Here is a 144,179-nt window from a genome sequence, read left to right as displayed (position 1 = left end):
AAAGCAAACAGTACATTCGGCAGACTCTACAAATGTGTGTGGAGCAACCGCAGCCTCAGAGCACGGACCAAACTCAAAGTGTACAAAGCCACAGACCTCACCACCCTTCCATATGGCGCCGAGTCATGGGTCCTATACCGCCGTCATGTACGCCTTCTAGAGCGCTTCCATCAGCGCTGCCTCCGCAGCATCCTCAAGATCTGTTGGCAGGACCGCATCACAAACATTGAAGTCTTGGAAACAGCCAACATCACCAGCATCGCAGCCATCCTTCTGCAAAGTCAACTGTGTTGGGCAGGTCACGTTATCCGGATGGACGACAGTCGCCTGTCCAAGATCATGTTGTATGGTGAGCTGACCACAGGTAAAAGGAACAGAGGAGCCCCATGCAAACGTTTCAAGGACTCCCTGAAGAAGTCCCTCTCTGTGTGACCATCGCCAGTGGGATCGTGATGCCTGGAGATGCTACATCAGGAGGTCTACAGACACCTTTCAGACTGAGCGAAGAGCCAGCATGAAAGAGAAAAGGAGGAGAAGGACAGATCCGATTGCCCCCAGCAGCAACTACACTTTCATTTGTACCCCGCTGTGGGAGAACCTGCTGGTCACATATAGGTCTGATTAGCAGCCAGCAGGCCTACAACTGATGACTACAACCTTCCCAAAATTTTCGTCCATGAAGAAATACCGAGAGAGATAAAACCATTAAAGGGCTCGATTGCATTGACACTGATAGATTATTTTGATTTGGCAGATTAGAGACGATCAGGGGCCATGTGTTAAAGGTACACAAGGGTTGCACTAGGTTAGATGTTAGATGCATCTTCTTTTCTCAGAAGATAGTAGACAACTTGCAACTGATAGCTGACAGAACAAAACTGAATGGGAAATGTGGACACAGGAAGTTACAATGGGGAGTGTTAACACAAGTATCATGACAACTGTAAGATTTGTGGGTAGAAAATGTGCACTCTGCATTAGACTCTGAATATAATAATGGTATACCAGTCCATTCACCATTGCTGAAGGTCATGAACAACGTTTGCATTGCCTCTTGTCTAGATATGATGCTGCTGCATGTCACATTTGCCTCAGGCTTTCAGCTTGCGTTCATTAGGAATGTGTGTGTTGAATGTCCCACATTACACTGCAAGAATTTAATGTCTATATATCTTTTTCAGCAGTAAACATATCCAGTGGAGTTTGCGCCTTCTAACATTCTCAGACGGCTGGTAACATTATTTTAGGATTCATGTACTTGCAGCCCTCATGGGAGTCTTAAGCTGACGTTGCAAGTGGTGCTAGCAAATAAACAAATTACCAAGAGTGAAGTAACCATGATGAACTGACAGATGATATAAGGCTGCATGCAATTTTATGAGGCAACAATAATACAGCAAGGCTTTTGTTCAGTACAATATCCCACAAAATAAAGTACGACAGATGATATAATATGTGAAACGACACGCACAGTTATACCCTTGGCTTGGCAGTGTGCAATCTTTGGTGCAAGGTGCCACCTGAATTCCTGCTCCTGCCCACCAGCCAGGCAGTGATTTCTCTCAGGATTGTGGCCTGAATATTAAAATGAGGCCTGGGAGTTAAAATCTCTCTGGGACTCGACATGCGAGCTTTTTACTTACCCAACCCCCTCATACAGACCAATCCTGCTCAGCAATAAAATCAAGGTCATTGTATGCGATTACTCTCTATTTTTCTTGAGTGATCTAGGACAGATACCTTTATGTCAAACCCAACTTTACCCTTCAGTTAGAGGCAGAGGGATGCGTTAAGTGACTGCAGTGAGTTAACACTGTATCCTGCCTCATCCAATTAAATATTGTGTACTGTGAGAGAATATAAGGTAGATATATATCTTATAGAATCATACAACAAGGAGGCCATTTAACCCATTGTGCCTGTGCCAGCTCTTTGAAACAGCTATCTAATAAGTCCCACTCTTCAACTCTTTTCCAATAGCCCTGCAAATATTTCCTTTCCAATTATATATCCAATTGCATGTTGAATTTGCTTCCACCAGCCTTTCAGGCAGTCCATTCCAGGTCATAACAACTCGCTGAATATGAACTTAACACCTATATTCTAAAATTTAACACCTACACGAGTACAAAAGGGAGGATCACTCTCCCATTACAGCAAAAGTTGGATTTTCCTTCCTTTACTCTCAATGAAAGAAAAGCCAGTTGTGTCCTTTTACCAGTGAGTGATCTTCCACACCAGATGGGAATAGGGCCACTGATAGGGCAGAATGGATGACTAGCTGGCTGATAGACAGAAAGCAGAGAGTAGGTGTAAAAGGTAGCTATTCAGAGTGACAGATGGTGGAAAGTGGGGTCCCACTAGGATCGGTGCTGGGACCACTGTTGCTCATAACTTATATCAATGATTTCGACTTTGGAATCACAAACACCATTTCTAAATTTGTAGATAACACCAAATTGGGGGGGCAGTTCTGATGAAAGGTCATCGACCTGTCTACTTGTTTGCAACCTGTATGAGAACTTTCGGGTGCTGCACTGCTACGCGGCTTCAAGAAAATATTGCAGATAAGTGTGAGGTATTACATTTTGGTAAGCCATAAAGGACGTCATGTATTACTTGAAAAATAGGAATCTAAATGGGGTAGAGGAGCAAATACACAAATCAATATAAGTTGTGACACAGGTCAATAAGACATAAAAAAATAAGCAATCTAAGTGCTAGGGTTTATTTCTTTAGGGATAGAATTGAAAAGTACAGAAGTTATGCTAAACTTGTATAGAATCTTGGTTAGACCACACTTTGAATGTTAGATGCATTTCTGGTTGTTATTTTACTAAAAGGATATAGAGCCTCTGGAGAGGGTGCATAAAAGGTTTACAAGGATAATATCAGAACTGCGATGTTATACCAATCAGGAAAGGATGAACAGGCTGGGTCACTTTTCTCTTGAAAAGAGAAGGCTGAGGAGTGACCTAATAGAGGAATTTAACATTAGGAGAGGTTTTGATGGTGTAGACCCAGAGTGTATCCACTTGTGTGGAAGAACCAAACTAGAAGCCATCAATATAAGATAATCGCCAAGAAATCAAATAGGGAATTCAGAAGGTGCTTCTTTAACTAGAGAGTGGTGAGAATGTGGAGCTCACCACCACAGGGAGTAGTTGAGGCAAATAGTATCAATGCATTTAAGGGGAAGCTAGACAAGCATATGGGAGAGAAGGAAATAAAGTAGGTAATGCTGACTGAGTTATATAAGGAAGGATGAGAGGAGACTCGAGTAGAGTATAAACAGTGGCGTAAACTGGTTGGACCAAATGGCCTGTTTCTATGCTGTATATTGTATGTACTTCGATGTAAATTATCTGCAATTGGATTTCAGTTCCTCCACAGTGTGGTAAATGTTTAATTATTGATCAATGTAAAGTGGAATCATTGCCAAACACTGTCCATGCTACTGAATCCTGATAAATACGGCATATAGATTTGCATGATGTGATATTGCTAGTTATTAATTAAATGTACAAATTTATACCACTCAATCATTATCTCTGTTGTCCCACTTATGTAATTAATCTTGGAAATGATCCAAATTTTGTTTTGTGGGATAGACTAATGTTGATTATACCTCAGATTCATTACATAAATAAATTCTCGCTGATGTCTTAATCAAGGGAGACAATTCTCAAGTTCAAAGTATTACTTCTGGATTTTGTGTGAAGAAGAGACTAAGACAAGCTTTCCACAAATCATTCAGAACAAAGAGGTAGGCAGGATAAATATCACTTGATATTTCAAAAACATATTGGAATTGATGAATGGGTTTCACATCAGGAGTATTGAAAAGAATAACACAAAATATGAGTAACTTTGAGACCTTAGGTCAGTTGATTTTCACAAGTTTTCCCAGTGATTGATTTTCTGATTAAATGACAAAATGTATACAAGGTCAGGTTACATGATATGATAAGGCACAAATGCAAACTAAAATGCATATATATTGGGCTGGATTTTCCCACAAGCTTCGGGATCCTGACGTCAGGACCAAATGAGGGTCCCGAGCTCGCATTCGCCGGCAGTGAGACTGGCTCAATAATCTTCCAGGAGGCAGCCTCCTAATTGGCCACCTCCAAGCTTGCCATCCTATTAAGGACGAGGAAAGGATTCTTGATGCTGCTGGCCCAATCAGTGGGCCAGAAGTTCTGGCGCCTTGCCCCACGCACCACCCCCCCCCCACCCACCAGGAGAGGTGAGCACTGCTGAGGCACGTTGAGAACCAAAAGGGTGCCTCAACATGGTGGTGGTCTTGGTGACCTCCACAGCAGTGAAGAAACAAACAAGATCTAGGCCGGCAAGTCCACTGTGATGTAGAGGAAACCCCTCCGCTGGATCAGCCTCGGCCACAATTTCAGTCTTTCATGCCCACGGTGCCATCAATGGGACATGGAGTTGCTGGCTTCAATGGCTCCCCAGGCTGCCGAAGGGAGGCCTCCTTCATTGAGCTGGCAGCATCTACACACGGCGAGAGGCTGCTCTGCTAACGGCAAAATACTCAGAAGGCCACAAAATCTCCTCTAATTGGGGTCTCAATCACCTTAATTGGCTGCCCACCTCTGTGTTGCAAGCAGCTGATCCACTTCCCAATCCGCCCTGGGAAACGTCCCCAGTGGCGAGAATGCATCGGAGAGCCGTCCTGATGGGGCTCCCCCCCGTATATTCCCAGTCACCCCCGCCCCTGACCCCGTCTCCAGGGGCCGGGAAAATCCAGCCCATTAATGCAGAGAGTGTAAGAAATCATGGACAACTAGAGTCCTTGATTAAAATTAAAAATCATGAAGCAATAGTAGTAGCCAAAGCATGACTGCTCTAGGTCAGGATTGGCAATTAAATATTCTTGAGTATAAAGCTTTCAGGAGGGATATGGAAGGAAGAAAGGGGTAAAGAGTAGCAGATAGAATTTTGGGCACTATGGGAATCAAGGTACATGGGGATAAGGTGGGAAAGTGGCGTTGATATAGAAGTTCAGCCATGATTTTATTGAATGGCGGAACAGGCTCAGTGGACCATATGGCCTACTCCCGCTCCTATTTCTTGTCTTCTTGAGTACTGGTACACTATTTAGAGGCAATATCATAGCTTAGTATATAAGGATTTAAACAGAAATGTAGTCCAAACTGAATTCCTTTACATTGAGTTGAACAATGACAAGGGAATAATATACGTTATTGGGAATATATTATAGATCATCTAACAATGAAAAGGAAATTGTGGGGCAGATTTATCAACAAATTAGAAATACGTTTATTAACAATGGCATTATGATAGATTTTAATTCCTCAAAAATAGACTACAATAGGGAGTTGAGGAGATTAAGGAGTGATCTAATAGAGAGCCACAATATTCTGAGGGATTTACAAAAGGGCAAATAGTGTTAGGTTGCTTCCACTTGTCAGCAAGACTGTAATGAGAAGTCCCAAATATGAATAAACCATTGTTGAAGCAGAGTTCAGAAAAATGTTTAAAAGGGAGATAGATAGTTTCCTGAAAAAGAGGAGTACTAAAGGGTGGAGGAAGCAAATGGAAGAATAAGATTAGAGTTGGTGGCTCATGTGGACAGAAACATTGGTGCAGATTTGATAGGTGAACAACCACTTTCTATGCTGAACAGTATATGATTTTTTGTAGGATGTGGAACTTAATCTGTGCACATGAGCTGATCACACAATAGGATCACTGTAAGCAAAGTAGCATTGGTAGGATGGTCAAAATAACATTCCAGGCCACCTGGAATTTTTGACTTGTCCATTTTCCTATTCCTCCTGTTGCTTCAACAGCAACCCTGCAGTCCTTGGGCAACAATGTGCATAGCACATTAAACCCTACACAAGCCCCCCATCAGAGAGGAAAATGCTGAACCTTGTATTTCTGTTTTTTAAGACCCTTGTCAAATGGCCTTACTTTCCCATACAGAAGTGACAGTTCAAAATAAAATATTAAAAGCTGAACGCATACTCTCAACACTAACATGCACCAGCTGTAACCATAGCAACTTGCTCCTCAGATCTACAGCTGAGCTCCTTGTGGCATCAATAACACAAACAAACAAGCTCACACAACCCAGATGACAGAAAATAATTCACTTACCCATCATAACTAAATTTAAAAAAATTACCTGCTTAATATAGTCAAATAAAACAAGCTGTCAATATATCTCTAATTACCTACAGTAATGAAGTCATAAGACTAGAACTAAAATAAAATTGAATGAAGCAAGGTTCCCACTATGTCTTGATAACCAGCAGGAACACACATTCCTTCATGCATCCTTGACGACCACCTGCCAACTGAAGTATCACATGCACCGTAACAATTACAAACAATAAACTCTGCTCAATGCAAGAGAAAAAGACTTCCACACTAGGTTACCTTTTTCAACAAAAGTTTTTTAATAAGGTTTGGTTGAAGTGGAGAAGATGTTTCCACAAATCTTCTACCAGCATGTAAATAGTAAATGGGTAGTAAGAAGTGGAGTGGGGCTTATTCGGGACAAAGAGGGTAATACATGCTTAGAGGCGCAAGACAAGGCTGGAATACTTAATGAGTACTTTGTATCGGTGTTTACTAAGGAAGAGGAATCTGACAAAATATCAGTAGAAGCAATGGATAGTGTGAAAATTGAGAGGGAGGAGGTACTGGAATGGCTGGTTTGGGTGACTTGCATCCCCATTTGCTAAAGGAAGTGGGTGTGGAGATAAGAAGGGCTTGCCATAATTTTCCAATCTTCCCTAGATATTAGGGAATGCCAGAGGATTGGAAAGTGGCAAATGTGACGCTCTTATTCAAGAAAGGGTGTAGCAACAGTCCTCACTACTACAGGCCAGTTAGTTTAACATCAATGGAAGGTAAGGTTTTCAAAACAATAGTCAGGGAAGTATATCAACAGGCACTTGGAGAGTTTTAAGTTAATTAAGGATAGCCAGCATGGATTTGTAAAAGGCAGATCATGCTTGACTAACCTATTTGAAATTTTTTGATGAAGTAACAGAGAAGGTTGATGAAGGGAATGGGGTGAATGTTGTCTATGTGGATTTTAAGACAGTGTTTGATAAAGTACTACAAAAATTGCTGGTTAACAAAACAGTGAGTAGTGGTAAATGGTTGTTTTACAGACTGGAGGATGGTAGACAGTAATGTTCCCCAAGGGTCAGTGCTAGGTCCACTGTTTATTTTGCTATATATAAATTACTTAGATCTTGGAATACAGAGTAGAATTTCAAAGTTTGCTGATGAGACCAAACTTGTAGGAGTGGAAAACTGTGAGGATGATACGATCCGCCTGCACAGGACATAGATAGGCTAGCAGACTGGACAGACTAGTGGCAGGTGGAATTTAATACAGACTAGTGTGAGGTGATGCATTTTGGCAGAAGGGATAGGGTGAGGCTATATAGACTTAATGGCACAGTTCTAAAGAGTGTGCAAGAACAGAGGGACCTTGGGAAGCATGTGCATCGATCTCTGAAGGTGGTAAGACATATTGAGAGAGTGGTTAGCAAAGCATATGGGATCTTGGGCTTCATAAATAGAGGCAAAGAGGAAGTTTTGCTGAACCTTTATATAGCTCTGGTTACACCCCAACTAGAGTATTGTGTCCAGTTCTGGATAAATTTGACAAGGAAAAACTGTTCCCATTAATTGATAGTACAAGGACTAGGGGACACAGAATGAAGGTTTTGGGCAAGAGATGCAGCGGGAATGTGAGGAAGAACTTTTTTGTGCTGCAAGTGGTAATGACCTGGAACTCGCTGCCCACAAGGCTGGTGGAAGCAAAGACAATCAATGATTTGAATAGGAAATTGGATGGCCACTTGAGGGAAATAAACTTGCAGGACTAAGGGGATCAAGCGGGCGAGTGGGACTGAGTGGATTGCTCCGTGGAGAGCTGGCATGGAGCCCATGGGCTGAATGGCCTCTTCTATGCTTTAAATTACTCTATGACTCTATGTTGGGGGGAGGGGGGAGGGGACCAAAACTAGCTGCCATAAAAATAAAGAGAGTTACCAATAAATCCAATTCGGAATTCAGGAGAAACTTTTTACCCAAAAAGTGGTAAGAACGTGGAACTTGCTACTGCAAAGATTAGGGAACACGAGATGCACTTAATAGGACAGCTAGATAAGCTGATGAGAGAGAAAGGAATAGAAGGATATGTTGATGGGGTTAGTTGAAGAGGGGTGGAAGAAGGTCTTGTCAGGAACATAAACGCCACACGGACGAGTTGAGTCAAATGGCTTGTTTCTATGCTGTAGACTTTATGTAATATGTAATTCTATGTAAACTATTGCAATATTTACATCAATAATAAATCACTGCATGGAAGCTGCTGAGTACAATAAAAACAAGAAATGTTGGAAATGCTCAGCAGGTCTGGCAGCATCTGTGGCGAGAGACGCAGAGTTAACGTTTCAGGTCAGTGGCCCTTCTTCAGAACTGACAAATATTAGAAATGTAAAAGGTTTTAAGCAAATAAAGTGGGGGGTGGGGCAAGAGATAACAAAAGAGAAGGTGTTGATAGGAAAAGGTCACAGAGAATAACTGTCCAGAAGGTCATGGAACAAAGGCAAACAGTATGTTAATGGTGTGCTGAAAGACAAAGCATTTGTACAGAGAGGGTGTGAATAGACTGTAAAGCACAAAGCACTCCAAGCAGAAACATTAACAATTTTTTTTTTAAAACAGAAGCAGTAGGTAGGCACAGTAGAAACCAACTAACCAAGCTAAAAAAACTAAAATAAAATGACCAAATAAAAAAGAAAAAAGAAAAAATAACTAAGCATAAAAGGGGAGGTCCGTCATGCTCTGAAATTATTGAATTCAATGTTCAGTCCGGCAAGCTGTTGCGTGCCTAATCGGTAAATGAGATGCTGTTCCTCGAGCTTGCGTTGATGTTCGCTGGAACACTGCAGCAATCCCAGGACAGAGATGTGAGCATGAGAGTAGGGGAGGGTGTTGAAATGGCCAGCAACCCGAAGCTCGTGGTCATGTTACGGACTGAGCGAGGTGTTCCGCAACGCGGTCACCCAATCTGCGTTTGGTCTCCCCAGTGTAGAGGAGATTACATTGTGAGCAGCGAATATAGTATACTAACTTGAAAGAAGTGCAAGTAAATTGTTGCTTTACCTTCACATGGTCCATCTCTGACACTTCCCTTCTGTTCCTCGACTTCTCTGTCTCCATCTCTGGTGCTGGCTGTCTACTAATATCCATTATAAACCCACCGAATCCCACAGCTACCTCGACTACACTCCTTCACACCCTACCTCTTGTAAGGACTCCATTTCATTCTCCCAGTTTCTCCGTCTCCGACGCATTTACTCTGATGATGCTGCCTTCCATGACAGTGCTTCTCATATGTCTTCCTTTTTCCTCAACCAAGGATTCTCCCCGCCATTGTGGTTGACAGGACCCTCAACCGTGTCCAGCCCATTTCCCGCACCTCTACCCTCACCCCTTCCCCTCCCTTCCAGAACTGCAACAGGGTTCCCCTTGTCCTCACTTTCCACCCCATCAGCCTTCAGATCCAAAGGATCATCCTCCGCCACTTACGCCACATCTAGCGTGATGCCACTACCAAATACATCTTCCCCTCCCTTCCACTGTCAGCCGTCCGAAGGTACTCCACCACCTTGTCCCCTTCCCACGGCACCTTCCCCTGCAATCGCAGGTGGTGTAATACCTGCCCATTTACCTCCTCTCTCCTCACTATCCAAGGCCCCAAACATTCCTTTCAGGTGAAGCAGTGATTTACTTGTACTTCTTTCAGTTTAGTATACTGTATTCGCTGCTCACAATGTGGTATCCTCTACATTGGGGAGACCAAACGCAGATTGGGTGACCGCTTTGCGGAACACCTCTGCTCAGTCCATAGCATGACCCTGAGCTTCCGGTTGCTGGTCATTTCAACACCGCCCCCCACTACTCTCATGCTCACATCTCGGTCCTGGGATTGCTGTAGTGTTCCAGCCAACATCAATGCAAGCTCAAGGAACAGCAGCTCATTTACCAATTAGGCACGCAACAGTCTGTCGGACTGAACATTGAATTCAACAATTTCAGAACGTGATAGGCCCTCCATTTTTATATTTAGTTTTTTTTTCTTTTTTCTTTTTTATTTGGTTATTTTGTTTTAGTTTGGTTAGTTTGTTTCGACTGTGCCTCCAAAAAATGTAATGTTTGTGCTTGGAGTGCTTGGAGTGCTTTGTGCTTTACAGTCAATTCACACCCTCTCTGTACTAACGCTTTGTCTTTCAGCACACCATTAACATACCGTTTGCCTTTGTTCCATGACCTTCTGCTCAGTCATTCTTTGTGACATTTTCATATCAACACCTTCTCTTTTGTTATCTCTTGCCCCACCCCCGCTTTACTTGCTTAAAACTTTTTACATTTCTAATATTTGTCAGTTCTGAAGAAGGGTCACTGACCTAAAACGTTAACTCTCTACAGATGCTGCCAGACCTGCTGAGTATTCCCAGCACTTTTTGTTTTTATTTCAGATTTCCAGCATCTGCAGTATTTTGCTTTTATTTTACTGCTGAATACAATGTTAATTCCACTCTCGAATGAGTCTTGTGTGATTACTGACATCAAGCTCTGCTCGATACAAATTCTCCGTGAGCTTATCGGTCAGACATTGTGTTGAGCAATGTCCTATGCAACGTCCTCTCAGCCCTACTCCAGAACTTAAGAACATATTCCAGACTAACATCTCATTGCAATGCTGAAGAAGTATTGTATTGTCAGAGGTCCCATTCTTCAGGTGAGATGTTAAACAGAGAGCCCATCTGCTTATTCCAGTGGTTCAGGTGGACAAGAGCTCCCATGGGACTACTTGAAGAATGGCTGAACTTCTTTCATATCTTGGGCAATATTCTTCCCTCAACCACCTCCAAAAGCACATTAATTCAGGTCATTACTATTTGTAGGACCTTGCTGTGCACAAACTAGCAGTCACGTTTGCCTATCAAACAGTGAATGTATTTCTAAAAGCAATTCAGTTGATGTGAAGCACTTTGGTACATTTTGAGCAACATTTAAGATGCTTCATAGATATAATTCATTTTCTTTCTTTCTCTCTCTTATGCTCTCTCCTTTGCTGTTCATTTGGGAGAGATTAAAGTTATTACTGGGGTCGAGGGCATTAAAGGCAGAAATGAGGAGGTGATTGAGCAGATTGGTAGTTGTAGGAGGGGCCACGTGAGATGGCTCGGTCAAGAGGGTGGCCGTGAATATGAGTGGGAGAGGTATATGAACGTGGGAACATATGAGCAGGAATAGGCCATTCAGCCCCTCGAGCCTATTCTGCCATTCAATTAAATCATGTCTGATCCATATTTTAACTCCAACTGCTCACCTTGGTTCCATAACACTTAATATCCCTCCCTCACAAAAATTTATCAAACTCAATCACAATTTTGAAATTTGTAATTGACCTAGCCTCAACACCTTTTTTGGGAGGGAAGAATTCCAGATTTCCACTGCCCTTTGTGTGAACAAGTCCTTTCTGGTGTTACTCCTGAGTGGTCTATCTTGAAATTTAAGATTATTTTCCCTTGTTCTGGACTCCCCCAGCAAAGGAAATAGTTTTTTTCTATCTAATTGTCTTAAACACCCCAGTTCGATCGCCCATTAATCTTTAATATTTATGGGAGTACAAGCCTAATGTGTGCATCCAATCATCCTAATTTTAACACTTTTAGCCCTGGTATCAGTGGGCTGAAGTTAGCGTGCCGGAGGGGGTCCCGACGCTGGGCCGAAAAGGTGAGGGGAATTCCACCTTGGCCCTTTGGAGCCCCTGGCACAATTCAATGGTGTTCGGGCACTTAACTGCCCCGTGCCATGGTCCCTGTCCTTTTCAGGATGGGGATTCTGCCTCCCAAGGCTGCTGGCCAATCAGAGGGCTGGCAGCTCAATAGTAACGGCAGTGCCACCAGGAGCGGTAGCCACTGCCGGTACTACACCAGGCCTGGGACCAGGCCCAACGTTGGAGCCCCGGACCCCAGCTAAGTGTGGCGGGGTCGCCGGGGCCAGTCTCGCAAGCACCGTCGAGGGTCGGGGGAGGGTTGTTGTTGAAGGCGGGGAGGTTAGCAGAAGGGCGGTCTTTGCCTCTGGGGACCCTCTGTGGGCCACAGACTGCCCATGGAGGATGTCTCCTACCAACCCTGCAGGGTGGCTGCCTTGTTTTACTGGGTGACCCCCTCGCATGGTCAGAGGCACCCCCCCCCCTACCCCGTCCCCCACCACTAGTTTAATTTCAGTAGCAGTGGAAAGGGCTCCTTTAAGTGGCTAGTGATTGGCCACTTAAGGGCCTCAATTGGTCTCTAGGTGGGTAAGCCATCTTCAGTCTTTCCCGCTCTTGATTGCAGTGCAACAAGAAGGCCCTCTGCTCCCTGCCTTCTGTCACTATTCTATGGACTCCCCTGCCTCCCAGCTCATCTCCTGGGAGCCCATTAAATTCTGCCCATTCTGGTGAATATGCACTGCACCCCCTCCAAGGTCAATATATTATTAGGAGCTGAAGTGCCCAGAACTGAGCGACATACTCTGAATGGGGCCTAACAAGAGTTTTATATAACTGTAATATAACTTCATCTCCTTTGTATAGAACCCCCTTGAGATAAAGAACAACATTCCATTAGTCTTTTTTAATTAGGCCTCAATTAGCCCTTTGATGAATGGTGAGAGGGACAGAGGGAAGCTGTGGGTTTATCCAGAAAGGTGGCAAGCCTGGGAGACCTGTACCTTTCGAAAAATGTTAACTTTGGTACTCCTTTTTTGGACTTCTCAAAGGCAATAGCTTAGAAATTTCAAAATACGAATTGGATTAATTAATCAGTGTGATGTACAGCCCTGGCCTGTGTGGATACCAAGGCCTATCAATTTTGGAATGCTAATTAGCTCAGGAAGTGCATTCAAATTTCTGGCCAGATGTGCACTGCCTGCCATATCGAGATAGGACAAAAACAATTGTCCAGTGCCCGTGCCAGAAACAGACATTAGGACATTTGTATTTGCAAATATGGGTTTTAATGCCTGTTTGAGGCCCTCAGTGCAAGATTGCTTTGTCTTGAGGCAGTTCGTGCCAGTGCTGGTTGCACTCCGCTAAAGAAATCCTTGGGACTACCTGTTACCAGCAAGGTAAGTTTTTAAAATATACTTACCTGAATGTGGAGGCAGGGGGAGTAGGAGTGCTCCATCTGACCTCCAAACACCCCCACCCAAGGTCTCCGTTGCCCCCAGACTCTGTCCTCACCACCCCCGGATTCCGAATTCCTGGGCTTCCATTCTCCCCCAGCCTCTTATTCCCTGACCTCAACCACCACCCCATTACCTCCATCCCTTTCCACCCGAACTCTGATCCCCCAACCTCCAACTCCCCCACCCGGGCTCTGATCCCCTGGCCCAGCACACCCACATTGTTTCCCCAAAATATTTCAAACAGCTAGTACCTAATACACCAAGTTTCCTTTAAGCATGAATCCTGTGACTGAGTACACCAGGCCAGGCGGGTACGCCTTCATAAAATGATGATATGAAGGTACAGTGTGGGGCCTGACTGCACAAACGGATTAATTATGCATTATAACATGAGATCTGATTGGACTCATGTATACACCATCTATAAAACAAATATAAGTGGTTGATTGTAACAATGTACAAACAATCTTATGTTTTATGAGGCCACACCATTTATCATCTATTCATGAGGAAGAAATAGAGATCCTACGATGATGTTAGGGGACAGATTCGGATCTGAAGGTGGACCCTGAACACACACATAGAAGAAGCATGCAGTGTGTTTAGTCTGATAATGCAGGGTAAGTTGCACTCGGAATAATTAATTCTGTGTGTGTATGTGTGCGCGCGTGTACGTGTGTGTACGTGTGTGAGTCTATTTCATTCATGCTCCTTGCGGCCCAGCTGCTCTTTATTCTTGGGTCCACCCACTGTTTATATGTGCAGGATCAGCTTAATTCAAACCATTAGCGTCAGCACTTGCGCACACAGACCTGGAGTGGAGGGACATGAAAGCAAACACTGCTCAAGCTTAAAGGGAATGATTGTTGCTTCTCCTCTTTGTTCCCCTGTGCAAAGAGAGGCCAGCCATTGTCCCAGCTGTCTTTTTTTAATAGCTCCAGCCTATTCAAGGTTCAGTATTTTCAGCTCTATCCGTCTCCAAACAAATGATAACCATTAAACCGTCAATGCTGCGTGAGGGCAAGAGCACGCCAGTGAAGCCAGCTTCAAACCCACACTTATTAAAATTTCATCCAGTCTCGCCAGCAGAGACTAAAAATGAATAAACAACAAAGAGAAAGTGGAGTAGAAAATAATCATTCCTTGAATATTCTTGAATTATTCATTTCTTACTGAGGTGGTCTGGGGTTCAACAAAAAGTGAACAAATGAAGGGAAAGAAATATCCCAAGGCTACTTTGATTTTATAAAAATTAAGGTTGATTTTCTTTTCTTTTCATTTAAGAGAGGAGATAGATGTCAAGAATTATCGGGGGAAGGTGGAAATGTGGAGTAATCTTTTCAGCCATGGACTTATTGAATGGTGGAGCAGGCTCGAGGGGCCGAGTGGCCTACTCCTGCTCCTAATTCGTATGTTGGTAAGAATGGAATAACCTTTTTTCAACCTGCTGGCAGCATTAAACATTCCCAAATCACATGTATTGTCAAATAAATAGGATAACAAAAATCTCCCAGCAATGCCCAAAAATTAGATTGTTGGAGAGAGACATTTTGAGAGTTTTGCAGAATAACAACAACAACAAATTGCATTGACATAATGCCATTAATGTAAGAAAACGTCCCAAAGTGCTTAAGCATGTCCATTCACTGCTTGGTGTCGCATTTGACCCCAAGATGCGCTTCCGACTACATATTCGTGCCATCACTAAGACCTCCTATTTCCACCTCCGTAACATAACCCGAACCTGCCTCTGCCTCAGCTCATCTGCTGCTGAAACCCTCGCCCATGCCTTTGTTACCTCTAGACTTGATTATTCCAATGCAGTCCCAGCCGGCTCCCATGTTCTACCCTCCGTAAACTTGAGGTTACCTAAAACTCTGCTGCCTGTGTCCTAACTCGCACCAAGTTCTGTTCACCCATCACCCCTGTGCTCACTGACCTACATTGGCTCCCGGTTAAGTAATACTTTGATCTTATAATACTCATCCTTGTTTTCAAATCTCTCCTTGGCCTCAGCCCTCCCTATCTCTGTAATCTCCTCCAGTCCTTCAGCACTCCAAGATATCTGTGCTCCTCTAATTCTGGCCTCTTGTGCATCCTCAATTTTAATCGGCGGTGGGCCGAAAGGCCTGTTTCAGTGCAGTATCTCTCTATGATTCTATGACCATCAGTGGCCGTGCTTTCAGTTGCCAAGGCCCTAAGCTCTGGAATACCTTCCCTACACCTCTCCGCCTCTCCACTTCTCTTTGCTCTTTTAAGACACTCCTCAAAACCAACCTCCTTGACCAAACTTTTGGTCATCGGCCCTAATATCTCATCAATGGCTCATTGTCAAATTTAGTTTTATAACACTCCTGTGGGATCTTTGCTACTTTAAAGGTGCTATGTAAATATAAGTTATTGTTGTTGCCAAACCAATCAACTTCCTCTTGGATTCTGTCATGCTGTCGGCAGAAATTTAAGCCTTTCAATAATTACAATCCAATTATAACCATGGTTACAAACAATTAAAGATGCCTCAAAAAGCCATTAGCTCATGTAAATAACCATATGGTAATACTGAGAACAGGGCTGATATAAAAAGCGTCATTCTTTACTGCAACAGCATACAGACAAGCCTTCAAGCCTTTCTTTGCAGAGCATCAGGTGGTGTCCAGAGCCCAGAGCACCCAGTCCCAGAATCAGGAGATAGGGCCAGGATTAAATCATACAAAGTGGGTGACTATAATCACAAGCTATGGACACATCTGGAAGCAGGTTTAGAAATGGGGCAATAACGTAAAGAAATGATTCAGGAGGATTGCTGATTCCCTGAGGTAAGAAGAATGGTCAGTAGCTGGGTGAGCTCTGTGCCCCCAGAAATATTAAACAGTCTCTCTGCATTATGTTTATTCCACGGAATTGTTTAAAATTGTACTGTTTAAAAAGGCATTCTCAATATAGTAGGATATTTTCGACAGTACTAAATTCTTACAACAGTTTTTGTTTAATTTCCACTGCGATACTACTATATTAGACACTATGGGAAATGAGCTAATTTGACACTTGTCAGGACAACAGCACTCCTATAGATTTGACATGGTAGAATTGGGCACATTTTTTCCTGTAAGTTGGGCTGTTTGCTCTTTGTAGGTGATATGTGATCACTTTAGTTAAGATTTGAACCCAACTGTTACTACAGTTCAGTACCAGATGTTATCTTTCTGCCCTGGAAAACGCCTGCTTCTGCCGCTGGTAGCTCATGCACAAAAAGCAAAAGTGCTTCTCTGCACCCACCCTGATTTCCCTCTCTTCCCTGCACCCTGTTCCTTAGTAACTCTCACACCACCACTGAGAACTAGCTAAAATGAAAGATCTGGATGGCTCTGTTGTTCAGCAGGGAGGGGCAAAGTGCAGAAGAGCAATAGTTATAAGGGACTCCATAGTCAGGGGCACAGATAGGCGCTTCTGTGGCCGTGAAAGAGACTCCAGGATGATATGTTGCCTCCCTGGTGCCAGGGTCAAGGATGTCTCTGAACGGGCAGGGGGCATTCTGAAGGGGGAGGGTGAACAGCCAGAGGTTGTGATACACATTGGTACTAACGACATAGGCAGGAGGAGTGACGAGGTCCTGCAGGGGGAGTTCAGGGAGTTAGGTAGAAAGTTAAAAAACAGGACCTCTAGGGTTGTAATCTCGGGATTACTCCCTATGCCACGTGCCAGTGAGACTAGAAATAGGAAGATAGTGCAGCTAAGCACGTGGCTGAACAGCTGGTGTAGGAGGGAGGGTTTCAGATATCTGGATCATTGGGATCTCTTCCGGGACAGGTGGGAGCTGTACAAGAAGGACGGGTTGCATCTAAACTGGAGGGGCACAAATATCCTGGCTGCGAGGTTTACTAGCGTCACTCGGGAGGGTTTAAACTAGTGTGGCAGGGGGGTGGGAACCAGAGCAGTAGGTCAGCAGGTGAAATAACTGAGGGGGAACTAGTAAATAAGGCCAGTAAAACTAAGAGGAAGAGCAGGTAGGGAGATGTTGCTCAACACAGCGGGACTGGTGGTCTGAAGTGCAATTTTTTCAATGCGAGAAGTATAACAGGTAAGGCAGATAAACTTGGATCTTGGATTAGTACTTGGAACGGTGATGTTGTTGCCATTACAGAGACTTGGTTGAGGGAAGGACAGGATTGGCAGCCAAATGTTCCAGGATTTAGAAGCTTCAGGCGGGATAGAGGGGGATGTAAAAGAGGCGGGGGAGTTGCATTACTGGTTAAGGAGAATATCACATCTGTACTGAGGGAGGACACCTCGGAGGGGTCATGCAGTGAGGCAATATGGGTGGAGCTCAGGAATAGGAACGGTGCAGTCACGATGTTGGGGGTTTACTACAGGCCTCCCAACAGCCAGCGGGAGATAGAGGAGCAGATATGTAGACAGATTTTGGAAAGATGTAAAAGCAACAGGGTTGTAGTGGTGGGTGATTTTAACTTCCCCAATATTGACTGGGACTCATTTAGTGCTAGGGGCTTGGATGGGGCAGAATTTGTAAGGAGCATCCAGGAGGGCTTCTTGAAACAATATGTAGATAGTCCAACTCGGGAACGGGCCGTACTGGAACTGGTATTGGGTAATGAGGCCGGCCAGGTGGTCGAAGTCTCAGTAGGGGAGCATTTCGGGAACAGTGACCATAATTCCGTAAGTTTTAAGGTACTTGTGGATAAGGATAAGAGTAGTCCTCGGGTGAACATGCTAAATTGGAAGACGGCTAATTATAACAATATTAGGCAGGAACTGAAGAATTTAGATTGGGGGCGGCTAGTTGAGGGTAAATCAACATTTGACATGTGGGAGTCCTTCAAACATCAGTTGATTAGAATACAGGACTGGCATGTTCCTGTGAGGAAGAAGGATAAGTTTGGCAAGTTTCGGGAACCTTGGATAACGAGGGATATTGTGAGCCGAGTCAAAAAGAAAAAGGAAGCATTCGTAAGGGCTAGAAGGCTGGGAACAGACAAAGCCCTTGAGGAATATAGAGAAAGTAGGAAGGAACTTAAGCAAGGAGTCAGGAGGGCTAAAAAGGGTCATGAAACGTCATTGGCAAACAGGATTAAGGAGAATCCCAAGGCTTTTTATACGTATATAAAGAGCAAGAGGGTAGCCAGGGAAAGGGTTGGCCCACTCAAGGACAGAGGAGGGAATCTAAGTGTGGAGCCAGAGGAAATGAGCGAGGTACTAAATGATTGATGAGGGAAGGGCAGTGGATGTTGTCTACATGGACTTCAGTAAAGCCTTTGACAAGGCAGACTGGTATAAAAGGTGAAGTCACACGGGATCAGAGGTGAGCTGGCAAGATGGATACAGAACTGGCTCGGCCATAGAAGACAGAGGGTAGCAGTGGAAGGGTGCTTTTCTGAATGGAGGGCTGTGACTAGTGGTGTTCCGCAGGGATCAGTGCTGGGACCTTTGCTGTTTGTAGAATATATAAATGATTTGGAGGAAAATGTAGCTGGTCTGATTAGTAAGTTTGCGGACGACACAAAAGTTGGTGGAGTTGCGGATAGTGATGAGGATTGTCAGAGGATACAGCAGGATATAGATCGGTTGGATACTTGGGCAGAGAAATGGCAGATGGAGTTTAATCCGGACAAATGTGAGGTAATGCATTTTGGAAGGTCTAATACAGGTGGAAAGTATACAGTAAATGGCAGAACCCTTAGGAGTATTGACAGGCAGAGAGATCTGGGCGTACAGGTCCACAGGTCACTGAAAGTGGCAACGCAGGTGGATAAGGTAGTCAAGAAGGCATACGGCATGCTTGCCTTCATCGGTCGAGGCATAGAGTATAAAAATTGACAAGTCATGCTGCAGCTATACAGAACCTTGGTTAGGCCACACTTGGAATATTGCATGCAATTATTTTTATTTTATTTATTTAGAGATACAGCACTGAAACAGGCCCTTCGGCCCACTGAGTCTGTGCTGACCATCAACCACCCATTTATACTAATCCTATACTAAGCCCATATTCCTACCAGATCCCCATCTGTCCCGATATTCCCCTACCACCTACCTATACTAGGAACAATTTATAATGGCCAATTTACCTATCAACCTGCAAGTCTTTTGGTGGTGGGAGGAAACTGGAGTACCCGGCGAAAATCCACGCAAACACAGGGAGAACTTGCAAACTCCACACAGGCAGTACCCAGAACTGAACCCGGGTCGCTGGAGCTGTGAGGCTGCGGTGCTAACCACTGCGTCACTGTGCCGCCCAGTTCTGGTCGCCACACTACCAGAAGGATGTGGAGGCTTTGGAGAGGGTACAGAAGAGGTTTACCAGGATGTTGCCTGGTCTAGCTATGAGGAGAGGTTGGGTAAACTCGGATTGTTTTCAGTGGAACGACAGAGGTGGAGGGGCGACACGATAAAGGTTTACAAAGTTATGAGTGGCATGGACAGGGTGGATAGTCAGAAGATTTTTCCCAGTGTGCAAGAATCAGTTACTAGGGGACATAGGTTTAAGTGCGAGCGGCAAAGTTTAGAGGGGATGTGTGAGGCAAGTTTTTTGCACAAAGGGTGGTGAGTGCCTGAAACTTGCTGCCGGGGGAGGTGGTGGAAGCAGGTACGATAGCGAAGTTTAAGAGGCATCTTGATAAATACATGAATAGGATGGGAATAGAGGGATATGGACCCCGGAAGTGCAGAAGGTTTTAATTTAGACAGGCATCAAGATCGGTGCAGGCTTGGAGGGTCGAATGGCCTGTTCCTGTGCTGTACTGTTCTTTGTTCTTTGTTCATCTGCTTCCACTTTAATCCATTTTCCCGAAAGCTCCAATTCATGTTTGGGGTACAGTTCACACAGAGCTTACTGTACCTCACCTAAAAGTTCAGATAATCAAGTTTATCACTTTATATAAGTTCCTCTGTGTGCTATTTGCAGCAAAATCATAAGCCTGGATTCTAGACATCTTATGCATTGCACAAAATGGAAAGCATCCTGGGTGGTTGATTGCAGTGACAGACTGGAGGAGTCATTAGAATAAAGTTTCAATGCAGGACAAGGGACTGACACATAGTGCCACTGTTGCCTTGGTTCAACCATGGTAGCTGACCATCCAAAGGTTGTATTTATGACAATTTTGAATACAAAGCAACAAAAAGACAAAGAGCTTCATGCCACTATGCAAAGGGAAAGGATGTTGAATGAGATGGTTTTCTAGATCACTCTGTAATGTGCTGTTGTCCGTCCTCAATCGTCTTTGTTCCTCTATCATAGCATCTGATCCAACAACTTAGAGCTCATTTTCTCTGAAGAAAGGTTTGTTTCTTCTGGAAAGTTCCCCAGCACTGCAACATGAGCTTCTACTTTATGCCACATTCTGTAGGCCCCAACTTTATGGCCACCCACTTACACAGTTTGTGGTTTGATGTTCCATAATGAAACCTCATTCATAAGTATTGCAGATGATTTTTAACGGGTTTCTGCCAAGTGGGCAGGTGACAACATGGAGTGGGAAGTGGAAATGACTGTCACATTTGTTGTGTTGGGGTTGCTATTTTTGGTCTGACTGCCCTGGAGTGCTTGATGCTGACACTTGGGGCAGAATTTTATGTGGACTTCTAGGATGGGAACAGAGGCAGGTGGGTCAATATATCGGGATGGGAGACGTTGGACTGGATGTCCAAGGGCCAAGGGCTGAACTTTAGACCACTCCGATGAGCGGGTTGATGGCGGGGGGTTAGCGTAAAATGGCGCGGAAGGCTCCGGGAGACCTTCCCAACCCGCTCCCGCCTCCGCCGCCAATTTATGCAGGGCGGCGGCAGCGAAAAACAGCCCGGTGCCCCGGGCCAATCAAGGCCTTTAAATGGCCATTTAATGGCCTTTGCCCGCCCCCACGCGGATTTTACACGTGGCAAGCAGGCATCCTGGGCCTGAGAGAAGCCACCTGACAAAACAAGGTGGCTCTCGAACATCCCAGTCGGGGGGGTGCCTTATGATGAGGCACTCTGTGCCCGATGGAGGGCCGCCCCCACTACCCCAACCACCCCAACACGACCCCCCCCCCCCACCCCCCCGTCCCCCCAAACAACCACCCTTGCCTCGCTGGAAGTAATCGGTTGGCCAAAACTCAGCTGCTGTCCAGGCTCCATGGCATTTTGACTTCTAGCTGGGCTGTAGTCCCAGCAGTGGCCACCGCTCCTGGGTCTAGGAGCTGCCGGCCCGCTGATTGGCTGGCAGCTCCATTAGGCAGAACATCCTACCTCAAGCGAGTGGAAGTCCTGCCTTGGACCAATTGAAGTCCGGCGACCTGCAAATTACGGCTTGGATCCACAGGTGAGGCGGAAGTAGGTTTGCCACTGACTTTTCAGTCGGTGTCTGGCTCCCGTCCGCCTAGGGTTAAATCCCGGCCCAACATTGTGAAGCCCCATCCTAATTTTATAGAGGGCAGAGAGCAGACATCAACACAGCAGGCTGGCAATTAAGGTAGTTAGGCCTATTGGCAGTGATTTTACTCTTATTTTTAAATTTTATTAATGGCGCACAGGAATCACGGGTCTGGTTGACTGGGGCGACATGGAAGTTGGAGCTCATTGCTGGCTGCAAGGGGAGGCCATCAGGAGAGGCAGCATCTACTGCCAGGAAGGGAGGAGAAGGGAGGGCATCAGACATTGTCTGAGGAGTGGGGGAAAAGGTGCCAGTACTGCAGGGGTGCCATACTGGGAGTGGTGGCAACAGGCAAGGGCCACCTCATCGGAGGTGACAAGTGGTGGTGGCGGGGGGGCATTGACAGTGAAGGCCTTGAACTGGGAGAGAGGCCACCTATCATAGGCCTTATTCATCACTACATGATCCCTCGCCTTGAGCACCTTGACAGAGACAGGGTTGAAATGAAGTACCAAAGGCCATAAACAAGAGGGAGATTTGTGCAAAGAAAATAATGTTTATTATCTGTGACACCAAACACTACCCTTTCTATTTACATTATACATTCACCCATGCTTCTAGATGCTCTTTTATATCCTTTTTGCATACACCCCTATGAGATGCTCCCCCTGCGCTGTTAGCTGAAGTGGGGGCAGGCTGCTGACCTTGCTGCCCTTTGGCTAGGGATGACCTTGGCATGCTGAGGGCCTCCTGCACAGAAGCAGTACCATCCTCTGTCATCAGGGATGAAGGAGGATCTTCAGAGGGACAAAGGAACTTCTGCCTGCACCAGGAGCACCCTGAGAGGAGCCCCCAGCTGCGGGAGGCAGCCTCTCCTCCTCCCTTGCAAGGCACATGAGTACTTTGCAGCAGTATTTAAATGAGTACTTTGCATCAGTATTCACCAAAGAGAAGGACTTGGTGGATGATGAGTCTAGGGAAGGGAGTGTAGATAGTCTCGGTCATGTCGTTATCAAAAAGGAGGAGGTATTGGGCCTCTTGCAAAGCATTAAGGTAGATAAGTCCCCAGGGTCTGATGGGATCTACCCCAAAATAGTGAGGGAGGCAAGGGAAGAAATTGCTGGGGCCTTGACAGAAATCTTTGTATCCTCATTGGCTACAGGTGAGGTCTCAGAGGACTGGAGAATAGCCAATGTTGTTCCTTTGTTTAAGAAGGGTAGCAAGGATAATCCAGGAAATTATAGGCCGGTAAGCCTCACGTCAGTGGTAGGGAAATTATTAGAGAAGATTCTTCGGGACAGGATTTACTCCCATTTGGAAACAAACAAACTTATTAGCGAGAGGCAGAATGGTTTTGTGAAGGGGAGGTCATGTCTCACTAACTTGATTGAGTTTTTTGAGGAAGTGACGAAGATGATTGATGAAGGAAGGGCAGTGGATGTTGTCTATATGGACTTCAGTAAAGCCTTTGACAAGGTTCCTCATGGCAGACTGGTACAAAAGGTGAAGTCACACGGGATCAGAGGTGAGCTGGCAAGATGGATACAGAACTGGCTGGGCCATAGAAGACAGAGGGTAGCAGTGGAAGGGTGCTTTTCTGAATGGAGGGCTGTGACTAGTGGTGTTCCACAGGGATCAGTGCTGGGACCTTTGCTGATTGTAGAATATATAAATGATTTGGAGGAAAATGTAGCTGGTCTGATTAGTAAGTTTGCGGACGACACAAAGGTTGGTGGAGTTGCGGATAGTGATGGGGATTGTCAGAGGATACAGCAGGATATAGATTGGTTGGATACTTGGGCGGAGAAATGGCAGATGGAGTTTAATCCGGCCAAATGTGAGGTAATGCATTTTGGAAGGTCTAATACAGGTGGAAAGTATACAGTGAATGGCAGAACCCTTAGGAGTATTGACAGGCAGAGAGATCTGGGCGTACAGGTCCACAGATCACTGAAAGTGGCAACGCAGGTGGATAAGGTAGTCAAGAAGGCATACGGCATGCTTGCCTTCATCGGTCGGGGCATAGAGTATAAAAATTGACAAGTCATGCTGCAGCTGTACAGAACCTTGGTTAGGCCACACTTGGAATATTGCATGCAATTATTTTTATTTTATTTATTTAGAGATACAGCACTGAAACAGGCCCTTCGGCCCACCGAGTCTGTGCTGACCATCAACCACCCATTTATACTAATCCTACACTAAGCCCATATTCCTACCACATCCCCACCTGTCCCTATATTCCCCTACCACCTACCTATACTAGGGGCAATTTATAATGGCCAATTTACCTATCAACCTGCAAGTCTTTTGGTGGTGGGAGGAAACTGGAGTACCCAGCGAAAACCCATGCAGACACAGGGAGAACTTGCAAACTCCACACAGGCAGTAACCAGAATTGAACCCGGGTCGCTGGAGCTGTGAGGCTGCGGTGCTAACCACTGCGCCACTGTGCCGCCCAATTCTGGTTGCCACACTACCAGAAGGATGTGGAGGCTTTGGAGAGGGTACAGAAGAGGTTTACCAGGATGTTGCCTGGTCTAGCTATGAGGAGAGGTTGGGTAAACTCGGATTGTTTTCAGTGGAACGACGGAGGTGGAGGGGCGACACGATAAAGGTTTACAAAGTTATGCGTGGCATGGACAGGGTGGATAGTCAGAAGAGGGAGATTTGTGCAAAGAATATAATGTTTATTATCTGTGACACCAAACACTACCCTTTCTATGTACATTATACATTCACCCATGCTTCTAGATGCTCTTTTTTATCCTTTTTGCATACACCCTTATCAGATGCTCCCCCTGCGCTGTTAGCTGAAGTGGGGGCAGGCTGCTGACCTTGCTGCCCTTTGGCTGGGGATGACCTTGGCATGCTGAGGGCCTCCTGCACAGAAGCAGTACCATCCTCTGTCATCAGGGATGAAGGAGGATCTGCAGAGGGGCAAAGGAACTTCTGCCTGCACCAGGGGCACCCTGAGAGGAGCCCCCAGCTGCGGGAGGCAGCCTCTCCTCCTCCCTTGCAAGGCACATGAGTACTTTGCATGAGTACTTTGCAGCAGTATTTAAATGAGTACTTTGCATCAGTATTCACCAAAGAGAAGAACTTGGTGGATGATGAGTCTAGGGAAGGGAGTGTAGATAGTCTCGGTCACGTCGTTATCAAAAAGGAGGAGGTGTTGGGCGTCTTGCAAAGCATTAAGGTAGATAGGTCCCCAGGGTCTGATGGGATCTACCCCAAAATACTGAGGGAGGCAAGGGAAGAAATTGCTGGGGCCTTGACAGAAATCTTTGTATCCTCATTGGCTACAGGTGAGGTCTCAAAGGACTGGAGAATAGCCAATGTTGTTCCTTTGTTTAAGAAGGGTAGCAAGGATAATCCAGGAAATTATAGGCCGGTAAGCCTCACGTCAGTGGGAGAGAAATTATTAGAGAAGATTCTTCAGGACAGGATTTTTTTCCCATTTGGAAACAAACGAACTTATTAGCGAGAGGCAGCATGGTTTTGTGAAGGGGAGGTCATGTCTCACTAACTTGATTGAGTTTTTTGAGGAAGTGACGAAGATGTTTGATGAAGGAAGGGCAGTGGATGTTGTCTATCTGGACTTCAGTAAAGCCTTTGACAAGGTCCCTCATGGCAGACTGGTACAAAAGGTGAAGTCACATGGGATCAGAGGTGAGCTGGCAAGTTGGATACAGAACTGGCTCGGTCATAGTAGACAGAGGGTAGCAGTGGAAGGGTGCTTTTCTGAATGGAGGGCTGTGACTAGTGGTATTCCACAGGGATCAGTGCTGGGACCTTTTCTGTTTGTAGTATATATAAATGATTTGGAGGAAAATGTAGCTGGTCTGATTAGTAAGTTTGCGGACGACACAAAGGTTGGTGGAGTTGCGGATAGTGATGAGGATTGTCAGAGGATACAGCAGGATATAGATCGGTTGGAGACTTGGGCGGAGAAATGGCAGATGGAGTTTAATCCGGACAAATGTGAGGTAATGCATTTTGGAAGGTCTAATGCAGGTGGGAAGTATACAGTAAATGGCAGAACCCTTAGGAGTATTGACAGGCAGAGAGATCTGGGCGTACAGGTCCACAGGTCACTGAAAGTGGCAACGCAGGTGGATAAGGTAGTCAAGAAGGCATACGGCATGCTTGCCTTCATCGGTCGGGGCATAGAGTATAAAAATTGACAAGTTATGCTGCAGCTGTACAGAACCTTAGTTAGGTCACACTTAGAATATTGCGTGCAATTCTGGTCGCCACACTACCAGAAGGACGTGGAGGCTTTGGAGAGCGTACAGAAGAGGTTTACCAGGATGTTGCCTGGTCTGGAGGGCAATAGCTATGAGGAGAGGTTGGATAAACTTGGATTGTTTTCAGTGGAACGACGGAGGTGGAGGGGCGACATGATAGAGGTTTGCAAAGTTATGAGCGGCATGGACAGAGTGGATAGTCAGAAGCTTTTTCCCAGGGTGGAAGAGTCAGTTACTAGGGGACATAGGTTTAAGGTGCGAGCGGCAAAGTTTAGAGGGGATGTGCGAGGCAAGTTCTTTACACAGAGGGTGGTAGGTGCCTGGAACTTGATGCCGGGGGAGGTGGTGGAAGCAGGTACGATAGCGAAGTTTAAGAGGCATCTTGACAAATACATGAATGGGATGGGAATAGAGGGATACAGTCCCCGGAAGTGCAGAAGGTTTTAGTTTAGGCAGGTATCAAGATCGGCGCAGGCTTGGAGGGCCGAATGGCCTGTTCCTGTGCTGTACTGTTATTTGTTCTTTGTTCACACTTCTGCCTCCCTGCTGACCTGAGAGGGTGAAGGACCTATTGGTGACTCCCGATCCCCCATTCCCCTCCTGCCTTGCCACTGCTGCCTTGAGCTCGTGGTCAAGACAAGGGTATGCAGGTCTGCACAAATGTCCTGCAGGCACTGAGTGCTCTGCTGGATGTGGTTCTCCAGGAGAGCCGCCAATCTATCAATGGAGGATACCACTTGCCCACCAGTCAGAGAGGGTGCAGCACTCAAGGCCTGGATGGACACCTTTATCATCCATGCTTGGGCACACATAGCCTCTGGCATCTCTGCCAGATGTTGCCTGGCCTCTCACTGCAGCTGCAGCATTTCCCGTGATGCTGGCAACATGTCATGAGCCTGGGACTCAGCATGGGCCTTATGATACGATGATCACTCTAACCCAAGTGTTCCCCCACAGACACTTGGTCCACTTGGCCGACCTCATTTCCCACCACCAGATCCAGCAATGCCTCCCTTCTAGTTGGGCTGAGAATATACTGATTAAGGAAGTTCTCCTGAACACAATCCAGAATTTTCTCCCCCTCCTGTCCCTTTACTCTAAAATTAGCCCAATAAAAATTGGGCCTCCCACAACAAAAAGAAACAGCAGAACAGAAATTAAAAATAATATTTCCCTATAAATTTATTACATAAAATAAAACATTCATGACTTTCTATTAACCCTTTCATCAAGACTAGACAAAGTTTGAAGAGAATCCTCACAAGGTGGTATTGTCCTATATTTCTGTTGCACTGCCAATTTTCCCTCATAATGTGAGTGTTGGACAGTAATAAAGAAGTGAGTAGTTCCATATTAGATGGGAGCAGACTGAGAAGGGCTACAAGGAATGCAAATACAGGATTGCAATGCATGTATGTATATGCAGATATTGTGGTGAATAGGGTTTGTGAGCTACAACACAAATAGCAGTATGCGAATATGATGTAGTGGCAACAACAGAAATGTGACTTAAAAATGGTGAGGACTGGTTGCTTAACATACAAGGATATAAAGTGTTCAGAAAAGATAGAGAAGGAAAAAAGGGAGGTGGGGTGGCAGTACTAATTAGGGAAGACATTGAATTGTTAGAAGGAGGGGATGTCCTTGAGGGGGCAAAGACAGAATCCATTTGGTTATAGTTGAGAAGCAAAGAAGGGTATGATCACGCTGCTAGGGGTATTCTATAAGCCTCCAAACAGTGAGAGGAGATACAGGAGCAAATCTGCAGGGAAATCACAGAGATGTGCAAAAACTATAGAGTGGCAATATTGGGCAATTTTAATTACCCAAATTTTTATTGGGATAATTTTAGAGTAAAGGGAAAGTGAGGGGGGGTGCAGGGGGAGGAGAAATTTCTGGATTGTGTTCAGGAGAACTTCCTTAATCAGTATATTCACGGCCCAACTAGAAAGGAGGCATTGCTGGATCTGGTGCTGGGAAATGAGGTGGGCCAAGTGGACCAAATGCCTGTGGGGGAGCACTTGGATAAGAGTGATCATTGTATCATAAGGTCTGGACTCGTAATGCAGAAAAGCAAGGAACGATATAAGGTAGAATGGCTAGATTGGAAGAGGCTAATTTCAATGCAATGAGAAGGGATCGAGCTAGAATGAAATGAAACCAAAGACTGATGGGAAAAACTGTAATTGAACAATGGATTATCTTTAAGGAAGAGATGCTTCATGTACAGGCTAAATACATTCCAACAAGGGCAAAAGGTAGGGGAACCAAAAACAGGACTCCGTGGATGATGAGGGAGATAGAGATTATGATGAAAAAAAAGAGGTGCATGATGCATGTCAGGTGAATTCAGGTGAGAACCAGGCCAAATACAATAAGTTGAGAGGGGAAGTTAAGAGGAAAATAAGACTGACAAAAAGAGAATTTGAGAATTGAATGACAGCGAACATAAAAGGGAACCCAAAAATCTTCTACCGGCAAGTAAATAGTAAGCGGGTAGTAAGAAGTGGAGTGGGGCCTATTAGGGACTAAGAGGCTAATATATGCTGACAGGCACAGGGCAAGGCTAGAATACGTTGTACGTATGAGTACGTTGTATTTGTGTTTACTGAAGAAGATAAATCTGACAATATATCGGTAGAAGCAGAGAGAGTAGAGGCAATGGATAGTGTAAAGATTGAGAGGGTGGAGGTACTGGAAAGGCTGGCTATGCTTAGTGTAGATAAGTCACCTGGTCCAGATGGCTTGTATCCCAAGTTGCTAATGGAAATGGGTGTGGAGATCAGAAGGGTTTGCCATAAACTTCCAATCTTCCCTAGATATGGTGGGGGTGGGGGGGTGAGCAGGGGAGTGGACAGTGGCAAATGTAACAACGCTATTCAAGAAAGGGTGTAAGGACACTCCTAACAACTACAGACCAGTTGGTTTAGCATCAGTGGAGGGTAAAGTTTTAGAAACAATAATCAGGGGGAAAAAACAACAGGCACTTGGAGAGGTTTGAGTTCATTAAGGATAGCCAGCACAGATTTGTATAAGGCAGATCATATTTGACTAATCTCATTGACTTTTTTGAAGAAGTAACAGAAAAGGTTGATGAAGGGAATGTGGTGGATGTTGTCTATATGGATTTTAAGAAAGCGTTTGATAAAATATCACATAAAAAAACTGGTTAACAAAATTGAGACTTATGGAATAGGAGGGTCTGCGTCCAATTGGAAAAAAGAATTGCCTTTAGAACAGAAGCAGCGAATCATGGTAAATGATTGGTTTTCAGACTGGAGGATGGTCAACAGTGTGTTCCCCAAGAGTCAGTGCTAGGACCACTGCTTTTTTTGCTATAAATAAATTATTTGGACCTTGGAAAACGGAGTAGAATTTCAAAATTTGCCGATGATTAAAAACTTGGAGGAGTGGCAAACAGTGAGGATGATACAAACTGCTGGCAACAGGACTAGATGGGCTAGCAGAATGGGCAGACAAGTGGCAGATGGAATTTAATACTGACAAGTGTGAGGTGATGCACTTTGGCAGAAGGAATAGGGAGAGGCAATATATACTTAATGGCACAGTTCTAAAGAGTGTGCAGGAACAGAGGGACCTGGGGGTGCACGTGCATCGATCTTTGAAGGTGGCAAGACGTACTGAGAGAGCAGTTAGTAAAACATATGGGATCGTCGACTTCATAAATAGAGGTATTGAGTACAAAAGCAGGGAAGTTATGCTGAAATAAAAATAAGAAATGCTGGAAATAGTCAGCAGGTCTGGCAGCATCTGTGGAGAGAGAAGCAGAGTTAACGTTTCAGGTCAGTGACCCTTCATCAGAACTAAAGTTATGCTGAACCTTTATAAAGCTCTGGTTACACCCCAACTAGACTATTGTGTCCAGTTCTGGTCACCACACTTTGGGAAGGATGTGAGGGTCCCTAGGAGGTTGCAGAGGAGATTTACCAGAATGTTCCAGGGGTGGATGATTTTAGTTATAAGGTTAGGTTGGAAAAGCCGGGGTTGTTCTCCCTGGAGCAGAGGAGATTGAGGGGAGATTTGATAGAGGTGTACAAGATTATGAAAGGCTTAGATATGTTAGACAAGGAAAAACTGTTCTCATTAACTGATGATACAAGGACTCAGGGACACAAATTGAAGGTTTTTGTAAGAGATGCAGGGGGAATGTGAGGAAGAACTTCTTTATGCTGCAAGTGGTAATGACCTGGAACTCGCTGCCCACGAGGGTGGTGAAAGCAAAGACAATAATTGATTTCAAAAGGAAATTGAATGGGCACTTGAGGGGAAATAAACTTGCAGGGCTACGGAGATCAAGAGGGGAGTGGGACTGAGTGGATTGCTGTGCGGAGAGCTGGCATGGACTTGATGGGCCAAATGGCATCCTTCTATATCATAAATGACTCTATGACTATATATTTCTGCATTTTGTGAGTAAAAGGTAGATGGCACAGATAGCCATTCAATGAGGCATACTGGTCACCATTTTATAATCCACTTCACTTGACTGTTCTTTCTATCCAAGTGGAAAATCATACAATTGTTGTGCAACTTAGGCAGTATAACTGAATAAGATACACAGCTGTGCCGAAAATCCATTAAAATGGAATATGGGACTCAGTTCAACATGTAACTCCAGGTTATTTACTCTAATGTCAGAACAGGATTCACAGGTAGAAGTTCACATCCCATCACTCTGTGAAGTGATTTCCAGCACCCAGTGGCATCTCACTCTCTGAATTCATAACATTCGGAAAATGCCTTTTCAAAACAATAGAGTTTCTCTTGATTACATTTATATTCATGAAAGTGTAACACAGAGTGTTTGAAGGGTTCAAATTTATTGTACAGAAACATTGATTCCTGGACATTTCATATTCCTGGACATTTCATCACATGACCTCCAGCCTCCAACTACCCCACCCCCATACTCCCACCATTGGTTGCCTGAAATGTCCATACTTGTGGCGCCCCACCTTCCCATGTCATCTGGAAAGGAACGGAACCTTTGTTACATGATTGGATGATTCATGTCTGTCAATCAAAATGAAATAATTCCCCTATGATTTTTCTGCTGGGTTGCTCACCACAATGTCCTAGAGATTAGTCTTTAATTCCTGAGGACTCCAAGACAATCCATGAGGGTTGGTAACCCTAACTAAATCTGATCCAGACTTTGGCTGGAACGGATGCATCTGTATATTAGATATTAAAACCCGCTCAGCACAGTGCAGCCAGGCCTAACGATTTGTGTTATTGAGGTCACTTACAGCGTAGTATATCAGACAGACCTGCAACATGGCATGTTGCCCATGCAGTCCTGAATGATAATATGCCCTTCTTGTGCCTTAGTAAACTGCTTTTGTTTTTGTCTAACCATGTCCTGCGCTCCATTCGAACTTGGCAACAAAATGAAGGTCAGTTCCTACTCTCAACGAAAGAGATGATAAAAGCTGAGGGGACCCATTTTACATTATTCTGCGTAGAGTTACATTAATGAGTACCGGATGGAAGAGAAGTAAAGGACAAACCACAGAAGATTTCTCTGCATCAGGGCTATTGATATAGAAAGGTTGGCCTATTTCTCAGGGTCTGGTGATGTTGCCAATAATATATTTCTTTACAAAAAAGTTCTTCAACTAAAGAGCGTTCCCAAGGGTTCTGTTTAATGGGAGGGTTCTGAGGTTTTTAATAATGCTCTTCTAACTGTTATTTGGATTTCCTCCAAGGAGTAAAATCCTATCTTTAGTTGATAAAAAGCCAGGATCCAGTTGGAAATTTCCATGTCCAGGCAGTACTGTCCATGCTCACAACCATTGGCCAAGAGTTGGCCCTGGAATTGGTGCCATGTTGGACTGTCTGTAGATTGTGCTGCGGAGCAGTAGGATGTGAACTGGTTTCTCAGCTGGAGTGTTTTGAGGATTCGAGATTGGAGTGGGAAAAATTCCTCCGTAAGAAAGGAAGCGAGGGGAAAGGAAAGGAAGGTGAATAGCCACATGACAGTGTTGTATATTTTTTCCATAATTCCAGAAGGGTAAGGGCAGAGACCTCATGGAATCGCTCAGCACAGAAGAGAAGCTATTTGGCTCATTGTGCCTGTGCCGACTCTTTAAGCAGGTCACCTGCTCATTCACTCAAGTCTGCAAATAAGTGGGAAAGGTACCACAAGTAACAGAAAGTAAATCATTTTCTAAAATGAGACCGAAAGAATAAAATTCCGACACTCTTGACGCTGGCTGAAATGAATAAACCCACTGACCCAGTACTGCATTAAACAGCACCTCAGACTGATTAAAGTAAAGAGGTAGCTAACTCCCAACAGAACTGGCAGCCTGATGAAAGATTGGCGATATGTATCATATTTAGCAAAGGTGAGCTGAAGAATTAGTCAGAGGACCCTGGAGTATCTCGTGACATGCCACAGTCTGGTTCAAAAAGGTTTCTAGACCCAGGAGGCAGTATTCAGATCACCAACCTCCCCCATCACTGAACCGAGTCTGTTATTTGACAGTTATCTTGCATGTGTCTTCCCAAGATGTCTTGCCAGCTAAAAGCATTTTTACACCAACTGGAATTTTATTTCTGTCCCTCGTGGGTATAGCCCTGGGCTCCATTTCTCCACTTACAGACACAGAAATTACCTAGGGAGCCAAGTGTGGATGCGAAATAAAGGAACAGATCTTAAAACTGAATTGATTAACTGCTGTTGGAAATTCCTCCTCGGGCTCTGATGGTATTTCCATGTGTATTATCATTTTCAATCCCATAATCCTCTGGCATTATCCAATCTATTCAATAAATTCTACAAGTGTTTGCAATCACTCAGATGCAAGAGGCCACTTACAGTCCAAACTGTGAAAGAGCGATATTTCATTTTCTATTTCCATTATTTTTGACGTTTCAGCTGCTGCCCATGGGTACTCAGGTACCATAGCCCCTCCCGACAGGAGATTCTACAGCATTGCCTGTTTCTCTAACACATGAAGCAATAGTAAGACTGCGTTTATACTGTCACTGTTGTGTGAGCACAATAATAGGATGCACATTAATGCAAAAGTGGTAGCGTAACTCACAAGATTCCAAGCACTTTGGAGCCCCCGAGGTGTTGATTTTCTCCTGATTGTACTCCTATGACATGCATTGAGGTGTTTTATTATATTGACGCTGCTGTTGCTCGTGGTTGTTGAGACCCCAAACCCTGAGGTGTAATCCCATCCCTCCAGAACGTCATCTCACACTGGTTAGAGTTCCAAAAGCACATAGCATGAATACAGGGATGGATTTTACAGAGCCCCCACTGACGTCGGGTTTTGTGGCAGGGGATGCCAGAAAATGCCTCCAGGAGAGGGCCATCATGCACCCCGACGCTGGGAGGGCCCAGCCTGATATTGTCAGTGGCGGCGAGGCCTCATGGTGGGCCCCCCCACCCCGCCACTTGTCAATGGGACCCCAATTTGCATATTTAAATAAATTAAAATGAATGTATTAATTGTATTTATTTCCCCACCTGAGTTCCCGCTCCGATCTTCAGCCCGGTGGCCGGCATTCCCGCACCTTCGGATCCCCCTCCGGGGAAACGAGACAGAACACTTGTGGGGAGGGGGGGGCGGAGGTAAGTTTCTCTTGTGCCGGGGGGGTGGGAGTGCGGGGGAACGGGGTCAAAGTAACATCATTGCTGTCAGAGATGGTGGGAAGGGTTTAAGGTTAAAGTTTAAGCACTTTGGGTGGGGGTGGGGAGGGGAAGGTCATGTGGACAAGGTAAGTGATTTGTGGGGGAGAGGTCAAGGAATTAATTTAATTGTTATTGTGGGATGGGAGAAACGTCTTCATTTATTTTTATTTCCTTGCGCTTTAAATATTTAAATTTAATGGTAGGGCTCAAAGCCCTTTAAAAATGCCGGGGACGGACAGTCTGCCGCCTCCACCTGATCGGGGGGTGGGGTGGCCTGCCACGGCTATTTAAATGAGCCGCCGTGCTTAGGATCCTGAAATTTCAGCCCACAGTCTAAGGGGGTCATTTGAACATAACTCAATGGGCAGGAAACCCACAGGATCACGTGGAACACTGGTTTTAATGGAGAATAAAATCAGGAGGGGTGTAAAGCCAGTGTTGTAGCCAATCCCATCAGTTTTCCGATCGGCAGGTTAGGTTAAAATTACCGCCTAAGAGTCTTAAAGGTTCTACTTGAACTGTACAGTGTATATAGCAAATGAGAGCGGCACATAACCTATGATGCAAATATAAGCTTCCAAACACCAAGCTTAGAGCAGCCACTTACCAAACAAAAATAGGTTGAGCAACAGACAATGGGCAATGCACCATTTTCAGTCACCAATGCAGGACAGCCCAGTAAAGGGGGTGCAGGTTGAATCCCATTATACTGCTGAGTTGCCGATCTCAGCCATACTGCTTCGAGAAGAGGCAAACTGATGTCAGCCACCTCAAAACAGGAGTGGAAAATGGGAAGAGACGTTTGGCTACTATTTCTTCAGGTCTTAAATGGTGAATCAAAGCAGTGTACGGTAGCCTAGTGGCTATGGTACTGGAGCAGTAACCCAGAGGCTGTAAGTTTGTAATTCCACCATGACAGTTTACAAGTTTGAGTTCAGTAAAAAAAATTGGCCCTCGCTGTGTGCATATTGGCTGCTACATTACAACAGTGATCATGCTTCAAAAAGTACTTGATACTTCTAGGAATGGTTGTGCTGATAGATATCCTGGTAAATGACCAGTGATAAAGGGCTAGATTTTAAGAGCTTGCTGCTGATCTCGCCTCGATCTCCCGCGTGGCAGCTCATTTAAATAGCCGGGGCGGCACCCCCCCCCCCCCGCCCCAAACACGGGGAGGGTGCGGGCTGTCCATCCCCGGCAATGGTGTTAGCTGCCTGTGAGCAGGCACTGGTGCCATTTTTAGAGGCCAGCCAGCCCTACCACCTGATATAATTTTTTAAACACATACCCCTCAAAGTTAAATGAATAAATTTCTTATGCCCCTTTCCCATGCCCCCAATAACAATTACATTAATTATTTGCCCTTCCTCCCCCAAAACACTTACCTTTTACATCTGACCTTCTCCCCACAAACTGCACAATGTTTAAAGATCAACCCCTCCCACCATCTCCTCCACCCATCACATTGATTTGACCCCGTCCCCCCACCTCCCGCACTGAAAATCTTACCTCCGCCACCACCCCCCCCCCCCCACCTCATTCCCCACCAGTGTGACGCTGCCTTTCCCCGGATGGGGATTTGAAGGCGCAGGAGTGCTGGCCACTACGCCGAAGATCATGGCGGGCCCTCAAGATTGCAGGTACGTCGATGTTAATGTATTCATTTTGTTCATTTGAATATTTTAATTGAGGTCCCATCGCCCATCAGCAGAATGGTGTGGGGGGGGGAGCCTCGGAGCCTCGCCACCACTGGAAGGATCGGGCAGGGCCCTCCCAGCGCCGAGGTCCGTGGCGGGCCTTATCCGGACCCATCTTCAGGCCCTTCCCCATCACGGAGCCTGACGCCAGGGCGAAAACAAGATCCAGCCCAAAAGGTGTGAGCATTGGTCATTCCTTGGAAGGTGAATTGCATCATCGGCTCTTCACTGGTCAGTAAGGTTCTGAACGTAATCCCACAGTAATCTGTTGCTGCAAACTGCACAGGGAAATTTACTGTTTTATATACTTCAAAGCGCCATCTAATGGCCAAGTGCCACAAGGTGATTTGAGGTCATCTTGGAAAAGGAAAAAAAGAGAAAAAAAAACGGGGGTTAGATACAGATTAAGCTCCCTCTACACAAAGAAAAAAAGAAAAAAAATGGGGTTAGATACAGAGTAAAGCTGCCTCTACACTAAAAAAAAAAGAAAAAAAAGAATAAGAAAAAGAAAGAAAAAAAAAAGGTGATTTGGTAACAGACATCCGTTGGCTCTGTTTGAATTTGTAGAAGTGCTGGATGTTTTGAAGAGTTGGTTAAAGTTAGTGATGTCTGTAGGAAGCGGTGCTGCATCCGGAGAAGGCCTTGGCTGTGACTGCAGGAGTTCTGGTCAGACCACTTGCTCCCAGTCATGGAATGTAGGGTTTGTCTTATGAGGAAAGGTTGAGCAGGTTGGGCCTATACCCTTTGGAGTTTAGAAGACTGAGAGCTGATCTTATTGAAACATGTAAGATCCTGAGGGGACTTGACAGGGTGGATGCTGAGAGGATGTTTCCCCCTGTGGGGGAGTCTAGAACTAGGGGAGACTGTTTAAAAATTAGGGATGGAGATGAGGAGGAATTTTTTCTCTCAAAGGGCTGTTAGTCTGTGGAATTCTCTTCCCCAGCGAGCAGTGGAGGCTGGGTTACTGAATATATTCAGGACTGAGTTGGACAGATTTTTGATCAACAAGAGAGTCAAGGGTAATTGCGGGGGGGGGTGGGGGGGCGGTGGCTGGCAGGAAAGTGCAGTTGAGGCCACAAGCAGGTCTTATCGAGTGTGCAGCAGGCTCAAGGGGCCGCATGGCCTACCCCTGCTCCTAATTCTTGTGTTCTTGTTATAATTCCCCTTGGGCTGCAACATGAGAGGGAGATGGAGCACAGGCAGCAAAGAGGACAAGCTGCAAATAGAAACAATTTCCTATAAATTGTGTTCAATGAGAGCTTTTTAAATGATTATGTCATTCTGACCCGTGCCAACAACTGTAAGTCTGTGAATCCAGCAAATAAACTTTATTATAAGCATTCCCAGGCCACAGTGTCAGCACTTCATTGGGAGAGTCTGTAGAAAAATCAGCAGGAGAAAATTAAAGGATGTATCTCAACAAAGAGTTCCATGATCTTCAGTTGTAACAAGAGAAAACCACTGAGGTGCCATTTATCTCATCGTGTGTACATTTAAATGGAATTTGGCCCAATAATTATGAAGGAAGCCAAGCCAAAAAGCTTTTCCAAGCTTCAGTCACCTCCAGCCCTCTGATGTGGTGCTATGAAATACCCTACTATGCTAGTCCAAGCTAATGTTACCAAGTAGTGTTTCCTTTTGCATTTACCCAAGCATGCATTACCCTGTCTCTTGTCTGCCTAACCCAGAGGCAGGCCCTACATTTCTTCCCTGCTCTATCCCAAGAATATATTGCCTTTCAATGCCCCATAATGCAGCCCCAGAAGATACATGACTGCTTTGCAGACTGAACCCAGTCAAACCTTGTGTAGGAACAGAGGTAGGCCATTCAGCCCCTCGAGTCTGTTCCTTCACTCCATAAGATCATGGCTGATCTGTGACCTAACTCCATCCACTTGCCTTGGTTTCACATCTCTTAATAATCTTGGATAGCAAAAATCTATCAATTGCAGATATATAATTATCAATTGAGCTAACACCTATTGCTTTTTGTGGGGGAAGAGGTCCACTCTCCTACCAATCTTTGTGAGAAGAAACTTCTCACCTGAATGGCCTGCCTCTGATTTTATGGTTGTGTCCCCTTGTCCTAGACTCCCCCACCGATGGAAAAAGTTTCTCTCTATCTACTTTTATCAATTCCTTTCAAAACATATAAACCTCAATCAAATCACCCCTTAACCTTCTTTTATTCCAGCAAAATACAAGCCTAGTTTATGCAACCTGTCCTCTTAATTTAATCCTTAGACCCCTGGTAACATTCTGGCGAGTCTGTGCTGCATTCCTTCCAAGACCAATATGTCCTTTCTAAAGTGCGGGGCCCAGAATTGGATAATATTATAGTTGATCTGCCAGAGGCTTACAATGATAAATGGATAGTAGAGGTAGACAACCAAAGGGGATGCACAGAAACAAGATTATACATCAAGTGATTGTGAAATGCTATTAGCTAAAATCAATCTTAATACAAGTGAGTGGACATCAATGTCTTCAATGCACTGAAATAGGTAAGAATGATGAAAACATATGTTCACAGTTTTTATATGTATTATTTGCTTTGAGATATGGGTAAACAGGGTCAATACTTCAGCTTCACATTTTCTTGTAGTTCCTAAGACTAGTGGTGTCCATAATTAGGTCACCTTCAAAGTTGGAGATATGGACAAAAAAAGACTTATTTTAGCAAACAGGAAACCCATTTCAATTTACAATACTTGGTCCAGTTTAAACAAAATGAAAAAGTTAAATGCAGAGCTTTCATGGTTTGAAGCTTACAAACTCTAAAATCCCACTGCTGTGTGACTGAACTAAACTAATCTTACTAGTGTGACTAACTGACTGATCCATGGACCTGCTGACCAGATTGGCTGTGCAACTAGTTCAGGATAGAATAGTTTTGCATTTGTATGCTTAATTAGGAATATCAGGGTTGCATCAATGGTACTGCTGTTGCCTTTACAACAGAAAGTTGTGGGTTCAAAGACCCATTCTAGAGATATACGTGCATAATATTAGCCATCACTTAGTATGTTGCATGATTGCCTTTAAGAGTGATGTCCCTTTAAGATCTTAATATGCTAATGAGCTAATGTACCAGGACACATTCATGTGACTTGGAGCTGGAGTCACTCTGCAACTGTAACACCTCGATGCAAGTTCTGTAAGTAGTTAGCTCTGTACTGTATATAATAGTCTAGCTGTAAATAAACTTGTTTTGAGATCTTCAACCAACTGACTCCACATATCTCATTTATGTGGCATCAGACAACATGAAAGAACTCGCGACATGGTGGCAGCTGTGGTGAGAAGACACAGTCTAAGTTGAAGACCACAGATAAAACAGCTTTACAAATTACTTTCCTACAGCTAGAAGATTAAAAAAAAAATACTGTCTCAAACAGTAAAAAAAAAAGAACTTGCCTCCAGCTGTAGGAGACAGAGCACAGAACGACAGACTGCAAGGAAATCGGGTGAGTCATTATCCCGATGGTCCAGGAATCCCTGTTGAAAAAAAGCTTTGAGGTGCTTGCAAAGTTGAATTTTTTTAAAGACACTGTAAAGAAAAAAAACAGGGAAAACCCAATCTCTATCACAGGTTGATTGATTTTTTTCAAAGGTTCCCCTCCCAGGCTTATCGAAGTCAGCACCATTACAGGAGTTGCCCGACAGCAAAAAGCATGGGAATCCTCCATTCATGCAGCTCAGAGTTATGCTAAAAAACATTAAATCACTCAAGCATGAAGAGCTTTCATTGACTCAGCCAAAGTTTTTTAACCACAGTGGCGCAGTGGTTAGCACCACAGCCTCACAGCTCCAGGGACCCGGGTTCAATTCCTGGTACTGCCTGTGTGGAGTTTGCAAGTTCTCCCTGTGTCTGCGTGGGTTTTCTCCGGGTGCTCCGGTTTCCTCCCACAAGCCAAAAGACTTGCAGGTTGATAGGTAAATTGGCCATTATAAATTGTCACTAGTACAGGTAGGTGGTAGGGAAATATAGGAACAGGTGGGGATGTTTGGTAGGAATATGGGATTAGTGTAGGATTAGTATAAATGGGTGGTTGATGTTCGGCACAGACTCGGTGGGCCGAAGGGCCTGTTTCAGTGCTGTATCTCTAATCTAATCTAAAAACTCATAAAACCACTCAAACATGAAAAATTGCCTATTGAATGGCTGTATAAACAAACTCTAGCAGAGAAAAAAGTACTTGAAATGCCTACTGCACAGCGGTGTAAACAGACTGACTAGAGTCCTGGAAGCTAGACAAACAGACAAGGACAGCTAAACACCTGCTCCTGTCAATCAAAGCAGCCAAGAGAGTTTTTTAAAGGGGAAACAGTGCAGAGTCATAGAACCACTCTTAAAGCAGGTTTTAAGCAAAGGAACAGCAGGAAGATGGATGCCAAATTTCCCAGCATGGACTGGAAGGCCTTGGATAGCCTATCCGAGTTCCAACTGTTCAAACAAAGAATGCAGTTATTCTTTACAGACCAAGTGATTGCAGAACAAGAAAAACAGGCTGGAAAAATACTAATAGCAGTTGGAAATGAGGGATTACACAGAATCAATCCTTTAAGCTTATCTGACGAGGACCAGAAAAATCCCGCGAAGATATGGAAAGAGCTTGAAGATCAGCTCCAATTATGAGTGAATTTTAGAATACATCGCATGGAATTGATGTCCTGCAGGCAACAGCCACAAAAATCAATTAGACTAGTTCATCAGTAAATGCCTCAGAAAAGGCAATGAATGCGACTTCTCAGAAACTGAGCTGTTGGACTAAATAATGGACCTGGTGATCGTATCAACACCCATTGAAGCATTCCAGAAAGACCTCTTGGGGAAAAAGAAAGGTCACAGCATTGATGCACTGCTGGAAGATGGCAGGAAATACGAAGCCATCATAGCTGGACAATAGCACCTGCAAGCATGAGGTGCAGCCAACAGTATCGGCACAATAACCAGGTCGAAAAGAGCTAGCAAGCTGTGTGCTAAGTGTGGTTGGTCCCACTCATGGCAAAATTGTCCTGTATTTCAAAACCTGTGCAAGGCATGCAGTGCAAAAGGACACTGGGCCTGCCTATGCAAGAAATCTGGCTCCGAAGCTGCAGCCAGAAGTCACAGTAAGGTGCAGACAAATGGACGACAGGCGCAGAAACAGGGCAATAGCAGCAAGGAGAGCTCCAGACACCAGCATAAATGCAAGATGATATACGAAGTCCATGGTGAAACAGACCTGAGACAAGATTCAGAGAGAAGCAATTCTCAGCCAAAAGACAAACAGGCATTCCACATTGTGAACCTGAGACATCATGTTGATGATGTCGAACAACTGGAAGCACGTGCCCAAAGAAAGCTGGTAAACATACACTCAGTCAAGATTGGCACCAGCGCTAGTGCAAATATCCTACCAGTCTGAATCCTCAAATTTATCTACCAGTGTCGTTGGAAATCAATGATACAACTGGTAACTGCCAAGTTGTCTGCATACAATGGGTCACCCATTCCTTGCAATGGCTCACTGACAATGCAATGTAGATATGGCAAGTCAGCATGGAAACCACAAACATTCTAGCCTAGCAGTCACGAGCGGACCAACAGTGGCTGGACTACCAGAGTGTAAGGACCTCAACATCATAACTATTCACAAGAGCATTGTCAAGAGGAAATCTCCAAGGATTGGAACCTGCTCGCAGACTCCGACCGGCATCAAACAGTGCAGTCTGGAAACCCAGCAATAGCACGACGATGCCACACCTTCACCAGCACCACATGAGCCAGAAAGAACAGGTATCTCCGTGAGACTAAGTACTCTTCCCCCAACAAGTCCTCGACCTTGAGTTCCAAGCCTTCAGATGCGGAAGATGAGGAGAGGCCAGACACACAATGTCCTGAAGAGGCAGAGGAGGAATGAGTTGAAGCATTGTCTATTGGCTCTTCGAGATGGGGTGCCGAAACTTTCCAAAAACAACAAGGGCTCAAAAGTGGTTATCTTGAGAAAAGCAACAGAGTATGTTAGCAGGCTGAAGGCAGAGCAACAGAAACTGAATGCAGAGAGGGAGAAACTTCAGAAAGAACAGCAACAGATGAGATGCAAATTCTCCGAGCGAGATTTGTCGAACCACCAAGACGATATCTGGATGTTTGAGCCTCAATATTTGTAAATTTCATAATCTCTATACTTATGTAAACAATGTTGATGTTACCCAATGTTATATGTTTTTACTTTTATCATACGAGACTTATCTTTGGAAAGAAAGGGGATGTTGCATGATTGCCTTTAAGAGTGATGTCCCTGTAAGATCTTAATATGCTAATGAGCTAAGTACCAGGATGCAGTCATGTGACTCAGAGCCAGTGTCACTCTGCAACTGTAACACCTCGAGGCAAGTTCTGTAAATAGTTAGCTCTGTTGCATCAGACAACATAAAAGAACTGATTACACAGTGCAGTACTAAAGGAATGCTACTCTGCTGGTTGGTGCCATCTGTCTGTTGAGATGTTAAATTGTAGGCCCTGTGTGCCGCCACATGGATGAATGTAAATGTTCTCATGGCATTGTTTGAAGAGTAGGGGAGTTGTTCTTGCCAAAAATGTATTCCTTAGCTAATGTATTTGAAGCAAATTAACCTAATCATTTATCTCATTGCTATTTGCCTGACCTTGCTTGTGCAAACTGGTTGCTATGATTCCCTACATTACAACAGTGACTCTGCTACAAAAGTACTTAATTGGCTCTGAAGTGTCCTGAGTTCATGAAAGGCGCTATGTAAATAGAAATGAGCAAGGGTTTCTTTTGGTTGCTTGGTGACCTATTACTGTAGATCCACATTATCATTAAATAAAGTAAACTGAATTTGAATTGCTATACTTCATTCTTGATGGCAATGCTTAGCACAGTGAGATCTAATATCAACACCACCATCAGGAGGTACCCAATGGTATTGCAGCAGTTTGAAATGACCGCACAATTTTACTTGATATTTTCCCAATAATTTTTCACACCTAAGTCAGAAGTTTTACAAATCAGTGATTCTTTGGGCATGAAGGAGTGCTTGCTGCCCTGCAGTATTATTGGTTCACATTCGGCAGGGAGAAGCTTTGAACACTATGCAGTAATATGAGATGGCAAGAAGAAGCACTGTCGAGAGGTGTTATATGAAAAAGGGACAATGTTTGAATCCCAGTCAGTCATGCCAGGTGAGATGAGACGGGGAGAGAGTTTGAGTACAAGGTGTCAGCTGCAGTGGTCTTCTACCATGCCATTTATTTCCCTTGAAATGAATCGGGCCCGATTTTAACTCTGTGCAAGTGGGTGGGTTTTGACTGAGTTAAAATCTTACCCTATGATTTAGAAATGTGAAGTTATCACCCGTCAGTAATGTGTACTGGAATCTTGGCCTGCTGCAGTGAGACTACACTGACTCACTGCTAACATATCTCCATGTCTGGTTTTATAATTGCAGTGAGAGATGATTATTAATTTCAGTATTTGAGTCAGTTAGTGCTGACTCATGAGTGGAGCATCAGTGTTAGGAAAATGCTGGTAGACTAAGAAGTAAATTATCCACAGTGACCATGGCACCATCAAGATGCACCAGCGCATAAATGTGAAATTTATGCCACACACTCACTGGTACACAGAATCCCAAATTAGGTTATTCTGGAGCATTAATGGTGAAAGCGCATCAGGATCTGCAGTGGTCTGGGCTTTCTTCTTGCAACTGGCAGGCCTGTACACTGCTGTACATCAGACAGTATCAATTATAACATCAATGCAGTAAGGTTATGCTAAACTGGACACATCAAGGGCTGAATTTCTTTCATCCCTTATAAGAATAGAACATGTTTACTATTTAGTTCTGTGGAAAAATCAGAGCCCCAACCTGATCAGAATCCTAACCCAAACAGGCCAAGGGACACAATGTGAAATGCCAATACCTGATCAACGTGAAAGATTAACAGCAGTGGCATTACTTGTATTGCTGCAAGAGGAATCCAAAATACTTTTTTGGCTAATGCAACCTACCGCTCACGAAAGAATGGTGGAACATTTTCTGTCTCATGTTTGACTTGATGACACTCAGTATCCTTCTATAGTAATGCCCCAGTGCCCTAGCTGGGAAGGTGACTTGCTGAAAGAAGGTAACATGACAAAGCCCAAAGGTTGGAGAAAAGAGAGACAATACAAGAATAGCAACATGCATTCTTTTGCTAACCTATTCATGCTGCATTTTTAAACATTATAAGTTAAATTGTGACTTGTTCTTTTATCTTGAGAGGACATTTAAAAAATCAACACACTCCTCAGCCGCAGTGATAGGCACTGTGTTTGTTATAACAAAGTGTACTCTATTACATTGAATATTTAACCATAGAAACCTGAACCTCAAAAAGCTGGAATCAACCTTTATAATAAGGGTAATATTAGAAGTCATCATTATTAGGGAGAGATATATTGAAATTACATTACAACTGAGAGTCTTATAATGAAGGCAGGGGTAATGAAAGTGGTATAGAACTGAGGGTGGGATGCATGATGTATTATAACTGAAAGACTTATAATGAGGGTCTGGTTAATAACTAGAGTGTAGAAGTGGGATTTATAAGATTGCAGATGGAAGTACTTCTGACAATACAATGCCCCTTGTTGGCTGTATAAAAATTATTTGTCTGGTCAGCCTTTTAGCATGTTTTCTTGGAACTGTTTGTTGTGTTTTAAAGGAATTAATTAATGTTACTCTCTGGTGTAAATTGTTTGCACAGTCCGATGGAGTTACAACTCACTGCTAGCAGCAAAACAGTTCAAATTGGCGCAGCTCAGCCAAGTAAGAATAGGTGAAGGTTTCTGATGAAAGATACACCCCAAGATATGTGAAATGAAAACAGATATTTCAAGGTATTTCTGCTTTTATTTCTAATAAGAATCCAGCAGTGGATGTGAAGGAGGCCATACAATGGCCTACCAATATCAATACAATACCATTGTAATGAGAAGCTTTTTTATGTTGTCTGATGCAATATAAATGAGATGCGTAGAGTTCAGTTGATATAAGATCTCAAACAAGTTTATTAACAGCTAACAAGTGTATGCAGTACAGAGATAACTATTTTCATGACTTGCCTCTAGGTGTTACAGTAGCAAAGTGAGAGTGTCACAGTGACATGACACACCCTGGTACTTAGCTCATTCGTATACTAAGATCTTAAAGGTACATTACTTTAAAAGGCAATCACACAACATCCATCAGTTTAAAAGGCTATTGTACCGAGGAGATTGAGGAGTGTCCATCAGTGAAATTAGAAGATCAATATGCACCCAAGCACAGCAACAACCTGCATTCATTTAGCAACGTATTAGGTACAAAACATCTCAGGAAATTTTACAGAGAGGCAAATGAGGAAAGCATACCAAGCTACGGGAGAATGTTTAGGAGAGGTGACTGAAGGCTATTTCAAAAAGATGGATTTTGAGAATAGAACCATAGAAAAATTACGGCACATAAGGAGGCCATTCAGCCTGTCGCATCCGTGCTGGCCGAAAAAAAACTAACTGCCCAATCTAATCCCACTTTACAGCACCTGGTCCATAGCCTTGCAGGTTGCAGCACTCCAAGTGCATATCCAGGTACCTTTTAAAAGAGTTGAAGGTTTCTGCCTCCACCACCATTCCCGGCAGTGAATTCCAGATACCCACCACCCTCTAGGTGAAAAGGTTTTTCCTCATGTCCCCTCTAATCCTTCTACCAATCACCTTAAATCTGTGCCCCCTGGTAATTGACCTCCCTGCTAGAGGAAACAGGTACTTACTGTCTACTCTATCTAGGCCTCTCATAATGTCGTACACCTCAATTAAGTCACCCCTCAGCCTCCTCTGTTCTAAGGAAAACAACCCTCACCTATCCAATCTTTCCTCATAGCTGCAACTTTCAAGCCCTGGCAACATTCTGGTAAATCTCCTCTGTATTCTCTCCAGAGCAATTATGGCCTTCCTGTAATGTGGTGACCAGAAGTGTACGCAACACTCCAGCTGTGGCCTAACCAGCGTTTTATACAATTCCAGCATTACATCCTGCTTTTGTATTCTATACCTCAGCCAATAAAGGAAAGCATTCCATATGCCTTCTTCACAGTTCTATCTACCTGTCTTGCCACCTTCAGGGACCTGTGGACATGCACTCCAAGGTCTCTCACTTCTTCTACCCCTCTCAATATTTATTGTGTATTCCCTTGCTTTATTTGCCCTCCACAAATGCATTACCTCACACTTCTCCGGATTGAACTCCATTTGCCACTTTTCTGCCCACTCAACCAAACCATTGATATCATTCTGGAGTCTATGGCTATCCTCTTCACTATCTTCTACACAGCCAATTTTTGTGTCATCAGCATATTTCACAATCATGCCTCCTACATTTAAGGCCAAATCATTAATATATACCACAAACAGCAAGGGACCCAACACTGAGCCCTGTGGAATGACACTGGAAACAGCTTTCCATTCACAAAAACATCCATCGATTACTACCCTTTCTTTCCTGTTCCTCAGCCAATTCTGGATCCAACCTGTGCCACATTCCCCTGTATCATGGGTTTTCATTTTACTGACCAGTCTCCCATGCAGGACCTTATCAAATGCCATCCTAAAATCCATGTAGACCACATCCACTGCACTACCCTTGTCAAACCTCCTTGTTACTTCCTCAAAAAACTCAATTAAGTTAGTAAGACATGACCTTCCCTTAACAAATCAATGTTGACTATCCCTGATTAATCCATGTCTTTCTAAGTGGCAGTTTATCCTGTCCCTCAGAATTGATTCTAACAATTTATCCACCACTGAGGTCAGACTGATCGGCGGATAATTATTTGGCCTATCCCTCACATCCTTTTTAAACAATGGTACAACGTTCGCAGACCTCCAATCATCTGGTACCTCGCCTGTATCTAGTGAGGATTTGAAGATGATCCTCAGTGCATCCGCTATTTCCTCCCTGGCTTCCTTCAACAACCTGGGATGCAATCCATCCGGCCCTGGCGATTTATCCACTGTCAAGAATGTCAGACCCTCTAGTACTTCCTCTCTCATTATGCTTATCATATCTAATATTTCAGATTCCTCCTCTTTAACTACAATCTCTGCATCAACCCACTCCTTTGTGAAGACAGAGACAAAGTACTCATTTAGAATCCTGCCCACATCTTCTGCATCCATGCATAAGTTACCTTGTACATCTCTGATAGGCCCTACCCTTTCCTTAGTTATCCTCTTGCTCTTAATGTACTGATAAAACAGCTTCAGGTTTTCCTTGATTTTACCTGCCAATAATTCTTCATGTCCTCTCTTTGCTTTTCTAATTTCCTTTTTTACTTTACTCCTGCACTTTCTATACTCCTCTAGGCTTTCTAAAGTATTAAGATTTTTGTGATCGTCATAAGCTTTCTTTTTCTGCTTTAATTTACCCTGTAAGCTTCTAGATAACCAAGGGGGCTCTAGATTTGGCAGTACCACCCTTTATCTTTGTGGGGACATGCCTACACTGTGTCTTGCTTTTGAATGCCTCCCACTGGTTTGCAACTGATTTTCCTTCAACTAGCTGTATCCAATCCACTTTTGTCAGGTCACCTCTCAGTTTTGTAAAATCTGCCTTCCCCCAATTTAGAACTTTTACTCCTGTTTTATCTTTGTCCTTTTCCATGATTATGCTAAAACTAACTGTATTATGGTCACTATCTCCAAAACGGGGTCACCCACCGTTACTTCATCCACTTGCCCAGCTTCATTACCGAAGACTAAATCTAGAATTGTGCCCCCTCTCGTTGGGCTTGTTACGTGCTGGCTAAAAGAGTTCTCTTCAATGCAGTTCAAGAATTTTGTGTCCTTCACACTGTTTGTATCCCAGTTGATATTGGAGTAGTTGAAATCCCCAACTATTATTGCCCTATTGATTTTGCACTCAGAAATTTGCCAACATATTTGTTCTTCTATCTTCCTCTCACTAATCGGGGGTCTATAATATACTCCTGGAAGTGTGGCTGCCCTTTTTTATTTCTGAGCTCCACCCATATGGTCTCATTTGAGGATTCATTTAGCATGTCATCCCTCCTCAAAGCTGTTATTGATTCCTTAACTAATAATGCTACACCCCCTCCTTTTTTATCTCCCTCTCTATCCCGCCTGAAAACTCTATATCCGGGATGTAAAGCTGCCATTCATGCCCCTCTTTAAGCCAAGTTTCCGGTATAACAACGATATCGTGCATGTGTCTATCTGTGTCCTCAGCTTATCAGCTTTATTTACTATACTCCTTGCATTTAAATAAATACCCTTTAACATTGCCAAATTCCTGTGCTGTACACATTTTAACCTTTGCTTTTTCTGTCTTTCAGAGTCACTCGCTAATTTCCTGCCTCCAGTTCCCTGCCCTGAAATTGTCCTATCTAAAACTGTGCTCAGATTCCCATCCCCCTGCCAAACTAGTTTAAACCATCCCCAACAGCACTAGCAAACCTTCCTGCAAGGATATTTGTACCAGTCCTGTTCAGGTGCAGACCTTGTAGAATGTTTTCGAAGGGCAGAGAAGTAGAAAGGTGAAAAGATTTAGGACAGGAGCTCCAGAGAGTAGAGCTGGAGTGACTGAAAGATCTGTCATTGATGGTGGAGTAAACGGAGGGGGGATGCACAGAAAGCCAGAGTCAGAGGACCAAGTGGTATGGAGGGTCTGTATGGCTATAGATGGTTGCAGAAGTAGGAAGGAATGAAGCTATGGAGGGATTTAAGAACGAGGATTAGGTTTTTAAATTGGATGCACTGAGGGGTGGGTAGCCAATGTAGAATAGTTAGGACAAAGGTGATGGGCAAATGGGACCTAACTGGACAGGATATGGATAGCTGCTTTATGGCACATTGAAGCTTAGGGAGGTAGAGAATTAAGACCAATGATGAAAATATTGGAGAAATCAAATATGAAGGTGACAGAAGCATGGGTAAGGATTTCAGCATCAGGGGTCTTGAGCTAAGCGTGGAGGGTAGGCAATGTTGCATTGAGCGGACTTGGTGATCACGAGGATGTGGGCTATGAGGTTCAACTTGGGGTTCACCCTAAACAAGTGTCCGGGGGGGGGGGGGGGGGGTGAAATCTATCAGTGTTCAAGAAGTGGAGTTTATGGTGGGCACCAAACATTATGGTTTTGTGAATTGTACATCATTTGTGTTTAGTTGTATGTAGGTAGTGGGCATTAACTGGAGATTCACTTCTGTTCCTATAAATAGGTACAGAGTACTGGTGCCCCCTCATTAGGGATATCTAGTCACTTGCTTTAATTTATTTGGGACTTCAAAAGAGGTATATATAGGAACAGACTGAAACTGTGGTGATTGGGGTTAGACTGCAGCGGTTCAAGAAGGCAGCTAACCACCACCTTCTCAAGGGCAATTAGGGATGGGCAAGAAATGCTGGCCTAGCCAGTGATGCCCACATCCCATGAACAAATTTTTAAAAAATTGTGTGGAGAGGGCAAGAAAGGAAAACATATGTAGGGTTTGTGTTTTAACTCTCTTTATTCTTTAGGGTAATCAGAGGCAAAATTAAACAAAGCTTTAAACTTTTCTAACAATTGATTTTATTAACATTAAAATACAGAAAATTTTATACATAGAGATTTATACAACTTTTAAGTCAGAGGTGCAACTTGAAACTCAGAATGGGAAATTCTTCTGCTTTGGGGGACTGAGGGGTTAATATCCATCAGTATCCTACATGGAATTCCTCTGGTCAGTCTCCAACCTTCACTTTACTACGGCAGTTCTTATAACATTCTTAATGACAAAAACAAGCTTTTCAGTAACTTTCTGTTCTCCCTCTCTCCCATGGTTACTCCAGACTAATGCTATCAAACTGCAGCTGGTGTTTATTAAGGTTTCACATAGTCTTTCAGGGTCTTCTTATTCGTAAATAAAAGCAAAATACTGCGGATGCTGGAAATCTGAAACAAAAACAAGAAATGCTGGAATCACTCAGCAGGTCTGGCAGCATCTGTGGAAAGAGAAGCAGAGTTAACGTTTCGGGTCAGTGACCCTTCTTCGGAGAAGAAGGTTCCGAAGAAGGGTCACTGACCCGAAACGTTAACTCTTCTTATTCGTAGCCTTCCAGACAGTCTGAGTAACACTTTTCAAATTTATCCAATCTTTCTAGCATGCCGCCTTAGTCAGTTTAACAGGTCCTTTGTCAAATTAATATTTTAACAAAGCTCAGCAGGATTTGTAGGTAAATAATACAGGTTTCTAGCCAATCCTTTAATTTCCTCTAATTTCCTGGCACTGAAAAGTCCAAAATCTTTCAATACCATGGTTACAATCACCAAAGATGCCATTCATGCCTTTGGCTATAAGATGGGTGGGAGCCAGAGTACAGGGATTCAAACAGGGAGTTTTCAGACAGATGGCTATAGAGTTGAGAGATAATAGCATGCCTAAGGACCTAAGAGAAGAAAGCGAGGTTACAGAGGCCAGGGTGCATCAAGCACTGGCGTTTTAATGGTGGGTGATGAATCAGAATGGAGTCATAGAATCTTACAGCACAGAAGGAGGCCATTCGTCCTGTCATGCCTGTGCTGGCTCTATGAAAAGAGCTGTCCAATTTAGTCCCACAACCCAGCTTTTTCCCCATAGTGCTACAATTTTGTTCTCTTCAAGTCCAACTGCCTTTAAAAAGTTCCTATGGAATCTGATTCCACCATCCTTTCAGGTAATGCGTTCTGGGACCAAAAAAACGATAAACTCCCTGGACCAGATGGCCTGCAATCTAGGGTTTTAAAAATAGTAGCTACAGAAATAGTGGATGCATTGGTTTTGATCTTCCAGAATTCTCTAGATTCTAGAATGGTCCCTGTGGATTGGAAACTAGCAGATGTAACTCCGCTATTCAAGAACGGAGGAAGAGAGAAAACTGAACTATAGGCCAGTCAGCCTGACATCAGTTATCGAGAAAATATGAGAATATTATTAGGGACATGGTAGCAGGGCACTTCAAAATTCATAATATGTCTTGGCAGAGTCAACATGGATTTATGAAGGGGAAATCATGTTTGACAAATTTGTTAGAGATTTTTGGAGTTGTATCTAGCAGGGTAGGTAAGGAGAAACCAGTGGACGTGGTGTATTTGGATTTTCAAAAAGCATTTGATAAGTTGCCACACAAGAGGCCATTACATAAAATTAAGGTCTGTGGGATTTGGGGTAGTATATTAACAAGGATTGAGGATCAGGTAAAGAACAGAAAACAAGGAGTAAAAGGTTTGTTTTCACGATGGCAGGCTGTAACTGGTGGAGCACTGCAAGGATTTGCAATCTATATCAATGGCTTAATTGAGGGGACCGAGTGTAACTCATCCAAGTTTGCTGATGATACAAAGTTAGGTGGGAAAATAAATTGTGAGGAGGGTGCAAAGCTGCTGTAACAAGATTTAGACGGGTTAAGTGAATGGGCAAGAATGTGGAAAAATGTGAAGTTATCCACTTTGGTAGGAATAATAGAACAGCAGAATATTTTTAAATGGTGAGAGATTGGGAAATGTTTGCACTGACAAGGATCACGAATTACAGAAAGTTAACATGCAGGTACAGCAGGCAATTAGGAAGGCTAATGGTATGTTAGCCTTTACTACAAAGGGATTGGAGCATAAGAGTAAAGAAGCCTTACTACAATTATATAGGGCCTTGGGGAGACCACACCTGAAGTACTGTGGTCTCCTTATCTAAGGAAAGATGTACTTGCCTTAGGGAGTGTACAATGAAGGTTCACTACGCTGATTCCTGGAATGAGAGGATTGTCCTTTGAGGAGAGATCAAGTAAACCAGGCCTACATTTCCTAAAATTTAGAAGAATGAAAGGTGATCTAATTGAAACATATAACATTCTTAGTGGGCTTTGACAGGGTAGATGCTGGGAGGATGTTTCCCCCTGACTCAAGAATCTAGAACTCGGAGTCACAGAATAAGAGGTCAGACATTTGAACTGAGAGGAGGAGAAATTTCTTCACTCAAAGGGTTGTGAATCTTTGGAATTCTTTACCCCCAAAGCATTGTAGATGCTCAGTTGTTGCATATATTCAAGACAGAGATCAATAGATTTTTGAGTACAAAGGAAATTGAGGGGTATGGGGTTAGGGCAGGAAAGTGGAAACGGAGTATAAGATTAGCTATGGCTGACTCCTGCTCCTAATTCTTATGTTCTTTTGTTCCAGATCTTTGCAACCTCTGTGTGATGAAGTTTCGCATTTCATCTCTGTTTCTTCGTCAATTATTTTAAATCTGGTTACCAACCCACTTGGCAGAAGAAATATTTTCTGCTTACTTGCTCTAGCAAAACCCCTCATTATTTTGATATCTCTATTAGGTCTCCCCTTAATCTTCTATGCTCTAAAGTGGTGTTTTCAACGAGACAGTGACAGTACCCAGAGAGTAATCAACACATAGAACAGACTTCTGTCTCTGATACAAAAACAGGAAGTGCTGGAGATACTCAGCAGGTCAGGCAGCATCTGTGGAGAGAAAAACAGAGTTAATGTTTCAGGTCGATGACCTTTTATCAGAACTGGCAAAGGTTAGAAATGTAATAGGTTTTGAGCAAGTGGCGGGTGTGGGGGAGGAAGAAGAACAAAGAGAAGGTATTTAAGAGGGTGAGAGCAGGAGACATTAAATGACAAAAAGATTCCATGGTACAATGCCAAGTAAAGAAACAAAAGACGTACCTGGATGAGGTGTAGATGGCAGTAAAACAGCCTTCCGAACACAAAATTAAGAGATTAAGAAAGAAACAATATTGGGTGATGTTGTTGGGGAGGAGGGGGGGACAGAAACAAACCATCAAAAAAAAAATTAGAAAAAAAAGAGCAGAGGTTAAAATCTAAAATTATTGAACTCAATGTCGAGTCTGGAAAGCTGTAAAATGCTCAGTCGAAAGATGAGGTGCTGTTCCTCGAGCTTGTGTTGAGCTTCATTAGAACACTGTAGCAGGCCAAGAACAGAAAGGTCAGAGTGGGAGCAAGGTGGAGAATTGAAATGACAAGCGACAGGAAGCTCGGGGTCGCGGTTGTGGACTGAATGGAGGTATTCTGCAAAACAGTCACCCAGTCTGCATTTAGTCTCCCCAATGTAGAGGAGACCACATTGCGAGCAGCAAATACAGTATACTAAATTGAAAAGAGTACAAGTAAATCGCTATTTCAGTATTTCAATAAGCAGGGGGCATAGATTTAAGGTAAGGGGCAGGAGGTTTAGAGGGGATTTGAGGAAAAAATTTTCACCCACAGGGTGGTTGGAATCTGGAACACACTGCTGAAGGGGTGGTAGAGGCAGGAACCAACAATATTTAAGAAGTATCTAGATGAGCACTTGAAACACCATAGCATACAAGGCTGCAGGCCAAGTGCTGGAAAATGGGATTAGAATAGATAGGTGCTTGATGGCCAGCATGGACACGATGAGCCGAAGGGCCTGTTTCTGTGCTGTATAACTCTATGACTCTACAACTTAGGAGTGTTTGGAGCCTTGGACAGTGGAAAGGGAGGAGGTAAAAGGGCAGGTGTTGCATCTCCTGCACTTGCGTGAAAAGATGCCAAAGGAAAGGGAGGGGGTGTTGGGTGTGACTGAGGAGTGGACCAGGGTGTTGTGGAGGGAATGGTCCCTTCGAAATACTGAAAGGGAAGGGGAGGGGAAGATGCGTTTGGTGGCAGCATCACGCTGGAGGTGGCGGAAATGGCAGAGAATGATCCGTTGAATATGGAAGCTGGCGTGGTGGAAGGTGAGGACACGGAGACCCGATTGTGGTCCGGAGAGGGAGGGGAAGGGGTGAAAGCAGAAGTGCTTGAAATAGACCGGACATGGTTGAGGGCCCTGTCAACCACAGTGGCGGGGAATCTTCGGTTAAGGAAGAAGGAAGACATATCGGAAACGCTAGTATGGAAGATTGCATCATCCAAATAGTTGCTACGGAGATGGAGAAACTGGAAGTATGGAATCGAGTACTTACAGGAAATGAGGTTTGAAGAAGCATAGTCCAGGTAGTTGTGGAAGTCTGTGGCTTATAGTGAATTGGTTGATAGCCTATCCCCAGAAATGGCAACAGAGAACAAAGAACAGTACAGCACAGGAACAGGCCATTCGGCCCTCCAAGCCTGCGCCGATCTTGATGCCTGCCAAAACTAACACCTTCTGCACTTCCAGGGCGCATATCCCTCTATTCCCTTCCTATTCATATATTTGTCAAGATGTCTCTTAAACGTCGCTATCGTATCTGCTTCCACCACCTCCCCTGGCAGAAAGTTCCAGGCACTCACCACCCTCTGTGTAAAAAACTTGCTTCGCACATCCCCTCTAAACTTTGCCCCTCGCACCTTAAACCTATGTCCCCTAGTAACTGACTCTTCCACCCTGGGAAAAAGCTTCTGACTATCCACTCTGTCCTTGCCGCTCATAACTTTGTAAACCTCTATCATGTCGCCCCTCCACCTCCGTCGTTCCAATGAAAACAATCCGAGTTTTTCCAACCTCTCCTCATAGCTAATGCCCTCCAGACCAGGCAACATCCTGGTAAACCTCCTCTGTACCCTCTCCAAAGCCTCCACGTCCTTCTGGTAGTGTGGCGACCAGAATTGCACGCAATATTCTAAGTGTGGCCTAACTAAGGTTCTGTACAGCTGCAACATGACTTGCCAATTTTTATACTCTATGCCCCGACCGATGATGGCAAGCATGCCGTATGCCTTCTTGACTACCTTATCCACCTGCGTTGCCACTTTCAGTGACCTGTGGACCTGTACGCCCAGATCTCTCTGCCTGTCAATACTCCTAAGGGTTCTGCCATTTACTGTATACCTCCCACCTGCATTAGACCTTCCAAAATGCATTACCTCACATTTGTCCGGAATAAACTCCATCTGCCATTTCTCCGCCCAAGTCTCCAACCGATCTATATCCTGCTGTATCCCCTGACAATCCTCATCATTATCCGCAACTCCACCAACCTTTGTGTCGTCCGCAAACTTACTAATCAGACCAGCTACATTTTCCTCCAAACCATTTATATATACTACAAACAGCAAAGGTCCTAGCACTGATCCCTGCGGAACACCACTAGTCACATCCCTCCATTCAGAAAAACACCCATCCACTGTTACCCTCTGTCTTCTGTGACCGAGCCAGTTCTGTATCCATCTTGCCAGCTCACCTCTGATCCCGTGTGACTTCACCTTTTGCACCAGTCTGCCATGCGGGACCTTGTCAAAGGCTTTACTAAAGTCCATATAGACAACATCCACCGCCCTTCCCTCGTCAATCATCTTCGTCACTTCCTCAAAAACTCAATCAAATTAGTGAGACACGACCTCCCCTTCACAAAACCATGCTGACTCTCGCTAATAAGTTTGTTTGTTTCCAAATGGGAGTAAATCCTGTCCCGAAGAATCCTCTCTAATAGTTTCCCTACCACTGACGTAAGGCTCACCGGCCTATAATTTCCTGGATTATCCTTACCACCCTTCTTAAACAAAGGACCAACATTGGCTATTCTCCAGTCCTCTGGGACCTCACCTGTAGCCAATGAGGATGCAAAGAATTCTGTCAAGGCCCCAGCAATTTCTTCCCTTGCCTCCCTCAGTATTCTAGGGTAGATCCCATCAGGCCCTGGGGACTTATCTACCTTAATGCTTTGCAAGTCACCTCCTCCTTTTTGATAATGAGATGACTGAGACTATCTGCACTCCCTTCCCTAGGCTCATCATCCACCACCAAGTCCTTCTCCTTGGTGAATACGGATGCAAAGTACTCATTTAGCACCTCACCCATTTCCTCTGGCTCCACGCATAGATTCCCATCTCTGTCCTTGAAAGGGCCAACCCTTTCCCCGGTTACCCTCTTGCTCTTTATATATGTATAAAAAGCCTTGGGATTTTCCTTAATCCTGTTTGCCAATGACTTTTTATGACCCCTTTTAGCCCTCCTAACTCCTTGCTTAAGTTCCTTCCTACTGTCTTTATATTCCTCAAGTGCTTCATCTGTTCCTAGCCTTCCAGCCCTTACAAATGCTTCCTTTTTCTTTTTGACTAGGCTCACAATATCCCGTGTTATCCAAGCTTCCCGAAACTTGCCAAACTTGTCTTTCTTCCTCACAGGAACATGCTGGTCCTGGATTCTAATCAGCTGACGTTTGAAAGACTCCCACATGTCAGATGTTGATTTACCCTCAAACAGCCGCCCCCAATCTAAATTCTTCAGTTCATGCCTAATATTGTTATAATTAGCCTTCCCCCAATTTAGTACCTTCATCCGAGGACTACTCTTATCCTTATCCACAAGTACCTTAAAACTTATGGAATTATGGTCACTGCTCCCGAAATGCTCCCCCACTGAAACTTCGACCACCTGGCCGGGCTCATTCCCCAATACCAGATCCAGAATGGCCCCGTCCCTAGTTGGACTATCTACATACTGTTTCAAGAAGTCCTCCTGGATGCTCCTCACAAATTCTGCCCCATCCAAGCCCCTAGCACTAAGTGAGTCCCAGTCAATATTGGGGAAGTTAAAATCACCCACCACTACAACCCTGTTACCTTTACATCTTTCCAAAATCTATCTACATATCTGCTCCTCTACCTCCCGCTGGCTGCTGGGAGGCCTGTAGTAAACCCCCAACATCGTGACTGCACCCTTCCTATTCCTGAGCTCCACCCATATTGCCTCGCTGCATGACCTCTCTGAGGTCTCCTCCCGCAGTACAGCTGTGATATTCTCCTTAACCAGTAATGCAACTCCCCCACCCCTTTTACATCCCCCTCTATCCCGCCTGAAGCTTCTAAAGCCTGGAACATTTAGCTGCCAATCCTGCCCTTCCCTCAACCAAGTCTCTGTAATAGCAACAACATCATATTTCCAAGTACTAATCCAAGCTCTAAGTTCATCTGCCTTACCTGTTATACTTCTCGCATTGAAACAAATGCACTTCAGACCACCAGTCCCGCTGTGCTCAGCAACATCCCCCTGCCTGCTCTTCCTCTTAGTCCTACTGCCCTTATTTACTATGTCCTCCTCATTTACTTCACTAGCCGTCCTACTGCTCTGGTTCCCACCCCCCCTGCCACACTAGTTTAAACCCTCCCGAGTGACGCTAGCAAACCTTGTAGCCAGGATATTAGTGCCCTTCCAGTTTAGATGCAACCCGTCCTTCTTGTACAGGTCCCATCTGTCCCTGAAGAGAGCCCAATGGTCCAGATATCTGAAACCCTCTCTTCTACACCAGCTGCTCAGCTGTCGGAGAAGTCGAGGAAGGGAAGGGAAGAGCTGCAGATGGACCATATGAAGGTGAGAGAAGGGTGGAAATTAGAAATAAAGTTAATGAAATTTTCCAGTTCAGGGTGAGAGCAGGTAGCGGCACTGATGCAGTCATCGATGTACTGGAAAAAGAAGTGAGGGAGGGGGCCTGAGTATGACTGGAACAAGTTATGTTCCACATATCCCACAAAAAGGCAGGCATAGCTAGGACCCATGCGGGTACACATAGCAACACTTTTTCTTTGGAGGAATTGAGTAAAGTTGAAGGAGAAGTCGTTCAATGTGAGAACAAGTTCAGCCAGGTGGAGGAGGGTATTGGTGCCTGTGGACTGGTTAGGCCTCTGTTCAAGGAAGAAGTGGACAGCCCTCAGACCGTCCTGGTGGGGGATGGAGGTGTAGAGGAATTAAATATCCATAGTGAATAGCAGATGGTGAGGGCCAGGAAACTGGAAACTGTTTAAGTGGCGGAGGGCATTGGAAGAGTCATGGATGTAGGTGGGAAGAGACTGGACAAGAGGAGTAAAAATAAAACCGAGTTACAAGAAATCAGTTCAGTGGGGCAGGAACAGGCTGAAACAACAGGTCTACCAGGGCAGTCTTGTTGTGGATTTTGGGAAGGAGGTAGAAGTGGGCTGTACGGGGTTGGGGAACTATGAGGTTGGAGACTGGGGGGGGGAGGGGGGAAGATCTCCAGAGGAGATAAGGTCAGTGACAGTCCTGGAGACAATGGCTTACTGTTTAGTGGTGGGGTCATGGTCCAGTGGAGATAGGAGGAAGTGTCGGAGAGTTGGCGTTCAGCTTCTTTTAGGTAGAGGTTGGTGTGCCGGCCAACAATGGCACCACCCTTGTCAGCAGATTTGATGGTGATGTTAGCGTTGGTCCTGAGAGAATGGAATACCGCAAGTTCAGAGGGAGATAGGTTAGAATGAGTGAGGGGAGCAGAGAAATTGATGTCACATCGACAGTTCTCAATGAAAAGATCAAGGGAGGGTAAGATGCCAGAGGGAGGGGTCCAGGTGGAGGGAGAATATAGGGGACAAGTAAGAGGGTCCACAGAGTGGGACCAAAGAAGTGAGCGTGGAGGCAGAGGCGACGGAAGAAGAGTTCAGCGTCATGCCGAGTTCAAAATTCATTCAGGTGGGGGCATACGGGAATGAAGCTGAGGCCTTTGCTGATGACAAATCGTTCAGTCAGAGAGGGAACGGTAAGAGGGTATAGACAATGGGTAAGCGCCTGGAGGTGTCAGTGGTTTGTGAAGCAGCACCTGGAGTGGCTATAAAGGCCAATTCTAGAGTGACAGACTCTTCCACAGGTGCTGCAGATAACTTTGGTTGTGGGGGCTGTTACACAGTTGGCTCTCCCCTTGCGCTTCTGTCTTTTTACCTGCCAACTGCTAAGTCTCTTCGACTTGCCACTCTTTAGCCCCACCTTTATGGCTGCCCGCCAGCTCTGGTGATCACTGGCAACTGACTCCCATGACTTGTGATCAATGTCACAGGACTTCATGTCGTGTTTGCAGACGTCTTTAAAGCGGAGACATGGATGGCCGGTGGGTCTGATACCAGTGAAAAGCTCTCTGTACAATGTGTCCTTGGGGATCCTGCCATCTTCCATGTGGCTCACATGGCCAAGCCATCTCAAGTGCCACTGGCTCAGTAGGGTGTATATGCTGGGGATGTTGGCCGCCTCGAGGACTTCTGTGTTGGAGATACGGTCCTGCCACCTGATGCCAAGGATTCTCTGAGGCAACAAAGATGAAATGAATTGAGACGTCGCTCTTGGCTGACATACGTCGTCCAGGCCTCGCTGCCGTAGAGCAAGGTACTGAGGACACAGGCTGGTACACTCGGACTTTTGTGTTCCGTGTCAGTGTGCCATTTTCCCACACTCTTTTGGCCAGTCTGGACATAGCAGTGGAAGCCTTTCCCATGCGCTTGTTGATTTCTGCATCGAGAGACAGGTTACTGGTGATAGTTGAGCCTAGGTAGGTGAACTCTTGAACCACTTCCAGAGCGTGGTCGCTGATATTGATGAATGGAGCATTTCTGACATCCTGTCCCATGATGTTCGTTTTCTTGAGGCTGATGGTTAGGCCAAATTCATTACAGGCAGCCACAATCCTGTCGATGAGTCTCTGCAGACACTCTTCAGTGTGAGATGTTAATGCAGCATCGTCAGCAAAGAGGAGTTCCCTGATGAGGACTTTCCGTACTCTGGTCGTTGCTCTTAGAGGGCAAGGCTGAACAACCTGCCACCTGATCTTGTGTGGAGGAAAATTCCTTCTTCTGAAGACTTGAACGCATGTGAGAGCAGCAGGGAGAAGAAGATCCCAGTGTCGGTGCGAAAACACAGCCCTGTTTCACGCCGCTCAGGATAGGAAAGGGGTCTGATGAGGCGCCGCTATGCTGAATTGTGCCTTTCATATTGTCATGGAATGAGGTGATGATACTTAGTAGCTTTGGTGGACATCCAATCTTTGCTAGTAGTCTGAAGAGACCACACCTGCTGACGAGGTCAAAGGCTTTGGTGAGATCAATGAAAGCAACGTAGAGGGGCATCTGTTGTTCGCGGCATTTCTCTTGTAGCTGGCGAAGGGAGAACAGTATGTCCACGGTGGATCTCTCTGCTGGAAAGCCACACTGTGCCTCAGGGCAGACACCTTCATCTATCATGATATAAATCATGCCTAAATGTTTCCACTCTAATACGCAGGATGATTATATGAAATGCAAATGAGATGTGCAACTGCGCACACTGATCCTCCTGGAATTCAGTAAAACGATGGCAGAACTATTTGGAGGCATGATCTTCGAGCAGGGACATGATGAATGGACTACAATTCCCATGATGCCATGGTCCTGCCCGGTGTGTGATGGGAAGCGAGTCAGTCGATGGTCTCCACCCCCGGTATGTAAGACGCCGTCACGTCCTGCGCGGTGTGTAATGGGAAGTGTCCTGCGTTCTGTGTGCCGCGGTTGGTGTTTGAATGCTTTGGTTTGTCGCTGTATCTCTTGAAGTGGAAAGTGTCGGCTTTCTGTGGGGCTTTACCGAGGGCAGCGACCCGGCTTGTGTACAGAGAGGGGCAGATGGAGCGGTGCGCGCCTCGGGCCCTGCTCACACTGGCATTGCTGGCCGTAGCTGTAGCGGGAGACCTGGAGGCGGATGGAGGCTGGTGAGAGACGGAAACTACGCTTCTTCTTCCATTTATCTTTGAAGAAAGACTTACATTTATATAGCGCCTTTCACCACCTCAGGACGTCCCAAAGCACTTTACAGCCAATGAAGTATTTTTAAACTCGCTGTTGTAATGTAGGAAACGCTGCATCCAACTTTTGCAAACTCCCATAAACAGCAATGTCATAATGACCAGGAAATCTGTTTTTTTTAGTGATGTTGATTGTGGGATAAATATGGGCTAGGACACCGGGATAACCCTGCTCTTTGATAAAGCGCCAGGGGATCTTTTACGATCACTCAAGACAGCAGGCAGTTCCGGTTTAACATCTTATCTGAAAGACAGCGCCTCTGACTGTGCAGCATTCCCCCAGTACTGCGCTGGAGTATCAGACTTGATTATGTGCTTGACCCTGATCTGATCGAACAACACCATATCCTCTCCATCACCAAACCGTCCACTTCCACCTCAGTAGCATCCCTGTCCTGGTCCCTGCCTCAGCTTATCTACTGCTAAAACCCTCATCCCTGCCATTTTTACCTCTAGATTTGACTATTTCAAGGCTCTCCTGACTGGCCCTCCCACCTTGTACCGTCTGTAAACTTGAGCTCATCCAAAACACTGTTGTCCCTATCATAACTCACACCAAGTCCTGTTCACGCATCACCCCTGTGCTCACTGGCCTACATTGGCTCTTGATCTGGAGTGCCTCAATTTTTAAAATTCTCATCCTTGTCTTCAAATATCTCCATGATCTCGCCCCTCCTGATCTAAAAGGAAGGATGTACTTGAATTAGAAACAGTACAGTGAAGCTTCCTGAGATCTGAGGGTCGTCTGATGAGAGGCTGAGTAAATTGGGGCTATATTCTTTGGAGGTTAGAAGATGAAGAACTGCAGTTATGAAAATAGATTCGAGCAGAGAAGGCTGAGAGGTGATTTGATAGAGGTATTCAAAATCATGAGGGGTCTGCACAGAGTAGATAGAAAGAAACTGTTCTCGCTCGTGAAAGGATTGAGAATGAGAGGGCACAGATTTGAAGTATTTGGTCAGAGAAGCAAAAATGGCATGAGGAAACCTTTTTCAAGCAGCGAGTGGTTAAGGTCTGGAATGCACTGCCTGAGAATGTGGTGGAGACAGTTTCAATTGAAGCATTCAAAAAGGAATTAGACGTATATGAAAGGGAAGAATGTGCAGGGTTGTGGGGAGAAGGTGGGGAATGGAACTGAGGGAATTGCTCTTTCAGAGAACCAGTGTGGATACGTTGGGCCGAATGGCCTCCTGCTGCACTGTAACGATTCTGTGATTTTCCATATCTTCAGAACCTCCTCTTGGCGAAGGTAGACATAGATGGCGAGGTTCATCTTTGCCTCCAATGTGCTAGTCAGCCTTTGGCTGTATTTGAAGAGAGTATTTGAGGATCTAGATCTCAAACCCTAGACTACGATCATGGTTTACTGGGCAGCGGTGATCCCTGCGCTCTTATATGCTTCAGAGACTTGGAGAACCTACAGCAGGCACCACAAAGGACTGGAGAAGTACCACCAGAGATGCCTCCCTAAGATCCTCCAAATCTGGTGGCAAGAAAGGCAGTCCAACAGCAGCATCCTCTCCCAAACCAATCTTCCCAGCATTGGGGCGCTAATCACCCAAAACCAGCTCCACTGGGCGGGACATTTCGTTCACATGTCTCACACCAGATTCCCAAAGCGGCTCTTTAACTCAGAAATTGGTCATGGCGGAGACTCCTGGGAGGACTGCAGAAACGCTTTAGAGATGTTCTCAAAACAATCCTGAAGAGATCAAACATCCCCGTCGACTCGTGGGAGTCCCAGGCTCATGACCATCCTAGATGGAGAAAGCTCAATTGGAAAGGCATCGTACACCTCGAGGGACTTTGTTGGGAACGTGTGGAGGTGAAATCGAGGCATTGGAGGGAGCGCACAAACCTCCAAAATACTCATCTATCTGATCCTTCAAGCACCACCTGCCCCTCGTGGCAGAGTCTGCAGATCACATTGGACTATCAGCCATCTCAGAACCCGTCGAACAGGAGTGGAAACAAGTCATCTTCGATCCTGAGGGACTGCCAAAGCAAAAGACCCCAGAGGGTTGTGGATGCTCTGTAATTGAATATATTCACGGCTGGGATAGATAGATTTTTGATCTCTCAGGGAGTGGAGAGATATGGGGAGCAGGCAGGAAAGTGGAGTTGAGGCAGAAGATCAGCCGTGATCATATTGAATGGCAGAACAGGCTTGAGTGGCCGTATGGTCTACTCCTGCACCTAGTTCTTAGCAAGGTCCATCTAAGCATAGCACTGCCAAATAGACCATTGACATCCGCCACGACCCACTGCCCTGCCCCCCCCCCCAATATTGTTCAACCCTCTGGAAGTGCAGAGAAATTCAGGTCAATTTAGGTAACACTTTCCAACAACTTGCATTTATATAGTACCTTTAGCGTAGGTGGGTTTTAAAGAGGGTTTAAAGGAGAAGGGCGATGCAGAGGTTTAGGGGGGTATTTCCAGAGTGTGGGGCCGAGGTAGTCAAAGTTGCGACTACCATTTGTTGGTGAAAGGAGGGGATCCACAAGAGGCCAGAGAAAGAGGAAGCACCTGGAGAGGGGCTGGAGGGCGGGCATTTCTGGAGCTGGAGAAGGTTTGAATGAACTGATATTTATGGAAGATGGGAGGCTCAACAGTGGATTTTTTTTTTATGGAAATGATGGCAGTTTTGAAAGGATGTAGGATAGTAGGTGAGGAGACAGAACCATTTACAATTACAGCTAGCATGGGGGCTGGGAAGGAAGTTTAGTGGGAATGGATTAATGCAGCAGATGGTGGAGAGGACATGAGCAGTCAACTTAGATAATGTACCCAAGTCTCTGGGGTGGAACGTGAACCTACAGCCTGTGGTATTATCTCTTTCTACATTAATACTAACAAAGCTGAAGAGCAAGCATAAAGATTTTGAACACAGAGCTTTAATGGAGACCTGTTGTTTCAGCTTACACATGCTAACTAACTGCAAGAGAACTGAATCATAGAACCATAGAAAAGTTATGGCACAGAATGAGGCCATTCAGCCCATTGTGTCTGCGCCAGCTGAAAAAACTAGCCATCCAATCTAATTCCACCTTCCAGCTCCTCTTCCGCAGCCTTGCAGGTTACAGCAGTTCAGGTGCAGGTCCAGGTACATTTTAAAAGAGTTGAGGGTTTCTGCCTGCACCACTGTTCCAGGCAGTGAATTCCAGATACCCATCACCCTCTGGGTGGAAAGGTTTTCCCTCATGTCCCCTCTAATTCTTCTCCAATCATCTTAAATCTGTGCCTCCTGGTAATTGACCTCTCTGCTAGGGGAGGCAGGTCCTTACTGTCTATCTAGGCCCCTCATAATTTTGTACACCTCAATTAAGTCACCCCTCAGCCTCCTCTGTTCTAAGGAAAACAACCCTAGCTGATCCAATCTTTCCTCATAGCTGCAACCTTCAAGCCCTGGCAACATTCTTGTAAATCTCCTCTATACTCTCTCCAGAGCAATTATGTCCTTCCTGTAATGTGGTGACCAGAACTGTACGCAGTACTCGAGCAGTGGCCTAACCAGTGTTTTATACAGTTCCAGCAATGACATCCCTACTTTTGCATTCTGTGATATTATGTGATATTGCATCACTTCCTGTGATGACATACATAACATATATTTAAATGATTATATTTAACATACTGATAAATACACTATCACAGCACAACCTAACTCCGAGGCAGGAGTGCTACCACTGAGCCAAGGATGCAAGGAATGTCAGGTTAAAATTAGAAAAGGCTCTCAGTACAGCAAGGAAACTTCCTCCTCTGCACATTTTTCATTTACGCATCAATATAAATGTATTACATTTGTATTTTCTGCGATTCCACCTACAGCCACCTACTGTGAATATAGCAGACAAGTCTCCAGGAGCTGTCTTTTATGATAGGTTCTGCAAATATCGAATGCTTCGCTCTCATAGTTTGCAACATTATCTGAACTACTTGATTGAATTACTGCCTATAATTTATTGCCAGTTGTCTGTTATGTGATTACATAATAAATACCACAGACATGCTGCTAACAGATCTTCACCATTAAGACAGACCAGTTAGCTTGATGTCATATAGTTTTGGGTTTGATGTCACAATCTGTTAGCTCCTGACCCAGTCTCTTAATTATATAATAGTAAGCCAAATTTTGATTTATGTCATGATTGGAGTTATATAGCCGGCAAACACGTGGTTACATCCTGCTTACTAATATGGTAACTTTTCATATTTAACAATTTGCCATTGTAATTCTTTTTAAATCATATGTTGTATAAATACAATAGGCAAGTTTGAATTTATTGTGATAATTTATTTTAGTGTACTGTAGTTGTAGAGTGAACTTTAAAACTTATGAAGTAGTTTTCACCTCTGCAGAAGATGTCTGTTACTTTGAAATGGCCATTAAAATAATTTGCAGGTAGGAATTATCAGCAAGTGTAACCCTAGCAGTTGTGTATTTTGATTAGTGTCTTGAAGTTATTTCAGATGTTTGAACTGCTCTGTTGTTGTGATTGAAGGCTTGCAAACACTGGTATTACTCATGTCTGTTCAGTTTCAGAAACAAACTGTTTTGGTTCCCTTCTGAACTGTCAATTTTAAAGATGATTTTTTTTGCAGTACCTGTGAGTCACAGTGCTAGAAATATGGCCTGGTGCTGTGGCTGTTTATTATATAATAGTGCTTTGGAAACCTTGCCTGTGGCATTTCAGGAAACTGAATTGATTATAGGAAAATAGTCCCAGTCCCCAAGGCTGAATAAATTCTACACATACAGTTCTGTAAAATAACAAATATATTCAGTGTCGGTGAACATTTGGCACTGAGTTTAAGTGGCCCAAATTTAGTTTTGTCATTCAGATGTCACTTGGAAATCACTCACAGTTTGAGGTTCTTGAGTTATCTAATGAAAGAAAGAAAAATGTACATTTGCAATCATGTCCTGAGGATGTTCTAAAGTGCTTCACAGTCAATGAATTACTTTTGAAGTCATTGTTATTTTATAGTTAAGCCCAAATTACATAACAGCCTTTAGGGGAATCTGTTGCCACTTTACTGTTTCGAATGTTTTAATCATGTTTGCAAATTGCAGTGTCCAATAACTTGTAACCAACATTTCTGCACCTCCTTTTTGCAGGCAGACAGACCACTCCATGCAGATGGTTGGTAAAGGGCCCTGCAGTGTGGAAGTGAGAGACTCTTTGACTTATTCTGAATTTCTTCACCGGTATGTTTTTGTAGCTAAGCTCAGCATACCTCCCAGTCCCCTTCCCGCTTGGAGCTTGAAGTGCATCTCATCTGAGCATGGCCCATTGCCAAATCTCTTTCACCTGCTTCAGGCATCGCCATCTTTTTGACTCAGAATTCGCTGAAAACTTATGCCGGAGTAGTGGCGCATCTCTGGTGTACGCCATTATTCTAATGCAGATGTTCCAGGAAATTATGGCATGACTTGTGCCACTCCATATGATTTCTTGGAACTTGTGCACAATTGCCACTTGCTGAAAACCAATTGAAAGCAATTATTGTAACTCTGTCCCCATTGAAACTTGCTGTGATCACGAATTTGCCACATTCTTCATGCAACTGTCATTTAAACTGAAAATTAATGGCACTGGAGACCTGGCAGTAGAGTGATTTATGGACTCATTTTTGAGGAAGCTTTATTTCCCAAAGACTGAAAATCTTAGTGGAGCTCCACACAGGCCACATACAAACTTTTGCCTCTGGATCCATATTAGCATGCAATTATAAATCTAAGCAATCTAGAGGCCGAATTTTTCCCTTGATCAGTACAGACCTGTCGACTTGGCAGGTAGCCTGATGCTTCGTGACATATATTCACAACTCCTGACCCCATGAATCCAAACAAATCCCTGATCACAAACAGTCATTTTTATTACAGCGGCCACTTAAAAGCTGTCCTTGAAGTGGCTGTAGCCATTTGTTACACGACCTGACATGCTAACCTGAAATTACAAGTCCACACAAAAAAATAATAGTTTTTATTAATCAGGAGTTGAGGCATTGGTTCAACCAAGATCCTCAAAGTAGAAAAATTATTAGAAATCTTATTATAATACTTTTCAGATATTAGGGCTAGTCTGATGCGCCATTAGTGACGGGATCAATACATTGGCCATTGACCATGTCACTTCTGATTCACTGCTATGCGCGCTGTGACATATTCCAATTAGTTCTCCGGAGAATTTGGCATAAATTTGCCACTGGAGGATCAGGGTGCACAACAATCTAACTTCAGCAGTCGTTGCCAACATTGCCATTGCATTGAATGTTTGCTCTCTGATGACTCAGGAAATGTTCAGACATTGATCCTAAAGGTGCCAAGGGCGGGGATTTGAAGTAATGAGAGCCATTTTTATATGTGAAATGGGTGAAAGAGCCGCGTGGGGTCCAGGGGCTATTTGTAGTTCTGTTTCTCATTTCCTAGGATTCTCATACTTGAATTTTGTGGCCTATAGGTTTGAAAATGGTTGTTCTTGGCATTGCCTCTTCATTAATGGGCAAAGCTTTAATGAGAAGACCAAGCTCAATTAATATTAACAACTTTTTTTTTAAAAAGGCAAGTTAATGGGAGCATGGATTTAAACTTTTATGTGCTCCTCACATTTAGCAGCCAATGAAGACAAAATATTTGGATGTTCCAAACCTAAAGTAAAATGTAAGATGTCCTTGTTTTACAGGTATGCATATACTAAGCCAGTGATTATCCGAGGAATCTCACAGAATGAGGTGAATGACCTTTAATTTACTGTTTTCTGTCCAAACTTAATTGAGTGAGAAGCAATCTTGGGGCAGCTTGAAGTACTCGAGTATATATCAACTTTGATAGATGTGTGCATATGTGTTCAAAGCCAGTAAGTGTGCAGAATATATGCTCTAACAATCACTTAGAATTGTAGAATGATACAACAAAAAGGAGGCCATTTGGCTCACCATGCCTGTGCTGGCTTTTTGGTAGAGCTATCCAATTAATCCCACTCCTCTCTTCTTTCCCCATAGCCACGTAAATATTTTCCATTCAAATATTTATCCAATTCTCTTTTGAAAGATTCACCACTCTTTCAAGCAATGCATTTCAGATCATCATAACTTGATGTGTTGAAAAAAGTTTCCTTATGTTGCCTCTTGTTCCTTTGCCAATTACCTTAAATCTGTGTCCTGTGGTTATGGACCCACCATCCACTGGAAACAGTTTCTCCTTATTTACTCTGTTAAAACCATTCATTATTTTGAACACCGCTATCAAATCTCCTAACCGTCTCTTGCTATAAGGACTGCAACCCCAGCTTTTCCAGTCTCTCTATGTACCTGAAGTCAAAAGTAACATTCACGCCACTCAAGTGCTAGGCAATGACCATCTCCAACAAGAGAGAATCTAACCATCTTCCCCTTGGTCTTCAATAGCATTACCATCGCTGAATCCCCCAATATCAACATGCTGGGGGTCTCCATTGACCAGAAACTGAACTGGACCAGCCACATAAATGCTGTGACTACAAGAGCAGGTCAGAGGCTAGGAATTCTGTGGCGAGTAACTCACCTCCTGTCTCCCCAATGCCTGTCCACCATCTACAAGGCACAAGTCAGGAGTGTGGTGGAATATTCTCCACTTGCCTGGAGCGTGCAGCTCCAACAACACTCAAGAAGCTCAACACCATCCAGGACAAAGAAACCCGCTGGATTGGCACCCCATCCACCACCTTCAACATTCACTCCCTCCACCACCGATGCACAGTGGCAGCAGTGTGTACCATTTATAAGATACACTGCAGCAACTCACCAAGGCTCCTTCGACAGCACCTTCCAAATCCCCGACCGCTACCACCTAAAAGGACAAGGGCAGCAGATGCATGGAAACACTGCCACCTGAAAGTTCCCCTCCAAGTTCCCCTCAGAGTGAAGTCACTTTCAACAGTGAGAGCAGGGAAACAGAGAGCCACTGGGGTCAGTATTCAGGTAAGCTTTTAATTTAATTTAATTGAAATCAGATGTAGAGTAAGACTTGATCGATTTATTAGTATATAAATTAAAAACTAAAGCGGATTAAAAAACTAAAGACCAGTCAGAAATTTAAAAAACAAATTAAAATCTAATTAAATAAAATAGAGATGCAGGGCCAGGCGATGTGTTGTACTTGCATGATGTGGGAGCTGGTGGACCCATTGTGGTTCCTAATGACCACATCTGTAGCAAGTGTTGGTTGCTCGAGGAACTCCAGCTCAGAGTTGATGAGCTGGTGTCTGAGCTTCGAACACTGACACATCAAGGAAGGGGAAAGTTATCTGGACAGTGTGTTTCAGGAGACAGTCACACCCCTTAGATTAACTACCTTGAATTCAGCCAGTGGTCAGGGACAGGAGGGTGTGACTATGAGTGAGGCAGGTAGAGGGATCCAGGAGGTAGTGTTTTAGGAGCCTCTGTCCTTGTCCAGCAGGTTCGAGATTCTTGCTCCTTGTGTGGACGAGAGCAGGGACTGTAGGGAGGATGAGCAAACCGATCATAGCACCATGGTACAGGGAGCCATTCTAGTGGGGGGAGAAAAGAGAAATGTAGTTGTAATCGGGGATAGTATAGTTAGGTGCATAGACACTGTTCTCTGTGGCCCAGATCAAGAGTCCCGAAGGCTGTGTTGCCTACCTGGTGCCTGGGTTCAGGATATCTCATCTGGGCTGTAGAGGAACTTGGAGTGGGAGGGGAAAGATCCAGTTGTCGTGGTCCATGTAGGTACCAATGATATAGGTAGAACGAGGTAGAGGTTCTGCTGAGGGAATATGAGCAGCTAGGGGCTAAATTAAAAAGCAGAACCAAAAAGGTGGTAATTTCCGGATTGCTACCTGAGCCACAAGTAAATTGGCAAAGGGTCAATAAGATTAAAGAGGTAAATGCATGGCTCAAAGATTGGTGTGGGAAAAATGGGTTCGAATTCGTGGGACATTGGCACCAGTACTGGGGAAGGAGGGAGCTGTTCCGATGGGTTGGGCTCCACCTGAATCATGCTGGGACCAGAGTCCTGGCATAACTAGGGCTGTAGATAGGGCTTTAAACTAAATAGTGTGGGGTGGGGGGGAGGGTTCAGTTGCATGGAAAATTAGGAAGTTAAAGGAAAAGGTAGGAGTGCAGGTTAGTGATGAGGCTGATTGTTACCAGAAAATAAAAGGAAGGGCAGAAAGTGAACGTCATATTGCACCAAGGAATCGTACCAGAGTAGGGAAATTTGATAATGGAACAAACTTAAAGGCTTTGTATCTGAATGCACGAAGCATTTGAAATAAAATAAATGAGTTAACAGCGCAAATAGAGATGAATGGGTATGATTTAGTGGTGATTACTGAGACATAGTTGCAGGGAAACCAGGTTTGGGAATTGAATATCCAAGGGTACTCAGTATTTCAGAAGGATAGGCAGGAAGGAAAAGGAAGTGGTGTAGCTTTGTTAGTAAAGGAAGAGATCAGTGCTGTAGTGAGAAACGATATAGGCACTGGAGATCAAGACATAGAATCAGTCTAGGTAGAAATATGAAATAGCAAGGGAAAGAAGACCCTGGTGGCAGTAATTTACAGGTTCCCAAACAGTAGTTCCGCAGTGGGGCGCAGTATAAACCAGGAAATACTGGGGGCTTGTAAGAAAGGTACGGCAATAATCATGGGTGATTTTAAGATGTATATAGACTGGATTAATCAAATTGGCAAGGATAGCCTCGAGGGAGAGTTCATTGAATGTATTAGAAATTGTTTTTTGGAACAATATGTTGTGGAACGAACCAGGGAGCAGACTATTCTAGATTTGGTATTGTGTAATGAGGTGGGATTAATTAATGATCTCATAGTTAAGGATCCTCTAGGGAAGAGTGATCATAGCATGCTAAAATTTTAAATTCAGTCTGAGGGCGAGAAACTGGAGTCCCACACTAGCGTTCTGGAGTTAAAGAAAGGTAATTACATAGGCATGAGGACAGATTTGGCTCTAGTGGACTGGGTAGGAAGACTAAAAGGTAGGACAGTTGATGAGCAGTGGCAGATGTTTAAGGAGATATTCAAATATATTCCAGAGAGGAAGAAAGATTCTAAGAGGGGGAAAAAACATCCATGGCTAAGCAAGGAAGTTAAGGATAACAAAGACAAAAACTAAGGCATACCATATTGCAAAGGCCAGTGGCAGGCTGAAAGATTGGGAAACTTTTAAAGATCAATAAAGAGTTACTAAAAAAGTAATAAGAGCAAAGGTAAATTATGAAAGAAAACTAGTGCAAAATATAAAAACGGATAGCAAAAGCTTCTAAAAGTATATAAAAGAGAAGAGGGTAGCTAAAGTGAATGTTGGTCCTTTGGAGGATGAGACTGGGGAGTTAATAGAGGGGAACACAGAAATGGCGGGGACACTATATCAGTATTTTGCCTCAGTTTTCACGGTAGAGGACACTAGTACCATCCCAATAGTAACAGGTAATGCAGAGGTTATGGAAAGGGAGGAACATAGAACAATCATCATCACTAGGGAAAAAGTACTGAGCAAACAATTGGGATTGAAGGCAGACAAGTCCCCAAGGCCTGATGGCCTACATCCTAGGATCTTAAAGGAAGTGGCAGTGGAGATAGTGAAGTTTAGAAGAATGAGAGGGGATCTAATTGAGGTATATAAGATGATTAAGGGGATTGACAAAGTAGACATAGAGAGGATGTTTCCTCTGGTGGGGCAATCTAGAACGAGAGGCCATAGTTTTAGGATAAGGGGTAGCAGATTTAAAACAGAGATGAGGAGAAATTACTTCTCTCAAAGGGTTGTGAATCTGTGGAATTCACTACCCCAGAGTGAGTGGATGCCGGGACATTGGGTAAATTTAAGGCGGAGGTAGACAGATTTTTAATTAGAAATGGTTTGAAGGGTTATGGAGCATAGGCAGGAAAGTGGAGTTGAGGCCAAGATGAGATCAGCCATGATCGTATTGAATGGCAGAGCAGGTTTGAGGGGCTGAATTGCCTACTCCTGCTCCTAGTTCTTATGTTAAAGTTCCCTGGATGCGGGAAAGGTTCCAGTGGATTGGAAAAAAGCTAATATTATTCAAAAAGGTAGGGAGGCAGAAAGTAGGAAACTATAGACCAGTTAGTTTACCATCTGTCATTGGGAAATTGTTAGAATCCATCATTAAGGAAGCAATAACAGGACATTTAGAAAGTCAAACGCAATCCATCAGAGTCAGCATGGTTTTATAAAGGGTAAATCGTGTTTGCCTAATTTGCTAGAGTTCTTCGAAGCTGTAACAAGCAAAGTGGATAATGGGGATCCTGTAGATGTTGTATATCTGGACTTCCAGAAGGCATTTAATAAGGTGCCGTACAAAAGATTAATACAAGTTAGGATCACATGGGCTTGGGGCAATTTATTAGCTTGGATAGAGGATTGGCTAACCAACAGAAAACAGAGAGTCGGGATAAATGGGTCTTTTTCTGGTTGGCAAGACTTAACTAGTGGGGTGCCACAGGGTTCAGTCCTCGGGGCCCCAACTATTTACAATCTATATTAATGACTTGGATGCAGGGATAGAAGGTATTATAGCCAAATTTGCAGATGACACTAAAATAGGTGGGATAGTAAGTAAAGAAATAAGAAATTTACAAATGGATATGGATAGGTTATGTGAATGGGCCAAAATTTGGCAGATGGAGTTTAATGTGGATAAGTGTGAGGTTATCCATTTTGGTTGGAAGAATAGAAAGGCAGATTATTATCTAAATGGAGAGAAATTTCAGAGTGCTTCGGTGCAGAGGGATCTGGGTGTCCTCGTTCACAGAATCACAGAAAACTAGTATGCAGGTACAGCAGGTAATAAGGAAGGCAAATGGAATTTTGGCTTTTATTGTTAAAGGAATAGAGTATAAAAGTAGGGAAGTGTTGCTGCAACTGTGCAAGGCATTAGTGAGATCACACCTGGAGTATTGCATACAGTTTTGGTCCTCTTACTTGAAGAGGGATGTAATAGCATTGGAGGCAGTTTAGAGGAGGTTCACTAGATTGATTCCGGAGATGAGGGGTTTGTCTTATGAAGAGAGATCGAGCAGTTTAGGTCTTTACTCTCGAGTTTAGAAGAATGAGAGGAGATTTAATTGAGGTATATAAGATGATTAAGGGGCTTGACAAAGTAGACATAGAGAGGACGTTTCCTCTTGTGGGGCAATCTAGAACAAGAGGTCATAGTTTTAGGATAAGGGGTAGCAGATTTAAACACAGATGAGGAGAAATTGCTTCTCTCAAAAGGTCGTGAGTCTGGAATTCATTACCCTAGAGTGCTGTGGAGGCCGGGACATTGAGTAAATTTAAGGAGGAGTTAGATTTTTAATTAGTAATGGGTTGAAGGGTTATGGAGAACGGGCAGGAAAGTGGAGTTGAGGCCGAGATGAGATCAGCCATGATCATATTGAATGGCGGAGCAGGCTTGAGGGGCTGAATTGCCTACTCCTGCTCCTAGTTCTTATGTTCTAAGCCACCATCCTGACTTAGAACTATATCGCTGTCCCTTCACCATCGCTTAGTCAAAACCCTTCCTAACAGCACTGTTGATGGACCTACACCCCAGGGACTGCAGCGATTTAAGAAGGCAACTCACCAGCATCTTCTCGAGGGCAATTAGGGATGGGCTATGAATGCTGGCCTAGCCAGCGACACCCATATCCTAAGAACAAATTTTTTTTTTAAAAGTCACTCATCCCTGGTACCATATTAATAATTCTCTTCTATACCCTCTTTAAGGTCTTGACATGCTTCCTTATGTCTGGTGCCCAGAATTGAACAGAGTTTTCCAGCTGAGGGTTAACCAGTGTTTTATAAAGTACTTCTGGTACCTTGCCAGGCAGATGGGATGAAAATCTCCCCTTTGGGGAATTCAATGATCTACTGGGTTTGAATATCATTCTTTCAGATTACGGGGCTTTTTGGAACCCATTCAAGCATGCTGTTCCCTCTTTTATGTTGTCTAAAGTGAAGTGAGTTTGATAGGTCAGTGTGGTATCTGGTGGGTCTGAATTAAACTGCTGTCCTGTTCAGCATTGACCCAGCAATTGAGAGTTTTCAGTAGAAATGTCACACTGATAGCTTAATTAATAAGTAATGGCTACCTCTCAACATTAGGCTTCTTATCAGTGTGGTCAGCCTGTGCTGGTTAAGTGTACTATACAACTTGCTGCAGGACTTTGGCTCATAAATTGGAGATTTAATTAAAACAAATGGACACGTGTTGAACATCCTAATCAAACTGCACAGCAAGACGAGACAAAAGAAACTGTATTTGTGTAGCGCCAATATCTTAGAAATACCCCAAAGCACTTAACCTACTGGAAATTATTTTTGAAGTACAGTCACGATTATGTAATGAATGTGGCAGCATTTTGTGTATGATCAGTTAATCTGTTCTTGGTGGTGTTGGCTGAGGGATGAATGTTGACTGGGACATGCTAAGGGATCTTTAACATATATCTGAATTTCTGGAACCAGCAAGAACAGGAGCAACTCTCCATTGCTCTCCTGCCAGTGAAGACGGTGCAGTCTTGTAGGGTTGGCTACTCTGAAACACCAAAGACAGTTTTTTTGTGTTTTCAAGAAAATGGTCTACAGTTTGTTTTCTGGGACTTATTCAAGACGCAGTCAAAGCCAGCCCAGTACATCAGCCACCTGCTGACTGTTGCTGTGCCAAACAAAAACATACATAATTGTAGACTGCTGTTGAGTGGAAGTACTGGATACCAGGGCTGTAATTTAATCTCGTGCTCAAGTTTTAATCTCGTACTCAAGCTTCAGTCATGTGGTTCATGATATAATTTGCACTCATAAATTATAGTCTTATTATTCACTCCCAAGCCAATCCATTATTCTACATATCATGTGATGTCGAAATATGAGGATGTCATTACCAAGTCAACAGCAGTTATTAGTGTCAGATACCATGAATGGAAACAGTGAAATGCCAAACCCTCTCTGAAAGCTGTACTGCGACATGGCATTGTGCATGTTTATATCTTGCAGAAATTCCAGGCTCTCTGTTCCAAGCAAAGTCTCCTGCAGGAATTTGGAAATCGGCTGGTGAGACTGAGCACAGCAAACACTTACTCCTATCAGAAAGGTACACATGCTCTTGGTAAACACATTCCATACCCTTTTGTAGGCTATATATAATTCTAACCTTGCAGCCTTATAGTTTCTCCAGTGAGTTAATTCAATGTATTCTGCTTCCATCTGTCTTTTTTTTTATCTATAGAAGTTTTTGGCCCATTATGCTTGCGTTAGCTCTTCGCTAAAGCAATCTCAAACCAATCTCACTGTCCCACTCTCTCCCTATAACCTTGTATGTTCCTCTGCTTCGAATAGTTATCCAATTTTTCTTTGAAACAACATATAGTGGTCTCTGTTTAAAAAAAAAAATGCTGTTGGTCATTTTTATGATTTTTTTTATCTGCCTGTATTTTCAGAGGTTTATGCATTTGAACCCCAAAGTATCTCTTCACCCACACCCTTCAGCACTTTTCCGTTTAGTATATACTGTCATTCCTCGTTTTTCCTTCCAAACTGTATTACCGCATTCTTTGACAAATCCTCTACTATTGTGTTATCAACAAATTTTGAGCTTGTACTCCCTGTGCCCAAGTCTAAATTGTGTATGTATAAATATTTGTATACACTGAGATGCTAAATGCCTGTCATAATCTGTCCTGTGATGTATTCTTCTTTTCCTCTGCTTTCCCCACCAATCACATACATGAATTCCCCAATACAAGGTGCGAGAAAGTGACCTCTTTGTTGCCCTGCCAGTGCTCTGGAAGATACTGCAAAGTTTGAGAATAGTGTTATTTGGTTCTCTGTCCTTTCAGAGTCTTCCTGGATTACCTGATTTTTTTTTTCACTGGCACACTCATTGGGATAGCTTTTGTCAGTAGAGACCATTGTCTGACTGAACTTATTGAAAGTGTGTGCAAAACACCATGGCCAGAACAATTATTTGTTGCTTTTCCTGGGTTCCATCAGCTAATCGGCCTCACATTCCTGTCTGGCTGCTATACCATATGGGTCCATTAGGACGCCCGAATAAGTGTTTCAGCTACGAGAATGTAAACAGAAATATCTAGCCGAGACTATGTTCTACTATTTTCTTCTCTTAACTCACTGCCCCCAAAATGCAAGCAATATTGTAAGTGTAAAAAATTGAGGATCAGTAGAATATGTGCAATTGTCATGAAAATCACCATAAACCCAAGCGAAAGCACACGCTGTCCTCTGGAACTGATCTTTCTGTATGCTGGCATGTCTGGAACTAAATAGTTTTCCTTCTCTTTCTCACAGTCGATGTTCCTTTTAAAGAATATGTTGAGCACATGATGAAGCCTCAGTCTTTGGATTCTTTGGGTAGTGGTAAGCTTTTCTTTGATCATGTAACTCTGACTAAAACATTATTGATTCCAAAGGCGTCCCTTCGTACATGCTAAGACCAAGAAAGATACAGAGGAAGCAACAAACAAAGGAATAATAATGGGTCAAAAGATAGTGTCCTCAAAGCTTTCTGTTCAAACGACAGGTTCTTGCACTTTGACTCAGATCATATTTTGAAATTGATACGTCATGTCAGTGCCAGTTCCAGAATTTGGTTCAAACTTGGGACATTTAATGAATCAGTAACAAAAGAGAGTTCACATCTGATACCATAAGAATTTGCCTCAAAATTCACATTTAACTAGACCATTTCAAATGAAGACGTAAATAGGCCAAAATGTTTATTTTTGTATCATAGTGGGCCACACTCAACTTGTGGCCTGGTTACCTGCTTTCAAGCCTGCATCATTACTGCCCTGTTCTGATCGACAGGAGTCAAAATGAAAGTGACCTGAGCTGAGCCCCCTTCCAATTTCTTTTATTATGTGGGGGGTAGTAGTGGGGGGGGGGGGGGGGGTCACTTGAGATCCCCAAGACAATGTAGCAAAGATCAGAAAGTTATTGGCATGGGGGAACTGAAACTGTATTCCAGTGCTAAAGATATTGGCCCGGATCCTGTGGACCCAATAACGACGAAGGCTGAGACTTTTGGGGCTGTTGAGGGCCGCAACAGTACCACAACTTCTGGCGATTGTACTTGCACCGAAAACTGGAACTTGCGGTGCGCCTCAGAGGGCTCTGGCAGAGCGCACGCTGATGGTTCTGCCGGGCCGGTTTCCAAAGGCGTAGGTATCTGTACATCGTGATTTTGAGCTGATTGCCCAGAAGTTACACATGTTTACACAAAGGCATAGAGCCTGCCCTGCAGCACGTTTAAATGCAGAGCGACAGAAGTGTTGGAACACTGCCGGTCCTCCAGCTCCCCCGGCACATCTGGTCCCCACCCGGCTCCCCCATAGTATTACACTGAAATACAGTAGGTATAGTTTTATATAAGTCTTTGTTTTGCTGAACCAGCAGGGATTATATTAGCTAAATCATTAGGAGCTGTTTTGAGAAAAGAAGACTGGCTTGTCTACGAACGTTCCAAAGCTTCGTTTAAACCTGCTGGTTAAGAAATAGGAGCAGGAGTAGGCCATTTGGCCCTTCGAGCCTGCTTTGCCATTCAATAAGATCATGGCGAACCAATCACAACTCCACCTTCCTGCACTATCCCCATATCCGTTAATTCCCACAGTATCCAAAATCTATCAATCTGTCTTGAATATACTCCATGAACAAGCATCTGCAGCTCTCTAGGGTAGAGAATTCCAGATATTCACAACCCTTTGAGTGAAAATATTTCTCCACATTTCAGTCCTAAATAGTTGATCCTTTTATCTGAGAGTGTGACACCTAGTTCCAGACTCCCCAGGCAGTGGAAACATCCTCCCAACATCTACCCTGTCAAGCCCCTTAAGAATTTTGTATGTTCTAATTAGATCACCTCTCATTCTTCTAAATGCCAGGGAATATACGCCTAGTAAACTCAATCCCATAGGACAATCCCCTCATGCTAGGAATCAAACTAGTATATTGTTGCATTACCTCTGCGACATGTATATCCTCCCTTAGGTAAGGAGACCAAAACTGTAACCAGTATGCCAGGTGTGGTCTCACCAAGGTATTATATAATTGTAATAAGACTTCCTTACTCATACTCCAATCCCTTTATAATACAGGCTAACATGCCATTTGCTTTCTTAATTGCTTGCTGATCTGCATCTTATCTTTCTGTTAGTTTGGCCATCTCTTTGGAGAGAGGATCCCAGTTCTTCAATTCTGTTCAGGTCATTAGACATACAGGCAGAAAGGTACATTAGGTAAAAAGACTTCTACTGGCAAAAAAAACCTAAATTCAATGTTTTTATCCTTCTCCCTTTCCAGTACAGTAGAATCTATAAAGCTTATTTTGCTGAAACATGATAGTCCCAGCTGTTACTTGAGGCACTTTTCACATTCAATGATTAATGGTAAAAATATCAGGGTCCAAATGGGATTGTTCTTTTTTTGTTTCTTTTTAAAACTGCTTCCGTTAATGGAGTGTTAAACCATTAAAATCATTGAAAAAATTTAGCTGTCATTAAGCTGAACACAGACCTCAAGGGGCGTGTTTTCAGCTCACGATAGCAAAAGGGGGCATGGCTTCACTGGCAGTGCGCTGCACTGGAACCCCACCCTTCTTGTCCTGGCGGGAGGCCCTGCTGCAGGAAGAACAGGAACAAAGAACAAAGATAATTACAGCACAGGAACAGGCCCTTCGGCCCTCCAAGCCTGCGCCGATCCAGATCCTCTCTCTAAACATGTCGCCTATTTTCTAAAGAACAAAGATAATTACAGCACAGGAACAGGCCCAGGAAGTTCTCCCTGCAACGGCAAACCAGATAATTTCATATTTTTTTGGGCAGTCAACAGCGTAAGCCACAGCTTCACTGCTGTCAGGAAGAGCCAGGCCAATGTTAATTGAACTATATGACTGTGTTCCCCCCAAAACCTCTTATCGTAAGCCACTGAGATGAACATACAGTTACAGTGGGACAGAAGTGAGTGCAGTGATCGAGGGCTGCGAACATGAGCTGTTTAAATAGAATTTGTGATGTTTCCTGTTCGAACAGATACATTCTACTTCTTTGGCGATAACAATTATACAGAATGGGACTCGCTCTTCAGAACATACATCCAGCCTCCATACCAGCTACCTGGGACCACAGGAGCTTACAGCTTTGGGATAGCAGGTTAGTCTATAGCTTCCGCACTGCTAAGTTTGAACAGGACAAACCCATTGCCAATAGATCACTTTTATGGCTTGTGTAATATTGCATATGTACAAGTCAAAGATACACTTAATATCTTTGCCAGTACAGATGGATATGGCTAGCAGAGAACGTCTTAGACGGAATAGTAAATCTGGATATCGTTTATATTCGACTGACTTCAAATTCGTTCCAGTTTGAAATGTTGAGACATTCACAGGCCCAAACCACCATGAATGATAGCAGCAAGGCTTTGCACTTGAAGTTGGTAGTAATAGTTGCAACAAAGCCTTGGGGATCAAACCAATGGTGAAGAGGGAGTAAGGTCGCTGGATCAGACCAATTGTGGGCGCAAGAACAGTGAGACCACAGGGTCTGAGCCATTAGCTACAGGAAAACTAAGGTCTGGGCTGGCAACAAGAGCAGTAATGCAGCAAGACAAGTCCTAGGCGCAACTGTCCTCAGCTGCTTCATCAATGACCTTCCGTCCATCCTAAGGTCAGAAGTGGGGATGTTCGCTGATGATTGCACAGTGGTCAGTACCTTTCGTGACTCCTCAGATACTGAGAGTCCATGCCCACATGCAGCAAGACCTGGACAACATTCAGGCTTGAGCTGATAAGTGGCAAGTAACATTCGTACCACACCAGTGTCAGGCAATGACCATCTCCAACAAAAGAGAATCTAATCATTTCCCCTTGACATTCAATGGTATTACCATTGCTGAATCCCACCATCAACATCGTGGGGGTTACCACTGACCAGAAACTTAACTGGACCAACCATATAAATACTGTGGCTACAAGAGCATATCAGAGGTTGGGAACTCTGTGGTGAGTAACTCACCTTCTGACTCCCCAAAGCCTGTCCACCATCTACAAGGCACAAGTCAGGATGTGATAGAATACTCTCCACTTGCCTTGATGAGTACACTTCAACAACACTCAAGTTCAACACCATCGAGGACAAAACAGCTCACTTGATTGGTACCCCATTCACCACTTTCAACAGTCACTCCCTCCACCACTGGCGCACAGTGGCAGCAGTGTGTACCATCTACAAGATGCACTGCAGCAACTCACCAAGGCTCCTTCGAATGCACCTTCCAAAACATGACCTCTACCACCTAGAAGGACAAGAGCAGCAGATGCATGGGAACACCACCACCTGCAAGTTCCCCTCCAAGTCACACATCATCCTGACTTAGATCTCTGTCACCGTTCCTTCACTTGCTGGGTCAAAAACCTGGAACTCCCTTCTGAACAGCACTGTTGGTGTACCTACACCACATGGACTGCAGCAATTCAAAAACGTAGCTCACCACCATCTTCTCGAGGGCAATTAGGGATGGGCAACAAATGCTGGTCTTGCCAACGATGCTCTCATCCCATGAAAAAATAAAAGAAAAAGATAATGTTGGGAAAGAGATCAAGCAGCTTGATCTCAAAGCCAAGTGTGCCCGACAATGAAACCTTAATTGAAGCAGGGATATGCACAAAATTGGAGCATGCTCAGTAGACATTTTTCAGTCTTTTGCTAATCTTTTGGCCATGTAACTGATGATAGGCAACATTACAAGGACTGGTTGAAGCAAGAACTGAATGGTCTACCAGACAGTTCCAGCCTGCTTTAACCTCTGGTAGTAGTTTTGTCTGGGATACCACATACACTGAAGGCCAATCTTTGCTATGTAAACAGGGAAGTGTAGTGGAGACTTGGAGCCTCCAAAAAGAGAGGATGGGAAAATCAAGAGGGTAGAATTCCCTAAGGCTACTCTTGCTGACCTGGTAGTTGGTTTGGTCGAAACCTGGGAAGCAGGTTGCTTGTGTGCATGCAGCTGATGTGTGGTAACCAAGGAGTCACTGAGTCAAAATGTCTATTAAGGAGGGAGTCTCCTTGTGACAAAAAAGTGGTGAAACTTTAATCTGGGAGAGGTCTAATTATGAGTATGATTTGCTGTGTCAGTCCTAACCTCTATTAAAGGACGAATATCCTGGGAATGGTATTCAGTAGTATTCTGTAGTCTCTACTAAGCATATCTATAAAGGGTATGAAGAAAGCACTTTAAAATCTATACCATTGGAGTCCGCATGCATGATCTTGTTGATGAACTTGTTCTCATCCTCTTGTTCTTTATTCCATTCCAAATTATATACGGAGAAATTAAAATGTGTTTTTTTTTTGGCGGGATGGCTTGGCTTTTAGGTGCAGGTACAGGAGTGCCATTCCACTGGCATGGAGCAGGATATTCTGAAGTTATATATGGGCGAAAGGTGAGAGAATTTCACTCTTCACTAGAGTTCAGTACCTGCAGAAGCAGAATCATCATAAACATTATTAGGAATAGAATCATCTGGCAAAGGAGGACATTCAGACCATTGTACCTGTGTCGGCTCTTTGAACGAACTATCAAGTTAGGTTCCAGTTTTTCCCCATAGCCCAGCAAATATTTCCTTTTCAAGTATACAATTTCCTTTTGAAAGTTAATATTGAGTCTTCCTCCACCGCCCTTTCAGACTGCACCTTTAGACCCTTAACAACGCTTTAGGAGACCGGTGACATGCGATTTATTGCAGAGAAGTGTGCGGTGATGCATTTTAAGAGGTGAAAAACAAGGATTGGGATTATGCACTCAATGTAAAGATGCTGAAAGGTGTGAAGGAACAGAGAGACCTAGAGGTTCAAATGTATAGTTTCTTGAAAGTGCCTGTACAGGTATATGAAGCCATAAAAAAGGCGAATGGCCTTAGATGTAGAGCACAACAGCAAAGAAGTTATAATAAATTTGTACACGGGGAGCAGTGGAGGCAGAGATGCCTGCAGCTTTTCAGACAAAATTTTAAAGTAGAGGAAGATACAGAGCTTTGGAGATAAATTGGGGCAATGGGGTTAGTTTTAGTTCGCTTTATCATAGCACTGGCACATAATGGGACAGTTTATCTGGTGTGCTGCAAATTTCTATGGTTCTAACTTGTTTTCAAAGACCAATAAAATCTTTCAAATGGAAGGAATTCACTAATTGTAAAGCCATTTGTTTGTTAGCTCTGTACAGCTAGTTCCACTCAAACAATGCACCATGAGAAATGATTACTCAACTTTGCACCTGTATGCTGATTGTATAATTAGTGTAGAATCAGGCAATACATATTAAAGAAAAAAAATTTTGAACAGCTATCTGAGTGTGTACCACTTGCCTGGAGTTTAAACTCATAGAATCATTTTTTAATTCTTTGTCTCATGGAATCATTTTTTTAATTCTGTGGCTTTCTAGTTTCTCCTCCCCATCCCCAGTTCTTTTGCCTTCCACATAGTCCTTGCTGTTCAATCATGTGAGCTGATACAATCCTGAAGAGAATGTTGTGGTTAATCATGGAGTTAGAGAGCTGTCAATAAATAGTCAAGGTGTGGCTTTATTCTCAAGTATTTAACTGACAATTGCATGTCCAGAATTTTTTTTAAATTGTTGAAATTTGCCAGTAATGCATCATATAAAGCTGAGTTGTGTCTTGTTGCCACATCATTTAATATTGGTTTATGACTAAGACTAAAATCACATCCTATATTGTCTGTCTGATGGGGGTTTCTATGATTATGTTCAGCCACTTTACCTGCATGGTGTAAATCTATGTTGTATCTATTCCACTGCTGTTAATGGCTTCTATTGTATCAAACAAGGATATATTGTCATGTTTGACCAATAATTGTATGTACTACATGGCCTGCTAATCACTGTGATAGTGTTTAAGGCTCAGACACGTTTCCAAGCTTCTGCTCCCAGCATCCTTACTACTTATTCAAAGGGTTTGACAACCTATGTTGGGAGGCAGTTGGCCAATGGGCTAATAAGACATCCATCTTGTATTGATCAGTTTTTGTGATTTAAACTAGTGGATGAAATAGACACTGCAGCAAATTTCAGTAAGTTATACTGATAGAAGATATGTGATTTTGTTCTTCAGAAAGTTGTACACCTTAGACCTCCTGTTACTGAAATGTACCTGAACACTAATTTATACTCAAGTTCTGGGTCAATTTATTTGTTCTAATTACTACTTAAATATTTTGGATAGCGCTGGTTTCTTTACCCACCAGAAAAAACACCAGAATTTCACCCAAACAGGACTACTCTCTCATGGATGTTTGACATGTATCCATATTTATCGGAAATGGACAAACCCATGGAGTGCACCATACACCCAGGAGAGGTGAGCTAAAACAATGTACATTTTATACCATGCACATATGAACAATTAGCAAGGATGACAACAAAAACTTGTATATATAATGGAGCCTTTAATGTAGAAAAACATTGCAAAGCAAAACACCTACAGAGGTTTAAGGGGGGGTAAAAAAACAGACGCTGATTCAAATAAGGAGATATTGAGAGGGGTGACCAAGGTGCATTCTAATAAAGATCTTAAAGGAGGAAAGGGAAGGAATTTGAGTATGGGGCTTGGGAAAGAATTGGGTGGGGTTATGTTTCCAGTCAAATATCCTCTCAAAATGCACCTTCGAGGCATACTTTATGGATTATGGACCATTTGGATGAGATACCAGATTTCACTGATTTCAGTACTTGAAGTTTCACATCTCTGCTATACTGTATCCTGTAGTGCACTGGGCCTAAAGCCCACCTCATTTATAGTGTGCCATGTTTTACCTGTTTTGAGAACTTTTCCATGTTAGTTGAAATTTGTTCTTCCTTTTGTAGGTGCTGTATTTTCCAGATCGCTGGTGGCATGCGACCCTTAATATCGACACCAGTGTCTTCATTTCCACATTTTTAGGATGAACTCAGAGAACTCAAGAAAATTCATCTTTTTCTTTCAACCCTTCCTGTGTCTACACTGAATTGAGACCATAAGCCACCTTCCAATGCAACTGCCCTAAATAGGCATAGCAAAGGACAGGAAAAAAGCCATTGCAGTCCAACTGTCTGGGATGTGTTCATGGCATCAATATGGTTAGGAAGGAGCTTTTTGTAACCAAATATTGCTAAGTCTCTGCTCCCCTTCCCCTTTTTTTTTGGGGGGTGGTGGGGGGGCAGATGGGGTAGGAGGAGAAAGAGCTTGGATAAAATTTCCAGTGGTCTGTGTTGTGAGCAAGTCAAATCCTTTGACCACTGTAGACCACTATTTGAAGCAAAGTTGCTATAATTGAACATAAAGGTCACCATCTTAAGATATGTCATTGACTGAATGAAGAAAATACCAGTCCTCCTTTGACAGCATCTTCCAAAACAGTGACTTCTTCCACCGAGAAGGACAAGGACAGCAGGCACATGGGAACACCGCCAAGCTCCCCTCTAAGTTGCACACCATCCTGACTTGGAAATAATCACCGTTCTTTCACTATCGCTGGATCAAAATCCTGGCACTCACTCCCTAACTGCACTGGGTGTACCAACACCAGATGGACTAGAGCGGTTGAAGAAAGCAGCTCACCAATTAAGGCTGGGCAAGAAATGCTGGCGTTGCCAGTGAGGTCCACATCTCATGAAAGAATAAAACAAAGTCACTATGAATATTCGATTACTATTTCAATGCAGGAATACAAAATGGTAAACCAGCAGTATCTAAACTATGGCCTACAAGCTCTGCTGTTGCCTCCCACAAAACCATGAGTAATTACTGCTAGCTGTGTACATGGTAACTAAAAGATTCCCACTGGCATTAGAGTTGTTGCAAATATTATGCTGTCTCCTAATTGATATTTCCTGGGAGCATTTCCTTTGACTTGAAGGAATGAAATGTGTACTTGTTGTGAAGGTGGGGCACCTGGTAGGATCCATTATAGGGAAGCATTTAAAATAAGACATTAAAAAAAAACTTTCAACCAGCAACAGGGTAACAGCATTACCCTGATAATGTACTTAAATTAACGAGCAGCTGTTCTGGTGCATTGTGCATTTCTTAATGTTGAATCACTTGTATTGTGCCTTTTAACTAAATTATTAAAAATGACCTAAGTATCAAATTTTCAGCTATCCAAAGCTTGTCCCCTTGATCATATTCCAGAGCAAGCAACTACATGACCCACCAAATCAAAAAAAGTTGGCTGGCGTAAACAGTTGTAACATACACAATATTTATCTGCCTGACAAGTGCCTGGGTATCTATAATTCATCAAATCAGTCATTACAGTAATTGCTAGAAAAATCATATCTACATCAAGGAGTCATTTACCAATTCTAAGTGCAACTGAAGGGAGTACAGCTTAGAGCTAAGATTACATCACTAGCACCTGTTCTGACCCAAACCTGCTTTGACATTGACTCCTGTATAGGAGTGGGGAAAAAAATGACTGCATATTCTGTTTACAAGTTAATACCTTGTTCCAGCAAGGATCAAAATTAACAGTGCTCAACAACTGTGAAATGGTGAATTATAGAAAGGTTACAGCACAGAAAGAGGCCATTCAGCCCATTGTGTCTGCGCCGGCTGAAAAAAAAACTAGCTGTCCATTCTAATCCCATCTTCTGGCACCTGGTCTGTAGCCTAGCAGGTTACAGTGCTTCAGTTCTGGTGGGGGGGGGGGGTTTATATCTCTCACTGTATTTGTGATCCCACTTTACACACATGCTTAAAAAAAAAACTTGTATATTTTGTACAAATTTTGTGTAACTGTTTTGTGATCCTAATTGTTTACAAACCCACAATGATGTATGGTAACTGCAAGTCCTGCAGCCTGGACCAAACAGCAGTGATGTGTACACATACAAGATGTTTCGATGCATAGTTTGGCTTTTTATAACAATGTCAAGTGTCGGATGTCTACCTGATATGCTATAGTTATTTTACATGAAGATAGATTAACTTGAAAGCTGAGGCCTTTGGGATAAAGTGTAATCATCACACCATTGTCATTGCAATAATTTATTTCGTAGGATCTACTCATTTATTTTACAAGTGAGCAACCTCGACAAAAAGTTAATGAATTTTCTGCACCACATACTACTTTTACAGCCTTCACATGTACTATTACAACATAGCTTCCCCTTCCAACACAAAAGTAAAGATGATTTACAGATTAACTGAGGTAAGTATGGACCAGTCAAAGAACATATGTCTGAAAACTGTCAACTGTTCAAAATGTTTCCCTTACTTGTTGGTCTAAGACAATAACATTCAGTACTAATATTTGGTTAGCAGGATGGCAGGAAAAAATTTTTGCAGAGCTGGGCTCTTCAGTAATTAAATGTGAAAAAGTTCCATGACACTAACTGCTGCTTCTGCATTTCAGTGACACTAGGATGGGCACAATAGTGAACCAGCTATAATTGTGATGGAGCATGAAGCTGGTTCTTAGACATTTACATGATCAACAGTCACTCTCGAGAAAGATTGCAGGAAAAGTTAAGGATTGTAGTAAATTATTATGTAAATTGAATGTAAACATAGAAGCCTCTTCATTTGTAGCAAGTAGGGCTGAGAGACTCAGAGGAAGCTAAGAATTCCAAATCTATGGTATCTTAAAGTGGTGAGTGGGAAGATGGATTTTAGTCCTTTCTGTACAATTGTTTCTCAGTGGTGAAGTACCCCACAAATAACACTTCTGCAAGGTTTTCTAGCACCCTACTTCTAATATGGATGAGTAAAGTTGTGACTCTATTTCCAATTCATACAGATCAACATTTACCTGCATGATAGCACTCAAAACATCTGCCAAAACAGGTCTGCAGCAACATTTGGGCAATACACCTCAGCCTATAGACTATGTTGGAATTTCAGCAGCTTGGTCAATCATAGAAGGACAGAGTTCTTTCATAAAAACATTGATGAACAGGAAAAGATCATTCAGCCTGTCCCATGCAATTGTGCTAACTTATGTATCAGATTATATACACACTATCTTCCCCGCCCAAAACTGTGTCCCAACAAACCCAATGACAACAGTCAAAGAACCGAATTTAAATCCAATGTAGCTCCTAGATTGCTTCATGATTGAAGTTGGGAGTTGCCAGTCTTGGCTAGGAAGAAAACTGAAGAACATCTCCCCTCCAGATCACTCTTGCAGGCCTTAGTGAATGGGTTAGCTTTAGCAGAAGTCAGGGAGGTTATCTGCCTGCCTCCAACTGGGATCATGGGAGGGATGGAAGAGATTAAAGCACAGCATGAGGGAGTAACTTCAAGTACTTCCAAATACATTTTTCACACACAAGAAAAAAAGTCACAATATTAATACCTCTCATGGACATATAGAAGAAACCCCTGTTACTTTATTAGATTATATGGTTTTATTCCTAGTGAGATACTGAACAACAGTCAATCGACAATTTCTGGAATTCATTACCAAATGTAAAGCTTTCTAACAATTATGACTAATCAACACACTGTTAAATATTTACTCTTCAAGTCTTAGACATGGTATTAAATCCAATCCAGAATGAGAGAATAGTTTTCCCTCTCAGACAGCTAATTAGATAGAGGTCTCAAATCCACAGCAAAAGGTGACTTAAAATGTCTCATTCAGAAAGCTTAGAAGTCTAGGATACAACTCGTGAAACATATTTGGGCATGTTTGAATAGCTGCAACAGTAGAGCAATGCACTCAGTTTGGTCCATACTTGGCTGGGATTCACTCTAGATTCTTAAGCCAGCAATGTCACCTAGTTCTGGCCAAGTTCATAGAGTTATACAGGCCCTTCGTGTCTGTGCTGGCCATCAAGCACCGAACTATTCTAATCCAATTTTCCAGCACTTGACCCGTAGCCTTGTATGCTATGACATTTCAAGTGCTCATCTAAATGCTTCTTAAATGTTGTGAGGGTTCCTGCCTCTACCACCTCTTCAGGCAGTGCGTTCCAGAAGTTGTCTGAGGAATGCTAACCTCAGAAAGTGATCAGTAGTCAGGACAGCATTCAGAAAACTCAAGTTAGGTTGTCCTCCTTGATGTTGATGAATTAGGGTGGAGGGAGGTGGGTAAGAGGGATGAGTTTGGAGATTTATTTATAAAATAAAGTGAGACAGCCTGTTCTGGTTTGCAAAACATGCCTTTCTCTTGTATACAGCAATGCTGAATGAATAAATGAACAAGTCAGACCAGTCACATTCTTTGGCTGCAGAAGGATCACACAGAAATGACACTTTTTGAACTGACACTGGTGCAGTGGAGTATTCTCTGTACAGTTTAAGGTAAACAAGAGTAATTTGAGTTATACTTTAGATTGCATCCAAACGATCCTACATAGAGTATGAATTAGCTAGTGCAATGTGAACTGTGATTTTTTTTTTTTTAACAACTGTTTAATTCTTTTGTCTATTTAGTAAAGCATACGCAAAACACAAAGGAGTCCTTTCAGCTGCTTGGAAATCAATAGATAAAACATTTAATCTTCAAGGTAAAACTGAACAAAAATCATAAGAGTTGCAAGTCTCCAGTCATTTTTACCCACACTATATGGATTGAAACAGAAAGTGTACATTTGTTGTATACAATGATCAACTAAAACCAAATAATACCACATGAAGCTAACGGAGCAACTGTATTATGAAGTTAGAATATCCCATTCAACCCAAAGCAGGTGCACAAAACAAGACTTATTTCTTGGACTTGAGTTCCTGATCATATTCAAGGATACCACAGACACACATTGGCCATGGATTAATCAGGGATCAAAATTCCAGTGGAAGCAGAAGCAAACCAAAGCTATTACACCCCCAGGGTGGATGCTTGTAGAATAACTGTCTCCATCCCATCATTCCTTTAATGCAGCTGGATGCCACCAGTGCTGAAACCCATACTTTGCTGTGGTATGTTACCACCATCTCCACTTACAAGACCACAGATAAGCAGTTGGGCAGAAGGAGGAGGGCGGGGTTAGGAGACATCTCAATATTGGCAGTTACAGAGCTGAATAATTTACATTCTAATCAAAATTCCAACTATTCCTAATTTTAACATAATACCCTCTTTAAAAGGGACTTAACACTTTAGAAGTGTGAATATTTCAATACTTGCATTCAGATGTGCCAGATATATTCTGATTTTCTGAAAAGTATCAAAAGGAAATTAAATTGATGGGAATCATCTGATTGCTAACTGAAATACTGATATAAAGAGACCCAAGAAAGGGATATCCTGGGCTAATAGCACACTTTTTTGAGAAACCTTTTAAGATGGAACAAAAACTGGACAGGGAAAATAATTAAGATTTGCAGTTTTCACCAAGTTATCTTCCTATTTAAAAGAGGGATGAGCAAACTCCAAAGATCCATAGAATAGGTTGCATACCTTTTGCAAGTTTTTCTGCTTTAGCGTTCAGTTACTGTGTGGGCATTTTATTCCATTTGCTGCAAATGATTAGTTTGCCCTTTCTAGTGGACAAGCTACCCTGAATAGCCGTGTTACTGTAGGCACAGGTTGAGTGTTGCTTTAGTTGCTAATCTAAAATGATCCATGGATACTTGCAAGAAAAAGTCTCCAATTTCTAGTGAGGTCACAACTCCTTGAAACTCAAAACACAAGCACTGCCCTCAATTCACAGACTACTAGCTCTTGTCCTTGGGGCTTCTGATCTATTACTGGCATGTCGTGCAGGCATACATTGATTAGTTAAGGATCCATAGAAATTTCAGGAAAGAAGAAAACAAGCCACTCATCTAACTCCGCAGGTACCTATCAACATTTTAGGATGTGGCCATGAAGAGCAGCTCCAGAAAAGTACTACCCCACATCGATCTCACACTCCCTACCTATAGGCATACACCACCTCTCTGAAGCAAACCCAAAACCAGCCATAAATTCCACTGTCCAATCCTACACTATCCTCTTGAGATACACCAGCTGATGAGAGTAGTACTGGCAGTGACAATGGAAAACTCTGCAGTCTGGATTCCTGCTGAACCAGCCTACCAGCTGAAAGGCAAAGCATTATGGCAGCAAGCATATCTAATGGGGAGAGGGGGCAAGGAATGAAATATGAACTGTGCATAAAGTTTAAATTCAGCCCTCAGAAATATAAATGCAGGACACAAATTACATATTCAGTCATACAGGCTGCTCAAGAGCACTTGATATCAGGGACTTTCATTTTCAAAGAGATCAGATACCAATATTTCACAATCAAAAAACACATCTCAATGGCCTACAGAACAGAATTCAATTCATTTATCTCTCATCCTTAAAGACTAAAATAGACAAGCAAACCAAAATTGAGTGTAAGAGACTACCCCCACTGCACCAAGCATTATTAAAGAGCCAGTAACACTTTAATAATTGTTCTAGGTTCAGATTTTCTGTGGCAAATGAAATTTATATACACGCATGTAAAGAAATTTAAACACAAACAAAATGATGTGTCCTCTCAGGCATAGAGCCACAGGCGTCCCCTGCATATCCCCTTTCTGTCCCTCGCTCAGGCTCTGTGGCTTGCTCATTCTCACTCATCTGGTTAGTACAAGTCATCGAGTTGCCGCTGCAGTGCAAATGTGCAAGTCCTGATGGTGTTAAATCCAGTTCAGTATTCTTCCACCCAGCCATTTTCTGATATAAATGCATCAATTACCTCCTTCATGGCCAGATTTGGAATCAGCTGTTCTTGGGTCAAAGGGCTTCGAGTTACAGGATCAAAATGGCCCACCCGCTGAAAAACATAAGAGCATAACATAAGAAATAGGAGCAGGAGTAGGCCATTCGGCCCCTCGAGACTGCTACACCATTCAATAAGATCATGGCTGATCTGATTGTGGCCTTAACTCCACTTTGCTGCCTGCACCCCCATAACCCTTGATTGACTCTCTTGTCAATCAAAAATCTGTCTAACTCAGCCTTGAATGTGTTCAATGATCCAGCTTCCACTGCTGGTTGGGGAAACGAATTCCAAACACAAACGACCCTCTGAGAGAAGAAATTCCTCCTCATCTCCATCTTAAATGGGAGATCCCTTAGTTTGAAACTGTGCCCTCTAGTTCTAGATTCCCCCATGAGAGGAAATATCCTCTCTCAACATCTACTCTATCAAGCCCCCTCAGAATCTTATAAGTTTCAATAAGATCACTTCTCAATCTTCGAAACTCCAATGAGTATAGGCCCAAACTGTTCAACCTTTCCTCATAAGACTAAACCCTCATCCCACGTATCAGCCGAGTGAACCTTCTCTGAACTGCTTCCAATGCAAGTATATCTCTTTAAATAAGGTGACCAAAAAAAAAAAGATTAAATGCATTTGCTTTGACGTACAGTAGAGAGCCACAATTCTTGACAAATGTAATAGTTCATCAATTTTTCCTTTTCCTACCTGAAGGTGTTCCTCTATATCTTTCCTGTCATATGTGATTCCACTGGGTGTGATGCAGGGCTCCCTCATCAACTCAAAGCTGATCTTTCCACAAAGGTAGTCAGGAATATCCCGCTTCTATACAGAACAGTGAATTAATTAGATACAGTATAGCAATGAGAGGAATTTCTCGAATTACATATCGATTATGTAATTATATATTATTTCCCAGTGACAACCTTAATCACTCAATAAACAATGACTCATAATTAATTCTTCAGTGCAGATATTCATTAAATTTCCATTATTCACTATATAAATGAACAGAATCCTTTGATTAAATCACCACTATATAACAAATCTAATTATACATAATTCTGCCTATTTCTCTCCAAAAACAGATTTAAAAAAAAAACTTCCCAACAATATGAGGCTGTCAATTTGAGTTTGTTACAGCGAGGTGCCACGCATAGACAAGATTCTTCCCGACAGAAAATTCTGGACTGGAGAGTTTAAAAAAAACACCATTGTCAAAGACCTATCACCTTGGCAAAGAGGGAATTGAAAAAAAATCATGTGGTTGGGAGTCTTGTTTTCATCAAAACAACTATGATTTAATATGGTGACATCCTATTCGTGGAGTCAGCCATAACAGTCCCTAGACAGCCATCTTGAATTGTGCACAATTAAATAGAGAGGCTGACAGAAATTTACAGGTAAAATTTAGCAAATAACAAAATGGTTTAGAAATAGCAAGACTGCAAGAAAATAGACAAATCCATATTAGGCATCTCAAATCTGGTCAAATTATGCCAAATTTAGAAAGGGTTCAAATTTGGCTGGTGGAACCACAATTAAGATCAGATGATTTTAATCTATTGTAGACACAGACTACCAGTGGCAGTCATATTGAATTTTATTTAGTTGAATTTTCATGCCCCTACTGTTAGATAGAACAGCACAGAAAATGGAAGATCACGCAGACACAGTTTAATACCTGAAGGAAAGCTTGATCCACTCAGATCAAAAAACAAGGCACAAACAATACATGCCAAATTTGACACATTGGCCTGAATTTTATAAGCCCGCCACTGAAAGCGGCGGCAAAATAGGGCCACACGCCAAAGAGTCACCACGATATCAAGCGTGGCTGCTCATTTAAATAGCCAGGGCAACATCACCAACACATTAATTACTACATTAAGTACTTTCACTTCCTGTTTATTTTCCTTTGTCACCCTGATTCCCCAACTTATATTTTTCCCCCCTTCACTGCCCTATTGCTACATCTGTTCACGGCCTCCGTTGTTTCCTTTCTCTGCCTTCTGGGGTTAGAAGGGGAAACAAAGAAAAACCTAAAAGCATGCTTTTAAATGTATACAAGCATATGAAAAAGGTCACGAAAAAACAGTCAGGGTCCATCAAAGCCTGTCCCAACCTGACATGGTGCAGCCAACAAGCACCATCAACTACTCCCTCCCACTGCCATGTAGTCTCCTAGGACAGAAACATGTATTGGGGGAAAAAAAAGACCAACTCTCTTTTCATCTACCTGGTTGGTGGTGCAGCACTTCTCTTTACGTCGCTTGCTGATCTGACCAGCTCCTAGACACTATTTTGTACAGTGTGCATGCATTTGGGAAATTGGGTAGTATGAATAATAAATGTTTGATGCCAACAAATACTAGCATCAGTTTGTCATGGATACATAATGGTTGGATGCATCAATCTCCAATTTCCCCATTCAGCAACCCACCTTTCTCTTTTCATCCACCTGGGAAAATAAATCATCCATATCATTCATGTACTTGTCCTGTGAAATAGAAGTAAAATCAATTGTTAAGCATGAACATAAGCACAGCAATTCATAACCAATATAAGGCACATCTGCGGGATAGATTTGCTGTGAAAAGGCAAAACAAAAAATGTATTTCGGTGATTCACCAATTCAAAAGCATTTTACACACAGCAAAAGAGATCAGTGCACATTTATAAATAATATAGTCATCTGCATGTGTAGCAAACCTTAAGGTTTGTTTTTCTTTAATTTCATCCCTGCACAGCGGTCAAGCAAACAATAGTAAAGTGGAACACAATCCAACTATGTGGGGAAAATAACTGCAGGGAGGCAGAGGACATACTTCCTCTTATCTGCTGACACCAAAAAGTATCTGGACATTTAACTGAACAGTTTTTAAGAGATAGCAGGTGAAGATCAGGTTTGAAAGCCAGTGGTATTGAAGCCAATGACGTTTTCAACAAAAAAATTGAGCACTTTTGTTCAATATTTAATTTGGTTTTGGCTTCTTTAATTCTCTCACAAACAAGCGAGAACTGTTCAGTTGGTCACAGTTTGCTTGAGGGAGGAGTCAAAGATTAAAGCAAATATAATCTGTGTAATATGTCATATGTTTGACAGCATCTTACAGCCAGGCTACACCTGATAACTGGAAGTGAGTTTTTTGCACTAAAAAATGTGAATAACTTGAATTAAGGGACATTAAGACAAGCAGATAGTATTTAAAATTTAAGAAGCTCCAGCTACTGGTTCAGCGATATTTTCCGGCTGCCTTTATATCACTGACAATGATCTGGAGTCTTTGAAGAGAGAACCTCTGAAGAGAATTAGCTAAGTCAGATATTTTCTGTCGTTAGCAAGGGAAAAAGTTTATAAGAAACACTATCTAATAAAAGCAATTCTAGCATTGCTTTAGCAAGAGTTGCAAACTGTTTTCCACTCTACAAATTAGCAAAGTTTGACCACTACAAGCACATACGTTACTGCCACTGTTCACTTGTTGTATCATCGTATCACTTAATACATTTGTTTGCCAGATAAAGTCCAACACAAAATCCAGCTGTAGTGTTATTCTGCTGCCTTTCAAGGATAGGGAGGTTCCCAGGGAGGGATGTGATAAAACCAGTGTCTTAAACATTTAAAAAAATTGGTTTTCTATTTGTCATCCCAGATATGCTACAATGTATCCGAGCAAGTGAAAACATTGTATCAGAAGTAGACAGCTAGGAGCATAAACTGAAACATGAAAGCCACAAATCTCTGGAGTAAAAAATGGTAAACAAACCCAAAAACATAATATCTTCCAATACTAAATGCAGTGTTACTGTAATACAGCATTCAATAAGATTAACCTTTTAAGGACTGAATTATAGTTTAGATACTAGTGAAGAAATAAAGATTCAAATGCACTGGCTACTCCATTTCAACATTACGACACTGGCTACATTTCAAAAGTACTTAAGTGGCAGTAAAGAGCTTTGGGACATTCGGAGTCCGTGAAAGGGGCTCTATAAATGCAATTCTTCCTCTCTTTAACCCCATGGATGAAGTTGTATGCATTGATCCAGTATATATTGTAACAAAAGTAGCCTATGGTTTTCTATTAGTTTAGTGGTGCAGTGGTTAGCACCGCAGCCTCACAGCTCCAGCGACCCGGGTTCGATTCTGGGTACTGCCCGTGCGGAGTTTGCAAGTTCTCCCTGTGACCGCATGGGTTTTCGCCGGGTGCTCCGGTTTCCTCCCACAGCCAAAGACTTGCAGGTTTATAGGGAAATTGGCCATTGTAAATTGCCCCTAGTGTAGGTAGGTAGTAGGGAATATGGGATTACTGTAGGGTTAGTATAAATGGGTGGTTGTTGGTCGGCACAGACTCGGTGGACCGAAGGGCCTGTTTCAGTGCTGTATCTCTAAATAAATAAAATAAAATAGCAAGGATTTAAAATGTCACGAACCAGAAAAGGTTAATAACCACAAATTAGTTGACAAGGGATGGTGGAGCAGGAAACTGAAAGCGGCGATTGAAGCAAGGATGGCAGGAGGGAGCAGGTTACTGTTCGGGGAATGAAGCCAGCGATCGCAGCTACTGAGGGGTGAGAATGTCATTTCGTGGTGATGTCAGTGCTGTGCGTGCGCACATTCATACTGGCAAGCTGGTAAATGTTCGCATGCACTGATGATTTCCGAGATTGCTCTGCACATGCTCTGCGTTGTCAGGAATCACTGTGTCAAAGAAATATTTTTACATAAAGAGGAACCAATGGGTAAATGTTCCAGTTCTACCAAGAGCACACCCATCAATACTGGAAGCTCATGTGTTAACACCTTATCCCAAAAGATACAGTTCAAGACAGTATTCAATTCATCAAAGAATGGGTGAAAGCGCATCTCGTTCATCAACAAAAGCTGCTCCAGTCAAACAACTTAAAAGAAACAACTAACAGCAATATTCTGAAAGGATGCAACACTTCATGGACGGATTTCAGTCCTCTCATAAAATATCGTGCCTATGAATTTGATTCGGTCAATAATTTTATTTGTAAATAAACAATTATTTAGCCTGTATAAAGTTACTTAAATACACTATTTACTGATGCCTGAATTATAGTGGACATCATACATAGTTTCCAAGAAGCAATTTGCTGTGATTAGGGTTAATACCTGGTGTACTCTGTTCATGGAAAACAGCGTCTGGTTAATAAATCTACGATGAAGCCGTTAACACAAGAAAAATGTGTTGGAAAAACTGAACACACATGTCCAATCTTTTTATTAAAATAAATCAAAGAGAAAATAATTTCCCCAGCTATGAAACAAGGAGTGGATTCTGAAAAGGAAAATAATCTGAACAGAATAAAAGTAGTCCAGCGTTTAGTGCAAAACCACTCAAATAATTTTATCTATGAACCACAACATTCCTTCATTGGATTCATGAAGACCTGTGTACTTCTAGATTATTCCGTTTTAGTACTCAAACAGTAAACATTAACAAGAAAACAGGACTTACATGTCTGGCTTCTATCTTTGCAATTTCCTTTCGGGTTCGAGACTCATCCATGTTTTCTTCATGGTGTTTTCGTTTGCATTGTTCCACTTCTCTATTGAATGGAAAAAAACTAATACTGTAACTACCAGCAAATCCCCATGCACTAGAACCTGTCATAGTAACCTATCGCAAGAGTTTATTTACTGTCACCACAGCAGTAAAACTGTCTAATTCTGGTAGGTTCCAGAGTCAGAGGGGCCAAAGATCCAGGGTCCTTCTTGCATATTCCTACCATAATGCCACCAGGACTGCATCAGAGGGACTCAGACGCACTTGTTCCTGGATTTGCACTAGGGATTCCAAATGAGTTGGTAAAGGCAGCAAATCCTCTGCCCACTACTTACAAGACAAGCTATGCAATGTTGGGTGAGACCAAGGACAGCTAAAGCAAGGATTTCACACAATGCAAGCTGCCCATTAGCTGGCACATTGGCAGCAGTATGCCAGGCCCATCGGCCAAAAATGGCACCCATCAGAGTGTCCAGGCTAGGATCATGGCCTGCACCTGCAAAGATTTAACTGTGGCAATTTTCTAAAAGAAAACTTCTTTTAAAAAACACTTTCTTTAAAAAGAGATCAGAGGAGGTGTCAATATATCCATTAGCAATTGTGAACCCCCCCTGCTCTTAACCTGGCACAGTTTGTGGCACAGGCAAGCAGACTAGTTTAAACCCCTCCAGGACTTCATCCTTCCCAACTCAGTTATCTCCTCCAGCACCACAACAGCCCTCCCATCATCCAACAAAATAGATTGCCTTGTGCATTCCCCCTACATTTCCACCACCATTGGCAACCATGCCTTCAGCCACCTAGGTTCAACGCTTTGGAATTCTTTATCCAAACCCTTCCAAACCTCCCCCCACCCCCCTCCTCCCGCAAGACCTTCCTTACTTCTTTGACTAAATCTTTGGTCACCCATTGTAATATCTCCTTTTTGGCTGTGTCCATTTTTGTCTGATTATGTGGCTGAAGTGCCTTGGGATGTTTTCTCTATATTTAAAGGTGCTATATAGATGCATGTTGTTGTTATTGTCGAGTTACTTAAACAAAGTACAATGATATGATCTACTAGTTCAAGTGCATTCCTGGCAGCAATTCATTGTACTTGAGGCTTCAACACAATGTGTGAAATTAATGCCAAAACAGCAGTGGGAAACCAAACTGAAATCCGAAGGGAAAAAACTAAAATCTGCACGTGTGAAGTTGAACCTCAATACAGTTGTGGCCTGACAGTAATGGTATGATTGAAAGATGATGCATACTCTAAACATGCAAATCAAATTACAAACCTAATCAATTTTATGTAGTTTGGGATTGAAATGATGCTACCACTAAGTGTAGGTTAATACTATTGTAGCGGCATGCCTTTGGCAGCGGATTGTTCATGTAATTCCACCACTAATAATATGTGGAATGTGCTTTTCAAAAAAAAACATGAGTAATAATTTTTCTATCCCTTATTTAATGCAGTTTAGACATCTCGCTTTCATATGATCCATTTTCGAGGCAACAAGGATGGCAGGCGCACATGGAGAAGCCAAAAGGAATACTGGGATAGGAAGTGGAATTGCATATATTTGGGGTTAACTTTCCCATGCATGGAACCAATGATGTAACTTGTCCTGAGAGTGCACACTGCTGACAACAGGTGGTAAAAGTGTTCTATTGCACCCTGCCTTCCCAGTAATATCCGTAACTTTAATGAGGATAAAATTTAGCATGCTTTTTCAAAATATTTAGAAATTAAGCCCATTTAGATATTCTCTGGCCTATAAATGGAGGCACTTAAAATGAAGCACTCAATACCTTTCCTTTTCTGAGAGGATTAGTTTGGTGAGGTAGTTGTGGAGGTCATTTTCCTGCTGAATTCTTTTGTCTTCAATGCTGTTCCATCGCTTTTTCTTCGCTATCCTCAGAGCACTTGGAATATCATCCCCAAAGTTCAGCCTTTGTTCTTTTGCTAAATTATAAGCTGGAAAAAGGGAGTTTGTATACAAGCTATAAAAACAGAAAGCAACAAATTACCCGAGCTTCCCAAGAATAAGCAGAGCTCAAATAAGGGCAGGCATTACTTAACATATATTACATTTTTCATATTTTTAACAAAATCTGAACCAAGGAATGGAATCCAACTTTCCCAAGATCAGATGCGGAATTGTCACAAAATGATATATTTGGGGTTAACATTGTTCATTAGTGGAGAGAAGGTTTCCCTTGCATGGAACCAATGATGTACCTGAGAGTCCACACAGATGAAAATGGGTGTTCCACACACCCCTACCCCCACCACCACCACCCAACTTCCCAGTAGCATCCCTAACTTGAATGAGTATAACATTTGTTCTGTTCAGAACAATTAGTAATCATAATTACTCCTTGGGGCTTAACAGTATCTCAACCCATTGGCCAGGATTTTATATAATCCAGCGGTGAGGGGAAGGCGGGACCAGAAGCGGGTGGTACTGGCGCTCCCACTCCGATCTCCATTCTCAAAGCGATCTTGCACTGGGTGGCCAACTAATGGCCAGTAGGTGAGGTAGCCAACCATTCACCAGCAAGAGGCAGGGACTGAGGCGACTATGTCATCAGCTGATGCAGTCTTATGCTTACAGGGGGAATGAATGGTGTTGTAGTGGTAATGTTACTGAACTAGTAATCCAGAGGCCCAGGTTAATGCCCCGGGGATACGCGTTCAAATCCCACCACGACAGCTGGTGGAATTTAAACTCAATTAATAAGTAATGAATTACTAATAAATTCAATTAATTAATAAAAATCTGGAATTATAAGGTTGTCTCAGTAATGGTGCCATGAAACTATCGATTGTCATAAAAACCCATCTGCTTCACTAATGTCCTTTGGGGAAGAAAATCGGCTGTCCTTACCCAGTCTGGCTTACATGTGACTCCAGACCCACAGCAATGTGCTTGACTCTTAACTCCCTCTGAAATGGCCTAGCAAGCCACTCAGTTGTCAGGGCAATTAGGGTTGGGCAACAAATGCTGGCCTTGCCAGCACACATCCACATCCCAAGAAAGAATAAAAAAATAACAGCCTGTAACCACCTTTACAGCAGCCTCAGAAAACAGAAAGCTGGCAGTAGAGACCTACCACTGGGAGAGGTCGAAGAGATCACTGATGTGGCCTTCTGCCCATCCAGAGATTGCCCTCGCAGGCGGCCAGAACCGTGTGCCCACATCTCCCTCCCTCTCAGGTTCTCCTTCTCGCTGGACGACCTGCCCAGAGTGGACAATGCCGATAGGACTTGGGCACCGCCAGTCTGAAGGGCCACTTTGCCAGTCGCTTCCTCAACATTGCTCATTCCAGCATCCTCTAAGGCCCCTCTCGACTGACCCCTGTGCCAGGAGCTTGATGGCACGATGGAGGTATGACCCAAGATCCCTTGCTCCTCAACTCCCCATCCTCCACACTAAACGCTCTAGTCGCACTGCACCAGCCTTCCTGCGAAAGCAACCGCCTTGATACCACGGCTGTCGAATGCAGCAATGACCTCAGATGCTAGCCTTAAACACCTTAGGGCTCCAACGCCCCGTGGCTCCCATGCACTCTTCGTAAAATTCGAACAGGCACATAAAATGCTGTTCAATTGGGTCTTCAACAATCTTAAATTCTCAATTGCTGGTTTTGAAAAAGCACACGCCGTTCTCACTCGACTTGCCGTCCGCTGCTGGAAAAACGTGGACCCGCCGTGGTGATGAAGGAAATCCATCCCGACCCCACCCCACTCGATTTAACACCCCTCTGCCACCCCAGCCAATGCCGTCCGCTTTGGAACTGTAAAATCCTGACCATTATCTCTCTAATTTTCATCAATAACAGCAGCCTGTTAAAGATCATAGTACACTCAATATCCCCATTAAAATCTCTGGAACAGAATTTACAACAGCATCAATTCAGAAAAGTTTTTTATTCTGACAATATTCTCTTAAATTGAATCCTTGTAGAATGGTAACCAAGCTTCTCCGCTTTTCTATTCACCACTCACGTTCCCATATGACCGCGGAATTCTAAATAAAAGTCAGGGCACACTTATACACGCAACCAATGCACACTTTAGTACTTTTAAAAAAAATATTTAGTGGAGCTCTTCACCAGCCCAACAATGATGTGGCTCTATTTGCCAAGACTAGATTACAGTGCCAGGGTCTTGGCATTAATGGGATTTTGGCAGCTTGTACAGGGCACTCAACTGTCAGTGATAAAAGATTTACAAAGCCAATAAATTTAACCTTTAGACCACTTGTACTAATTGGCCTGGTCACCAAATTTAAGGCTACATTCACATACAAAGTCATAGAGTCATTATGGCACAAAGGAGGCCATTCAGTCCATCGAGTCCATGCCGGCTCTCTGTAGAGTAATCCAGTCATTCCCATTCCCTTGCTCTATCCCATTGGTCTGCAAGTCCATTTCCCTCAAATGCCCATCCAATTTCCTTTAAAATCATTGATCATTTCCACTTAAGCACTTAACCACAACACAAAATCACACACATTTGGTAGTGTCATTCAGAGACACCCAGTGATGGTTGGTATAGAAATTGTCACACTGGCAGATTAGCATCGTTCTTCTGAGGATGAGTACATTGCTGAGACAGAGCACAAGGAGTCCTACACTGCGTCTGGCCTGTACAACATCAGATCCTGGAAATGTTGGACATTGGTGTGATAAAGCGTTTCACTCCGTAACGCTGGTATCCTTACCCTTGTTGAGCACAGCTAACTGACTACACATATCCTAAGCAGAATTGTGTTTTGATGATCTCACTTTGATTAAGGTCACAGTGGGAATATTTACCAAAAATAGCCAATATACCTATATAGACATCTTGAGTTGGACAGTAGTGGTTTAATGAATTAAAAATGCAACTTTAAAGAGGCACGGATACGTCCTTACACTTCTGGAGAGCCGAATATCAGGAAATAAATGTTAACTGTTTTCTAAGGTCATTCCTAAGCAGCACTTAAATGACTAGAAAGTTTCTTTGAAAATTTTAAAGCTCTGAAATTGTTGCTAGGTCAATAATTAAGGACACAGATTCATCTGCACGCATAATCATTCACATGCTCACTTCCCAACTGCTAGCACCTCTTAACCATAGGCCTACAAAGATTAGATCCCTTGTCATTCCTATTGATGCAGTTCAGTAAACACCTGTGCACTGATTGGTTATGAAGACCAAAAGCAGGACCCCTGACCTCGCTGCAGATTGCCAATAGCTTCATCATAATTCTCCATTTCCAGTTGGCACTGTCCCAGGAAGAAGTGGGCTTTAACAGACTGGCTGTCTAACTCCAGGGCGTGTTTACAGTCTGCCACCGCCTTATCAAACTGCTGCATCTTCACATAACACAGAGCACGGTTTGTGTAGTACACAGCCACAGATGGGTTACGGTTCTGAAAAACAAAGCCAAGAGATGGAAGTAAATATCATGAGAGCAAAGAGGTAAACTGGAAAGTTACAACTATAATCAGCAAACTTAACAGTACTAACAAAATGAAATCAGTGCTTCACACAGAATATTAGAAGACAGTGAATTCCCTTGAAATCATAATCAGAAAGAACTGATGTCTTTTAGAACTTGCATATTTGTTAACTGCTAAAAAAAAATGATTTTTCTGTGATATATTGTTTCTCATTCTTGTTTTTTAGGCAAATAAAAATAAAATAAAAATGAAAAATAATCAAAGCACAGGAAAATGTTGCAAGTTTCCAATGACTGACAAACTAGTGTCTTACAACATTGAGTGCAGCCCCTCCAAATCTGGTGCAATGGGTCCCAGATTAGTATCCTTCTTCTATTTTTGTTCCGGGAAAGGAGAGAAAAGGGATAGGATAAAATCCTTTATTTCTCCAGGGCTAAAGAATTCCTTCCTGTGTGGAATATGAGTGAAAATCTTAATTGCTGGGTCAAAATCCTGGAACTCCCTTCCTAACAGCACTGTTGGTGTACCTACCCCAAATGGACTGCAGCAGTTCAAGAAGGCAGCTCACTACCACCTTCTCAAGGGCAATTAGGGATGGGCAATAAATGCTGGCCTAGCCAGCGACGCCCACATCCCTGAATGAATATTTTTTTTTAAATTCCAATCCAGAATGTACTGTCAAGGATGCATTCTCTTACCCATTTCAAAAGACTCAATGAACTTTTGGATATATCCCAAGAAATTGACACCATCTTTCTAACCCAATCATCCAATGATAATGTCTCTTGACTGCATTGCAAATTTGGTAAAGACAATCTCTCAAAGTGCCCAACTGATGCAAGTTGTGTAAAAAAGTAATGGCATCAGGAAATAGGCTGATAGCCCGAGTACCAGGTCTAGTTTTTTTCTGGATGTATCCAGATATATGCTTTATCTACATGTGAGACTCCTGAAGCAACAACTATGAAGAAGCTAGTGCAAATGAGTTTACAATCCAATCCTTCCCAATGACAGGGCTCTGAGTGACAAACTCAATCCGAGGACTGAAGTCTACAATCACTGGGCATCTGAACCAGACATGATACAACCTGGAAATACTCAGCAGGTCTGGCAGCATCTGTGGAGAAAAACAAGTTAACATGTCAGGTCTGTCATAGTCTGTTCCAATTTTCATAAAAGGAACAAGATACAAATCAGGAGGTTATACACCTAGTCTGCCAACATCAACAACTTGCATTTATATAGTGCCTTTAAAGAAAACCATGGTCATGGAACAAGGTGTTGCATCTCTGCCTCAACCACACTAAAGCACCCCACTGGAAGTGGTTAGCAAATTCTGCTACTTTGGGTCCACTGTGACAGACAATCTGTCCATTGATGCAGAGCTCAATAGACATTTGACCGACTTGTGAAACGTGCATGGGATAATACCAAGCTGACCCATAGGGCCAAGCTGATGGTTTATAAGGCCTGTGTTCTCAGCACCTTGCTATATGGCTGTGAAACATGGGTGACTTACAGGTACCAGGAAGTTTAATAATTTCCATCTTCGCTGTCTGTGGCACATTATGGATATCACAGAATCATGAAAGTTTAAACACAGGAAGAGGCCATTTGGTCATCGTGTCTGTGCCAGCCGAAAAACAATCCACCTATTCTAATCACACCTTCCAGCAGTTGGTCCGTAGCCTTGCAGATTATGGCACTTGAGACGCATATCCAGACTTCTTTTGAATGACTTGGGGGTTTCTGTCTCAACTACCCTTTCAGGCAGTGAGTTCCAGACCCCCCACCACCCTCTGCATGAAGACATTTTTCTTCAATTCCCCTCTAATTTTTCTACCAATCACTTTAAATCTATGCCCCCTCATCACTGACCTCTCTGCCAAGATGAATAGACCCTTCACCTCCACTCTATCCAGGCCCCTCAAAATTTTGTACATTTCAATCAGATTCCCCCCAGCCTTCTCTGTTCCAAAGAGAACAACCACAGTTTATCCAATCTTTCCTCATAGCTGCATTTTCCAGTCCTGGCAACATCCTCGTAAATCTCCTCTGTACCCTCTCTAGTGCAATTACACCTTTCTGCAATGAGGTGACCAGAACCGCACACAGTACTCAAGTTGTGGCCTAACCAGTGAGTTATACAGTTCCAGCATAACCTCCCTGCTGTTATATTCTATACCTCGACTAATAAAGGAAAGGATTCCATATGCGTTCTTAAGCATCTTATCGACCGGTCCTGCTACCTTCAGGGATGTGTGGACATTCACTCTAAGGTCCCTCACTTCCTCTAAACTTCTCAGTATTTTCCCATTTATTGTGTATTCCTTTGCCTTGTTTGACCTCCCCAAATGCATCACCTCACACTTCTCCAGGTTGAATTCCATTTGCCACTTTTCTGCCCATCAGACCAGACCATCAATATCTTCCTGCAGCCTACAGCCATCCTCCTCGCTATCTACCACATGGCCAATCTTTGTGTCATCTGCAAACTTCTTGATTATGCCCCCTACATTTATTTCCAAATTGTCAATACCACAAAAAGGAGACTCAGTACTGAGCCCTGCGGAACACCACTGGAAACAGCCCTCCAGTCACAAAAACACCCGCCAACAATTACCCTTTGTTTCCTGCCACTGAGCCAATTTTGTATCCACCTTGATGCAATTCCCTGGATCCCATGGGATTTTATTTTTTTTAACCAGTCTGCCATGTGAGACCTTGCCAAAAGCCTTGCTAAAATCCATGTAGACCACATCAACTGCACTATCCTCAGCTACCATCATTGTTACTTCTTCAAAAAATTTGATCAAGTTGGTCAGACAAGATTTTCCCTTAACAAATCCATGCTGACTATCCTTGATTAACCTGTGCCTTTCTAAGTGACAGTTTATCCTGTCTCTCAGAATAGATTCCAATGATTTGTCCACTACTGAGGTTAGACTGACTGGCCTGTAATTATTTGGTATATCCCTCACTCCCTTTTTAAACAGAGGTACAATGTTAACAGTTCTCCAATCCTCCGGCACCACACCTGTATCCAATGAGGACTGGAAAATGATGGTCAGACCTTCCGCTATTTCCTCTCTTGCTTCTTTTAACAGCCTGGGGTACATTTCATCCTGCCCTGGTGATTTATCAACTTTCAAGGTTGCTAATTCCATTAATACTTCCTCTCTCTCTATGTTTATCAAATCTGATACTTCACACCCCTCTTCCTTAACTACAATATCTGCATCGTCCCCCTCTTTTGTGAAGATAGATGCAAAGTATTCATTAAGAACAATACTAACATCTTCCGCCCCTACACACAGGTTACCTTTTTTGTCTTTTATGGGCCCTACTTTATCCTTAGTTATCCTCTTATTCTTAATGTATTGATAAAACATCTTTGGGTTCACCTTGATTTTGCTTGCCAATATTCTTTCATGCCCTCTCTTTGCTTTCCTAATTTCCTTTTTGATTTCACTCCTCCACTTTCTATACTCCTCTTGGCTTTCTGTAGTATTGAGTTCTCGATGTCAGACATAAGCTTTCCTTTTCTGCCTTATCTTACCCTGTAAGCTTCTTGGCATCCAAGGGGCTCTAGATTTGGCCGCCTCACCCTTTTTCTTTGTGGGAACATGTTTACTCTGAACCCCTTGAATCCCCCCTTTGAATGCCTCCCACTGCTCTGACACTGATTTACCTTCAAGTAGCTGCTTCCAGTCCACTTTCACTAAATCACTCCTCAGTTCAGTAAAATTGGCCTTGTCCCAAATGAGAACTCTAACTCCTGTTCTATCTCTATCTTTTTCATAATTATATTAAAACTGACTGAATAATGATCACTACCACCAAAATGCTCTCCCACTGCCACTCTTTCCACCTGCCCATCTTCATTTCCTAAAACTAAGTCTAAAATTGCACTCTCTTGTTGGACTTGCTACATACTATGCAAAAACATTCTCCTGAATGCATCTCAAGAATTCTGCTCCCTCAATTCCTTTCACACTAAAACTATCCCAGTTAATATTGGGATAGTTAAAATGCCCTATTACTGCCTTATTGTTCTTGCACTTCTCAAGAGATTTGCCTACATATCTGCTCTTCTATCTCCCTCTGACTGTTTGGGGGTCTATAGTACACCCCCAGCAACGTGACTGTCCCTTTTTTGTTCCTTAGCTCATTCCATATAGACTCATTTGATGAGCCTTCCAGAGTATTATCCTTCCTCATTGCTGTAATAGTTTCTTTGACCAAAATTGCCACTCCCCCTCCTTTCTTATCCCCCTCCCTATAGTGTCTGAAAACCCTGTAACCAGGAACGTTGAGTTGCCGTTCCTGTCCCTCTTTAAGCCATGTTTCTGAAACAGCTATGATATCATACTGCAACGTGTCTATCTGTGCCCTCAGCTCATCTGCTTTATTTGCCATACTCCTTGCATTGAAATAGATACCCTTAAGCACTGCCAAACTCTTATTTTCTAACCTTTGTTTCCTCTGTCTTCCAGACTCATCCATTAATTTTCTGCCTTCCATATTAATTTCCGATTTTGTCCCAGCTGAGTCTATCCTCAGGTCCCCATCCGCCTGCCAAACTAGTTTAAAACCTCCCCAACAACACGGGCAAAACGTCCCGCAAGGAACTCAGTCCCGGCTGTGTTCAGGTGCAACCCGTCCGGCCTGTACAGGTCCCATCTCCCCCAGAGTCAGTTCCAATGCCCCAGGAATCTAAAGCCCTCCCTCCTGCACATCTTTCCAGACACACATTCATCTGTCTTATCCTTCCATTTCTATAGTCACGCATGGCACTGGGAGATCCGGAGATTACTACTTTTGAGGTCCTGCTTGCTAATTTCTTACCTAGCTCCCTCTATTCTGACTGCAGGACCACATCTCTCTTTCTACTTATATCGTTGGGTCCAATATGGAGCATGACTACTGGCTGTTCACTCTCCCCCTCTGCAGCCACTCAGTGACATCCTTGACCCTGGGACCAGGAAGGCAACATACCATCCTGGATTCATGTCTGCGGCCACAGAAATGCCTGTCTGTTCCCCTGACTATTGATTCACCTATCACTATGGCTCTTCCAGTCTTCCCTGTACCCCCCCCTGTGCAGCTGAGCCACCTGTGCCGCCATGGACTTGGCTCTGGTTGCACTCCCCAGGTGAAGCATCACTCTCATCAGTATTCAGAACTGAATACCTGTTGGAGAGCGAGATGCACACAGGGGTCTCCTGCACTACCTGCCTTATTCTTTTTGACTAGCAGTCACCTATTCCTCCATAATCTTAAGCTGCGGGTGACCACATCTATAAACATGCTATCCACGTAGCTCTCATCCTCATGAATGCACCGCAGTGTCATCAGCAGCCGCTCAAGTTCCAAAACCTGGAGCTCAAGCTGCTGCAATTGACGACATTTTCTGCACAAATGGTTCTCCAGGATACAGAAAGTATCCTGGAGCTCCCACATAGCACAAGAGGTACATTGGACAGGTGTTAGCAGCCCTGCTATGCCTTGAATTATTTATTTACTGTACTAAAAATTGGAAGTTAAATAAACACAATAAAAAGCTTATTAATAGAATGAACAGATAACCATCTATAGACGACTGGTACTTTAGCTTCTACTTAGTAGATAGACTTAAAAGAAAAAGAAAATAAGGAAATTAGAAAATACCCACCAGATATTCACCGATTAGCTCCCTGTGCCTCACCCCTCTCAGGTATAAACTGGCAAGACAAAATTACAAATGTGGGAGTCCACTCAAAGGCAAAGCTTCCAAGTGTGTTGGCACTAATCAAACAGAAGCGGCTTTGGTAGATCCGGCATGTCCACAGGATGGAAGATAGTCGCATGCCCAAGGACCTTCTGTGTGGTGACGTAGCCGAGGCCAGACGACCAACGGGACGGCCAAAGCTCCACTTCAAGGAGGCTTGCAAGACTGACATGAAGGCCCTAAATGTCGACTATCACACTTGGGAGTTACTAACTGGCAAAGGAGGGAAATAGTGACACATCCTATGACTGGCGTGCACTACCACGATGACCAGTTGCTACAGCAGCTTTGCAACAGGCGCCAATGTCAAAAACAACAACTCACAGCATCACTTAGCACCTTCACATGCAGCACTTGTGGCAGAACCCGCCTCTCGAGGATTGCCTTCACAACCATCAGCAAAGGTGCACCAAGAGAAGACGCCCCACCTAAATGGATTGTTTGCTGCATGTTCATCATCTTTTGTAGATGGAAGGCTACCACCCAACCAAAGCCAAAAGTTACCTTCTACGTGACTGTGACAAAGATAAACTTTCCCCCCTCGTCCTTCTTGGCCTGTCTACAATCTTCAACATGGTTGACCACATCTCATCATCCTCCTCCTCCAACACCTCTCCACTGTTGTCCAGATGGGTGAGACTGCACTCGCCTGGTTCCATTCTTATCTATCCAGTTGTAGCCAGAGAATCACCTGCAATGGCTTCACTTCTCTTCCCATTCCCACAACATTACAGCGCTAGTGTCCCCACTCCTGCAACATTACCTCGTGTCCCCAAAGATCTATCCTTGGCCCCTTCTATTTCTCATCTATATGTTGCTGCCTGCCAGCATCATTTGAAAATGCAATGTCAGTTTCTACATGTACGCTGACAACACCCAGTTCTACCTCACCACCACCCCTCCACTGTCTCTGTACTGTCACACTGATCATAGATATCCAGTACTATGAGCCCACCACAAACTCTTTCTTTAGCCACCGATACCATCCTTGGCAACTGTCAAGAGGCTGAACCAGACTGTTTGCAACCTTGGTGTCATATCTGACCCCGAGACAAGCTTCCGAGCACGTCTCTGTTCCGTCACTAAGATCTCCATATTCATTTCCATAACGTCACCCAACTCTGCCCTGCCTCAGCTCATCTACTGCTGAAACCCTTATCCATGCCTTTGTTACCTTTAAACTTGTCTATTCCAATGCACTCCTGGCTGCTCTCCCAAATTTCACCCTCCATAAACTTGAGGTCATCCAAAACACTGGTGCCCATGTCCTAATATGCACAAAGTCCTGTTCACCCATCACCCATATGATCACTGACCTACACTGGCTCCTGGTTAAGCAGCTCTTTGATTTTAAAATTCTCATCCTTGTTTACAAGTCCCTCCATGACTTTGCCCCTCCCTATCTCTGTAATCTGCTCCAACCCTACAACTCTCCGAGATATCTGTGCTTCTCCAATCCTGGCCCCTTGAGCATCATTGGCAGCTGCGCCTTCAGTTGCCAAAGCCCTAAACGTTGGAATTCCCTCCCAAAACCACAGTGCTTCTCCTTCTTCCTTTAAGACACCACTTAAAACCTACCTCTTTGACCAAGCTTATAGTCATCTGCCTTAATATTTCCTTTTGTGACTCAGTATCAAATTTGTTTGATAACATTACTGTGAAGTGCCTTAAGATGTTTTCTATGTTAAAGGCACTATATAAAGTCAAGTTGTTGCTGTAGCAAAACATCACAAGGCGCTTCAAAGGAGCGATTTATCAAAATTTGACACCGAACCACATAAGGAGATTTTAGGACAGGTAACCAAAGGCTTGGTCAAAGAGGCAATTTTAAGAAGCATCATCAAAAGGAGGATAGAGAGGTATGGGAGGGAATTCCAAAGCTTAGGACCTAGGCAGCTGAAGCTACGGCCACCAATGATGGAGTGAAGAAAATTAGAGATGCACAAAAGACCAGATTTGGAGGTGTGCAGAGATCTTGGAGGATTGTAGGGAAAAACTCAGAAGAATTTTGCATGACATCATTAATGTTCATTTAGAATGTGTAGTACAAGATGTACAGGGGGAGGAGGTGGCGTAGTGGTATTGTCACTGGACTAATAGTCCAGAGACCCAGGGCATTGCTCCGGAGATGTGGGTTTGAATCCCACCATGGGGGAATTTGAATTCAATTTATAAATCCGGAATTAAAAGTTAGTCTAATGCTCTAGGTGGGGGACTTGAATGTCCATCACCAAGAGCGGCTTGGTAGCACCACTACAGACCGAGCTGGCCGAGTCCTAAAGGACATAGCTGCTAGACTGAGTCTGCGGCAGGTGGTGAGTGAACAAACAAAAGGGAAAAACATACTTGACCTCGTCCTCACTAATCTGCCTGCCACAGATGCATCTGTCCATGACAGTATTGGTAGGAGTGACCACCGCACAGTCCGTGTGCAGACAAAGTCCCATCTTCACATTGAGGATGCCCATGTTGTGTGGCACTACCACCATGCTAAATGGGATAGATTTCGAACAGATCTAGCAACTCAAAACTGGGCATCCATGAGGCGCTGTGGGCCATCAGCAGCAGCAGAATTGTATTCAACCACAATCTGTAACCTTATGGCCCGGCATATCCCTCATCCTACCATTACCATCAAGCCAGGGGATCAACACTGGCTCAATGAAGAGTGCAGGAGCAGCACCAGGCATACCTCAAAATGCAGTGTCAACCTGGTGAAACTATAACCCAGGACTACTTGCATTCCAATACAGCATAAGCAGCATGCGATAGACAGAGCTAAGCGATCCCACAACCAACAGATCAGATCGAAGCTCTGCAGTCCTGCCACATCCAGTCGTGAATGGTGGTGGGCAAGTACAAAGAGGAGGAGGCTTCACAAATATCCCCATCCTCAATGAAGGGTGAGCCCAGCGTATCAGTGTGAAAGATAAGGTTGAAGCATTTGCAACAATCTTCAGCCAGAAGTGCCGAATGGATGATCTATCTTGGCCTCCTCCTGAAGTCCCCAGCATCACAGATGCCAGTCTTCAGCCAATTTGATTCACTCTGCGTGATATCAAGAAACGACTGAAGGCACTGGATTCTGCAAAGGCTATGGGCCCTGACAACATTCTGGCAATAGTACTGAATACCTGTGCTCCAGAACTTGCCACGCCCCTAGCCAAGCTGTTCCAGCACAGCTACAACACTGGCATCTACCTGGAAATATGGAAAATTATCCAGATATGTCGTGTACACAAAAAGCAGGACAAGTCCAACCCGGCCAATTACCTCTCCATCAGTCTACTCTCAATCATCAGTAAAGTGATGGAAGGTGTCATCGACAGTGCTATCAAGTGGCACATGCTCAGCAATAACCTGCTCACTGACGCTCAGTTTGGGTTTCGCCAGGGCCACTCCGCTCCTGACCTCATTACAGCCTTGGTTCAAACAAGTACAAAAAAGAGTGAACTCCAGAGATGAGGTGAGAGCGATTGCCCTTGACATCAAAACAGCATTTGACCGAGTATGGCACCAAGGAGCCCTAGCAAAACTGGAGTCAATGGGAATCATACACAAACATTCACTCCCTCCACCACCGACGCACAGTGGCAGCAGTGTGCACCATCTACAAGATGCACTGCAGCAACGCACCAAGGCTCCTTAGACAGCACCTTCCAAAACCGCAACCTCTACCACCTAGAATGACAAGGGCAGCTGACGCATGGGAATACCACTACTTACAAGTTCCCCTCCAAGCCACACGCCATCCGGACTTAGAATTATATCACTGTTCCTTCACTGTCGCTGTGTCAAAATCCTGGAACTCGTTGCCTAACAGCATTGTGGGTGTACCTACCCCCCGTGGACTACAGCAGTACAAGAGCTTACCACCACCTTCTCAAGAGCAATTAGAGATGGGCAATGTTGGCCTAGTGAGCAATGCCCACATCCCATGAACGAATAAAAAAAAGGATTGGTGCCACAAATCTACACTCATACAGTTGCTTTTACATTCAAAGTAGTTTTTAAGTATACATAAATTCAAAAATAGACAAGAGTGTATTAAAGCCCTGAGGTGTTAGGGCAGAGAAGGTTAAGAGGCGATTTGATCGAAATATTCAAATCATGAATGGTTTTGATAGCTTCTCCCTATTTGCTCTGTTTCTCACAGCAGTAGGACATGTAACCAGAAAACACAGATTTAAGGTAATTGGCAAAGGAACCAAAGGCGACAAGAAGAAACTTTTTCTTAAACACAGTAAGTTGTTGTGATCTGGAATGCAATGCCTGAAAGTATGGTGGAAGCAGATTCAATAGCAACATTCAGAAGAGAATTGGATAAATAATGGAAAAAATTTACAGAGCTATGGGGAAACAGAAGGGAAATGGAAGTAATTGGATAGCTTTACGAAACAGCTGCTACAAGGGGTTCAGTCTGAATTTCCAACATCTGTGGTAGAAATCTAACCTAAAATTAAGTGGGATCACATGCATATATTATACTTGGATCATCACAGGGTACTTGCTAAGATTCTATATTCATTGCTACCCTTGCTCATTTTGTGAAACCATCTCAGAATTCCCCAAAATGTTTAATTTGAAAAAAAGTTCAAGTGACAGGACCTTTAACAATGAGGGCAGTGGTTTCCACTTCAAACCAATGATAAAGTAATAGTGCAAATGCAGCAAAGTAATAGTGTAAATGTACTCTTAAACAGACATACATGGCTCAATTACTAGTTGTATAGCAAAGATCTGGCCCATTTTGTCTAATGGTTGAACACCCATCTTCTAATCGATGGTATATTCCTTGAAGTAATAAGTGTGGTAGTTTTGCAAAAAGTTTAATCTTTCCAACAGAGGAAAAGCTTCAATAAGATTACTACAAGGATAAAACTATATATTAAAGAAGAGGAAGATCAATACAATGAAAAAGAGTAGGCTTTATTGAACTGTTCACCAGCTGACAACTTGGGCTATTGAACAGTATGTGAAGAATATATAAGGTAAAATCATAACCTTTAAATTTTGTTCATTCAGACCATTAGCACAAGTTTTTCAGGAATTACAAAGGGCTGAATATTCTTTCTTATAGAAATGAAAACAGATTTTGCTCTCAAATCATAGAGTTTTCCAGCACAGAAACAGGCCCTTCGGCCCAACGCGCCTGCGCCAACCATCAAGCACCCGTCCTAACTCATCCCATATCCCCGCACTTGGCCCGTAGCCTTGTAGGTTATGACGTTTCAAGTGCTCATCTAAATACTTCTTGAATGTCGTGAGTGTTCCTGCCTCCACCACCCCTTCAGGCAGTGCGTTCCAAATTCCAACCATCCACAAAGTGAAAACATTTTTCCTCAACTCCCCTCTAAACCTCCTGGCGCATTACCTTAAATCTGCCCCCTAGTTATTGACCTCTCCGCAAAGGGAAAAAGTTTCTTCCTATCTATCCTATCAATGTCCCTCATAATTTTGTATACCTCAATCAGGTCCCTCCTCAGCTTTCTCCGCACCAAGGAAAACAACCCCAGCCTATCCAGTCTGTCTTCATAACTGAAATGCTCCAGCCCAGGCAACATCCTGTTGAATCTCCTCTACGCCCTCTCCACTGCAATCACATCCTTCCTATAGTGTGGCGACCAGAACTGTACACAGTACTCCAGCTGTGACCTAACTAGCGTTTTATACAGCTCCATCATAACCTCCCTGCTCTTATATTCTATGCCTCAGCTAATAAAGGCAAGTATCCCATATGCTTTCCTAACCACCTTATCTACCTGTGCTGCTGCCTTCAGTGATCTATGGACAAGCACCCGAACGTCCCTCTGACCCTCTGTACTCCCTAGGCTCCTACCATCCATTGTATATTCCCTTGCCTTGTTAGACCTCCCAAAGTGCATCACCTCACACTTCTCAGGATTAAACTCCATTTGTCACACACCGCCCATCTTACCAGCCCATCTATATTGTCCTGTAGTCTGACTTTCCTCCTCACTATTTCCGACACCACCAATTTTCGTGTCATCTGCGAACTTGCTGATCATACCTCCTATAGTCACGTCTAAATCATTAATGTACACTACAAACAGTAAGGGTCCCAGCACCGATTCCTGCGGTACACCACTGGTCACAGGTTTCCAATTGCAAAAACAACCCTCGATCATCAGCCTCTGCCTCCTTCCACTAAGCCAAATTTGAATCCAATTTGCCAAATTACCCTGGATCCCATGGGCTTTTACTTTCTTACCAATCTCCCATGCAGGACCTTATCAAAAGCCTGACTGAAGTCCATATAGACTACATCAACTGCTTTACCCTCATCTACACATCTAGTCACCTCCTCGAAAAATTCAATCAAATTTGTTAGACACGATTTCCCCCGACAAAGCCGTGCTGACCACCCCTGATTAATCCCTGCCTCTCCAAGTGCAGATTAATCCTGTCTCTCAGAACTTTTTCCAATAATTTCCCTACCTCTGATGTTAGACTCACCAGCCTGTAATTACCTGGTTTATCTCTGCTATCCTTCTTGAATAATTGTACCACATTCGCTGTCCTCCAATCCTCTGAAATACGAAGGACATTGAAGATGGAGAATTGAACAGCTGCCCACTTTTTGCATTCAATGTCAGCTTCAAGCACAATGATCACACTGGTGAAATGCAAATAGTTTTCCTTGGGTCACAGCAAACTGTTACCAATTGTGACAACTGCACTTGTACAAACAGAATTTCTAACTTTAAATCCAGTTTACAGAAAAATTACAGAACGAGCAGACTATGTATGAATCCGCTGGTCACTGTTCAAGCATTACAACGCAAAAAGGTGCAGTGTACATGGTATTAATCGATGTTCACTTAAACTCAGGATCAAACTATTATATATTAAAATCAATAAGTTGGCCACAATATTCCATTTCAAAATACATGTCAACAGCCTTAATGTGGCATTTTTCATGTTAAAAATGTCCTTAGCTACACAAAATTTACAGCACTGAAACAGAGCCTCCTCCTGCCCTTTCTTTCTATTCTTTCTTCCCTTATGTGCTTATCTAGCTTCCCATTAAATGCATTTATGTTATTTGCCTCTTCCAGTTTCCAATCACTCTGAGCAAAAGAAAAGAACTTTGTCCTGAATTTCTTATTGGATTTATTAATGACTATTTTATATTTAGACTCCCACACAAGTGGAAACATCTTTTTGATGTCTACCCCAGGAAACCCCTCCATAATTTTAAAGGCCGCTTATTGTAACACTCCTCAGCCTTCTCTTTTCTAGAGCTTTTTCAGTCCTTCCCAATAGTTATATTCTCCCAGTTCTCGTAATATCTTTGTAAATCTTTTTTTGCACCTTCTACAATGCCTCGATACGCTTTTTGCAGTAGGATTTTGGAAATTTATCTGCAATAACTACAGCACCTGTAGGTGATGCTGTGATAGGTTTTCAATATAAATTGTTCTACATGTAAGCAAATACTACACTATGTACACACATGCACACAAACTGTATATCTGAGTGAGAACAGGATCAGCAAAAGTTGGAAAAATCAAGAGTTTGAAATATGGATAAAAAAAGCATTTAAAAAATGGATCTTTTTAAAAATCAGGCCAGTAAATAAATCTCTCCAAAAATCATGAGAGTAAATGTCTCCAAAAAGAACTGAAGCCAGTAATTCTCTCTGAAAATCAAGGCAGTAAACATTTGTTAACAAAAGGCACCCAGAGATTTATCAGCAGCACAAAACAAGAAAAGTTCCCAGTGGCAAAAACGAAGTTTAAACACAGATGGAGTAAAAGTTTACAGTTGCAAAAGGTGGAATAAATCTGAAGGAGTAAAAAAAAAATTGAGTAGCACAAGGTGTGGTAAATGGGGTCTAGTAAAAATGCTAATAAGTTCAATGGTATTACCATCAATAAGTCCCCATCATTAACATCCTGGGAGGTCACTATTGACCAAAATCTGAACTAGATCAGCCACATAAATGCGGTGATTACAAGAGGCTGGATATTCTGTAGCACGTGGCTCACCTCCCTACTCCACAAAACCTCTCCACCACCTTAGGAACATAAGAACAAGAGGAGGCCATTTATCCCCTTGAGTCCATTCAGCCATTCAATGAGTTCATGGCTGATTTGCGACCTATCTCTATGTACCCAACCTTGCCCCATAGCCCTTAATACCTTCAAGCCACAAGTCAGGCGTGTGCTGCAACACTCTCCACTTACCTGGATGAGTGCAGCTCCAACGACACTCGAAGAGAAAGCAGTCCACTTCACTGGCACCCCATGATTCCCCACATGCAATACTGCAGAACATCAACTTGGTATATTTATTTTCCATTCGCATCATCTCACGCAAGAAGTACACCTCATAACCTTTCTCAGCAAATTTTACAATTCATATAATGAGGTGTTCATTAAAAAAAACTAGAGCATTTGTCAACTAATTATTCAATATTGCAATAGTGTAATGTTGATAATAGGCATCTAAATGAGTTTTTTTTAAAAATACAAATGCATTGAGATCTTCAACACTGGATCCAGTTCATGGCAGGTGGTTACGCTGAATCATGTCAAACAAGGAGCCTAGCTGCTGTAAAAAGCACATCTGGCTTTTGTTCAAAGGGCACAACTGCTTACATCAGATAATCACCTAATAAATAAGAGCAGCTGATGTTAAATTCAGCAAAGTCTGATATATTCACATGCATGACATAATCCACATATGATTCAGCTATCTCCCTGTATTCTATTTCTGCCCAGTTCTGCCATAGTTATACTAGTTCAAACAAGGGTTCAAACTTCCTAAAATCTATTTAAACAAAGATCAGAAATGATTTTAAACCTTGCAAGGCTCCATAAATTTAAGTTGCAGGGAAAGTTGAGTGGAAGACACATCTTACTCAAAGTACTTCTGCTTTTTATATTAGAAAATAATATTCTTTCCTGATACTTGATATTTTTGTTTAATCACGGACATGGTCATCCTCAAGTTGAGTTACACGGGTAATGTTAATTATGAGTGACATCCCCCTGTGCATCGCAAATCCATTGCAGGTCCATTGCAAATGACAGGGGAAGGGGTGTGACTTTAAAGTATTCTGAAGGTCTCTCCGAAGCCACCAGACCCTGGTGGCTGGATTATCTGTGTAATTGACGTCAGAGGAGAACCTTGCAAGGAGGTAGATAGTACTTGAGGGTCCCCCTACCAAAGACAAAAAATGACAACTGAAAATAAAACATACTAAAGATGTTTCAGATAAGGGAATTATTTTCCAATATCTAGTTTTTCTTCTTTAATAGGAACATAGTAACAGGAGCAGGCCATTCAACCCCTCAAGCCAGTTCTGCCATTCAATTAGATCATGGCTGATCTGTATGTTAACTCCATCTACCCACCTTGGTTCTGTAACTCTCAATACCCGTGCCTAACAAAAATTAAGATAATAATGTTATCAGGTACATTTAATTCAACAGAATGTGTTAATATAAAATATTATGGAAAATCTTCTTACTAGAGTTGGTACTGACCAAGCAATGTACATTTTGATATTGTATGTTGTTTCTGATTCTGAAACTATATAGGCTATCATTATCATGCAAACTCAGTGCTAGAATTTGATGCCAGTGCTATTGGCGATGCAGGTACTGCCTACCTGTGAAAAGAATCACCAAGGATACTTCATGGCAAGTTGCCTGATATGGAATGTATCCAAGGAGATTACAACAGGTTGTACAAATTCTGTCAAGTGTGATAAATCCATAAATCAATAGTTTGGCATTGGCCATGTGGGTAGTGTAAATTAAATAGTAGAAAAAGTTATAGTTGTATCAATTTCCATTCTATGCTACTGTAGTTGTGAAGGTTGATTTCATATCACCCATGTCTTTGTGTAAACAGTCTTTTCCCTCTCCCTCCTGAAGATTTTGCCCACCGCATTGAAAACATCATAGCTAGGATGAAAATTAGGCACACAGATTCGAAGTCTTGCTGAATAGATTCATACCATATATTGTGTTTCTGTCTGTGACTTTCCACTCTAAATTTTAAGAGAATTTAAGTAAAATTTCATCAGTGCCAGCATGCAGCCTTACCGATCTCCACCAGCAACAGGGGCACTCTCTCCGCTTCAGTTCCTTCCTGACCTGCCGATTTTAAAAAATATTTATATTTATAGTGCCAGTGAGCCATGGAGATAGAACCTTAGACTGGCTCCATGACAAATCATTCAATGGACAGTTTGGGAGCACTGATGAGACAGCATAGGGGAGAAGACCTAACCATCATACCTAGATTATACAAATGAGAAACCACTGAACAATCATTTAATAGTCCACAAGTGCTATAAAATTGACACACTGTACGTTATCTATTCAGATACAGATCATACAGTCTAGGATTACACCAGAGCAAGATTAGCAAGACATCTTATCAAAACACATCACATTTCTGTTCCTCCCCAGCAAAGAGATTCTGAGGCGTTCACACAGTATTTGCTGCCAGGTTTAGGAGACAAAATGGGTTAGACTTAAACGATACAATCTAACTAAAATTGGCTCTGAATAAAGCTTTCTAAAAATTTTATAAAAAAGAAGAATTGAGAGAACCTGGGCTGCCACTTTCACTTTAGGGCAATGTTACGTTATGAGAAAAAGGGACTTAAACAGATTAAGTGAGCAGTTAAAACTATGGCAGATGGAATTCAATATGAGGAGTTGTGAGATCATCCACTTTGGATATGAGCAAGAGAAATTAGAATATTTTGTTAATAGTGAGACTTGGAGCTGTGTAGAGCAAAGGGATTTAGGTGTCCATCTACATAAAACTGTGAAAGATCAGTGCACAGGTACAAAGAGCATTCATAAAGGCTGATGGAATGTTGGGCTTTATCTCCAGAGGGTTGGAATACAAAAGTGAAGTTATACTTCAGCTGTACAGAGCCTATTTGGAGTACTGCATTCAGTTTTGGGCACAGCACTTCAGGGAAAATATACTGGCCCTCGAGGCAGGACAGTGCAGATTCACCAGAATGATACTACAGGTAAATTTGGCTTGTATTCCTTTGTGTTTAGAAGGTCGAAGGGTGACAATCAAGGGCACTGCACCGTAAAAAAATTGTCAACAAAGATTTGTTTTTTGTTATTCAGTCTGTTCTAATGAGGAAGAAATTAAATCATTTAGCTTGCATCCAGAAATAAAAAGGCAGTATTTTCACCAAAAAATATTGTGTACTTAGTTTTGGGTGGAATGACCATGCATTGTTTGTTAAAATGAAATCGAGCACAACTGTCATCTAATGTTAATATAGCCTAGAAGATTTGTCAAGAACTTTAAGGAACTGTATCCCTTAGGTGCATATCTTTAAGACTGCACCCATGATTTTGGCATTCTATCAATTACTGATTCAACTGATTAACATGCATAACTGTAACAAATGCCCAGATACCAAGCTACTTGTGGAAGTGATGAAAAATGAATCACCTCTTCTACATTACTGTTGTGATCTAATAGACACACACGCACCAACAGGCCAGATAATAAAATACTGGCTAAAACCATGCTTTAATCTTTGCAGAATCATAATAGCAGTGTACATTAATAGATCATACACCAAGATTACAGAATTAAAACAGCTAAGGAAACTAGACATACCGAATTTAGAGCGACATTATAAACAACCATGAACAAATCTTAGCTAGCTTATGATCACAAACCCCAATATAAACAATTCATATGTATACATATACATAGAGTAAATGTTATACATGCTGCATTTTGAGCCATCAGGTTTTGGTTGCAGCAGCATTGAATATGGCAGAGGAACAAACTGGTGGACTGTTTATGGAAATAGCCAGAACTTGAATACGATTGCTAATCCTGAACAAGTCACATGAACCATTGCCCTTTTATTCTGCTGTTTTGATAGTCATAAATCCCAAATACTACAAGCAGAATTAACAAAGCACAATAAATGGCTGGATGACAGGTATTTCATGTGTTACTGTGCTTTGAACTGTAACCGGGCAGTTTATCTGAAGCTGAGCTGTTTGTTCTATAACATCCTTTCACTCTGACACTAACTGAGATACTCACTATGGCCTTGCTGTAGGAGGCCGCGGCTTCTTGGTACTTTCTGCTGAGAAACAGGCGATTCCCTTGCTCCTTCAGCTCCTGGGCAGTCAGGCTCTTCTCGGGACTTCCGGACATGCTGTTTCTCTCCGGATCCCTGGTGAATGCAGACACGCGCAGGGAGAAGAAGCCGGCTTTCTGCGGCTGCTGACGGGCTTGCAGCGAGTGGGATACTCCCAGGCTGTGTAGCGGGCCCAGGCCCTGGAAGGCGGGGACGGGGCGAGTTGGGAAACGGAATCTCTGAAGGGTTTTACGCTGACCAGAGTTTAGAGGCAGGGGGCTGGGACTCGGGGTCTTGACCCGGCTGTCCCTGGTCAGCGGAAACGTTTTAAAAGAGTCTCTAAATCCGCGAGTGCTGTTTGTGTACAAAAAGCACGTAACCAGCCGCGTTCAACACGTCATCCAGAGCCGCCCGCGAGCAACGTCGCACTATCAGTAATGTAATCACTATGTGCCGCCACGAGGTGGGTTATCCAGCTCAGGTAAAGTGACGGCATCTCTCTGCGCTGCAAAGAGCAAGCGAATTGTCCTGTGAAGCCGGAGCGCCGCCATCTTGCTAATGGAAGTGATGGTTTGCCAGCGCCAGAGGCAAATGAGTGGATGTGTGCGCATTAATGTGGACTTGTTTCGTGAATTCAAGTAAATTCTACAGGTAAATTCAATTATATGCATGTGTTACGCAGTAAAATGGTCCATGGTGTGAATCTGTGAAGAATGGCTGGCATAAAGAGGGAGATGGGCCGATGCTCTGTTCGCGCCTCTGAAAGTTTTAGGTTTGTCAGTGACTTTGGATCTGGCGCAATTTTTGTTGTAAAGTGAACACTCTGCGATGTGGCAGTTCAAACCGCCATTCAACAACACAGATTGGTTTTATCTGAGGTCGGATTTTGTTCCCTGGAGTTGGCGCAAGTTTCGAATATTCATTCGTTGAGCAGGATTGCTTAAATCGTCTTCTGTAACCATGCAGAGTCCACGCTGTACGTTTAACGAGAAATGTTGAATTTCATGAAAACATTTTTTCATCCCAGACAAATCTTTAAAGTTTTAGGTTTCAATGGGTATTAGCACAGCAATATTTTAAGCATGTAAACCTATCGGCATCATTTTAAATGACGAATTTCTTTAACCCTACAGGTTGAAACTGCTTACTGAGTGAAGCCATGTCTAGAAGTGAACCACTGTATAACTGCCAGGATCCTGCTGTATGGAGATCTGTGTTTGATCTTTATTGGGATGTAGTTGAAGCAAAGACAACAGCGTCCAAAGGAAGGAAGGCAGGCAAACTGGCTGCACTGGATAAATGGTGAGAGTTGGATGTTGTATAATTTAGAAGAGAGACAGCGAAAGCAGTGTGACAAAATCTACTGGGGAAGACAACTCTTGTTCTGCTGTTCCTTTTTTCCTGTTTTGGCAAATTTATGCACTTAGGCCTGAGACATGTATTTAGAAAACTGCAGCTCACTGAATGAACCTGTGATTTTTCAGTATTCCCATTCAATCTTTTGTTTCATTCTTCCTCCATACCCAGGGGTAATGGGTAAATAATTAAGGGTGAAAGTGCCCTTCACAAAGATGCACCTTAATTTAAAGTTGCTGTAAGTGCTATGAATGACAGTATGCATTTTTTTTTTAGAGATACAGCACTGAAACAGGCCCTTCGGCCCACCGCGTCTGTGCCGACCACCCATTTATACTAATCCTACACTAATCCCATATTCCTACCAAACATCCCCACCTGTCCCTATATTTCCCTACCACCTACCTATACTAGTGACAATTCATAATGGCCAATTTACCTATCAACCTGCAAGTCTTTCGGCTTGTGGGAGGAAACCGGAGCACCCGGAGAAAACCCACGCAGACACAGGGAGAACTTGCAAACTCCACACAGGCAGTACCCAGAATCGAACCCGGGTCCCTGGAGCTGTGAGGCTGCAGTGCTAACCACTGCCACTGTGCCGCCCTTATTATAACACCTTGTGAGACAGGAAAATATTTTAAACTTTTATAGTGCTCATTACGTGTAAAGATACATTTCCAAGCAGAGAACAGGGGTTTGTGATCTTAGCAGGAAATAGCAAATACACACTCAAAGGAGATGGTCATAAGGAAGGTTTGAAGCAACTGGAAAGGTGGGAAAGGAGAGTGCTGAAGGTATGGTTGCATTTGGTGGAATAGAGGAAATAAGAAGTAAGCTGGTATTGCTGAACTAGAGTTCATATAAGACAGGGGACTGGAGGAGGTCGTAGTGATGGGGAGAAACATGAGGATGGGAGGTGAGGACAGGAATCTTAAAGGTGATTCTCTATAACACAATAAGCCATTAGAGTTTGATCAAGAGTAATGGGATATGAGCCTTTATGTGGGTGAGAGCATGAGCTGCCACATGCAGTATGAATGGTAGATATGCCCTTGCTGCTTTCCCGCCGCTGACTAAATCCGGATCGGATGTCGCAACAGCAATCAGAGTATTAGAAAAGTCCAGCCAGGAGATGAAGTTTTCAGCATTAGAAAGTAAGATGTAGGGTATATGTCAAGGGTATAGCCAAGGTGGCAGATTGTGTAAAAGCAAATTACTGCAGATGCTGGAAATTTGAAATAAAAACAAAGTGCTGGAAATACTCAGCAAGTCAGGCAGCATCTGTGGGGAGAGAAGCAGAGTGAACGTTTCAAGTCTGTGACCTTTCATCAGATTGTGTTTTGGAGAGGAAGTTGAGTTCAACGTAAAGCATTATACCAAGATTCTCAACTTCTGTTCTGAGGTGGCAGCAAGAGAGATAGAGTTTCGAGTGCATTAATGTTTGGAAGAACCAAAGAGCATGACTTCAGTTTTGCTGATATTAAGATGCAGAAGTTTAGATTCAGTTTGTTCCTAATGTTGGATTGGTCATTGAAAGTGAAAACAACTGCCTCAGATTCAATGGAGGAGAAATTCAGGTAGAGGCAGATGACATCAGCATGTATGTAAAAGCTGACTCCATGCTTCAAAATAACATCACCAAAAGATAGTGTGTAAATGGAGAAAAAGTGGCCAAGGATGGATCACTGGGGTACACCAAATGTGACTGTTTGGACATGGCAGGAAAAACCATTGTAAGGTGATGTAATATCAATGGTCTGACAGGTTGCAGTGGAATCATGAGAGCTGTGCCATGGCTGTGTTTTGACAAGCTAATGTTGACGATAATGAAACTGAGAAGGGCAAAAAAGAAAGAATAACTTGCATTTGTATGGCACCCATCAAGTCCTCAAAACATCCTAACTTACTTTTTGCTTTATCAATGTTGTTTTATAGGCAAATGCATCAGCCAGTTTGCACACAGCAGGCTGAATTTAGTGAGCCCATTTAGATCAGGAGTGGAGGCGTGGGGGGGCCAGAGAATAGCATCGGACGAGTCAGCCCGGAAATCTGACGTCATGGAGTTAAGTGGAAGACAGACGGATGTCACATGCCTTCTGGTTCCCGGCTGCTGAAGGCTGGTGGCACTGAGGCAGGGCCTCTGCTGTGACAGGAAGGCAGCCATGATCATCACTGGATAGGGGAAGAGGAGGGAGCAGAGGCCATTGTCGGATTGCAGTGCTGTGCGCTCTGCATGGGTGGGCTTGGTCTTGGGTGGGTGTACTGGGGGGGGTGCTTGGTCTTGGTGGCTATACTGAGTGGCTATACTACTAGGTGAGAGGGTCGGCTGTCAGCAGGGGTGGGCACTGAGGGCCAATAGCAAGACAACGAGAGAAGTAGCAAATGGAAAGCTGCCAAATCAGTTTCGTCTCTGCAAGGAGGCCTACTGATCACCCGGCATGGGTCTCATACACCCTGTCTTTTTGGACCCCTATGGCGTGATGCAGTGCCTCCAATGAAGAGAGGGCCAGGAGGCAGCTGTGCCTGCTCGTGATGCTCCACAATGAGAGTGACTTCAGCCAGCCATGCCAAGAAGTGCCCGCCTGTGCCAGAGAGTGTACCGGACTTGACTCAGCTACCTTCAAATGTCCAAGAGGTTTTGTTAGCGAAGACTATGGCTCTCCAGGGAGGCCGTCACTGAATTACGCACCATGCTGCAGGACGAGTTGCGACCTATGGGATTTGGTGGTCACCCTCTGCCCATAGCCTTGAAGATCACCGTGGCACTTAACTTTTACATGTCTGGATCAGTCCACGGATCCACTGGGGACATGTGTGGTGTCTGTCAGGCTGCAGCCCACCACTGCATCAAGGAGGTGAGCAATGCCCTGTTCAAGAGCACCAGCGACTATGTGCTCTACCGGACCGACCCTGGTGTTCAAACCGAGAGGGCAATCAGATTCAGGGCCATCGCTGGATTCCCCCAGGTGCAAGTTGTGATAGATTGCATGCATGTGGCCATCAAGGAGCAGCCAGCCGCCGCCTTCAACAGGAAGGGCTTCCATTCATGTTCAGTTGGTCTGTGACCACTGAAAACATTTCCTGCAGATGTGTGCCCGCTTCCTGGGAAGCAGCCACAACGCCTATGTACTTCAGCAGTCCCAGGTGCCGCAGCTTTTCTGGCCCCCTGCTCGCCTTCAGGGATAGAATCTCAGGGATAAGGGCTACCCATTGACGATATGGCTCCTCACACCTCTGATGAACTCTCACGCTGCAGGAGAGGAGAGGTACCACAACTGCCACAGTTCTACCCGAGTGACCATCGAACAGGCCATTGGGCTGCTGAAGATGAGATTCCGGTCCCTGGATCGATCCAATGGAGCACTGCAGAATGGCCCAGCGAGGGTTTCGCGTATCGTGATTGTCTGCTGTACTCTGCTCAGTCTAGCACTGCAAAGTGGGGGGGAAGGCCTTGCATGATGAGGTCATTATTGAATGCCACTCCTCCACCAATGAAGAGGACACTGAGGAGAGTGATGAGCAGGCAACACTGCATTTTGAACCCCTTGCACCGGAGGCCAAGCACATAGAGCGATGGGCCAAGGAGGCAAGAGACAGTCTCATAGTTACCCGCTTCCAGCCACCATGATGGCCTCAGAGTAAAATCATAAAGACTCACCTCATTGAATGCAGTCTGTCGTCTCCTTTTTGCTTGTCTTCCATGCCTAACGCCCAGCTTAACTACGTGCTATGGCCCATGGGAGACGCTAATCAAATGAGGGCTGTGCCTCCATTGGCAGCCACTAAAGGGGAAGTCTGAAGTCACCATCTCACAATTAAGACATGAACGAATTATCATTTTTCAGAATAAAAATTAATTTCAAAACTGAAAACATTTTATAAGACAAAACAAAAGGCAATTTTCAAACACCCGTGAAACTCCAAGTGTGTATAGGTGCTTTTCTTTATACGTTTACAAGTACATCCACGAGGTATAACCCCTGTGCTAGCAGCTGGGCTGGAGGCAGGCTGCTGATCAGGCTTCCCTTTGGCCTGTGATGACTTCAGCAGCTATCCTCTGGCAGCCTGAGGTCTGGAGAGCCCCGGCTGCCTGTTCGTTTCCTGTACAGTTGCAGGACTCTCCTCCGGTGTCGCAGGTACTGGAGCTGAGCTCACTGGTGGAGGGGCTGAGGAGTCGCTGTCCACATTCAGAGCATCCTGTGGGGAGCCCCCATTTGTAAAAGTCAGCCTCTCCTCCTCCCTTTTAAGGCTCATTTGAACCTTCCTGTTGACCACAGAAGGACGAGGAGCTGGAGAAGACTATATCGATGGAAGACAATCCTCATTCTCTTGCGCAGAGACTCCATTCTCGCCATCTGCTAATGAGTGGCTGCCCTGGGTCCCCGTTAATTCAACTGCCTCCTCCTCAGCTGTGGAGAGAGGCCTGAAGTCTGGGATGCCTCTGCCAGTCCATGCTGTCTCCCTGCTGTTACGGGCCCTCTTGTCCTTGTTACAAGAGGGTTTTTTTTGTACTCAGAACTTAGAATTCTGTGTGCTTTAAAAACTGTGAAAAAGATTTTTGCTCAGTGGAAGACACCTGAAAATAGTAGAACTTCCTGCAATGTTTTGAAAGGAAGTTCATAACAAAAGTTGGACTTTATGGGTGCTTTGAAAGGAAGTTGAACTTGTACAAGCACAAGAAAGCAGGCAATTTCAAGGAAACCACAGGGGTTTGGCCTTCAGAGCAGTTTTTTTTTGAAGGACAAGAGACACTGTGTCTGGACATGTGACCAGCTTCAGGAAGGTTTTTTTCCACTTTGGACCGTTTAAAAAGCCTGTGAGTGAACAAAGAGGAGGCATTTGAAATCTTTGCTTTGACCTGCCTGGAGCAAGGGAGGAAGACCTAGAAAAGTGTGACCTCTCTCTTTAAAAGAATCCTACATCTCTTGAGAAGAAACCCTGCATCCAGTGTGGTGCCTGCTGCATCTAGTGTGCCTGCTGCTTCCTGTGTTCTAAAAAATCCTGAAATCTGAAGAATTCTTCTGCTAGACTGCTGCTGACCTAAGCCGACCTGTTGCTACACCCCTGATGAAAGACCTATGTGATGCCTGCTGCAATTAAATTGCCGTGAACACCTACCCATCACAGACTGTTCATCAACCTCGCCTAGAGAGAGACTGGGTGGCATCCGACTATTCGACTCTGGGTCACCTCACCATACCGAAAACATCCTACCAGAACGTGATAAACTCAATTATTTTTTATTCCTTCTACTCCTAAGAAACGCTGTAAACCAAAATCCTTTTCCCCTAGTTAACTTTTTTTGTTAATGTATGTGTGTGTGCATGAGGGTTAAGGAACTAAGGAGTTTCTCATGTTTCTTTTCTAATAAATAGTTAATGTTATTGTTTGGTGTGCTTTATTCTGGGGGACAAATAGAGTGTCTAATTTGGCTATTCTTTGGTAGGTGGAAATATGATATGTTGTGACCTATAGAGCAGTGGGATTGAGTTAACAGTGCATTATTCCCGCCTTGGTCGTAACATCCTGAAAATGGAAAGAGAGAGGTAGTCATACTTCGCAGAGAGATGAACATGATAGTTCTGCTAGTGGCAGCCCCTGGTCCCCTATTGGATGTAACTCATCCTCCCGTCGGCTCAGAGGAGTTAAAGGGGGTGAGCTGTGAAAGAAGGTGGCCTGTAGCCGAGATGCAGCATGCGTTTGTCAGGATGAGGTGATGCTTAACCCCCTTTGCCGACGCTTTTGTGATGCCTCCCTCTCCATGTCCCTCTTCCTCCTGTGTAGCCACATGCAAGTCCCAAAGAGGAAAGAGGTATGGAACAGTCACCTTGGCAGAGCGAAGGAGGTCGTTGACCCTCTTGCAGCACTGGACCCATGTTCAGGCCGTGACTTCGTGGCTGCTGATCTCCTCTGTGATCTCCATCCAGGCTTGCTTGGTCAGGCAGGAGGCCCCTCTTCTTGCTATTGCTGGAGAATAGGACCTCCTGCCTTTTCCTTGCAACCTGGAGGAGAATCTCGAGGGAGGCATCGCTAAACCATAGGGCCACCTGATGTCTTGCCTTTGCCATCCTGTGGCGTCCTTCTCTGGGGGGTGGGGGATGGAGTTGTCCAAGAGTCACTATAGCCACGGCTTCATCAGAGAGCACATCAGATGAGTCCAAGGCAGCAATGCCAGCAGGGCTGGCAGGGAGTTAAATATGGCGCCAGCACCTGCTCCAGAGTCATCTGATGCTGCATTCAGCACCTCGAATCCCTCCCCTGTCATATAATTGGCTGGGTCTCGCGCCTCCATTATTATAATTGGCCGCCCACTGCATGATTGCAGTGAGCCGGCCGCACACGTGACGAGGGGGACAGTGTCCACTTCCGGATCTGACACCAGGACCCGTGACAGGCTCAGTAAATTCAGCCCAGCAAGCTTCCAGAAAGAAAAACCCTGATATTTACTTGGGGCCATGAAGAGAGAGCTTGGGATAGGGGTTGGAGGGTGGGGTATGTGGGACAGATTTCCAGACCAGAACCCCAAAATTAAGGGTTTCCCGGATGTCCTGCAAGATGTAACTGCAGAACGTTGTTTATATTGTTATCAGTAGGCTTCCCACTCGACAGCCACCCTGAATGACAGGCTGACTCTTTGTCAGACAGGAAATCCGCCAATGAGCAGAAGACAGGTAAGTTGTGGGGGGGTTGGGAGGTCAGAGGTTGCAATGGTTACCCAGGGTGGATGGAGATTGTGGTGAGGGAGTACAGTGGTAAGCCTCTCAGGCCTGGAGGAAACACTCCTGCTCCTCCTGGCGCACAAGCAATGCTGTAAATACACTTACCTCACAGATCCAGTTTTTCTCAGCTCCTTTTACGTGCCAGAATTCCCAAGGCCCAAGAAATCCAGCCACCCTGGTTAAAAATAAAAGGCCACTAAATGATTTTGGTAACTGACCTGCCTCCTGAAAGTGAATTGCTCCCTCAACCCATGTCTGTTACTTTGCACCTGACCCAAGCTCACCTGTTTTGGGGGTTTAACTTACCGCCAATAAATGAGATAAGTGTTTTGATGGTGTTGGTTGAGGTAAGACTGCTGACCGGCACACCAGCAGAACTCCCTACTCTTTATCAAAGTGTCATCAGCCTAAAAATAGTAGCTGGGACCTCAGTTTAATGTGTGTATGAATGGTGTGTGTCCTATAATGGGGAAGGGGAAAAGTTAGTTAAAAGACTTGCTCACATGTTCACTCTGACAGGTATTTATAAGCAATCTGGCTAATGCTAACTTTTCTAATTCAGGTATCAAGAAGAATTACCAGAAGCTGTCTGTAGTCGCGTAGAGAAATTCCTCACTCATGCTGAGCTGGTTCAATTGATGGAGTGGAAACTGACAGTAAGTCTGCGGGGCAGGGTTGCGTTTAGGCAGTAAAAGCTTTGTTAACCAGCACTTTACCGACCGACAAGTTCTATTATGCCGAATTTCCAAAATCTCCCTAATTTTGTCTCGCAATGCTCTCCCAGGCCGGGTTTTCCTGCATGCAGTCGATTGTTCTTGGCATTAATTATTGATGCTGCCAATAGTCATCTTAGTTGTGCTGCTGACAGTTCATCTTGTCCGCATCCGCCATTGTGTTGAATGTGTGTTGTGCAATTTATTTCGCTATCCACCTATTATCTATCTACCATTAAACCAATGACAGGAAAAGTGGAAAAGGGTTGTTGGATTGTATGGATAACACTTCCCTATGGACTCCCTTCTGTTTTTGTGCAATAATAAAACTGTCTTCTTCCATTGCGTTTCTAGATTTCAAAAGCCCACAGTTGCAGCTGTGTAAAAACATGTGGCAATGCCCAGATAAATAAAAGCAAAATACTGCGGATGCTGGAAATCTGAAATAAAAACAAGAAATGCTGGAATCACTCAGCAGATCTGGCAGCATCTGTGGAGAGAGAAGCAGAGTTAACGTTTCAGGTCAGTGACCCTTCTTCAGAACCAGCAAATATTAGAAATGTAAAAGGTTATAAGCAAGTAAAGCGGAGGTGGGCAAGAGATAACAAAGGAGAAGGTGCAAATCGGACAAGGTCACAGAATAGCTGATCAGAAGGTCGTGGAGCAAAGGCAAACAATATGTTAATGGTGTGTTGAAAGACAAAGCATTAGTACAGATAGGGTGTTAACGGACTGAAAATTGAACCGCCGCAAGTACAAACATGAAAAAAAACAGTGGGTAAGCAAACTGAACAAACTAAGATGAAATAAAATAAAAACAAGACTGTCCCGGCAGACCCATTGTGTCAGCCTGCTCCTGCCCCACTGAACTTATTTCTTCCTATCGTGACTCTATCTTTTCTCCGCTGGTCCAGTCTCTTCCCACCTACATCCATGACTCTTCTGACGCCCTACGTCATTCTGACAATTTCCAGTTTCCTGGCCCCAATCACCACCTCTTCACTATGGACGTCCAATCTCTCTACACCTCCATCCCCCACCAGGACGGTTTGAGGGCTCTCTGCTTCTTCCTTGAACAGAGGCCCACCCAGTCCCCATCCACCACCACCCTCCTCCGCCTGGCTGAACTTGTTCTCACATTGAACAACTTCTCCTTCAACTCCACTCACTTCCTTCAAGTAAAAGGTGTTGCAATGGGTACCCGCATGGGTCCTAGTTATGCCTATCTTTTTGTGGGATATGTCGAACATTCCTTGTTCCAGTCCTACTCAGGCCCCCTCCCCCAACTCTTTTTCCGGTACATTGATGACTGTATCAGTGCCGTTTCCTGCTCCCGCCCCGAACTGGAAAACTTTATCAACTTTGCTTCTAATTTCCACCCTTCTCTCACCCTTACATGGTCCCTCTCTGACACTTCCCTTCCCTTCCTCGACTTCTCTGTCTCCATATCTGGTGATAGGCTGTCTACTAATATCCATTATAAGCCCACTGACTCCCACAGCTACCTCGACTACACTTCTTCACACCATGTCTGCTGTAAGGACTCTATTCCATTCTCCCAGTTTCTCCGTCTCTGATGCATCTGCTCTGATGATGCTACCTTCCACGACAGCGCTTCTGATATGTCTTCCTTTTTCCTCAACCGAGGATTCCCCCCCCCCCCCCCCCACTGTGGTTGACAGGGCCCTCAACCATGTCCGGCCCATTTCCCGCACCTCTACCCTCACCCCTTCCCCTGCCTCATAGAACCGCGACAGGGTTCCCTTTGTCCTCACTTTCCACCCCATCAGCCTCCATATCCAAACGATCGTCCTCCGCCACCTCTAGCGTGATGCCACTACCAAACACATCTTCCCCTCCCTTCCACTGTCAGCATTCCGAAAAGGATCATTCCCTCCGTGACACCCTGGTCCACTCCTCCATTACCCCCACCACCTCATCCCCTTCCCATGGCACCTTCCCCTACAATCGCAGGAGGTGTAATACCTGCCCATTTATCTCCTCTCTCCTCATTATCCAAGGCCCCAAACACTCCTTTCAGGTGAGGCAGCGATTTACTTGTACTTCTTTCAATGTAGTATACTGTATTCGCTGCTCACAATGTGGTCTCTTCTACATTGGGGAGACCAAACGCAGACTGGGTGACCGCTTTGCAGAACACTTCCACTCAGTCCGCAAGCAGGACCCCAAGCTTCCGGTTGCTTGCCATTTCAACATTCCCCCTGCTCTCATGCTCACATCTCTGTCCTGGGATTGCTGCAGTGTTCCAGCAAGCTCGAGGAACAGCATCTCATTTACCGATTAGGCACACTACAGCCTGCCAGCCTGAACATTGAGTTCAGTAATTTCAGAGCATGACGGGAGCCCCCAATTTTACTTTGATTTTTAGTTATTTTTTTCATTTTCCTTTTTAAAATTTTTTTTACTGTGTTTATTTTATTTTTATCTTAGTTTGTTCGGTTTGCTTACCCATTGTTTTTTTTCATGTTTGTACTTGCAGCGGTTCAATTTTCAGTCTGTTAACACCCTATCTGTACCAATGCTTTGGCTTTCAACACACCATTAACATTGTGTTTGCCTTTGCTCCATGACCTTCTGGTCAGCTATTCTGTGACCTTGTCCTATTTACACCTTCTCCTTTGTTATCTCTTGCCCCACCCCTGCTTTACTTGCTTATAACCTTTTACATTTCTAATATTTGCTGGTTCTGAAGAAGGTCACTAACCTGAAGCGTTAACTCTGCTTCTCTCTCCACAGATGCTGCCAGACCTGCTGAGTATTTCCAGCATTTCTTGTTTTTATTGGCAATACCCAGAGTTTACTCATTGGGGTCACTTCTGGTACTACTTCTTCTTTGACCTCCTTGTCTCGAGAGACAATGGGTAAGCGCCTGGAGGTGGTCAGTGGTTTGTGGAGTAGTGCCTGGAGTGGCTATAAAGGCCAATTCTAGAGTGACAGACTCTTCCACAGGTGCTGCAGATAAAAATTGGTTGTCAGGGCTCTTACACAGTTGGCTCTCCCCTTGTGCATCTGTCTTTTTTCCTGCCAACTGCTAAGTCTCTTCGACTCGCCACACTTTAGCCCCACCTTTATGGCTGCCTGCCAGCTGTGGTTTATGGCTGCCTGCCAGCTCTGGTGATCACTGGCAACTGACCCCCACGACTTGTGATCAATGTCACAGGACTTCATGTCGCGTTTGCAGACGTCTTTAAAGCGGAGACATGGACGGCCGGTGGGTCTGATACCAGTGGCGAGCTCGCTGTACAATGTGTCCTTGGGGATCCTGCCATCTTCCATGCGGCTCACATGGCCAAGCCATCTCAAGCACCGCTGACTCAGTAGGGTGTATAAGCTGGGGGTGTTGGCCGCCTCGAAGACTTCTGTGTTGGAGATACGGTCCTGCCACCTGATGCCAAGGATTCTCCGGAGGCAGCGAAGATGGAATGAATTGAGACGTTGCTCTTGGCTGACATACGTTGTCCAGGCCTCGCTGCCGTAGAGCAAGGTACTGAGGACACAGGCTTGCTACCATCAGACTTTTGTGTTCCGTGTGCCATTTTCCCCACACTCTCTTGGCCGGTCTGAACATAGCAGTGGAAGCCTTTCCCATGCGCTTGTTGATTTCTGCATCGAGAGACAGATTACTGGTGATAGTTGAGCCTAAGTAGGTGAACTCTTGAACCACTTCCAGAGCGTGGTCGCCGATATTGATGAATGGAGCATTTCTGACGTCCTGTCCCATGATGTTCGTTTTCTTGAGGCTGATGGTTAGGCAAAATTCGTTGCAGGCAGCCGCAAACCTGTCGATGAGACTCTGCAGACACTCTTCAGTGTGAGATGTTAAAGCAGCATCGTCAGCAAAGAGGAGTTCCCTGATGAGGACTTTCTGTACTTTGGTCTTCGCTCTAAGACGGGCAAGGTTGAACAACCTGTCACCTGATCTTGTGTGGAGGAAAATTCCTTCTTCTGAAGACTTGAACGCATGTGAGAGCAGCAGGGAGAAGAAAATCCCTAACAGTGTAGGTGCGAGAACACAACCCTGTTTCACGCCACTCAGGATAGGAAAGGAGTCTGAGGAGGCGCCACTATGCTGAATTGTGCCTTTCGTATTGTCATGGAATGAGGTGATACTTAGTAGCTTTGGTGGACATCCGATCTTTTCTAGACGTCTGAAGAGACCACGTCTGCTGACGAGGTCAAAGGCTTTGGTGAGATCAATGAAAGCAATGTAGAGGGGCATCTGTTGTTTGCGGCATTTCTCCTATAGCTGACGAAGGGAGAACAGCATGTCAATGGTCGATCTCTCTGCTGGAAAGCCACACTGTGCCTCAGGGTAGACACGCTCGGCCAGCTTCTGGAGCCTGTTTAAAGCGACTCTAGCGAAGCCTTTCCCCACTATGCTGAGCAGGGAGATTCCACGGTAGTTGTTGCAGTCATCGTGGTCACCTTTGTTCTTATAGAGGGTGATGACATTGGCATACTCCTGGTACTACAACCATACAAAATGACAGGTAGAAAAAAAATCTGATCCAACAAACACGCTCCACTGATTCTTGATTGATGAAGTATTATGATTAGATACCTCCTACGCCCAGCAGCCATATAATCTCAAGGGAGAGACCAAATAAAACCCCAGTGCCAATAACGGAACAAAATTTGGAAAATTTCTTTGGCAGTCAACTACAAGAATAGGATACCATATTAACCATTCTTGCATTAATTGATATTTCACCTACCTTTTTATAAGGTGTAATCTCTCACCTCAGCCAGGGACTGATCCAGCTCTCTTCTGAAGGGTTGCAGAGTGTAAGCAATTTATTACATAGGTCTACCAACCTCTGGGAAAAGAAAAACTGCCTAACCTAATCTGGCCCTACCCTTGCACAATTTATATGGATGACCACTGGTCTTCCCTGATCTATCAATAGGAATACAATCTAGTGTTTTAACAATTTTTTTTATCTTAAAATTAATAGAGCTAGCTTTTTAAACTTCTCTTCATAACTAATGTTTTTTTTGTGAGCTAGGAATCATTCTTGTGGCCCCCGCTTTAACCTATTCAAACCTTTGCATCATCCAACATTTGAGGAGACCAAAGCTGGATGCAATATTCTAAATGTAGTCTAACCAAAGTCTTGTACAATGACAAAATAGCTTGCTTTGTTTTATATTGAAGAGTCCTTTTATTACAACCCAGTACTTGGTTTGCTTTAGCTATGGTTTCTTGGCATCGGTCATAAACCTTTAGAGAATTATGTACTATAACGCTAAAATCCTACATTCTCTCAACCCATTTCAGTTCTCTTCTATGTAAAGTTATCTTGGTTGAATACCATTTGCCAAAGTTTGGACCACTCTCCCAGGGCATCGGAATCTGCTTTCAGAACTTAATTTTCCTTCACAGTATGAAAATGTGCAAGAGCCTGCAATATCTTCACATCCAGATATTATACCATTGCAATTAGACTTACAGTTCCTGTGGGTATGCCAGCATCCTTTCTGAAAAGAGCTAATCTGGTTGTGCTAGAGTCCTTATAAAATCCATTGGCTTTGATTCTGTATTTGGATATGGGAGGACACTGGGCTTAGGGGACATGCAGTGACTCAGGATGTCACTTTATCTTAAAGAAGAATGTACAGTATCTCTGGGTGTAGCACCACCAGGATGAGAATCTCTATTGTCTATAGATGTAACTGATAGTGCTATGGTCAATGGATTCAATATCTGAGATGACCCAGTTACTTATTTATTGACTTAAAAATCTTTAAGCTTAAACAAAAAATCATTTAACTCGACTCAGTTCTAATTTGACTTTTCTTTCCCTTTCCTCCACCCTGCTACATGTAGAGAGGCCAGTTCCGTCCAAGATTGCAGGAAATGGTAATGAGTAATTCCAGGGACAGTGTGGAGTCATGCACACGAAAAGCTTTCAAGCTCCTTCCTGATATATCAGCTGCAATCACAGAGATCAGTAAGCTGAAAGCAGTAGGACCTGCTACTGCATCAGGTAGGAAAGAAAACACTTGTCAAATTACTTGCATTACTTATTTATGCAGTACTTTTGAATTCTAATGGGAGCTGTTTTCTCACTCATGCTTAGCGGTGCTTGTGACTGGTGCTCCACAGGAAGCTGCATTCATGGCCGATGAAGCAGTGGAGTCAATCCCAGGCTTGGTTCCCATTAAGTACACACTTAAACACTACATCCTCTACCTGAACAAAGTGAGGGAATGCGCAAGACAACTCAATAAGAGTAAGTTTCTCCCATTTTCACAGATGTACACTTCCTTCACCTGTGTGCCAAAGGGAGTCCTGCTGATTTGTTAATGTGATAATGCTGAGGGCATGGTAGGAGTTTATGTTGTATGCACTAGTCTGAACATGTGTATGTGTACTAATCAATTGAGAAAATGTATTAAAAGTATTCTCTTGCAAAGGCTGTTGTTACGATCAGGTGAGAAAGGGGTCTAGGGTTTCCCTGTCAGCCTTTTCCTGGTTTGGCCGTAGCAGGGTTTAATTTTTAAAAACACCATGTTTTATTTTCCCTCTCGGTGAGTCCATGCTCACTGATCTCTAATTGTAATGGCAAAGAAACAAACCAGACAGGTTTTCTCAGATTTAAAAAAGAAAGGTGTAAGTTTAACCTTAAAACTCTAATTCAGTTAAAACTACTAGAAATACGCGACACGACCATGCTAGCATATGCGATAAACACACGTACAAATAAAGAGAGAAAAGGAGAAAGAATCAAAGAAAAGAAGGTTTGAAGCAATAGCTGGAGTTCAGTTACTGGCTTTGGGTTTGATGTAAAGTCTTTGATTATAGTTAAGTCTTGCAGTTCTCGTTGGGGCACAGTGCACACTTTCAAACTTGTTTTGATGGTCTTCTGTCTTGAGGCTTGAGTTACTTCCGTGGGTCCCTGGAACTCTGCATGAGTGAGATAGCGAGACAGGAAGAGACCTTCCTTCTCTTTGGTCTTCAAATTGTAGTTTTTCCAAAAACTGTTCTGTGAGCTCAATTCAGTTAACTCCAAGTTGGCCAGCAAGTTAGTCGTGTGACTAACTCCTTATTTGGGACAACCTCTCCGACGAGGTTTGTGGATTTCTCCCAAGCTTACTAGACACTCTCAGTTGGGGGGTGGAATTCTGGCTTTTACACATTCAATGTCTCTTGATAAAAATCCATCTGGCTAATTGAATCAGGGAGGCACTCCCATTGTCGTCTTCAGCCAGCTGTCTTTTAGAAAGCAAATGTGTAGCCATGTTTTCAACCACTGTTGTGGTCTTTTTAAACAAGTTATTTCAAGTCCAGTAACAGCTCAAAATTAATGGTCCATATGACGAAATTAATATGTCTCATTTTGACAGGTGTGGTTTTCGTCACACTGTACTTTGTATGTATAATGCACAAGGAGAGTACAGGGACTAGAGGAAGAGCTCGATAGTTGAGTAAGAGTTGGGAGTAGGCTGTTGTGCTATGATCAGATAAGTAAGGGAGCCTTACTTCAATTCAAACTGTATGGTGCTGAAATTGTTATGAGTTTTGTTCAGTGTGTAGCTCCTGTTTTCCTGTGTTACAACAGTGACTATGCTTCAAAAGTAATTAATTGGCTGTCAAGCACTTTACAGTGTCCTGATGTTCTGACAGTGCTCTATAAATAGATGCTGTATCTTTCTTTAGCCACATTTCTGACAGGTCAACCTGCCCAGATATGTTATGGTTTTATTGAATGAAGTGGTCTGTTTGGGAAAAGCAGGACTAAGCTGGGGATCTACCACTGAAGTAGACTTGTATCAATTACACTTTCAGTTTTGTGTATGGACTTTTAAGAGGTGCTTGACAAAGTACCACAGGTTAGGCTTGTTAGCAGAATTGAAGCCCATGAGATAAAAAGGCCAGTGGCAGCATGGATACCAAATTGGCTAAGTGATAGAAGACAGAGTTGTGGTGAATGGCTGTTTTCTTATACTGGAAGAAGGTGTACAGTGGAGTTCCCCAGGGTTCAGTACTAGGACCACTGCTGTTTTCGATATGCATTAATGACTTGAACTTTGAGCTACAGGACACAATTTTGAACTTTGCAAATGACACTAAACTTGAAAGTGAAGTAAACAATGAGGGAGTAGGACTTCAAGAGGATATAAGTAGGTTGGTGGATTGGGCACACATAAGGCAGATGAAATTCACTGCAGAAAAATATGAAGTGATGAGTTTTAGTAGGAAGAATGAGGAGAGACAATACATGTTAAATGATACAATTTTCAAGGGGGTGCAAAAATAGAGACCTGGGGGTGTTTGTGCACAAATCTCTGAAGGTGGCAGGGCAGGTTAACAAAGCAGTTCATAAAGTTTTTGGGGTCCTGGGCTTTGTCAGTAGAGGCATAGAATACAAAAGCCTGGAAGTTATATTAAACCTATATAAAACATTAGTTCAGCTCCCTCTGGAGCACTGTGTCTAATTCTAGGGAAGACATTTTAAGAAGGACAAGAAGGCTTTGGAGATGATACAGAAGAAATTTACTAGAATATTTCCAAGGATGAGGGATTACAGTTACATGAATAAATTGGAGAAGCTCGGGTTGTTCCCTTAGAGCAAAGAAGGCTAAGAGGAGATTTGATAGAGGTGTTTAAAATTGTGAAAGGTTTAGATAGAATAAATAAAGAGAAACTGTTTCAAATGGCTGAATGGTTGATAACCATAGGTCACAGACTTAAGGTGATTGGCAAAGGAACCAGAGGCGACATGCTCTGCCTGATAGGGTGGTGGATAAGATTGAAAAAGGCATTGGATAGATACTTGGAAAAAAAAAGTACAGGGATATGGGGAAAGAGCGGGGGAGTGGAACTGACTGGATTACTCTACGAGGCTGCCCCCTTCTGCGCTGTACTGTTCTATGATTCTAAACACATGTTCAGGAACTAGTTTGAGCAAGTGGTCCTATCTGTGCCTTTTTCACTGAGATAACTCAGTTGATGCCTTGGACAAAGTAAGGGAGACAATTTACCATTTCCCCCCCCATCTCTAGATTTACAATTCAAGCACTGTCTATATAAGTAATGGTAGTAATTGGTGATTACAACCCTGTTCTTCACAGATACACCTATCAGAACTCTACAGAATAACAGTAAGTAAATGAGAGGTTGCACTATATGTACTGTAGCTGTTGTTTTGATGAGATTCAATTAATTTTGAAATTCATCTCTTGCTGTGAGGATTTATACCTTCCATTATGAGACATGCAGTACCCAGTGGTGCAGTTCTATTTTCCACTGCCATTATGCAGTAATGGCCAGTGCTTCAATATGATCTGACATGACAATAATTTGGTTTTTCCATGAGGTAATGGTGCATTCACCTTTTGCAGATGATTTGGTGAAGGACTGGACCCCTCACAGAATCGAACAGTGTCTCTGGACCTGGGCTGTGGCCCAACGTATCAAACCATTGCTGCTGAATGGAATTGTGCTACATCAAAACAAAACGGTGAATAACGAAAAAAACACAGCAACGAGACTTGTGAAAAGGCAGAAAACACAATGATGAGCCCGTCAGTCCTTTAAGAAAGCAGCCACGTCATGGGCTGATATTGTGATGGCAGCGGGGCTCCTGGCACCAGATTGAAGGGGCAGGGCCTTTTCACCTCTCTTTTTCCCCGCCCCCCCCCCCCCCCCCCCCCACCCGCCCCGGCCCTCTGTTGTTCCGGAGGCAACATTTCTGGCATCAGGATCCCCGTCCCTTTAAAGACGGCAATCCCGCCACCAAGTGCTGCCGGCCAATCCTCAGATAAGTGAGGCAGGGTCACCGGGGCCAGTCCGGTGGGTGCTGGGGTGGGGGGGGGGGGGGGGGGGGGGTTGGGGGTGGTTGTAAAGCCCAGTGGAAGAGGCTGGGGGTTCCTGGGAGGTGCATTGTTGCCCTGTCACAAATTGCCGATGGAGGAGGGACACCACCACCAAGCCTGCACGGAGGACGACTCATTTTACAAGGCACCCTCCCCATGTGGCGGAGGCACCCCCCCATGGCTGGTTAGATCCCATCAGCAGTGGGATGGGGCCCTTAAGTGGCCGCTAATAGGCCACTTAAGGGTCTCAATTGGCCTCTGGGTGGGAAGGGTGTCATCGGCCTATCCTGTCCCTGGAAAGATCGCTAGGCAAAGAGGGTGATGATGGGCCCTCTACCACTGCCTCCGACCTCGCTTCAGGGGGTCCCATAAAATCCAGCCCAGTGAGTGAGAGGTATTACATTACAGCTTCACACGCACTTGGATAGTGCAACAGATAGTGCTGAAGGTTGAAACCAATCAGTAAAGCTGGACACCAGGGAGTGATACTGGACCCAGAAGAAGGGCAAACAACATTATTATTGCTCAGCGTCAAACAGCATTAAAGTATTCTTGCTATTTATGTACTTATTGCATCTAGCATATCCATCACACTTGAAAGTGTTGCACGTGCAAAATATATGTAACATTTGTACCTGATTGGCTCATAAAATGGCAAAAAATCCTAACTGAACAGACAGTGGATCTACCAATAGGCAAGGAGTAGTTTCAAACAAAAGTTAAAGAAATTCAGTAATTTCTTGCTGGTTCTTCTGACCTTCGTTACCTGGCCTATCCTTAATGGGTGGAACTGGAGATTAATAAGCAACTACACACTTTGTTCAACAATGTGTAGCTTCTAATTGACCTCACAATATACCTATTAAGCAATTTGACTTATGGTCTTAAAGGGACAGTCCAGCTTGAAAACAGCTCTGCCTTGGCATAAAGTATTGCATGTTACATGGTATATGCTCCTTTCAGTGTCCTGCAGCTTCATCAAACAATGTTAGAAGATCTGCTTGTACAGGTTAAAAAAAACAGAGACCCACAAAACAGTGAATCAGAGGTGATGATCGGTGATGTCGGAGTGAATTACGTGCTTGCTGACATCATGAGTTGAATCATTTCCTGTTTCCCACTGCTATTATGTGGATGTTCCAAGCTCATGTGCAAATGACAAATGTTGAAGTGATGTTTCCACAGATGCATGATATTGGCACTAATCCCTGGTTGCAAAATAAATAGCTACAAATAAACTTAAGATTCTGAACTAGAGGGTGCAGAAAGTGCAAATGTGAAAATTTAACGCTTTTATCAGGCTGTAGATTTTTATCCAAAGTGTTATCAATACAATTTGATGAAAACATAGATCCTTTTGAATACTTTTATATATTGAGTGCAGCAGATCTTACTTATTATAGGACCAAATGTTCATCTTTATAGAGCAGTGAATTATATCTCCTGTCATTGAAAACTGACAGCACCATTTACAAAGGCTTTACACCAGGATTTTTCTCGCATGTTCTGCCGATCGTTTGGCGGAAACCCCATTTCCATGATCTATCCAGAGTCTCTGTCAGTCACGGCTGCTAATTGGAAGAGCCCTGAGGAAACTCCTGGCGTGAATATCTGCCCACTGACTTTACACTTTTTAAAGTTGGAGAGAGGGTGTCTCCATGTTGAAGCACCCGGTTTGTTACTTGCCTTCCATTGTAGCCTGCTGTTCCTCTTAAGCTGGAAGGCCACCCACCACCCTTAATTGTCTCCATGCCAATTAAGGGGGCAGCCCCATGAAAAATCCAATTAGTGACTGTTCCCCTGCGCCCCCCCCCCCCCCCCCCCCTCCCAGCTTCCAGGGTCAGGTTCGGGACCTGGATACAGTCCCGAATTTTGTTTCTGGGCCCCCAGAGGGAAAATCCAGCCCTTGAAGTCCTGAGATACTGATTGTTTTTCTGTAAATACATGCTGAGTTTCAGATGAAATGTGTAACACGAAGAGGTGAAGATTGCCTCCCTTTGTTTGGATTAGACTCTTGGAAATTAATTTCCACGGAGGTTCTCCCGGTTGTGTTTATGCTGTTATTTTTTCTGGGGTTTCCATAAAAGTTATAGTGAGCAAGTGGAAGAGACCCTGCAGAAATTCGTTGCCTTAGAATCACCATCTCTGAGCATTGAGCAGTTTTCAGTTGAGCTGTTTACTGTAACTGAATTTGCTATTTTCTCCAAATTCCTGACCTGGGTATATTTTTCCATTCCAAATTCTACATTTCTCCTGTTCTGCTTTGCTTTATAACGCAACAACATTTTTCCCTTATTGTTTACTAAGTTGTACTGTCACTTCATGTCTGCCATCTGTTAATAATGTCGACATGCAAATGGATATTGCTCCATGTTCAATGTAACATCACACTGCCATCATTGATGCACTCTGTCTGTAATGGAGTTGTGCACTATATATGCCATAGTTAATTGTGACCTTTAGTAACACTGATTAGTAAATCATACTTTTTAGCTGAACTCTTTGAAATTAAATTTTTATTACTGGCTTTACATCTCACTTGCATTGCAGTATTTTTTTAAATAAATTGGGGAGAATGTAAATATTCCTTGTTAAAATGTTGTAGCTGAATATAAAGTGTAAGTGTGTGCCTCTGATAAAAGCTACTACCCACAGCTAGAGACCAGTGGAAAGTTTACATGGTCAGCCATGTCCATTAACTTCATTCAGTCCATTGTAGAGCATTAGGTGTGTGAGTCTCCAAAGCAAAGCCTATAGAAAGATTTTTTCCAAGGTTTGTCTTGATGAAGGGTCAATGTCAGATCATGGCATGGTCTGTTAGTGCATTATAGCAGAGCTTTCAACAACAACATTTATATAGTGCCTTTAATGCAGTAAAATGTCCCAAGGTGCTTTATGGGAGAGCGATCAGACAAAAACTGACAGTTTCACTAAAGAATAGTGTATAACTGGTTGTTCTTATGTGAGTATTGATGCGAAATGAATAGTAACTGGTAGTTTTCAACTTCTATCGTAATCAATGGGAGAACATAAAAATATAAGAGAGGGGAGCAGGAGAGTAGGCCATTCAGCCCCTTGAGCTTACTCAGCCATTTAATAAGATCATGGCTGATCTGATTGTGGCCTTAATTCCACTTTCCTGCTGTTCCCCATAAATCCTTCTCTCCCTTGTAGATCAAGAGAGTGAACCTTTGACTTAGTGGTATCATCCCCATCTGAGTTAGAGGGTGTAGGATTCAAACCCCATTCCAGACAGTCCCAATGAGTTCCAGCTCTGAATTCTGGGCTGACATCCAGCAAGATACTCTCCTCCAGGAGATGTATGAGACAAACAATACCCTCCACCCCCAAAAGCCCGCTTCTTTATGTGAACTGTGAGAGCCCATAAAACCCTAATGCTATTGGCTGGTATAAAGATGCTCCTGGATGTTTATGACTGAATGTTTCCACTATTTCACACTATTCTCCAAGGGAAGATGCAAAAAACAACAAACAAAGCCCTAGTCAGCAAACTTTTGCTAGGATACACATTAAACTTTGAACTACAGGTTTGTATGTTGCATGATTTGAGTTATTTTAACAATTTATGAAATTTTAACAAGTTACTAGAAATAGGTATGGAATAATGGCCTACAGATTCAGTTATTGCCAGGAGCTAGCACAAAATTGGTGACCAGGTTAGAAAGTGCACCTGAAGTTAGAAGCCTGGGACTGTGACAAATTGGGCCTCAGTCCCATCTCCATAATATCAAGGAACTGCAACACACAAATGGGCATCCCGATCCAGCTCGCTGGTCAGGACCTTGCCGAAATTGGCAGGTTTGGATGATGAGCTAGCCTGCAGACAAGTCCTGCCAAATTTGGTTTCCAGTCCTAAAACAGGCAAAAGGCGCGTGAGTAGCTTATCCATTAAAATCAATGGCGATCACAATTATCCTGGATTAAAGGCATTTTTCACACTGCCACTTAGACTAAAAAATAATGGCTACGGTAGCTTAGCAATAGCTCCTAGATAAATTCCTTGTGTTTTCCAGTTGGCCTGAGTGTTTGCTTAGCTCCTAGAAACTGACGAAGATGCTGATTTATTTCAAAGTGTCCATTTGATATTAACTGAAATTATTTTGTTTTAATTTGAGAAATCTTTTGTAAATCAAAATAGAATTACCTTGATGGCATTAGCATTGTGATGAAAATCTTTGATAAGGACATAGCTCAAACTGGGGTAGCGAGCCACAAAGTTTTCTTCAATGCAGTGTCATGATCCTTTTTTTTTCTCCGTGAAATATTGCGGTACACCTTTAAGGCTGTAAAACAATCAGTACTGCTTTAAGGCAACAAACTCCAGGGACTGTAAGCCAAAGTGTATTCTGGTTACCCGGCAACAACCATACAAATCATGAAGAGATGAAATACAATGTTGCCGTTTGACTTTGAAACTGGCTGGCAGACAGAGACAGTTAACAGTTGTGTGCTAGCACCCGAAGGGAGAAAGGAGAGCTCTTAGACCATTTAAACTGAAGGAAGAGAGGTTTATTTATTTACCTCTCAAAATTCTAAAAACTTCAAGCCAGATTAGTTCCTTAAAAGAAAACAATCAATTATTGAACTGCTGAATTCCTGCTGGAAAAAAGAATTTAATACTTCAACTACTGAACTGTAATTGCTGTGTTCATCGCTGGAAAGAAGAGTTTGATGCTTCAAATGCTGAACTGGACTACCGAATTGCTATCGTCACATTCATCAGACCTTGGAAGACTGCAAGTGAACTTGGTCTGTGTTATATCAGAGGACTGTTCATCAGGAAGTGTAATCTGCAAAGACTGTTGTTATTTCTATTTTTTCGGGCAGCTAATTAAACACCAAACTACTCTAAGTTTGGGTATATATGTGAATGCGGGAGTTGGATTGTTTAAATAAGTTATAAGGCCTTTAGATATTGGTTTATCTTAGTAGTGTTTAAGATTTTAGTTTTTTTAAAATAAATAGTTAATTTGTTGATATCTAAAGCTGCCTGGTTGGTGCGCCTCATTCAGGGGTCACTAGATTATTTCAGTTTGGCTGCTGCTTTCTTTGACTTGGAAAGCTTAAAAATATTTATGATGCCACCTGTGGAGCGGCGGGACTGAATTGACAGTGCGTTGCTCTCACCGCAGTGAGAATTAAATATATTGATTGGGGGCTTTGTCTTGAGTGGTCGTACCATAACAGCAGTGATCTTATAGTATCAGAATGGAACTGATAGCAAACTGGGCAAGTTTTTTTTTAATTTCTAACATACCGACCCTTATCTAAGACAGTGGGCTTAAGGCAGTGAGCTTCAAAAGAGACGCAATGCACGTGAGAGATGTGCATCGCTGAGCCACCGCTGACTGCGTGGGTTTTCGCCAGGTGCTCCGGTTTCCTCCCACAGCCAAAGACTTGCAGGTTGATAGGTAAATTGGCCATTATAAATTGTATAGGTAGGTGGTAGGGGAATTGTGGGGATGTGGTAGGAATATGGGATTAATGTAGAATTAGTATAAATAGGTGGTTGATGGTCGGCACAGACTCGGTGGGCCAAAGGGCCTGTTTCAGTGCTGTATCTCGAAATAAAAAATAAATAAATAAAATATTTCGCGCGGTGGCTCATTTACATGGAGGGGATGCGCCGCTATGCAGGCGCCAGTGCCATTTTTAAAGGGCTTCAAGCCCTTCAGTGAAAATCACATTTTTAAAGGTACTGCTGTCAAAAAAAAGAAATAAACTTTTGATTGCACTTTGAATCCCCTCTCCCACCCCTCCGAATGATGGGCCTCTCCCAGAGGTATTCCACCCCCCCCCCGTCACGGTTCCCGTTGGTGGGGAGGGCTGGTAAAATTCAGCCCAGTGTTTTCCTCCAATTAGGGCGGCACAGTGGCGCAGTGGTTAGCACCGCAGCCTCACAGCTCCAGGGACCCGGGTTCAATTCTGGGTACTGCCTGTGCGGAGTTTGCAAGTTCTCCCTGTGACCGCGTGGGTTTTCACCGGGTGCTCCGGTTTCCTCCCACAGCCAAAGACTTGCAGGTTGATAGGTAAATTGGCCATTGTAAATTGCCCCTAGTGTTGGTAGGTGGTAGGGAATATGGGATTGCTACAAGGTTAGTATAAATGGGTGGTTGTTGGTCGGCACAGACTCAGTGGGCCGAAGGGCCTGTTTCAGTGCTGTATCTCTAAATAAATAAATAAATACAGAGCAGCTCTATCAGAACTGAAACTGATACTCAAAAAATTCCTGCAAGTTCAGTTCCTTCTAGGTGGTCTCCTTGCAGCTGCAGCTTTACATGCTCCTTCCACTTGTTTATGCTCATTTTGAAGAAGTGCCCCCTTAAAATGTTGGATTGTTGTCTAGCTACTACATGCACTTTAGAAGCGAGTAACTTGCCAAAAACTGCTATAAACTATCAGCAAAATGACTACCAAAGCTTTGCAGCATTCTGCATCAGAGCAGATGAATATCCATTTAAGTAACATTGAAAATGGCAGCATGTAGTAATGATTTGTTGAAGGCTTATTGAAGGGTAATTATTTGAAGTTCTTTCACATAGAGTATGTCGTCCTCTATTAACCCACTTAAAATTTTTCGACATCATGTCCCTTATTAATTCCTTTGCAGATAATCCTGTCAATCAATTTGTGATCACAAGAGCAATCGCTCCAACACTTGCAGCCTCAAGTCACAAAGAAATCCCATGGAGAACTTAAACTTTGTGACCTTCAGTGTCTGTGAGGTTTTGCTGGGTTTTTTTCAGCCAAACTAGGGCAAAGGATTGACAAATTTCAAGTGCAAATTGCATCCATTGGCCCCAGATAACCATTGAGAGTTTCCACTAATTGCACCTGGTTGCAGGCCATCGATGAGGCTCTTACATATTAAGCTGGGGTTTTTTAGGCACAATAGCACAACACGCATCTTTTAAAAGCTTTTTAAATATTAAAAAATATTTACTTTGCTAAGAAACTACTGTACAGCAATAAAACTAGTAAATGGTTCTGTATAGTTCGTTAAGTCATTTTCAGTTATTTAAAATCAGATTAGTCACCTGTGGTGAACTAGACACACTGATTAAAAATGCTTATTTTTTGTGATAAACTCATTTTCAGCTG

General features: G+C 43.4%; 3 protein-coding genes across 12 annotated transcripts; 2 read left to right on the top strand and 1 right to left on the bottom strand.

Moving 5' to 3' along the window:
• Nucleotides 1–59,491: 59,491 nt before the first annotated feature.
• On the top strand, nucleotides 59,492–87,306 carry jmjd8 (jumonji domain containing 8). Of its 9 annotated transcripts, none has more exons than XM_068056337.1 (9): nucleotides 59,492–59,733; nucleotides 64,950–65,035; nucleotides 66,513–66,561; nucleotides 73,846–73,942; nucleotides 75,157–75,225; nucleotides 77,898–78,017; nucleotides 80,241–80,308; nucleotides 82,106–82,240; nucleotides 82,747–87,306. In XM_068056337.1, exons 1-9 carry the CDS (start codon nucleotides 59,548–59,550, stop codon nucleotides 82,825–82,827), a joined length of 891 nt encoding a protein of 296 aa, XP_067912438.1. In that variant the 5' UTR covers nucleotides 59,492–59,547; the 3' UTR covers nucleotides 82,828–87,306. The 9 variants fall into 9 exon arrangements, with proteins under 9 accessions (XP_067912438.1, XP_067912441.1, XP_067912440.1 ...); XM_068056339.1 differs by having other exon boundaries at nucleotides 59,550–59,733; nucleotides 64,946–65,035; XM_068056341.1 differs by having other exon boundaries at nucleotides 59,640–59,733; nucleotides 64,946–64,997.
• Nucleotides 87,307–88,544: 1,238 nt separating this feature from the next.
• Nucleotides 88,545–118,853, bottom strand: stub1 (STIP1 homology and U-Box containing protein 1). 2 transcript variants are annotated; one of them, XM_068056342.1, is made up of 8 exons: nucleotides 118,390–118,853; nucleotides 116,391–116,441; nucleotides 100,313–100,511; nucleotides 96,900–97,065; nucleotides 95,055–95,145; nucleotides 92,009–92,065; nucleotides 90,274–90,390; nucleotides 88,545–89,619 (listed from the first exon to the last, which is right to left on the bottom strand). In XM_068056342.1, exons 1-8 carry the CDS (start codon nucleotides 118,501–118,503, stop codon nucleotides 89,494–89,496), a joined length of 921 nt encoding a protein of 306 aa, XP_067912443.1. In that variant the 5' UTR covers nucleotides 118,504–118,853; the 3' UTR covers nucleotides 88,545–89,493. The 2 variants fall into 2 exon arrangements, with proteins under 2 accessions (XP_067912443.1, XP_067912444.1); XM_068056343.1 differs by lacking the exon at nucleotides 116,391–116,441 and having other exon boundaries at nucleotides 118,390–118,850.
• Nucleotides 118,398–139,590, top strand: zgc:112496 (uncharacterized protein LOC541336 homolog). Its single transcript, XM_068056344.1, has 6 exons — nucleotides 118,398–119,077; nucleotides 119,560–119,728; nucleotides 127,067–127,160; nucleotides 133,066–133,225; nucleotides 133,319–133,471; nucleotides 136,584–139,590. Exons 2-6 carry the CDS (start codon nucleotides 119,586–119,588, stop codon nucleotides 136,757–136,759), a joined length of 726 nt encoding a protein of 241 aa, XP_067912445.1. The 5' UTR covers nucleotides 118,398–119,077; nucleotides 119,560–119,585; the 3' UTR covers nucleotides 136,760–139,590.
• The last annotated feature ends 4,589 nt before the right edge of the window (nucleotides 139,591–144,179 follow it).

The sequence above is a fragment of the Heterodontus francisci genome, chromosome 24 (genome assembly GCF_036365525.1).
Source record: "Heterodontus francisci isolate sHetFra1 chromosome 24, sHetFra1.hap1, whole genome shotgun sequence".
Classification (NCBI taxonomy): Eukaryota; Metazoa; Chordata; class Chondrichthyes; order Heterodontiformes; family Heterodontidae; genus Heterodontus; species Heterodontus francisci.
Note: the sequence above shows the minus strand (reverse complement) of the source record. Positions and strands in the feature narration are given on the sequence as shown.

Coding starts and splice junctions, on each gene's coding strand:
- stub1 (XM_068056342.1), bottom strand. CDS start 118,503: ATGTCCGGAAGTCCCGAGAAGAGCCTGACTGCCCAGGAGCTGAAGGAG. Junction 116,442..118,389: donor CCTCCTACAGCAAGGCCATA/GTGAGTATCTCA, acceptor TAAAATCGGCAG/GTCAGGAAGGAACTGAAGCG. Junction 100,512..116,390: donor CCTGTTGCTGGTGGAGATCG/GTAAGGCTGCAT, acceptor TTTGTTTTTCAG/AACCGTAACCCATCTGTGGC.
- jmjd8 (XM_068056333.1), top strand. CDS start 67,387: ATGCCTGTCCACCATCTACAAGGCACAAGTCAGGAGTGTGGTGGAATA. Junction 73,943..75,156: donor CACTTACTCCTATCAGAAAG/GTACACATGCTC, acceptor TCTTTCTCACAG/TCGATGTTCCTTTTAAAGAA. Junction 82,241..82,746: donor GCACCATACACCCAGGAGAG/GTGAGCTAAAAC, acceptor TTCCTTTTGTAG/GTGCTGTATTTTCCAGATCG.
- zgc:112496 (XM_068056344.1), top strand. CDS start 119,586: ATGTCTAGAAGTGAACCACTGTATAACTGCCAGGATCCTGCTGTATGG. Junction 119,729..127,066: donor CTGGCTGCACTGGATAAATG/GTGAGAGTTGGA, acceptor TTTCTAATTCAG/GTATCAAGAAGAATTACCAG. Junction 133,226..133,318: donor AGGACCTGCTACTGCATCAG/GTAGGAAAGAAA, acceptor ACTCATGCTTAG/CGGTGCTTGTGACTGGTGCT.